Raw genomic sequence first — 136,023 nt, 5'->3', positions numbered from 1 at the left:
GCGGTGCCTTCACGCGCACCCTCCTCCGCGGCACGGGGATGCTGCCTGGCTGCATCGCGGCTTCCGTAGGTGCCCTCAGCACAGAGTTAGAGAGGTGGCTCCCATGGCTCCTTCCTCACCTTCCCCCCCGTCCCCACGCCGGGCACCAGCCCCGCTCCCCTGCCCTCACGGCCGCCCTCGGCAGCACCGAAACACCCAACAAACTCCTCTCGCAGGCTGAATTCAGAAATTCTGGTTCCAGTGAGCTTTGTCACCTGAGCTGGACTGAACACGGTCCACCCAGAAAATAATTCCCGGCGTTAAGGGACAAGAGGGCAAGAACTGAGTGGGAAGCCCTAAATCAGGGCAGAATTGTTTGAAGACTGGACAAATAATAACAAATACTGTAAAGAAAGAAGGAAGAACAATGAGACTTCTAATGATGACTCATAATAAGATTTTGTCAGAGTAAAATCTTCTATCTATTGGAAATACATTGGAAAAAAATCAAAATTAAACTGGCACACAGTATTGAACTTTGAAACTCAGCAGAAGTTTGCAGTTTCAGCCCGGGAATGTTGACACACTTTGAACAGTGATTCATTCCCTCCGGTAAAGTCACAACACTCCAACACGCGTACAGTAGTGTAAAAGATAAACGATAACACTGATGGAATGCAATGCAATGTTTTGGTAATACGGTGGTTTTGCATGAATCACTTTCAAGCTTTCCTATATAAAATGTCACATTGCTGCAAAACATTCCAGTTGCAATAAAGCTGAATTTCCCCTGGTCGGCTCACTGGCAGCTGCCTGCAGTGCTGGCGCCCAGTCCTGCACCTTCCCGGGGTGCTCAGTGGGGTTCAGCACCCACCTGCGCTCGCGAGCCGTGCGGGTACGATGGACCCACTACACTTGGTCCTGCTTTTCCAGGGTTGCTCAGGAAATTTAATTAGAATTAAGATGTGAATTTACAGTGGATTCGCTAAACCTCATTAAATGCCCTCCTGCAGTGAAAATTTTATTTACAATTAAAGTGCTCATAAGTTGAACCAAACCTAAGTAACAGGATTTCGATTCTGAATGGATGTCTGCAAATGAGTTCAAGGCAAGTTAACTAACCCGCTGCCCGTTTGCACGGTGTCCAACGTGGGTTGCTGTTCTGCGCGTCCACAGCTCGGCAGGAGCCCGGAGTAAGCTCTGCAGGCGAAGGCAGTGGTATCAAACAGGCTTGAATTTAGGCACCCGCCTCACGAAACACATCGGCCAAGGTAGGAATGATTATTCTCAGGAATGCAAATCGCTTCCAGACCCAATTTCTGCCTTTTTGGCGCCGGCCTCGATGGGAAGGGAACCTCCCGCAGCAGTCGCTGCTCAGTGAGGCTGCCGCTGCGCCGACGGCTGCAGAGCGATTTGCCGAAAACGATCTCTGAGGCTTTCGGGAGCATCCCGGGCTCATCGCGCCAGGTGTAGAACAGAGATCAGCACCGCCTGATGTCGGAGCTAAAGGATTATCTGTGGGTGACGGATGGCGAGAGACTGATAACAAACCTGCAATTCAATCAGTGCCTTCTGATGGTATCGCAGATGGAGGAGCAGAGACAGCGCAGCTTGAGAGATGGTCAGAGCAACGCACTGGGGCAGCTTTTGCAATCACTCGTCTTTGTCTTCCTATCTGATTTTATTTATTTTAGTATTTTATTTTATATTTCATTTCATTTCATTTTATTTTATTTATTTTATTTTACTTTTCTCTGTTTAGCAGACAACTAAATTGGCCACAGGTTTCGTTTCTGTTGTTACAGTTTGCTGTGCGAGATGAGGAAGGAGGTTTTTAATGAAACGAACGGGGACTCCTCGCTCTGCTCTCTCCGGTTGGCCTCTCCAGCAGCCGAGCAGTGAGCCGAGATCTCCCACCACATCTCATTTTCATCCTTACGTGCAATGGACTCATTCCCTGCTGCCTACAGGCACCAACAGTGCTCTGCGCCGCTGCCTGCGCCTGCCCGCACGCCTGCCTGTCGCCTGCCCGCCCCAGGAGAGCCGCGAGCTGCGTGCGCTGCCCCGCGCCAGGGATCGGTGCAAGAGCAGAGGGGCGAATTAAATGTTCGGTTACTCCTAGGGCAGTTCCCCAGCCCGAGATCCAGCTCCACTCCGGGGTAAATCGCCCAGCTCCGCCGCTCGCCAGGCCCTGCCGTCTCTGCCCTGACCCTTCCGTTTGTCCCGCCGCTCGCGGCACGGCTCAGGCCAGGACTGGAGCCAGCGTGAGGACGGAGAGATGTTCTGCTGCCGCTACCAAAACCAAGGCGGCCAGGGACGGGGTGGGCTCCATCACTCGCAGTCCAGCTTAGCACAGGCACACAGCGGGGCTTTTGGAAAGTGGTTTTATGGGGACAGTCACAGAATTATTGTTGCCAACGCAGAATTTCACTTGCAGTAAAATCATTCAGACGGTAGTGCTTAAAAAAAAAGAAAAAGGCTACCTGTGTGTGTCTAACCGAGAACATCGCGTGCCAGCCCAGCAGATCGAAAGATGCTCACGGACAACGCTCAGCAACCCCCTGTGCTTCAAAACAGTCTGCAGGCTCAGCAGCTTCCCGGGCTGGGCCGAGAGCAATGAAAAGGGGCAGAGACAGGAATGGGAGGGGGCAGGGACCCGGGGGGGCTCAGCAACCGCTCCGATCCCTGCTCAGGAGCGTGCCCATGGGGATGCGGGCTCTGTCCGTTTGCCGAGGGTAGAAAGGTGCCAGCGGATCCTGGGCATCGTGTAGCAAAGCCCCGCACAGCAAAGCCCTGCGCAACAAAGCCTGGCATAGCAAAGCCTGGCATAGCAAAGCCTGGCATAGTGAAGCCTGGCATAGCAAAGCCTGGCATAGCGAAGCCTGGCATAGTGAAGCCTGGCTTAGCAAAGCCTGGCATAGCACCCTCCCTGGGCGCTGCAGTCCCTGCTCCCCACCGAGGCACAGCTGAGCCCAGCGGGTTTCCCGCGGGAGAGGCGTCTGCGTGATGCCAGGAAACACAAACGGAGCCTTTCCCTCAGCTACAGGTTATATTCCTTCTGTAAACGGGATAACTTAAAAAAACATATAAATAAAGATTTAATTTTTTAAAAAAAGAAGCATTTTGGGTCTGGCACGACTGTATTATTGGTACCATTATATTTCCCTGCAAAATGATTTTGACGTTATATCAGAGTATGAATTTGTCATCCCGGGTCACTGGGGATCATTCCTGTTTTCTGTATGGTTTACAAACTCATATTTTCCATTTATGACATATAAAGCTTTGGATATCACCAGAGAAAATACTGTAGTAAAACCCTAATAAATTACTACAGGCATAAGCAAACTCCAGTAATTTATGGAGGGTTTTGACTTTAATAATGTTTTGTCTTAGATTTGGTCCTAATTATAAATCATTTGTAAAGACAGTTTAAAATATAAGCAAATCTTACATGGCATTCTTATTATCTACTTAATATCCCAGATCAAAAGATTTACTGTATTGCATTCTGGGAATTAAGCAAACTAGGAAACTAAGTAAGAAAGAAACACAGTAAAATTATAGTTTTGTCATAAAACTTTGATTGATCAATGATTATTGTAAAACTATGGTAACTATGCAGATGCCAACATAAATCTGTAACAGAACAGGATTTATTATAGAAAATACTATATTTTCCACAATTTTGACTATAGTGTTAATATGGGTCTGGCAGATTTACTGTGGTTTTAGCTTAATTAACTCTATTTGACTGTATATACCCTTATAATGCATGTATCCCAAGGTGCATCTGTTACAGATCTAGTTTTTCCCTTCAGTTGTAGTTTAAGAAATATTTAAACCTTGTCATAATTCTCCGACTCGCTTGGTCTGCAAAATCACGGGGCGCATCATTATATTTAGTCTAACCGATAAAGCCGCGACACAATTTACATCTGTTTGATATGCAGATGCGCCGCTTTCCAGGGGAACTCATTTCTCCTTGGAGTTTGCTGGAAGCGTCCCGGCTCCCGCCTGCGCCTGCAGCCGCAGCTTTCGGGGTGGCCGTTGGGGTGCTACCCGTGAGGGCTTGCTTTCCCATGGAGAGCGCTGCCCAGAGCCCTCGATAAGCGGTGGGATTCGGGCGCCGGAGAGGGTAAGGCCAGGAGCACGCGGTCTCACCCGCGGCACATGGCAGGCGTGGGCTTTCCAGTCTCTCGCGCCGGGAGCATCCTCGCCCCCGCGGGCACCCGTCTCTGCGGCTTGAGGCGCTGGCAGCGGCTCGGCCGCCTCCGAGCTCTGTGCCGGCGCAGGACCGTGCGCTTGGGCTGGAGAAGGTCGGTCTCTCTGGGGCAGAAGCAAAGCGAGGTCTGTTCGGAGAGTTTGCACGGAGCTCTGCTCCCCCGTTGCGCGATAACGGATTTGGGCATTCCCGACCCTCCCACAGCCCGTTTGTGGCAGCTCTGGCTGTGTTTATCTCACGCTGAAAACCGGCAAACGGGCACCGAGATTCGGAGGGCGCCTTTCCGAGATGAGTTACCGTGCTCTTCTCTCTCTGCGGGGGTTGCCGGTGGCCCAACCCCATCCGGTGCATCCCGCGCACCACCGGTCTCAGCACCCGTGGGCTGCCCACCCCCGTCCCCCTGCGACTGCGGCAAACTGAACCGGGCTGGGAGCTGCTCCAGGCAGCAAAGGTGCTACAGAGCGGGACAACATCCGCTTACACCCACTCGCTGCTCACGCGTGCCGGGGGGGTGCCCGTGTCCATCACGTGGCGTGAACGAGGGCCAACGGCTCTTGAACACGAACCGCTCCCGATGGTGACGGGTGTCACCAGAGACGGCACGGGACCCCAGCGAGGGTGTCGTAAAGCGTTCCCACCAGCGCTGTGGAAACCCCTCTTTTTCTTTTGTTTTCTTTTTCTGTGCAAAACCAGCAGCCCCCCCCCAGCCAGCCATGCGGCACCGGAGCTCGGTGGCGGCGGCAGCCCCGCGCCCGGCCGGCGCTGTGAATCAGGTTTTGTTCCAACCCAGACCGCCTCTCCCGGTGCCGGTGCCTATTTTGCCTAACCGTGAAATTACTCGACTGCCCTTAAATACACTCCTGCAAATGAGGACACCGGAAAAAATGCAATAATTGTGACAGTAACTCACTAGGCCAAGCCTGACATGTCTCTAATTGCCTGCTAAAATTGTCTCTGTCTCCTAAAGTGCAAATTATCACCCGAAATGACAAGAATAATGAATGAGTAACTCTGATGTAATGCAACAATTAGCCCTTAAAGACACTGTCTAATATGCTAATTCTGAACACCCACTCCTTGTTATTAAGTGGCTGATAATTATTTAATTATCTATCTGCCAGGATGATTTACTCCGTTTATTTAGCTGCAGATGCAGGGCAATAGCACTCAGGTTTGGGGTCAGGAGGAGGCATCCCAATCGCTGGCCGGAGCGCCCGCCTCCGCGCGCCGTGTCCGACTGCCTGGCTGTCTTCTCTAATCAGCAGCGTCAACGAAAGCAACAGCAAACAAACAGGCTGTACCTGTGTGCGAGAGTCCCTGCTGCTTACGGGTCAGAGAGATGTCAGGCGAGCTCTTCACTGAGAAATTGCTATTTCTGCTTTTATTCTGTGCTGTCAGAGCCGTCCTGCTGCAGCGCGGTGATGGGTGAACCTCCAGCTTCTGCTTTGGCTCCGCTCGCCCGCCGGATTGTTTTCTGGCAATTTTGCGATGATGTTTTTGAAGGTCAGAAAGCAGCTTTGCGCTGGCAGTGTCTGCCATCCCCAAATAGCCCTTGCTGCTTCATGCCGAGGCAAGGGAAGGCGATGAGACCACCGGGCACCTTCCCGCATCGTCTCCCAGAACACAATTCGTCAGGGAGAGCAGGCGAGTGCGGTAAGATGCTTCCCACGATCCCCTGGCACCGGTGCGAGGAACGTAAAATCTGCTGACCCGGTCCAAAGGGTTCGACTCGGAGTTCCAGAGCGACCGCGGTGACATTGCGGTGGCAGAGGGCCTGGGCACCCTGGAAGGACAAAGGAAAGTCAGCGTGAGCTCGTGCCGGCTGGAGGGATGCTACGGCCTTAGCTCAATGAAAGCAAGAAGAGGAAAGCCAAAGACTTTCCATCAGAGACTCAATTCCTTTTTTTATTCAACAAAGTCTTCTGAAAAATTCGGATTAAGCGCAGTCTTTGTAAAAAGAATAACTTTCTATGAAGTGTAAATCCTTTCTTGCCCTAAACACCGTCCAGGGGGACCACTCTTTCTGTGAATTAACGCTGTCTCCAGCAGTCAGAGGCTTTTTTAATTAGCGGATAGCCTGAATCCTTCCCAGATATATGTTCCGCTTCCCCGTCCGCCTATGACTAATACCAGAGACATGCCACAGCTTTGTTTATTGCAGCTATTCTGTATCTTGGCCTGTCCTTTCTTTTGTTCTGGGTAATTAAACCACAGTATTTATACCTGAGCACAGGCTCAGCCCCCGGGTACCTGTGAGCTCCCCGCCCCTGCGCCCCTGCCGCGGCTGTCCCCAGCCAGGGACGTCCCGGTGACACAAGGCAAGGGACCGCATCCCGGGTTTTGGTCCTGAGCCGCCACCTCTGAGCCTGCCTTTAACGGGACACTTGACTGAGGTCACCACATTCTTCACTCGACCTCATTAACGCACCGCCGGCGATGCCGTTCAGGCTGCTGAACTGGAGATCCCTTCGGTGCCGGCAAAGCCTGGGCGTTCCGGCGGGACCGCTTGTTTTCCTGCGTTAGGCTTCACGTCTCGGCCGCTCGCTGAAGTGCAGCCCCCGGAGAGGCTCCGCGAGGCTGGGAAACGTGAACACGCGGCTTTTCCCGGCACGATGCCCTTTCCTGCCCATCGCGGGCGTGCAGCACCGCTGGTCTCGCCAGCCGCTGGTGGGCTGGGGCTGGCCGCAACAGCCTTTGCTGCTGGAGACTGCTGCGTCTGCCCCTCACTGGCCCGATGGCTTACAGTTTTCTGGTATCTTGTTGTACGTAATATGAAAATAATTTAAAAAACAAAACTAAACAAAAAAACCCGAACAAACAAACAAAAAAAAACCCGTAAAAAACCACGTTATGGACAAGACACTTTGGAGAAAACCTGTGCCACTGCGCTGGCAGCCGGCAGCAGAGGTGGCCGGAGCATCTGCTGCTCACCAGCCCCGCGGCGGAGGGGAGCTCACCTTCCCCGTGCAGCCCTGGTGGCGTCGCCCGCTCCGGCAGGACAGGGCTGGAAAACGGCCCGACCCAGCACCGCTGCCCACCGCGTGGACCGGCGATGAGCAGGCAGCGTCAGGCCCTCTGATACTGTGAGGCGTGGATTTCTGATGCGCGCTGGGAGTATGTTTTCCTACCGAACAAATCGCTCTCCGGCTACGACAGAACAGAGTGATGGACGCAGGGGGAGGAGGGCGAGCGCGAGAGCTGGTTTCTGCTCCGGGATCAGCACACCCACCGCAAAGCCCTCAGCTCTCCACTCTGCCCATCTGGCAATTAGCATAGCATTATTTATAATGTTTAATGCGCTACCTTGCTGTAATGAAGAAGAATTCTGGTTCTCAGCTTCTGTGGTGAATTTAGTTGACTTTGGAGATTTTTTAATGCAGTAATAACTCCACACTCCCTCTTCCCCTGTGAAGCCAGGGAGCTGTTCATTATCTGGATTCTGTCTAGAAAGGACTTTTTATCATCAAATTCCCAGGACAGGAGCAGAATTTAATCTTCCGACTGCAGCTGAGCCAAAGAGCAAAGCCACCTCAAGGTCACCTGGCCTGAGGGGCGGCTGGGCGGCAGCGAGGGGACCCGGCAGACGTTACGGGGTGGTGGTGGCGGCGCCGGGAAGGTGCCAGCCCTGGCGCAGGGACAGCCCTCGCTGCCCTCCCCGCTGCCACTAACGTGACTCTCACCCAAAAATAACACTCGGGCAGGGGAACGGCAGGAGGGCTGTGCTGCGTGCCGGGCTCTAGGCAAGGCAGAGCTCAACTGCGGCTCTCTCGGGCAGGGGAAAAGGGATGTACGGCAGGGTGCGTGCAGCTCCTCCCTCCCGCGGTGCCTGCTGCGGGATGCTCACGAGGTGGGCAGGCACCGTGCAGGGGTGCCAGCCACTGTCCAGAGGTGCCAGCTGTTGTGCAGGGGTGCCAGCCGCCATCCAGGGGTGCCAGCTGTTGTGCAGGGGTGCCAGCCGCCGTGCAGAGGTGCCAGCTGCCGTGCAGGGGTGCCAGCCGCTGTGCAGAGGTGCCAGCCACCATCCAGGGGTGCCAGCTGTTGTGCAGGGGTGCCAGCCGCCGTGCAGAGGTGCCAGCTGCCGTGCAGAGGTGCCAGCCGCCGTGCAGAGGTGCCAGCTGCTGTGCAGGGGTGCCAGCTGCCGTGCAGAGGTGCCAGCCGCCGTGCAGAGGTGCCAGCTGTTGTGCAGAGGTGCCAGCTGCCGTGCAGAGGTGCCAGCTGCCGTGCAGAGGTGCCAGCCGCCATGCAGAGGTGCCAGCTGCCATGCAGAGGTGCCAGCCGCAGCAGCCCCCAGCCTTGGCTTTGGTGGGCAGTGGGGCGAGCGGCCGGCGGGGATGGAGGATGCTCCCAACAAATGCTATTTTTCCCTCTCTCTTGCAGCATGAGCACCAGGGGCCAGCGGCCGCAGGCAGCCTCCCCGGGCGATGGGCTGCCGCGTTTCTGCTGCCTGTGTGCCTGCAATCACACTTTTGCCTAAAACCCCATTGCTGAGGAGCAGAAGGGAGACTGGGCTCCTTCACTGTCTTGGCCAATTCTTGATTTTTTCCACAATAATTTTTCTTTCTTCTTTCAAGAAGATTTCCCCCCCGCCTTTTCTTGTGAACGCCCCCCCTCCCCCCCGATACGATGAGTTAAATATCAGCTACAGTGAGTAAAAAAACTCTGACAGAAGCAACAGGCCCAGCGCCCATTTCAGACTCTTCTCAAAGTGATAACAATTAAGACCTGGACAGTTTGATTTTTTTTTTTTTTTTCCTTCTAAACAAAGAATTAATGATGCATGAGAACCTGGGGGAAAATTGCTAATAATTTATGATGGCACTTTTAGGTAAGGGTAGTAAGTTTTGTAAAGTGAGGGAAAGATTTGAAAGGTAAACACTTTGAACAGCAGTCTGCGTAGCTGCTCTGTCAATTTAGAATCTACTACATACCATTAACCAACCTAAAATAACTCCTATGGTAATAACCCTTCAGATACAAATGCTTGTGCAGACAAAGGTATTATTAAGTTAAATTACCCTAAAAGTGTCGGATTGACAGAAAGGTTCAGTCAGTGGTTTGGCAACCAAGGGCCTAAGTGATGCGAGTAAACAGTTGCACAGGCTTCGTTCCAGGAACCCAGATTTCAAGGCTCAGAAATTCGATTTCAGTTTTCTTCTGCAAGTATTTTAAGCACCTTGTCTTCCAGAAGACATCTGAGCGCCTTTTGGAGAGGGCTGGTGCTCCTGGCCTGTTCTCAGGGACAGGGCTTGAAGGACTTCCTGCAGAGCTGGGTGGTAGTGGGGTAGCCAAAGGGCTCCAAGAGCCCCTGCGTGGTCCCCCCCACGTCTCTGCTCTTCCCGGCCGCGTTGCACAGCTCATTGCACCCACCTGCAGGGCAAAGCCTCGGGATCCCTGTGGAGAGGGATGCTCGGGATCACAGGCTGACCTCTGGGTGTGCTTCCTCTGAGAATTCATTCAACAAACCAGGGGCTGGGGCTCAGCAAAAGCTCTCATTCACCTGAAACGCTTGCATTTCCATGGCATTTACCTCCCCAGCAGATTTACAGAGAACACCTCTCCTCGGCCCTTGTCCTGCCGGGACCACCCCTGGCTTGCACCCTACACTGACCGTGCGTCACCACGTCGGCATCCGGCCCCCGCTCTGTCCCTGGGGGGCTCGGCTGGAAGGCAGTGTGCCGCGGAGACCAGGCGTGCTGCCCCCAGCCCCGGTGAGGCTCTTTGGGTGTCAGTTTGGGAAGTTTGCAGCATCTTTCTGGCAGCACTGGCGGGGGGGGGGGGTGTCCAGCACAGCCCGTGGGCCCCCGGGTGGGACATTGCTGCTGCGGGCCGGAGCATCCCCTTGCAGGCAGGTAGCCAGGCTGGCACCGGGGCTTTCCTAAGAGCCTGTCAGCTCCAGAACCAGCCCCGCAGCCCCTGGCAGCGCCGCCGCGGTGTTTTCCCAGCTGTAAACGCCCTCGTCCACAGCCCGTTATCCGGAGGGTCTGCCTCTACCGGGTCTGGCTCCGCGCTGAGGAGCCGGGGGGAGCCTTGGGGAGCCGGGGGGAGCCTTGGGGAACCGGGGAGAGCCGGCTCTTCCCTGCCCCGGCCGGCTGCACCTCTTCCCGCGGCCGGCGCTGCCCGAGCCCCGCGGAGGCGGCGGAGCATCGCGGGTGGAGCCGCGCCCGGGGCCGGGGCCGGGGCTGGCAGCTCCCGCAGCTCCCGCAGCTCCCGCAGCCCCCCCAGCACCCCGCAGCTCCCCCAGCCCCCTCATCTCCCCCAGCCCCCCAGGTGACCGGCACCTCGGCAGCTGCAGCCAGGGCGAGTCCGTGTGTCCCTGCGGGGGTGCGGGCCGGGCGGAGGGGCTGGAGGATGCTCGACCCCCCCCCCCCCCCCCGGCACCCCCCGAGCGGCCACAGCCCGCAGAGCCCGAGCTGCCTCCCCTCCTGCAGGGCTGCAGCAGCACGGGCTGAGGAGCCTCAATTAAAGTTACTGTACTCGCTTTCATTATAAAACATGCTCGTCTCGGCTCCACTGCTCCACTGAGAGATTTCAGCTCCGGTGTCGAGCTGAGGTGGAAAGCATATTTTAAGAGAGAAGTCTAAGAATTACTGTTCCCTGAGATGTCCTGTCCTCCCTGATGCAGATTCTGACTCCTGTTCCACACTCTGAAGCAAGATAAGCCATAATTAATAATTAATACCAAATAATCCCTTACATTCCTAGAGCTCCGCTTGTCCTGAAGGATCCCCTGGCTCGAGCTGCTCCCGGGGATGTGCGGGGAGGGCCCTGGCCGTGGCACAGAGGCTTCTGCCGCATCCTGGGCAGAGGCACCAGGAACCGGCCTCACGGTGAAGTCACTTGGATGGGAGCAAGGTAGGAAAATGTGGGGTCATGGTCATGTCCCTGGCCTGGCCACGGTGGGACAGAAAAGAAGAGATGTTCAAAGCTCCAGTCACTGCAGAAAGCTGTTGGTGTTGATCTGCAGGAGCTAAAATTCATGGCAGGGTCTGAAATGGGGAGTGGCAGGAATGGGTGGAAATCTGGGTTTTTAACTGCGTGAAGCGGGTGTTTCCATGGGCCTGTGTTGTTCGCACGGGTCTGGACGTTGGGCAATGCAAGTGGGACCCACGCTGCAAAACGTGGTGGAGACCCACCTCGTTGCTGTGCCAGTGGAATGTCAGACCACAGCGGGAAGGGTTTCCAGCCTCGCTTTTCTTCTCTACCACATTTTCCTGGAAAAAAAAAAAAAGACTGCGTCTGTGGCTACAGACCATGGGGAGTTTAGAGAATTTTAAAACATTCCTACTTCCCTCCAGTTTTTCGGTTAAGGATGAGCATTCTCAGTACGAAATCCAGTCTGGAGGTGGCCTGGCCCCGATGTGTGCAGGCGGGTCGCATCCTTCCCCGAGCCCCGGTGAGTTTTGCACCCTCTTCCCTCAGGAGGAACGCCAACAGGTGGATGCCACAAGGTTTTCTCCAGCTCTCTCTCATTTTTCTTTTTTCTTTGGCATGTTTTTCCCATCCTGGAGGTACCTTTGAAATCTCCCAACGTCAACTGGAATCAGCTCTGGCTTATGCCTTGGCTAATAAATTAAAAATGCCACATTCCCCCAAACTGCATTATTACCGTTTATAATTTTGATTGTTAATTTGCATACGAAAATTAGTCCTGTGACATGCGTGAATTTTATTTTATTCTTGAACTAATTATAAACAAGAATGCCACATTATTTACATAACTAATTATTGTTCCTTCTGTTCTCCCATTTTTAAATCACAGTCCCATTCTACATTGGTTAACGATGCAAATGAACAATCAGAGAACATTTCTAAAGTTTCTGAATTTGTTCTATTTGCATCAAATACAAATTCCTTTGAATGGGAGATAATATGCTTTTCCATTTTAATGGACGTAAATTAGGCTGATCTTAATTTATAGTTAATTTGAATGAATAATTCCTGTCTACCTGAGTATATTTTTTCAGAGGCCAATTGTAGATGTTTATTAACCCATAAATCTGCTTTCTGCTATAAACAGAGGAAAATTTTGTCCCCAAAAGTGATTTTCTGCCTTCGTTTTGAAGCGGGTCCTCTCGTTTCGCCTGCTGCCTGCCTGCCCCAGACCCGCTGCTTGCCAGGCGACCCGGCAGCACCGGCACCCTGCGTCACGCATGGAGCAGCACAGCCCTGAAACGCGGGGTTCCTTTCACCCCCAATTCCTGCAATCCATGCAGAGCAGGGCTGCCTTAAACCCCCCTAGTTCAGCAACCGCAACAGCCCCCACGTTCCGGGCCGGCGGCCCTGCCACTGCCCCCCCCGCAGCAGGGACGGGCATGCCCCTGGCCGGAGGGAGCACGCTGCCCCGCACCCCGGCGCCCAGCAAACTCCCGGCCCCTCCGAGGGCTGCGAGCCCACCCACTCTGAGCGTGCAGGGAGAGCGGGCTAATTGGCTGTAACGGGATTAGGAGCATAATATGTTCAGATTGGAATGAGAATTTAATAAACTCTAATGTGAACGTGGGAAAGAAAAAGCCAGCACAGCTTCAGATACCTCCCTGTGCCAGAAGGAAGAGATAGCCGTGATTAGACCAGCAAACCGGATCATTATTTCCAGGTACTCTGGCAAATTTAATCGCACGAGTCAGGCATAAAAGCGACAGTGTTTAAAGAGGTATTTTAGGCACAGAGAGGGGCTTACGGCAGGAGTGGAGCCCGCCGGGGCTGGCGCGGGGAAACGCTGCTCGCTCTGGTTGCCCAGCTCCAAACGGCAGCGCTTTGGGTAGAAAACAGGATAGATGAAGTGTGGGGCTGTTCCCCCCTCGCAGGACCCGGTGACTCCCACCCCGAACCGCCCTGTTTCGCAGGAGGGTGACCCCAAAGCCTGCGGCAGCCAGACCCGCTCCCGGTCGGGGCTGGAGGTTAAAGCTTGCACCGCTCTCAGCAGCAGAGGCTGACCCCAGGGCGCGTGGGACGCTTCTTTAGGCTTTAGGGAAGACTTGTTCGAAGGCATTTGACGAAGTTAAAATATCTGGGGAGGTAATTAGTCTAAATATTCAGGACTGTTGCCTAGCGAAATGTTGAGAAAGTACATAGAGACTACAGAATCCTTAAAAAATTAGCAAGGATGGCACAAAGTATGAAGTAAATGTTCGAGTCCCTTCTCCCTGGCCCAGACGGTCTCCGCTCATCCTCGTTCGCTTGGCTCCAAGCACCCCAACTCAGCGGGCACCCCTCGGTGCCGGTGCTGCAGCAGGAGCCCTGCCCTGGCAGTGCCCCCCCGGCACCTCCGCCGCGCTCCGGCGAAACCCTCCCTGCCCAGGCGTGCGACCGGCCGGCCCCAGGGGCGCGCGGTCCAGGGCAGCCGATACGCGATGCACGTTTTTAAAACAGCCTCTAAATAAATGTGTGTCTTAAAAAAAATAACTCTAAAAACATATCTATCTGATAATCATTAAATTGGCTCCCAAGGAGCCGTTATGTTCTACGTGGTAGAAAATATGAATTTTAAAATAGATCCTAAATACTGCTTTTATACGATAGAGCGTTACAGCTCACAAAGAGCCGTCACAGTCTAGCAGGCGGATAATACACATCTTAAAAAATTGTCTCAATTCTCGCACACTTACAGAAGTGATAAATCTCGAAGCTCGGGAAGCGGCAGGGAGGCAGCCCCCGTTCCCGAGCTGGCCGCAGGGCAGGAGGCCAGCCCCAGCGCCCCGAGCAGCTCAGTGACAGCTTCGCACGGGTTTGCAGGTATTCCTGCGTGTACATAGGCATATTTTTAATTTACCTGAGTATTTTCCAGATTAATTTGAATAACACTCTAACAATTCATGGGACGATACAAGTCATCCTTATCCCAGCAAGCTGCCGCTTCTGCTTGTGAGCTTTCTGCCGAGGCAAACTTGCATGAGAGACAAATGGCATTTTATTGAGCTCCACTTTTTTACTGTTTTGAGTACAATAACTGTTCAGAACAGCCCAGGGAGGAGGAGCCCATACTACTGGGGCTGCTCCGTGCCTGCGCTCCCACCCCCCCAGGCCCAGTTCAGCTCTGCTGAGCACCGTTGCCTCGTTTCCTGCATTTAGAAGAAAACAAAATGCAATGGACAAAGTTTTTATTCAGCTTTTATTCAGCTCTGATCTCTGCACGACAGGGGAATGGAGCTATTCTATCACTCCAGTTTAATATAACAGGAACCCAGAATAATTGTTCCTGGATTCTTCAGGCCGAATTCAGCTCCCATTAAAGTCAATAATTAGATTTTCATCATCGGTAATTGGAACTGCTGCCCAGCCAGCTGAGCTGCTGTCCTCCGTAAGCTGTGCACATGGCTGGGACGGTCTGGGCTAGCTCAGCTGCTGCCGAAACAACCAGCACCGGGATTTTTTTTAAACGTTCTCTGACTCTTACATGCAGAATCCAAAAATACTAGGGAGATGCTTTTCTTGCCAGTGCGGTATGAGCACACCGGAGGGCATCTCCACCGGCCCCAAAGGTGGCACCGCTCTCCCAAGCCAGCGGCAGGGCATGGGACCCCGACCAGGTGTGGTCCAAGGGGTCAGATTAAAGTGGGTGATGGTCTTGCCAGCTGCCCGCCGGCCAGCCGTGCGTGTTCCCGGAGCAGCTTCCTGTACTCCCGGCTGCAGGCAGGGCTGCCAGTACCTGCCATGGGGCCAGGGGCCCTGGCAGAACTTGGTGGGTGCCACTTTGTGCAGTGGCCGAGGTCAGGCTTGGGTGCTGCAGGTCCTTGTCCTGAAAGGCGGGAGGTGCCAGCGGGTCCTGCCTACGGCCCATCCTCACAGGGACGCGAGAAGCACCGGAGCTCATTTAGCTGGAAATTTCAATCAAATTAGTGACCTGGAGCTAGTTTTTGGTTTTACTAATGCAATTAGAGAATCTAATTGTATTAATCACAATCATATTATATTGCCAATAATTAAATTCCCTTTGACACAATTGTTTACACTTCCATTGCTTATTAATTAGTCTAACATCATTAGTCACTCACGTAATGGGGAAATGACTCCCCGATAGCCCCTTGTGTCACTGGGCGGGAGCTGCTCGGGGTGCGCAGCCCCTCCTGCAGCTGGTGCGGGTACAGGCAGGGGTACGGGCAGGGGTACGGGCAGGGGTACGGGCAGGGGCAGGATTTCCGCCCTCGGGTCCCCACTCGTGCAAATGCCCACGCGTGAGGGAGCCCGGGGGCTCTGAGGCCACCTCTGGAGATGGGGTCCGGACCCGCCCGGCCCTCCCTCTTGCCGTGATAAGGAGGTGATAACAGGCGAGGCCATTCGCGCCGTTCCTGATAGGTGTTTGTCCTCCCTGTCCTGAGGAAAGCAAATCTCCCTTTCTCTCCTGCAGGCTCCTCACCCCTTGCCTGCAGGAGCCAGAAGCGCTTGACTTTTTCTTCAGCTGCCTTCTACATCTCCAAAGCCCATCCCCTCCTCTCCCCTCAGACTTCTCTTTTCACCAAACCAACGCAGTTTCCTCCGTCTCTCCTTCCCCCCACGCCAGTTGCTCTTTGGATTATCTCACGCGGCTCTGCTGAATTCCCCCGCACCAAACAGTTTGTGAGTAAAGATGTAAATACGGATGGGGAGGAAACTCTTCAGAATCTGATGCTAATCAACAGAGGGATGGGGTGGGAATGTGAAGGCAGCGGGCTGCCTGGGAATGGCCGTGAAACAATAAAATTCGTAATTCTTTGAAAGGAAAAAAAAGGAAGAGAAGCAAAGTGAAAAGAGTGGACTTTTAAGAAAGAATAAATTCAGAGAATTAATAGGTATAGTATCCTTGGAAACAATACTGATAGAAATATGTAAAGGAAGCCAGTTTCTTAAATAAATTATTTTAATACACACGAACAAATATAAGAATCACAAGATTCTCAGAGGCCTCAAGTGCACAGAGAAACCGTGCAGAAGGCAGAGATCAGACGGAAGTGGCAGGGCAGGGGTGAAGCGCAGCCCGGGTACACACGGCCCACGGGGGGCTCTGGGGGACGACGCGGGGCTGAACCCGCAGGGGAGAAAGACCAGCAAAAAGGGTCATTCCCCACTCAACAGAGATGGGGATCTGCACCAGGTGAAACTGCTCAGCTTGGCTACAACGCCTACAAAACCACGGGGGGAAGTAGCAGGGAGATCAGAGGGAGGTGGGTGATGGTGGGGTGGGAGCCAGAGCTGCCCTTGGCTGGTGGCATCAGACTGTGGTGGCATTGCTTTGTCATCAGCCAGGCTGCTCTCTCCTTCCCAGTGCCTCCAGCTGGTGAGTTCACTGCTTGAGATGAGGGGTTTGCTGTTGCTGGTCCCTAAAGACAGGACTTTGTGCTTTCTGCTCTTTGATTTCATCCTGTTTCTGTTCCTTGGGTCAAGGAGGTCACCCAGCGCTTCCTGTGTGCTGAGCACTGCCACGAGATCTGATATTTTTCCTTAGAGCTCAAGTTTATTTTTTATCAAAGTTCACATCTCTTTCATGGTTTCTGTGCCTTGATGGGAGATATCTGTGGTGGCTTTCTGAAGAAGGTGGGACACGAGGAGCAGCTCCAGCCACCCTCTGACCCTGCACCCCCTGCCTGTGGCGAGGGTAGCAGAGGGGTTGGTACAGGCAGTGTTGGGCAGCTGCCTGCAAGGTGATAGCCATCGCAGGACAAATGCCAGTGGTCCAAGCGCCAGGGCACCATGCCGGGGTGCAGAAAGCAGGAGGGAGGCTGCACCCCCCATGCTGAGACACTCCCTGGGGGAATTTGGGAGGGGGAGAGGCTTTCCCAGCACAAGTCAGTGGCTGGGTGAGGGGTGTTTAGCACAGTGGTTGTAGCACAGTTAATTGCTAATTGGGTATAATGTTCCCTGTGATAAGCCCTGTCAGGTTGTATCACCACTGCTGAAGTGAATTCATCACTTCTGCGTTGCTCACGGAGTTGCTATTATTTTAATTATAATTATGTATCTCATATGCTCCTTCAGAATACCTTGCAGCTGCTAACTAATTAGCCCTCGTATGCCCCTGCTCGGGCCACGCTCCCCTCGGCCCCGACCAGCCCCCCACTTCCCAGTTTAGGGGTGAGAAAGCTCACTGGGACGCAGACACGATGGGAGGGGATTAATTGGATCCCCTGTTCCCGTCCCGGGACCCGGCCTTTCCACGCAGCAGCAAAACAAGGTGAGCGTTTGCCCCGCGCTAACGGTGTTGGGCAGTGAGAGGTCAGTAAACTGCAAATTTCTCAGTGGCACCCCTGCCCGCGCACCCCTGTGCACTCAGTGTTCGATGTCCCTGTGTGCAAAATGCTGCTGGCAGCTCACACCGCCACGTGGGCACGGCATGGTCTGATCCTGCCCCGTGGTCCCCAGGTCTGCCTGGCCCCAGCTCCTGCTCTGCCTGCCTTGGATCCCGCTTGTGATTAGAAATTGCAATTCCAGACTGGGAACTTTTAATAATGGTGCACAGAGGAATGCCTGCGAGGCTAAATTGCTTAATTTGCATTGTCTTGGAATATTTTTGCATATCATAAAGATCTGTATTTTTGCTTTGCCCTTTTCCCCCTACCTTCCCTCCCCGGTTTTTCCATTAGGACATGGAAGTGCAAAGCCCCACAGGTTAGATTAATTGCACATTGCACCTGAGCGGAGGAGATTTGCCTGATCCTGTGCCAGTGCTGGATCCCTGGAGATGGCAGTGGCCCCGCGAGCGGGGTCCACGAAGGATGATGACTCGATTGCTGGGTGTTTCTGCAGCAGCCCCCACCTCCTCCCACCGGACCTCTGCGTCCTGCCGGGGCAGCAGGAGCTGGGTCCTGGGTTGGGGAACTGAGTGGTTTTGGAGGATTTCCTGGCCGCTCAGCTCCGGTCGGAGAGGGGTGCCGCAGCCGGCAAGAGGGAGCAGCCCCCAGCTGCCGGCACCGCACCTGGCCCCTTCCCAGGCCGGACTGCGTGGGGCTGGCGCTGCGTGACCCACACCGCCCTTCGAGTACCTGCCAGCACCCCAGGACACGCGGGAAATGCCACCTCCCACCCGCCCGGGCAACCGAGGCGAGGGTGGGCGGCGTGGGATGCCTGCGGGACACATCATTTTTCTAAGAACAGGTTCAGCTTTTTCAGACTAAGCCCGATGTCCGACAGCCCGCCCGTGCGTGCCCGCTGCTCAGCACCCCCCGCTCCCCGCAGTACGCGCGGCCAAGCCCTGCTCACCGCGCATCGGTAACGAGAGCGCGGGCTCGATGGCTGCGTGCCGAGCCGTCCTTCCCTGAACCGCAGGCCACAGGGAAAACAGAGCGAAGGAGGAGGAAAATCTGCTGGAATCTAATTGTGGAGGCGGGGGAGATACAAAGGGAGAGGCAAGGATTGATAGCTGTCTGGTCTGCTGCACCTTTGAGGAATCATTAACATCTGATTAATTAGTTAAGGTCTGCTTCGCAAATGTAAAGCGCTGAACAAGTGCAAAGTGTAAATGGGGCGATCCGGAGTAGCTGGCGATGGTACCCCAGGGGACGGAGATGCTGCAGAGGAGAGGTGGGGCAGAGGAAGGAAGAAATGCTGCTGGAAAGGGTGGTGTAAACTCGAGAAACAGCCGGAGCTCCGGGCTGGGCAGCGCCGGGGGGGCCCGGGGGGGCCGTTACCAACCGCAGAGACTGCGAGATGCCACGGGCACGGTCCTGCGAGGGAGCCCAGCTGCGCCGTGCTGGCTTTCCCTGCTACGCCCTCTGAGTGCCGCTTTACTTAAACGGCTGCTAATTACCTCTTAGGGCAGTAATGATGGTGCCATTATTCCTGCAAAGTGAGCTGGTAAACAGCTGGTGGTTGCAGTCTGTTCGGCCTGAGGTTTGCATCCTCCACGCATCCTGCGATCTCCCTCCCGCAGAACAAACCTGCGGCAGAGACAGACCCGGTCCCCCGGGAGCTGGGCCGCCAGCCTTGCTGGGCCCGTGTGGCTGAGCCCTCGCTAGTTCTGGCTTTTAGTTTTTTATTCCTGTATTAAAACGAGCGCTCTGGAGCCTCCACGCATCCATCAGGGGTAAGCAGTGCCCACCCAGCACCGGCCATGCCACCGCAGGTGCGTGCGGGTGGTTCCAGCGCTGCGGGCTCGGGGGACACCGTGGATGCAGGGGAGCATCTTGGTATCGCCACCCCCGGTTTCGCAGGGCAAGGTCAGCCCCGGTCGGGGTCCTGGCTGCCGTGTGCCGGGTGTTTTCCAGGCAGGTGGCATTGCCACGGTGCTACCCGCATCCTGCCCCCGCGGTCCTGCCTGCCTGCATTTGGGAGAGAGGATGACTGGAAAGCCTTTTGCCAACTCTGTAACCAATATCTATCCTTTAAATAGTTAATACACTTGGATGTATTTTAATAAACTCTATTTAATGACCATACATTAATTGTCTGATTAATTCTAATAAATCCTTATTTGAGATGCTTAATTTAGAGTGTGACTGATCGTCCTGTCACGGATGGATTATATAATTGTTGTCTGGGATGAGATACTTCAGAAGATACCGGACAAAGGCAGAAATCTGGGAACTTCTCTGATAATTGAAAATCACATCAGCATGAAGAACGCTGCCTGGAGCGGGCAGGGCCGGGGTGCGAGGCAGCGGGATGCAGCTGCCCTCCCTGCTGCCGCAGGACAGGGGAGCCGGGAGGGACAAGCACGCCCCGTGGGATGCGGGAACAGGCTGGTCAGCCCCAGGTACCTCCCTTCCTCTGGGTGCTGTGTCCTTCAGCAGAGGGACCCCCGCCCCGCCTGGACCCCGGTCCCCGTTACTGTCCGGGCAGGGGCAGCAGCAGAGCCCTGCGCAGCGATGGCTGGGGGGGGACAGCTGGGACGGAGCAGGGACACTGGCACCCGGGATGCAGGGGCTGTGTGTTTGCTAATGGCCCTGGAGGACAAAGGTGCCTCCCTCTGGAGGCTGGCAAAGGCGCTGGGCCAGCTGGATTTGATACTAATTTACTTAAAACGGGAGGTGATATCATTTGGGAACCGCTGGCTGTGTTATTGAATTTGCTGCTCGCTCCCCGAGGAGTGAGGAGAGAAGCAAAGGCTACCCGGTGTTTACACTTGGTGACATTTCTATGAATAGCTGTTAAAGACCAATTTTCTCTCTTGCTAGTGGTTGCAGAAATGCCAGCTGAGCTGTGCGAGGGAGATGCACGCAGCCCCCAGCTGCCTTGGGACCGGCTGGGGTCAGGGAGGTCCTCGGGGACCACAGACCAGTGCCCGAGCAGGTCCTGGGCCACCGCCGTGGCCAGTGCCGGATGCCGCAGAGCGTCGTGGGCCCCATCGCGAATACGGCGGGTGCAGGTGCGGGCAGCGAGGCTGTTGCTGCAGGAAAATTCCTCTGGCTAAACCTGCCCCCGGCCATGCGGGGCTGGGGGGCTGCGGCAGCGCAGGGACCCCGCTCCCTCCCGGGGGCTGCAGCCGTGCCCTGCCCAGTGCCGGGGCAAGGAGGTTTGAAACTGGGGGGCTCCGACACAGGACAGAGGTCAACACCTCAGTTTTCAGTCAACATAAATCCCCAGTGTTCAGCTCGCGGAGATGTTTCACTTGAGCCATTTCAAAACATGAGGGTTCAGAGCTGACCTCTGTTTACATACTTTCACTATAAATTAAGCAAATATCAATATGGACTATTTCAAACAAAATCTGAAATGCTTTGTTAAATGTCAAAACATGAGTGCTTTGACAACGAAGTGATGATATTTCACTGCTTGCAAGGCTCTTTTTTGGGAAGAATGAAAAACTCGAAGCTAACCCCTTCCCAGGGGCGTCGGGACCAAACTCCCTCTGAAAAGCTCAGCAAGAAATTCCCGATTCTCTTTGCTTTTGCGGCTGCTGCTCCCGCATCTCAGTCCCGGGGTTTCACACCCCTTCCAGGCACCCCAAACCCAGCACCCGGGGCAGCCCCTGCCCCGTCCCGGCGGGACCCGCACCCTCCCATCCCGCCTGTCGGGTTTGCCCAAAGCTGCGCACACGCAGGCTCAGGATTAGTGAAGCCTTTTGCACGCTGGGGAGGGAGGGGGGGAACTCAATGCACACCCTCCTTTTTTTTTTTTTTCTTCCTACAAATTCTGGATTTCATTTTAGCACGCGCTCTGGCTTTTCAGTTTATCATAGCTAAAGTGAATTTGTAATCATACAATTATCCTTCTGCTAAATTAATATATTAAAATGTTCAAACAATTGTTCCAGTAATTAAACAGACAGATATTAGAGAAAATGAAGGCATTTGAGTCCTTCTCCCTGGAATATGCTGACCTTTCCCCTTTCTTAGCTGCTACTCAGACACTGTAGAAATGATTGGATAATTGGATGGTTCGTGTTCTTCTGAAATCACCGAAGCAAAAGAAAGATGGAATCACCCTAAAGTTTGTACTGCGCCATGCTGTGCGGTTTTCTTAATTAGATGGCTTTTTTTTTTTGTCTCCACCTATTGTTAAAATTTAGAAATTATTGTTTACAAAAATTGTCAAGGTCACCCCTTAACCTTGGCAGTGCTCGCGAGCGTGCGCGTCCCCTCTTAACTACGGCCCGCGCCGTGCGGGGACACTGACGTGATGGCTGCGGGGCACGACCACGTGCAGCCGGTGGCACCGTGCGCTGCCTGGCCACGAGCCCCCGGGCACCGCTGCCTGGCGGGACGTCCCTTCGCCAAACCGTCCACACGGCGTCGGCACGGGGCCTGTGAGCGTGACGGCCGCGGGAGCAGGGCGGGGAGCTTGCACCGGGGGTTCTGCGGCTGGGGCAGAGCACCACCGTTTTCTTGCAGCGTCACGCAGGCGCCTGCGGAGCTCAGGCCGAGCAACCTTGCTGTGAGCAGCGGCAGATCTCTTAGCAAGTCACCTGCTCTGCATTTGAGCACTTGGAGTGGTGGGGCACTCGGTCCAGCGCATTCCTAGCTACGATGTCTCTAGCCTAGCTCATCTTCCCACCTGAATTTCCCGGCTTCAGCTCCCGCCGGGGCACGTTGTGCCCTTCTCTGCGGGGTGAAAGAGCCGCCCACGCCTGGCAGGCTCAGCCCCACCGAGGGTCCCTGGCGAACGGAGTGTCCCCAGCCCCAGCAGCGGGGGTCTGGCGGTGCTGCTGTCCTGGCTGGCTCGTCCCCGTGTCCTGTGGCTGTGGGATTCGGTGGCGGTGCTTCCCGCGGGAACAGCTGCCGTAAATCATGGAGAGGTGCGAGAGGAGCCCTGTCGGGCCCTGGTGCCGCACAGCGATGCTCTGAGCCAGGTCAGGGAGCTGCTCTGGGGCTGGGGACGGGAGAAGGGGGAAGGTGCCGTCCCGGGGTGCAGGGCTGGAGGGAGTGTCCCGTGTCACCCCCTCCCCGGGGTGCCCACCCCAGTGACGGTGCTGGGCTGGACCTCACTCCGTATGGCATCGCTGCCCACTGTGCTCTCTGCTCCCCGTGCCGTGGGCAGGGGCTCTGCCGGCACCAAACCAGCCCTGGAGCCCACCAGGACCCTCGGCCGGAGAGAGGGAGCAGCCGTGGCAGGACAAGGGTGCTGGGGCTGTCTGGAGGACGGTGGGTGCTTCCCCGTCCCACCCTGGGCTTGCTCAGCAGGGCAGTGGGACCCCCAGGGAGGCTCCCGCACCCGCCCCAGAGCGATGGAGCCGACCCGGAGGCCGTGCCCACACCCCTGGGGTTGCAGAGCTACAAGTGCGTGTGTCAGAGCCCAGCAATCTTATCAGTATTCAGCAACAGAGCAGGTGCTGGAAATGCCAGCTCCTCTGGAGGAGCTTGCACGTCAGGAGGGTCAAGCGGCTGCTTTGGGTTCCATTTATCAGCTCTTATTTTCAGGGCCTTACAGTTTGGACAAACTAATATTAGCAGGGTTCATGGGGAGAGTATGCAACACAGCATTCAGGAAATCATTCATCTCTCTCCACTGTCAAAGACCAGCTTACAGACAGGCATAAATAAAAGTTTTATTGTCTTGCACCAGCACGACACACCAAAGCCAAGGAAAAAAAAATGCAAGAGAGAAGTTATTCAGCAAATGTTATCCTTTCATTAGCTGCTCACAAGCCAGAGCTGACACTCGCCACCGATGGCATTCCTAAATAACCCCCGATTCCTCCTGCAAACCACCTCCGAGAGAAGAGCACATTCACCGCCTGGAGCCCACACCGTGCTGGCCGCTGCACCCCGCAGAGAAATGCTGAGTACGACCGCACGCTCGGTGCCGGGCTCCTGCGGCCGTGTGAAACCGCTGCCCTGCCCCGCTGCTGCCTCCGCTAACTGCAAACTCCTGTGGGCTTATTTCCATCCTCTGAGCAGACGACGTGTATAACTCAGGAGTGCAGCAGGAACTGCGAAAAGCTGATTGCGAACGCGTGCTCCTGACTTTCCCATTGAATATTACCTCAAATGCACCTTCAGTAAATATTTGCCCTAATTTGTATTTTCCTTGTGCGTTGCATCGGAGAAGCACAAGACGCTCCGCGCTCTGCACACAGGGACGTGGCCGTCGGGTGCCCAGGGGAGCGAGGGGCTCCGGGTGACTGCGGGAGGGTGGGGAGCTCAGCCTGGAGCCCTGGAGAGTTTTGTGCAGAGATGTCCCAGCCGCATGGACAGCCACCTGTGAAGGCGAGCAGGTGGAAGAGAAAGCAGACTATGGGTGCCTTCTCACCCGCCTCTATCGTGGGCATACGCGCGCGCGCACACGCGCTCGCTATCTATCTATCTATCTATCTATCTATCTATCTATCTATCTATCCACCCATCCACCCACCCACCCACCCACCCATCCATCCATCCATCCATCCATCTAATTATCCATCTGGCTGTCTACCTATCTACCTATATATCTATTTTTTCAGAACACTTATTTTTTATCACCTTTCTATTTTCTTCTACTGTATTTTGACTGGTCCTATAAAGTTTAGAGAGGGAGTTGTGACCTTTTCCGATGTGCTACAATTAATTTTTACTTCAGACTTATAATGAACTACTATTATCCATCACATGCAGATCACTGCCTTATACTAATAAATCATGCCTCCGTGTATCACCAGCTGCACTAAAGGTTAGACAACCTGTCCCCTTCAGAGCATTCACGTATTTTTTTAAGTGCAGGCAGCTTATTAGCCCTAACAGCGTGTGGGGCTGGAGCAGAAAGGGAGCAGCTACCTGGAGCAGGTCACGCCGTAAAGCTGTGCCCAGGACTAATATACTTTTAGTGTATTTTTAATTGTGCTGCTTTTTTTTAACCCAAAAGATAACTGCTAAGCTGAGGCGAGTCGCTGTCCCGGGGAGATCATAGTGACAACAAACAGAGCTGTGACAAACTCCACGGGCAGTGCAGACCCCACTGCTGTGGGGCAGGACACCCCCTCGCAGCTGGGGGCTGGTGCCCCCCCGGGCTTCGCCTCCCCTCCCTCCCTGCGGGCAGGCATCCGCCCTTGGGTACCACCCTGCGAACCCCCCCTCCACCCCGCCACGCTCGGCTCCGGCTCCTCGTGCCCCCCACCATGTCTCCTGTCTGGGGGCCGCACCGGTTGAGATGGATGCTGCCTGCCGCAGGTGCTGCCCACCATGGATGCTGCCTGCTGCGGGTGCTGCCCGCCGCGGGTGCTGCCTGCCGCAGGTGCTGCCCACCATGGATGCTGCCTGCTGCGGGTGCTGCCCGCCATGGATGCTGCCTGCTGCGGGTGCTGCCCGCCATGGATGCTGCCTGCTGTGGGTGCTGCCCACCATGGATGCTGCCTGCTGCGGGTGCTGCCCACCGTGGTGCTGGGAGCCCAGGTTCCTTAGCAATCGCGATGGCGGGGAAGCTCCTCGGGATCCTTCCCTCACCTGGGAGGATTTCTCCTGCCTCGTGCAGCGTGGCGAACAGACTGAGACGCGAAGTCTCCGGTTCAAATGCGATGTGACACAACCTAATGGAGTAAATACAGGCACAACAGGCACTTAAGGTGCTCATAAACTATGTATTGTTTCTTTTTGGATTGCACTGATGTTATTGCAGATACTGTACGAGGTCTGAAATAGGATCGCAGCGGCTTCACTGCTCCCTTTCCCAGCTCCTTTTACTGAGGGGAAATTACGTGGCTGACACGCTACATCCCTATCTTTTAAATGTATTTATTGTTCTATAACATTTCATACACTTCGTATGCGTTCAGGAGAGCAATTCAATATACCTGCCAGAAATGAGAGACGCACCAAGCACACAGAGGCGAGGGAAGATAGTCGAAGCCCCGCGGAGCTGCAGCGCTGGGTGATACGGCGGCAGGGCTGGGCACGGACCCGAGGTTATGGCAGCACCGGGCACCCTGGCTTGGCGGGGACAAACCTTAAGCCCAGACCGGACGGCTCCGTGCCCTGCACCCCACACCCCACCGGCTGCCCTCACCCCGATGCTTCTGGCAGAGTTGAGCACAGCCTGCGTGGGGGGTCCGCAGCACCACAGCGGCTGCGGGCGCAGGGGACGTGCGGTTCCTGCACGGTGGGAGGCAGGAGAGCCGGGGTGTTACCAGTGACATTACCAGTTACCAGTCCCTTCTTGCTCCGCAACGTGCAGGACCCAGCACTAAGCCCTGGTCCGCGCCCATTAAGATTCAGTGACAAGTACAGAAACAGCTAAAAGTATTGAAATAGAAATTGCTGGTCTAACAGGAGATTTAATGTTAAAATGTTTCAATAAAATAAACCCTTAAAAGCTCCCATTACTTCACAATTGCCCTGCAGATCCTTGTTAACTTTCTATATATAACACCAAGGAGCCTCATGGCCGGCAGCCGGAGAGCCAGGGATGCTGATGAGAATATCAGGGGTAAGAGGGACCCGAGCGGCTGCACGCACCGACAGCCACTGCTGCCGGCGAAAGCTCATGGAATCCCAGCATCCCAGACTGGTTTGGGTGGGAAGGGACCTCCCAGCCCACCCAGTCCCACCCCTGCCATGGGCAGGGACACCCTCCACTAGCCCAGCTTGCCCAAAGCCCCATCCAACCTGGCCTTGAACACTGCCAGGGAGCCAGGGGCAGCCACAGCTTCTTGGGGCACCCTGTGCCAGGGCCTCAGCACCCTCACAGGGAAGGATTTCTGCCTCACATCCCATCTCCATCTCCCCTCCTGCAGCTTCAGGCCATGCCCCTTGGCCTGGCACTCCCTGCCCTTGGCACCAGCCCCTCTCCAGCTTTCCTGGAGCCCCTGCAGGGACTGGAAGGGGCTCTAAGGTCTCCCCAGAGCCTTCTCTTCTCCAGGCTGAACAAGCCCAACTCTCTCAGCCTGAGGTCTCCAGAGCAGAGGTGCTCCAGCCCTCGCCTCATCTTTGAAAAGCTAAGAGCTCCCAGGTCTTAGCAGCTCACAGGGCACGGTGGCACCATGCGGGTGGGAGCGGAGGGAACCGACGCAGCAAACCCATCTCCCCACACCCCCCCAGCTGTTTGCCAGCACCACCCTCCCGAGCGCTGCATCTCCCAGGGGTGGCACAGTGGTGATGCTTTCGGGGCAGAGCCTGGGGTGTTCTTGTGGAGAAGGATGCCCCGGCATGTCTGCAAGCCAAAGCAGCCCCTCTCCGGCACGGGCACGGCAGCCGGGACACGTGGAAGGTGTTTGGAAGGATCCCAAGGCTGCAGTCAGGCCAGGCAGAGCACGTTCAGCAAAGCCTCTTGTTCCCTCTCCGTCATTAGCATGCGAATGGGTTCGTTATGTGCTGCTCCTATTCCTGTCACCATCCTTGGCACCAGAGCGAGGAGGAGAGTTTTGATTACTCATCTGATCTGCAAAGGCAGCAGTCAACGGCACAACGTGGCGTCACCCCGCTGCTCCCATCGCCCTGCAGCTGGACGGCTCCTTGGCACGAGACCCCCGTCGGAGGGGATGCCAGCCCCTGTGCCCTGCCAGCCCCACGTCCCGGTAAGGATGTGGCCCATCCTGCCCCTCCTGTGGTCCCCATGCCCAGGGAGCCTGGGTAGCGCCTGGCAAAGGGCACGGCGCAGGGGTGCCCCGGCACGGCCCCAGCGGGAGCATCACCGGGGCAGGACGGCCGGGCTGGGCTGGGCTCTGCCACCCCACAACCCCCCCAGAGCCCGGCCAGCGCCCAGGCGGTGGTGTGTGCACGTGTGTGTGCATGTGCATGTGCGCATGTGTGCATTTTTTGGCACGAAGTACACGCTGTGCACTCCTGTGAGGCTTAAAGTAGACATCGCCTTTAACCACTCTAAAGCGCACAGTTTAATTTGAATGAAATACACTAAATAGCATGGTGTCAGGTGTAATTACATGTTACCAGCAGTGTGCCAGAAGTAAGTTGCTAACACATTGGCATGGTTACTGTACACTTGGGTGAATTTCAAATACAGTTTTGTTAGTATTGGATCTAAGGGAAAGAAGCCAAGTCTGACTATTGAGGAAAACAAGTGGATGTGCTGTAGACTCATTATTCATCTCTGCTCCTGTAGCTCTTGGATCGAATAACATGCTCCTCTTCCATTGTAACGGAGCCTGCTATCGCTCCGGCTGCCTTCCTTCTCCCGCGCCCCGGAACCTCACCGAGGGGCTGCGGGCACAGCGGGAGCAGCCGGCAGCAAAGCGACAGTGAGAGCCCACGCCGCCCCGGCTCAGCAGCGCTTTGCTCCGCAGCGGGCAGGGAGACACCATCCCCGGGCTGACCATCCCTGCCCTGACTGTCTCCTCCCTCCTGCACCGCTGCTTTGGTTCTCCTCTCACGCAGAAAGCAAGCCGCAGGTGGGTACGGGCCCGTTGTGCCGGGCACTGACGGCAACCGTCGGGAGGGACCTGAGCAAAACTCAGGGCTTGGGTGCAATCTCTTGGTGCTCAGAGCCTGGGCCTCTCGCACTTTTTGCAAGGTCAAGCTGTGATTCAGTGACTGGCAGAGATGGGAGCAGAGCCAGGAGCCCCTGCCTCGCTGTGGGCACCCTCCCATGAGCATCCCTCTGTGAGCATCCCTCCATGAGCATCCCTCTGTGAGCATCCTCCCACGAGCATCCCTCCATGAGCATCCCCCCATGAGCATCCCCCCATGAGCATCCCCCCGTGAGCATCCCTCTGTGAGCATCCCCCCGTGAGCATCCTCCAGCAAGCCCCACGCTGCTCTGGCCCCGAGGCTCCCTGTTCCCCTTCCCTGGGAAGCACGGGCGGCGACAGCCCTTTGGAGCCAGGGGCTGCTGCACCACCAGCCACGCCGGGGCTGCCGGTTCAGGGATAGCGAGGTGGAGAGCCCGGCTTTGCCCGTCTGCGGGGCTGCTCGCGGCGCGGGGCTGCGGCCGGCCCTGGCTTCAACAGGTGCCGCGGTGCTCCCGGCTCCCGGCCGCGCAGACGAAGCTGCCATCTGGCTGGGTACGGGACTCACATTAAAATGGAGCTATGGCTCCCTAAGTAAAATATTGATGAAGAAGGCCTGAAGCTAAGAATGAAGTAGCCTGACTGTATTTCCTTCCCATTTTTAATAGCTCACTGCTTCATGCCAAGAAGACTAAAGTGTGTTATTTGGCTCTGGATGAAAATGATTTCAATTGGGTAGTGAGCCTGTCATTTGCATCTTGAATAAATAGGTTCTAACAAGAAGAGATCTGTTTAATGGAGAGATTTGGGGAATTCACGCTGAATCCTGCCTGACTTAAGGTCCTGAGACAATAATTGGGATGAGCAGACTAAAGCCGAGAGCTCTTCATGGGACTAGACAGCGTATGAGGGTTTAAGTAGAAATTGAACCGTACAACTCTGTCAGTGCATCTGGAATTGGAAACGGGATGTTTATAGGCCTGGGAATTCGCGCTCCCTGCACAAATTGTATATTGTGTATAATAAGCTGGCCTGACTTGTAATGAGCGTGGCTGGAAATTAAGAGACATCATTACACTTTGAGCAGCAAATTGCGGGCTTCCCCGCTACGGCAGAGGCATCAGCTCGGCTCCTGCCGCCGGGTTAGCGGCACCCACGGCCGTCACTCGCACCACTGGCAAGAGGCAAAGCCGGGAGGGATCCCGACGGGAAGGCAGCACGCGGGGCAGCGCGGCGGGGACAAGGCGGGGGGCACTCGTGGCGCTGGCCCTGGCACCCCCCTGTGCCACCCCTGGACTTGCCGGGGTCCCCGCATGATGGGGAAGGGCTTTTCCTCCTCCTCCCTCGTGGCCGTGGCCAAGGAGCTCGAGGCAGAGCGGGAGCAAAAAGGAGAAACAGGGTAGCTGGGAATGGAGACCTTTGGCTCCCGGGTGAAACTCAGGAGCCAGGGCCGTGCACTTCAGGAGAGCGGGAGCTCCCGCGGTAGCCCCCAGGGTCAGTGACTTGGTGGGCAGCGCGTCCCGGAGCGCCGCGAGGCGATGCCACGTGGAGATGTGCCGGCAGGGAGCCGGGTCTGCCGGGAGCGGAGCTGCATTCCAGGACTACAGCTCCCACAAGGCACCGTGGCACAAAGCCCCTGCAAAATACTTCCATTTTTGGCTATAATATTTTGGCTCGGGAGAACTGTGCTTTTCAATGAAAAGTGAAGATTTTTAAGAGAAAACTGATGCCATTTGCAAATACAAGAGTAAAAAAACCTTCTCTTAGAAACCAGCAGACGTAACAATTTTCAGTGGCTTCAAACCAAATCCAATTCCTGCTCAAGTTGTCGCAGGTTGGTGAGGCAGGACGGGCACAAACAGGACAAGGAGAGTCGCCAGACTTTATTTTTTAAGGCTGTTTTAAAGCGGCGTGAGCTGACGAGGGACCAGTGGCAGGCAGAACCTCCCGGCTGAGCACCGTGGCTGCACGGGGCAGGGTGCTGCCGCGGCTCCCCGGTGCTGCCATTCTCCACAGCTGACTGCGGCGGCGCGGAGAACAGCTCCGGAGATGTTCCGCTCACCCTGTCAATGTGTACTTGGGGAGTCCTTAATCCACGGGTCGCTGACGTGATAAACAATAATGTCTCTTTCGGAGCTGTTACGACTTATCATGTTAATGGGCACTTAGGGAGTCTTTAATTGGTGATTTGTGCATGCACTGTCACAAAATTTTAAAACACATTTACCATCATTTCTGGGGTGTTTTAGAAGCACCAGTTCACTACACTGAGAGACGAACAAGCAAAGCCACCTAAAGTCACCCGCCCCGGCTGCTCGCCTGCTGCTCCAGGCTCCGTCTCACAGGGAAAGGGCTGCTGCTGCCTGTATAAAACTTGCGCGGAACGGGGCCCAGGAGGCAGCGGCACCAAGACGTTCCTCTTGGCAAGCCGCTCCGCACCCGCCGTGCCCGGCAGCGAGGCCGGCGGGTCCCTGGGGAAGGTTCACCCACCACAGTTTGCCTCTCCGGCAGCAAACCGTCCTGCCGGGGCTTCACCGCCGGGGCTGCGGCACCGCCGGGTGTCAGGAGCACAGATTAAAGAGTAATAACGCCGAGAGCTCTACAAACATCCGCCCCGAAGACCTGTCGTCCTCTGTCTAATATTTGAGCTTGAATAGCAGAATAAAGAAATCTTCCTTACTACCAGCATGAAGCTATTGCTGCTCTGCCCCACCCAGGTGCCAAACGCGCGGCTGGATTACCGAGTTACTGGTCTAGCACTGGGGTAACTGGGTGAACTGGGCAGCTTGCAACGGAGAGAATTGCGGGTTCACCTTCAAGAGCAGGTTGATCTCATGGAGACGTTCACCCTGCAGACCCCAGACCCCACTCCGGGGTCCCCCGGATGGGGTTTGTCCGCACACCCCCCACGGCTGCAGGGACACCCGCCAGCACAGTGCCCAGGGACCGCAGGGTGCTCCTGACCCCCTCGCCTGGGCGGTGAGCTCCAGCGCCGGGAGAAGCCGTAATTAATGGCACCTGCCCTTGCTGTCAAGTTCTTCTTCATTAGGAATAAAGTGTGTGTCAAGGCATAATTAAAATTCTGCATATTTTTAAAACAGTGCTTTCTAAATAGAGCTCCAGTCATCTGCGGCGATTAATCCAATCAGCCCGGTGTGCTCGCTGTCTTCAGGTGAGTTCATCTCTCGCTCTTCCCGTCTCTATTTTTTCCCTAACTCCCCTCCCAACCTTGCTGGTAACAGGAGTGGATTGAGCCAGAGGACTTTAACTGATGAAGTTACCATAGCAATGCTATTCGTCACCGCTTTGCCATTTCCAGCTCTGCCTACAGCAGATCATATTCTGCTTGCTGTTTACCCAAGGACCCGACTGCGAGCGGCCCCAGCGCCGCCCGGAGAGCCGCCGGCATCCAGCGAGCCCAGCAGAGCTGGGACGGGCGCTGCCTTGCCGGGGCACCAGTCCCCAGCCCCCCCGAGCGCGTCCCGGCACTCCCTGCTCCCCGGAGGGCTCGGGAAGGGTCGGGCACCGCGTCTCCTAAACCCTGCAAGGAGAAGCAGAATCCAGAACAAAAGAATCACGCTGGACGCTGCTCGGTACCTGCCATCGAACAGTGACAGCCCCAAGTTAATTAGATCCAGAGCGGCTCTTGCTCTCCCAACTCTTCCCCTCATCGCCCTCGGGGAGAGGTCGCGCTGGAAGACACAGAAACCCGGCTTGCGGTGGCCCGAAGGACCCCAGGAACTGGGGCGACTGGCCACCACGTGTCCTCGGTAGATTTGGGGATGGGGTGGTGCCATCCTGCTCGCCCCGGGAGGGTGCAGGGCTGTGCTCAGGGCTGGAGCACACCCCACGGGGACCGCGTCCCTGCCGTCCCCAACCGCCAGCTGCTCGGGAGCTGGCCCAGGGGACCTCCCTTCGTCTTTGTCCCCGTCCCCTGGGCAGGCTGGGGGGGGTCAGGGACGCAGGCACCGCTCTGAGGTGTCCCTCGCACATGCTGCTGCACTCGTTGCGTGGAGCAAGTGCCCAGCCGCACGAGATGAAAATGAACGCAGGGCTTCCAGGGGATGCTGAGCGTTGGTTATTGTTCTGCCAGTGTGAGCTTGTTCACACGAGCATCATCTGGCAGCTTGGGAGGGAAAGACCATGATAGAGTCTGAAAAATTCATTGAAACGTTGGGTTCCAGCCAGAAAGAAAACATCGCTGAATGGCAACATAAAAGGAAATTGTCCCATAACATTCAGAGAGCACTTCAGTATTTGTCCTCTTTATTTTAAAGCGTCGAGGATCTTTGGGAAACACTCTGGAATGGGACTTTTATAGATGGTCTAAATTAAACTTCACTTAATATTATAAGCAATAAATCCTCATTGTCAGGTTTTGTTTAGCGGGTATAAAAATGATTGGTAGGTGCTGTAGCTTTTCCCTGAGACTGGAAGATCAGTGTTTTTACTGTACAGCTTTGTCCTCGAGGAGGAGAGCCCTCCTGCCAGCCCGGCACATCCCGATGCGGCTCTGCAGGCAGCTGCCCGCCGCACAGGTCGTCTCCCACGCTCCGCTCCTGCAAGAAGACGCGCCAGGAGGCTCCCACAGTTTTGGGTTTTCACATGACTCCAGGAGCTGGAGCTTCAAGGAAACGTCAACTTGAGGAAGACCCCAGGCAACTCACGGGCTGTGGAGGCTCCGAGGGGGCACAGGGGGCTCATGGCCGGTATTTGGGGTCTTTAACACGTCACACAGCCCTGGCTGCCTCTCGGCCCAGGCGCTGCAGGCGGGCGCTGGGAAATGACCTGGGCAGCGCACACCGAGTGTACCCTGGCCGCTCTTTTTAGCTGGCGTGAGGCAACTACAACAAATGAGAGCATTGAAATATGAAATACTTCTCCTTGCTCGAGCTTTCTGCAAACTGTGGTTTTACTGGAAAATACATTAGGTCTTTTTCTAATTTTTATTTTTTTAAACTCTGACAGTATCTCTAGGTTTAGCCGCCTGTCCCTTGCGGTCACCAGTCCAGAAAACCTGAGTTTGCAGGGAGTTCGGAGCCTGAGCTGCATCGGGAGGGAGGCGGTTCCTGTGGCTGGGCCCTCGCTGGCGCGCACGGCTGGGCTCACGCACCCGGGGGTGCAGACCAAAGCCCGGGCAGGCTGTGCCGGGACGCGCTGCCGACCTGCGCCTGGCACCCGGGTGCGAGGAGGGATCCTCTGCTTTCTGGAGCCTGCACAGCAGCGTCTGCCGGCAGCCTTTAAAATGATAAAAACCAATTTAGTGCCGTTTATGATGGAGGAATAAGGGAAATCATATAACAATTACTTACAGGAGATTTACCCCGTTCTATACATTTAGGCTGAATGTGGCATTTCCAGTGACGTCCCATCTGTGCTCCCGGGCCAAGCCGCTGCACTGGGGATGCAATTTCAGAAGAGATCTTTAGGTGCAAATTGATTTTGCTATGAATATTTATGCAGCGTGCGAGGCTGCGTGTGTGCTAAAGGGGGAAATTTGGGGCTCGGCGTGGGATGCCGGAGCAGCCGCCTGCCCTCCTTTCGCCTGGAATAATAATTGGAATATTTATAATCTTCCCATGGATGAAATGCCTGCAGGGAGGGGGTGTTCCTGGTGTGGCCGGGCTGCCGGAGGCGGCCGGGGTGGGATGCCGGGCGGCGGCGGGGCTTGCCCTGCGGCTGATTTGGAATGCGCACAGCATCCCCGCGCCGTGCATTCCCCGGCAAGAAACCCAGGAAAGACAAGAAAAATGAAGGCAGGCGCAATCTCATTTTCTGAGGGCTGCAAGTCAGCCAGGAAATGGCTATTATTCCATCGACACTGTCGGTATTAAGTTATTTCCTTCACTAAATACGAGAATGTTCATGAATATCTATTGAGTTCCAGGTACTGGCGTCTCCCGGCACTGCGGCTCACTGATTGTAGCTTTATATTCCTCCGACAACACACCTCAATCTCACATTGAAGTGAAAGACAATAGTATTTTAAATTGGTTAATAAATCTCTAGATTGATGCTCCTGGAAGGCCCAGGAACTTCATCTCTATTACACGAATAAAAGTGATAACATTTTAACCACTGAAGTGCTAGGAATTTGGGAAGCTCCTTCCCGATGCCCTTCAGGGCGGCCGCGTCCCCGCGCCGGGAACGCGTGTCAGGTGCGGCCGCCAAGGGCTCTGTCTTTGGGGGAGAAAGTGTTTGTTTTTCAAGAAATTAATCCCATCCGGGCAGGACGAGGCGATTGCGCTGTCTTGGCTTCTTTTTCCTTACTCAAGCCTCCACTCGGGCCCATATAAGGAGTGGAAAATTCCCTTTTCACACGCAAAATGGAAGCGGCTCAGCTCGCCCGTGGCAGCCGTGGCCCCGCTCGGAGCCTTATTTGGCTCTGGGGATCCCTCTGCACCCCCGCCCGGCCCCAGCACCCTCCCTGCACCCTTCCCAGGCGTCGGGGGGGGGAAAAACACGTTGATACCCCCGGGCACCGTCCCCAGCCCGGAGGGGCCTGTCCCCATCCAGCGATGCCACGGGGGTCCCACGCGTGCTGCCGGCTGTGCACGGCTGCAGCACCCACACCCCCCCCCCCACATCCCCCCCCCACCCCCCCACCCCCCCCCACATCCCCCCACACCCCCCATCCGCGGGCTCCCGGCTGGGTGCACCCCTGCCCAGCCCCACTGCCCCCCCGGGGCTGGTTTGTGCATCCCCCCGCTCTGCGCCGGCCGGGGCTGAGCTGCGCCGGTGCTGCAGGTGCGATGTCAGTGGGCGATTTCGCGCTCCCCTCCTCCCTGAGATCTCCTTTTGTTTGCATGTCGGGAAGCGGAGCGTGATCCCTGCTTCCGTCGGGGCGGACGGAGCAGGATGTGGCCCCTTGCGGTGGTGCCGGTGCCAGGCAGCGCTCAGCCCCGGTGAGCACGGCGTGACCGGCGCTGCCCCGTGCTCGCGGTGGTGCCTGTGCTTGGCACCGCTGATGCCACCGCTAAATAGGATTTGGAAGAAATAGAGTCCTCTTACTTCTATGAATTCTTATAAATTATAGGGAGATGAGAATATTTTAATATAAACCAGAGTATTTCAAGTACAAAGAGCTGTTCTGAAAATGTATTGAATATTTTTCCACTGATGTTTAGTGTCTGTAAGGTTCCTCAGGGAGTTTACAACAAGTGGAATACTTAAGGATATAGTGCCATAGGTTCTTTCAGTATTTTCTTTTCAAGGAAAGTAACCTCTGAATTATCTAGGAAGTACATGAACAACATGAAAGGAAGATTATGCACAGAAAGAAAAAAATATGCAGAGAATTCAATTATGCAAAAAAAGTGATGTGCTTTGCTTAATTCCCCAAACACATCCCCGCACTGTAGTCAAGACAGCAGAACTCGATGCACGCAGACAAGGTTTCCAGGTCACCCTCCTTGGCTCTTTCTGATCATTTCTTGTTACCATTGCTGCTGTATTGCAGGGTGCTTTGCAGGGATCAGAATATCAGGGATCATTTATGTCTCTCTCCTGTGCTGTGCTGGGGCGGGGGACCCAGCGGGACCCAATTCTGGCGAGAATCGCCACGGACAATCCCACCGTTTCTGGCGGCTCGGGGCAGCTCTGGCTCCGGGGATACAGGGCAGCTTTGGGTCACGGCTCCCGGACGGGAGGGGGGATGCTGGGGGCTCCCTGTCCAACTACACCCTCCTGATTTTCTGTGCAGACACACTTTCCAGAGCCATCACGGCCAGTTTTGCTTCCTGAAGGCGTTATTTACCATACAGACGACGTAACGCTTGCCCTTCAGCTTCCAGCGCCCCGTCCCTGGCGCCTGAACGAGGGGCGATGCTGCGCGATGCTCTGGCTTTTGGGGACCTCTGTACACCCGACCGCCCTCTCTGCTCCTGGCCTTTGCACGACGCGCTGTGCATCCCTGGGGATGCTCGGACACGGTACAGATAAAGTTTAACGACCGCTGATTTGCCTTCAGTTTTTCTTAACCTGGGGGTGTCCAAGGAGGCTGTTGCAACGCTGCAGGCTGGCTGGGGTTGCACGGAGCGTCACCTCCACGGGAGCCTGGCCCCCAAAGGATGCGGGCAGCACACCGAGCATCACCGTGCCTGGCCCTGGGCATCCCCCCGCCGCGGCCGGACGCAGCCCCGTCAGCCCCCCTGGTGCAGCTGGGTCTGTTGGGAAATGACAGAAATCCCACCGAGCGGCCCGAGCGGCTCAGCGCGGCTGTGGGCACCGGGGCGCTGGCTGGGAAGAGGCTCCGCTGCAGGAGCGTGGGCAGGGTGGGGGGAAGCCCGGGGCAGGGGTGATGGGTGACGGTTCTGCTCTTTGTTTATATGTGCTTTGTCCAGGCTTGCGGTGGGGTCCGGGGCCAGAGGCCAAAGGCAGGGGAAGGCAAAGCTGGGCTTTACAAAAGCGTCTGAGCACGTTAAGAGCCCAATTCTTGCTGCTCTAAAGAAGAGAGAATGGGTCCGAATGAACGTTTCCTTTCAGATGAGAAAGAGCTTGCTCTGAGCCTTTCCTCCACCCATCCCATCACCCCAGCCTGCTCTCCCCATCCACCAGTAACCCTCCGTGCCCACCATCCACCCATCACCTGGTTCACACCTCCCTAACTCCATTCTCCGCATCTTCTGCCAACGGAGGACCCTGAGGAGCCTGCTGGGTCCCCGCCGCCCGAACTGGAGCTGGCTGAGCCCGAGGACACCTCTGCTGCCTCTCTGACATTCCCCTTTCCCAGCCAGCAGCCCTCTTCAGATATCTCCTACTTGGCAGTTGCTCGGACTGCTTTGCTCTGATTTTATTACTCTGCAGACACTGCCACTTGCAGCCCTGTTGTGGCACAGCCGCTGCTCCTCCAGCGAGGTGACCCGGTGGTGCCGCACGCTGCGGCTGGGGACGTGCCAGCTGTCCCGTGGCGGCTGCTGAGCATCGGGGCGCCGGGCAGCATCCCCCCCGTCCCCGGGCTGCGGGGAGGAGGCTGCGTTGCAGTTCTGCGCTTGTTCCAGTGCTGCCTCAAAGGGGTTTGCAACCACAACGCCTTTCCAGCCCTGCCCCAGTTTTATTCTCATCCCCTTCTTTAGCGGCAGAAATAACCCAAGGCTGGAGCATCTTTGGGTCGGGGGGGGGGGGACGGGACCCTTCCCCCGTGCCCCAGGCTCTGGGGGTCCCCTCCCCACGCCCCGGGCTCTCCTCTGGCACACGCCGTGCAGCCAAGTCAGGCTCCTTGGTCTCTTGTTGCCTGTGGCAATGTCATCAGGCAACCTGGCTGCTAACGAGCACGGAGGTGTCACCCTCCAGGGCTGCGTCCTTGCTGGCTTGGGGATTCGCAGAGCACGGGGCTGGATTCTGCCCCATCTCCCCAGTGCTCTGGTTTTGTCTTCGCAGTGCCCTACGAGTCGGCGGGGAAGCAGGAGGTGATGGAAAAGGAGGTTCCCTGTTCAGCGCGGGGCGGGGAAGAGGTGTTGGGAGCAGCACAGAACAAGAAGTTCAAAAGGGGCATTTCGGTCCACTTTTAAATAAATCTGCTCTCCTTGTGCCTGCAGCAGCAGCCTGCTGTGCCCGCGCAAGCGTAACTGCAGTGCAACTGCCCGAAGCAGGGCGGGCCCCAGAAACGTGCGATGTCTCCGGCTAGAAAATTCTTGAAAAAGGAAAAGCGAAGCAAGGAAGAAGCAATTTGCTCGTGGTGGGGAGAGCCCCTCGCTGCACCGCCGTGCTGAAGGGCCGCGCTGCGTTTCCCAGCGCAGGTGAGGGTTTGCTGTGCGCTGCCTAACCGCCTGCTGCCTGCGCGGGCAGCTGCCCTCCGTGGGTCTGTGCCGTGGGTTTTCCAGCCTTCCCGAGGCTTCTCCTCTGGATCTGCTCATTGCACAAACTGTGCCTGTTCCCTGTCTCAGCATGCCCAAGATTTTCCTATTAAAACCCCCTAAAATAGTACTTCTCTGCTCTTTCAGGGGAGCAAAGGAGAGTAATTTAACCATGTTGTGGCTTTTCAGAAATTTCTCCGGACGACTTTTCCTTCACACGTTTGGACTGGTTTCACACCATACCGCTGGCCTCTTGCAGGGTGGTTTCCAGCTCTGGGGTGCACCCCGACGCCCTGCCCCACCTCCCCCCGGGGCAGGCTGAGGGTTCTCGCTGCTGCCCAGCACGGGAAAGCAAAGTTCCGCTTCCATCCCCCAAAAACCGGGCAGAGCCGGGTCTGCAGGGCTCAGCCCCGAGGCCGCGAAGAAGGGGAGATGCCAGCTGACACGGCGCCTTGGGCACCCAGGGAACTAACGACTCTTCTGCAAATTAACATTTGCCACTCCGGTGGCAGAGTTTTGATAACGCGGGGATGCTGTTTGTTTGTTTATTTATTTATTTATGGGCCCATTAGTTGATGTATTTGCATCGAGTCTTGGAAAAAAAAGAAGTGTCTTCTCCGCATTGAATGACATGAATTATTTCGACCTAACTTACTAATTAAGACCTCATTAGCAGCCCAAATTTGTGATAGATCAGCAGTGGACTTGGCACGGTGGTTTAATTTAATGATTTCTTGCATTACTTTGTTAATCATCTTTAGTCTGATTTAATTTATGCCAATGTGACTATCCTAATTTCTAATTAAGGCATTGATGGCAGGGACACCACCACCGCATAAGAATTTCAATCAAGGATGGTACAAAAGCGGCCCCTGCTTCTTGTTTCTTGAGGGACGGGCTCCTCGCCCGCTCCCAGCCCCGCGTCCGACACCTCCGGCTCCGGCTCGGCTTTTTCCTCACTTTCCCCAAGGGATCCTGAGCTGATCCCGGAGCTCTGCAAAGCGCCGGTCCCTGCTGCAAGGTGCCCCCGGTCCGGGCTCGCGTGCTCTCGCGGGGGACGACGGGCGGGCGAGAAACGTCGGCACGGGGTTGGCCATGGAAAACGAGAGAGTTTGCAGGAAAGAACATCTGCTAATGCAAAATGTTTATGCTAGTCGATATAAATTTATTTAGTGCAATAAATGACATAATTGAATTTTTATTTCCTTAATATATTTCACTAAAATAACTAATATTTTGAGTATCCCTGGCCTACAGATGTCTTTCATAGGAACGTATTTCCTGTAATATTACTCTTGTATAAAACTGACGTTTAAACGGTTTAATAAATGAGCAGTTGTTTGACTTGTTTCAGTTTCAATACATTCTGGTATATTAATAAAATATATTTCAAAAGGAAGCTCGATAGACCATGCTATAAAAAATTGTGATTTATTAGAGATACATTTGCTATTAGTTGGGACAGATACTCAAAATGTCATTAAGGTTAAAATAATAATCAATCAAACTAATTAGACCCTATTTTTCATATGCAAATATAATTAAGCATACATTTCTCAATAACTTTAAAGAGAATTATTGAAGCCGCACAAAGTGTGCCGAGTCCTTACTTGAGCTAATGAAACGACAGCGTCTTCACTTGCATATGCAAACAAAATTGATTAGCCACTTTGCACTTCGCCTCGTAACTCGGGGAGCGGCTGGTGGGGAGCGGGGTGCAGCGGGTGAGCCCAGCCCCTTGCACCCCCCCATCTCCCCCGGGGCCGGGGCCGCTGCCCGGGCGGGGGTCGGGCCAGGGGTGGGGGATGCCTTGGCCCTGCCCCGGGGTCCTGAGCACCTTCCCGGCGCAGGTGCTGTGCGGGGCTTTGCAGATACCACCACCATCTGCAGGGACGGCTTACCATTGTTTGCTGATGTTTTCCCTGGCAAATCATTCTGACTGTTTATTTCAAGGGAAAAATACCATTTTGCTATGAGAAGGGTTAATAAGAGATGTTTATTTATGAACTCAGCATATTACTGTTGCATAATTTGAATACAGTGCCTATGAGCTTTTTTTATTGCATGCTATAATTTCATTTTTAAAGCTTTCCCTACGCCATACTTTAAAAATGATATCGCAAACAAGAAATAAATTCTGTTTTGCAGCTGTGCTAACTATATTTACCCATGGGATACACTATTTTGTCCTTGACATAAATCCCTTGGGATTTTGCTCAGAATTACTTTGGCACGCCGCATTCACTACATCAGGGTATTGTACACCGAGTCTATCACGGGGGCTCTGGCTGAGCCGCCGGATCGCTGCGACGAGAAAGAGGCACTTGTTTAGCATATTACCATGAAAATCAGTCAACTCGCACATTAACGATTGTCAAGAAACCCAGGCGAGGGAAATAAGGGAAATAACTGCGGATTAAACCAGCGAGGATCCCCCAAGCAGAGGCGGGGGGGGCTGGGGCAGCGATGCCCTCCCACCCGGCGCAGACCGAGCGTCGCCACGCCGACCTTCTCCGGCTTGTCCCACCGCGTGGCTGCTGCGCCCGTCCCCGGGCACCCCCAAATGTCCCCGTGGGTCCCCCCCGGGTCCCCTTCCCTCCGCAGGGCGGGGGGGGGGGGGCCTTGGTGCCGCTGTATGCGACGTGCATTTGTTTTGGTTCTTCTCCAGGGTTTGCAGCACCTCGAGGCTCTTGGTCATCGGCGTCTGAGGCCGTCAGCAGCTCGGGTCCCTGCCCCTGCTCCGCCACAGCCCCGAGGTGGTTAAGCCAGCTCTGGATGTGGATCTTGCCGCTAATTGGGGGCCTCATTTTCTGCAGGTGTCAGGCTCCAGGACATCAGATTTAACAAAATTCAGCTTCCCCACTCAGCTGTACAGGCAGGAGCACCGGAGCTGCCGTGAAAGGGGGTTTGCGCCTTTTGCACATGGCGGGAACCGGCAGCAGATATGACACTGTCAGCATCTCTCGGGGGACGAGCATATTTTTGTCGATCATGTAGCATCAGGTTCTCGTGTCACTGCATTACGGAGCTTGATGGCACTTAATACACCATGACAAGGTGTAACATCAGAAATGGAACACAAAATGAGATCAAACGGCATCGTGGTCCCCAGAGGGCCCGATCAAATCCAAGGTATGGAAATTTGAAGGTAAAAAAAATTGCAAACTCTCCCCCCCCAGAAACCTTTTGAATCCTATTATCCTGGGCAGCCAGGAGCCGGGCTGGGCTCCCGTGGGTAGGAGGACGTGGGGCCCATGGGGGAGCTGTCTCACCCCATTCCCACACGCCACAGGACCCGCAGCCCTCCCCGGCCACGCAGCGCAGAGCAGCCCCGGCACCTGCCTGGGGGCACCAGGTCCCCACTGGAGGGGGGGGCACCCTCAGCCCCGGCGCTTGCCCCATCCCCGCTCCCCCCGGGCTTTCGCCACCTCGGCACGCAGCGAGAGCTGCCGGCCAGCCCCTCCTCTTCAATACCCAGGTGATGAGATGCCCCCCCCATCCACGCAATAACATCACGGGGGGCAGAGCCACAGGCTGCTGGCCACGGGCACGCGCGTGGCACAGCCGGCAGCGGCACAACGCACGCGGCGAGAAGTAACGCAGCGGGGCCGGTGGGCAAGGGGCGGTGCGGGGGGGGGGACTGAAGAGGGGGCGACCAGGGGAGGACGGGGCGTTGGGAGAGCAGCCTGTGGGGTGGGGATCTTCGGGAGGAGAGCCACAAGAGACCCCCCCAAATCCATCCACAAGGAGGGGGGCAGCCCCACGTGGAGGGGGCAAGCAGAGGGTGGAGGGGACCCATCCTGGGGGTTGGGTGTCAAACCGCTGCCGTGTCCCCTCCGGGGCTGAGCAGGGTGACAAGGTCCTGCCTCGGCTTTGCTGGGTGTCTGAGGCACCCATTGACCCGAGCGGGCACTGCACGGGAAGGTGTTTCTCGGGGGGGCCCTGATGGGCACTTCTCATTGTACAAGCAGGTTCCTTCAGGAAACGGGTTGACAGCATAGTTTGGAAAAAAAAAAAAAAAAAAAAGAACAATTTTTCACATATCTCAGCAATTTTGAAAAAAGGAAAGAAGCCATTTTTCAGCAAAGAAGAACTCTTTTCATTTGGAAAATGTTAACCAGATGTTCACAAAAAGTACGTCACGGAAAGAATGAATGAGATCCCTTGGTTGGGACTAACCCCGCGTCCCCGAGGAGCTGCTGGGCTGCTCTTCGCCAAAACCAAAGGCAGACGCACTTTGGGAGCCGCCACTGGCGAAAGAGTTAACACCCAGCGCCCGATGGACGTGCTCGAAACCACGGTGGGTGAAGAGTGTAATTGCAAACACACGCTGGCCGTCCCAAAGAAAGGGCTTCCTTCATCCCGCCTGGCTCTCCGGCGCCCGAACCCGCGCTTGGTCCTCTGCCGAGACTAATTTCATCGACGGTTTGTAGCCCCAGACGCCGTCACCATCCCGGGTTAAAAGCAGCCGCTCGCTGCTCTCGGTAGCTGTATCCCTCCCGTCAAGCAGCTCCCGGCGCCCTGTGCCGGCCGAGCACGCCAGCTCACGAGCCACGCCGGTGCCCTGGGATGCTTGTGGCAATGCCGGAGCCGTTGAAAAATCAGCAGCGACTCGGGCAGAACCGCTGAAGACTGCAGAGTTTTAGGCAAACCAGCGATGCCATTTGCAGCCCGAAGCACCGCACGCCTAACGGCACTGCCACAGCCACACCGCGTCACCGCTGTCCCCGCGTGTCACCACCCCGCCGGCCCCGGTGCCCGGCCGCCATCCCCGCCCAGCAGCGCCCTGCGCCTCCACCCTCGCTGCTCCACGGCCCCCGCTCCCGGCACGGGCACCGGCACACGGCTCCCACCTCACCTGCTGCCGCGCGAGAGCCAGCCGCCCCGCGCGTGCCCGGTGCTGAGCTGTCCTGCACCCCGCCGGGGGCGAGAGGGCGGCAGCTCCCGTCCCCAAAGGCGGGGGTCCGTACCGATGGCTGACCCGGCCGCCTCCATCGGCCCCCACAGGGAGGCAAAGCTGGAGGCTGGGGAGCTCTCGCGTGACATTAAGGGCGGGCGATGACTTTTTTTTTCCCTGCACTGCGGATCCGTTTGCATTAAGAAAAACCTGCCCAGGTACGCACCCCCCCAGCGCTGCGTGCCCGGCAGAGCCAGGGGCGGTTTGGGAGCGTTGGCAGCAGCACCAGCATCGTGGCTGGGCTGGAGCCAGTTAGTGCAAATTATGCAGCAAGCCCCAGAGCATCTGTGCTTTTACACTCCTGTCTCTTGTATTTTTTTTTGGTGGCAAAAACTAAATCCAATCAGAACAAAAGGCCAAGGCAGCATCTAAACAACAGCCAGCGCTCTGCGAGGAGGGCTAATAACTGTGTGCAGGGATCCTGGCGCTGGTTAAATGAGGAGTTTTCAGCCTCTGGCTTCACCCAGGGCCATGAAGATCAGCAAATCAGTGATAGGGCTGAACCTCCGCCAGCAGCTGAAGGGACAAAACCTGCCGGAGGCTGCTCCTGCGCTGCGCCCCGGCCCCGGCAGCGTCCCGGGTGGTGGCCAGCCAGGTCCCCTAAACCCCGCCAGCCCCAAAGTGACAGCAGCACGGACCAGGCGGTGCAGCTGTGAATAAGCCGAGACGCAAACTGGGCGGAGGGACTTTGCAACGCTGCAAGGTTAATACTGCAATTAACAGACTTTGTCTATTTATTATGAATAATAATCATAGTTGGCTTTTCTTTGGATGCCTCAATCTGTCTGTCTCTCCACCCACCCACGTATGCGCTGTCTCTCTCCTCGCCTCGGACTACCCGCCTTCATCGCTCTTGTAGCAGAGCAGCGCCTTGCAGAGGGTTCGTTAGCGCAAATGGATTATGATGTTGCATCTGATGAATGGTATCTGTAGCAGCTGCCGAGGGTACAGCACAAACAGGAGCAATTAACTCCGCTTCTCAATGAAATGATAACCTGGGACTGCCGAAGCAAAGCTCTCCCCACGCCCCGCGGTGAAGGTCCCTCTGGCCGCGCAGGACGTACCCAAGCAAGAAGAGTGGCTGGCTCTTCCTCCCTCCCGGCTGCCAGCGTGGCCGTCTGACCCCCAGCGTCCCCAGCCCCTGCTCCCGGGCATCTCCCAGCTGCTTCTCCCACGCTCCCCCCTCCCCTTGTCCCCTACCCGTGCACCCGCAGAGGCTGAAGCCGGGCTCCGCAGCCGAGCAGCCCAGCTGCCACCTCGGGGACGGACCCGAGCGTGAGCGTGGGACCGGCTGGCTCCTGGGACGCACTGCCGGCCCGGTTAGGAGTTGGTGGTCTTTAGGCAGCCCAGGCTGAGGGGCACGGACACGGCCCAGACGGAGCGGGTACGGCCTCGCCGGTTCTGCTGCACCACTGCTGGGCAGGGGCTGCTCCCGGCAGCCTCCAGCCACACGACCCCAGGAACCTCCCAGGAGCATTTCTGGGGCTCGTTTGGACAAGCTTTAGTAGCAGCAAGCACGGTCCCTGCTCCCCAGGGCAGGGGAGGACAGCAGGGTGGCCCGAGGACGTGCTGGACCTCAGCAGATGGCCGCGAGAGCTGCGATTCCTCCGCACGAGGGGCCGGGAGAGATGCCTGTGAGATGAATGTCTGCTGGGGCGGGCTTCGACAGTCATGTGTCTCCATTTCATCACTAATATACACAATTAATAAACTTAATTACACGTAAAATTGCGGCAGCTGAAAAATGAGTGCAATTCTTTCTCCTCCAGCTTTGCACCAAGCCTTCGCTGAGGACACGGGGTGCAAAGGCATCACCGCAGCAGCCGGCTCCCCCCGTCCCTGCCCGGCCACGCAGGTGAAGCCCAGGTGTGTGCGGGACCTGGCACGAGCTCTGCTCCGGGAGGTGACGGGAGCCATGCGGACAGCGGCGTGGCAGAGCTTTTGCCATGCCCTGTGGGGAAACCCTCCCCGGAGCCCCCTTCCTCTTCAGCAAACCTCTCCCACAGGGCCCATTCGCTGGGTCCCCAGCGCCGGCGCGGGCGCGGAGCTGCCTCGTCGCTCTGGTTTAGACTGGGCAGGGATGTTTCTTTGTGTCCGTGATGTGCTGCTCGCTGCGCAAAGTAATCAATCCCTGTTTGCCGGAGGATTGAATGAGTCCACAGCGCAGAACATCGCCCCGTGCAGACGGCGCTGATCCCTGACACCCTGCGCTGATCCCCGGGGCCCTGGGAGAGGAGAGGGATGTCTGTCCCGGAGAGGGATGGGTGCGCACGGGGACGTTGGGGCTCACGCTCTGCAGGGCCGCAGGTGCTGCCCGCGTCCCTCTGGGCGAGAGAGACGCACGGTTGGGTCACTCACGGCTCGCACGGGCGTGAGCAGCCCACGCGGTGCAGCCGGGGCGGGACGCCGGGTCTGGAAGCCTTCATCGGCCACCATCTCCAGTCGCCTCGTCCGGAGGAGAGGGGGTTAACGGCTCCCTTCAGTGCCGAAGCACTAAAGTTCATTACTTTTGCTAATTGCTTTGAAGTCAGTGATTCAGCAGCTAATGGAAAATGTATCTCTAGGTAATAGATTAATTGGCCGCCGCTGACCAGTTTGGAACAGGGGGTCGGGGAAGGGGCTGCAGCCCCGCGCCGGGCCGCCCAGCACCACCCTCTGCGGCAAAACGTGGTTTCGCAGCGCCTGGCTGGCAACGCCGTGCCGCAGCGGGCTGGTCCCAGCCCAGGAGGCCACAGGGAGCCGGAGCGATCTGGAGGCTGCGCCCGTGCCGGGGACGCTGCTGTGCGACCACAGCCGGGGGCTGCTGCACCGGGCAGCTGGGCTTCGCCCGACAGCACCGTGGCCAGATGCTGCACCGGTGGCTTTCGCTCCTGCCTGGTAACAAATGCTTTCCTTGAGTCTTCACAAAGAATTAACGTGTTGAAATAATTTGAATGCAGCCCTATTAATGACACCACCGGTGTCGTCAGAGAAGCTTTACTTTCCCATATAATGAATGTGGCCATAAGTACTTTGCAACCATATGGTGATTAAGTTTAATAAAGGACATTTTCTGTAATTAAACAGTTTTATTAAGGCATTATTAGTCCTTTAAGTTGAAAAATAGCTGAACAGAGGTGTAATAAGGTGCTAGCATCTGTATTTGGTGAACAGATGGATGGGAAGCTCCCATCCTTGTGCCGAGCACCCGGTCGCAGGGCTGGGAGCCGCCTCCCGCGGCAGCCGGGAGCGGTGACACGACCGTCTCGTGTGCTGAGTGCCGGGCAGGTTTTGTTTGCTGCCAGCACCAGGGCTCAGGACCCTGCCATGCACCCCAGGGTCTGTGCCACGCTCCTGGGGTGCCGTTACCAACGTGCACGGGACTGCGAGCTACCACCCCGCTGGCACCTCATTTGCAGGCACAGCACCGGGGCTGTGCCGCCACGCGCACCCGGGAGTGTGGCCACGCTGCCATGCCGGCGGGGTCCCGCTGCCCTTCCCCAGCACTGATCTGAATAATTCAGTGTGGCCTCGTCTCGAGGGGCACGGTTGTCTTCAGCGAAGGCAAATCAGCAGCCTGGACAGCCTGTTAAGAGGGCTCCAGCCTGCTGCCTTCTTCTGTAAATCAGGATTAATGAGACGGTGGAGGAAACTCAAAGCCCAGCGCAGCTCTGCTGGCAGCTCACGCCGCGCCGCAGCCAGGCTCACAAGCGGCTGCTGCCTTCATGTCCTCGGGCAGTGGCGGTGCCAGCCAGCAGCGTGCGGGTAACCAGCCCTCCTCCCCACTCCCCACCGCAGCCGCAGGTTCTCTGCTGCCGTGCTGTCCCACCGAGCACGGCCTGTGCCATCGCACCCCCGGCAGTGCTGCACGGCCGGTGGTCCCCGGCACACGCCCCAGGGCTCGGCAGGGGGAACGTGCTGTTGTGGTGCTGAGCGAGTCACCGCGCCACCGGGGCTGGCCCATGGGTGGGATCCTGCATGGACCAGATGTCGGTACCCAGGGGCCAGGCTCGAGCATCCTCTTTGGAAAGTGTCTGTGCACCATCCTCGGCGCGCAGCGAGCTTCGGCCTCACCTTTGTACCGGGAGGTTGTGCCGGACAATTACCCTGCCATCGCGAATCCGTGCTCCTGCCAGACCTGGCAGCCAGGGTCTCCTTTCGGCTGCCCTTGCCCCTCTCGCTGGCACTCGTCCCCTGGGAGCAGAAGGAGATGGGAAGGGAACCCTGCGGGATTGCCGCCCTGTGCTGGCAAGCCGTGCCCTTGCACTGGAGGAGGGTTGGACGAGCGGGGCTGGGAGGGATCCTGCAATGCAGGCATCGCGTCTGGTGCAGGGTTTGTGTTAGTCCCCGCCAGCTCTGGAGAAGAGGAGCCATGGGCACAGCCAGCTGCTCACGCAGGCGCTGACCAGAGGGGAGAGAGGCGTGACATTGCTGGTAACGGGTTTTTTTCTCCATCTGAATTTGTGCGGCCTGTCCTCTAATCATTTGTACGTTATCCATCATCCTCTGCCTCCCCATCCCTGCTGTCGCACAGCTCCAGGCAATCTATCTTACAGTTAAAAAATTGTCTCTCTTACACAGGGGCTTTCAAACAAGACAAATAGAAAGAATAAGGTCTGGTATTGAGATGCTGTGTACAGGGTGTGATACATAAAGCGGCGGGTAAAAGATCCCATCTGATTGTCGGGAGCAGATCTACGGTGCTGTCAGCGTGGCGCAGTCCCTCTGGACAGGGACGAGCAGGATTTGGCCCTGGCTGAGCGGCAGCATCTCCTCTCCACTGCAGCCCCAGGGGCCTGAGCAGCCCGGCCGGCCCCAGCATGGGCACCGTGCAGCTGGACCAGCCGGACCAGCCGTCCTCGGCGGCTTTCCCAACACCTGAACACGAAGTCTGGCAGCCCGGCACAGAGCCCTCCTGCACCATCGACCTGCGGTGCCCAGGCTGCGGGGACTGACCCTATTGCTGTTGCTGCTGCTGTTATTCTGCCTGTGAAGCCACTCACATCTCGGGTGTTGTGAACTGTGTTACCAGCTGGTCCAGACCGTGTTGGGCAGGAGAGGCAGGGAGGGCAGGCGGCACCACGGGCTGAGCCCACCGCCGCTGCTCCAGGAGTCGGGTGGAAATCTGAACACAGAGAAGAGCTCAGACCGGGCAGTCAGGGTAAAACTACGTGTTTCTGGTACCAGCAGAGATGTTCCTGGGCTGTGTTAAACTCTGTTCCTGCAGCGGCTCGGGGCTGCCTTATGGGATTTCTCTTTTTTCTGTAATAAAGTCATTGTAATCCCCGGTCTCCTTCTCTTCCCTGGGCAGAGCTATCCGGGGGTGGCCGTGCCACGGGGAGCGGTGCCGTCGGTGCAGCGGCTGTGCCAGTGCTCGTGTGTGCAAAGCTGATGGCGACTTGTGCAAAGGCTGGGTGTGAGCCCAGGGAGCCGGCCTGGGGCATCGAGCTCTTTCATGGCTAACTCGATCAGTTATAGTGTTATTAAAACGCTGATGAGCCCATCGTCACGCCATGGAAGGTAAGAGGGGTGCCTGCTCAGCACCCCACCTCCCCCAGAGGCATTCTGCTGGAACTCACCTCCTTTTGAGGCGGAGCGGATAAATAAATGCTTAGAGCTGGTCTGTGCCTGCGCACGCTGCGAATAGCTGAGGAGCCGGGATGAGCCACGCCATGGCCCCCTCCCGGCCCGGCTCCTGGGGGCGCGGAGCCGTGCTGCGCGTCCTGAGTGGCGGGGAGCGGGGATGCTGCAGCTCTGTGGCGATGCAGAACCTCGCTTTTCCTTGCTCCCTAATGAGACAAAATAAATTTATGTGGTGCTGGATTCCCCCCCTTCCCTTCCCTCCTCTCGCACTAAAGCAAAGGCAGTTTTACGCCGGTTTAGACAACCTCCGCTCTCGCCTGAACCGCGAAGCTTGCAAGCTGCCTGCATTTTTATGAGCTGACTTGTTATACGTGGTGGAAGTATGCAAAATATGTCAAGCCCAAGCAGAGATTTGAATCGAAATGACTCTAATTACTTGTAATAATTTTTGCATTCCAACATAAAACAATGTTAAAAAAAAATCCATTACAATAGCTAAAAGACAAATCATTTAGCGAGTCCCTTACTTTATCGCTTTATTAGACAATTTACTTTTTGCAACATTTTGAACATGTGATTGGGTGATCGCCCAGAGCTATTCCACTCTGAGCTGCTTTACCAGAGAGTTCACCCCTTGCCATCAGTCGGAAAGTCAAACGCCATCGCTGCAGGACCAACGGCCTTGTCAAATTAGCCACCATCTCCGGTCGCTAGCACCGAACTGGAGAGAAGCTGGGTCCTCTCCCTCCTCGCCGTCCTTTCTTCACCTCTGAAATAAGCCGCGTTGATTCCTCCCTCGGCAAGAGCGGCCGAGGAGGAAGAGGAAGGTGGCTGCGGGGGAGGAAGGCTGCTGCGGGAGCTGCCTGGCTGCACAGCACCAGCGCGGAGCCCACGAGCAGGATGGACCGCTTTTGTTGTAACGGGTGCGGGTGTCCCTGGGCACCCTTCAGCGGGGAGCCCATGGCCGGAGTCCCTGCCCCAGGCTCACCCCGGCCCCGGAGTTTCCTCTTCTCTCGGTGGGAAACTTCTCCGAGCTGGTCCTGCCGGCTACGGACGGCTTTGCAAAATCTCGTAACGGTGCCGAAGCAGAACGTGCCTCATTAGCTGGAACAGAGCAGTGTTTTAGCAGCAAGAGAAACTAAATAATGTCTGGTTGCCGCAACGAAACCGTGTCCCCTCCGGTCATCAGTGTTCGGGAGCAGCCCGCTGCCGGGGATGACTAATTCGGCTGTAAGCACCCGCCGGTGGCCCACAGCTGGGGTTAGCACTTTTGGGTTAATGAGGCCATAAAAATAAAGCACTGTCTGTTTTCTTTTTCTTCCTTTTTTCCCCTTCTCTTTTTAAATTTCTATCACTGCACTGGGCAGGCCGTTAAGTCTTCCAAAGCCCAGCACTAATCCCTTTCTCTCTGACCGTGCCTGAACCGGGCAGTTTAGTGCTCAGCTTTTCCCGTTCCCGCAGGCGCCAATATTTACAAGCCCAGCACCCTCAGCAGAGTCCCGCCGCTCTTACGGTTGCATTTTTGTAAATATTTTCCATTCTGCTGCTAAGTGCAATGTGTACGGCCGGGGCAGGGGCACCTCTTCTGCACATGTGGGGTTTCATCTGCTGGGGTGGTGCAGGAGGCGTTTAGTCCGGGCACGCCTGGAAACTGGAAGCTGGAAGCCTGGAAGCTGGATGCTGGATGCTGGAAGCCTGGAAGCCTGGAAGCTGGAAACCTGGAAGCTGGATGCTGGAAGCCTGGAAGCTGGAAGCTGAATGCTGGAAGCTGGAAGCTGGAAGCCTGGAAGCCTGGAAGCTGGAAGCTGGAAGCCTGGAAGCTGGAAGCCTGGAAGCTGGATGCTGGATGCTGGAAGCCTGGAAGCCTGGAAGCTGGAAACCTGGAAGCTGGAAACCTGGAAGCCTGGAAGCTGGAAGCTGGAAGCTGGAAGCCTGGATGCTGGAAGCCTGGAAGCCTGGAAGCTGGAAACCTGGAAGCTGGAAACCTGGAAGCCTGGAAGCTGGATGCTGGAAGCCTGGAAGCTGGAAGCCTGGAAGCTGGAAGCTGAATGCTGGAAGCTGGAAGCTGGAAGCTGGAAGCTGGATGCTGGAAGCCTGGAAGCCTGGGAGCTGGATGCTGGAAGCCTGGAAGCCTGGAAGCTGGAAGCTGGAAGCCTGGAAGCTGGAAGCCTGGAAGCCTGGAAGCTGGATGCTGGAAGCTGGAAGCCTGGAAGCCTGGAGCGATGGGGGAAGCTGGAAGCCTGGAAGCCTGGATGCTGGAAGCCTGGAAGCTGGAAGCTGGAAGCCTGGAAGCTGGAAGCTGGAAGCCTGGAAGCCTGGAAGCCTGGAAGCTGGAAGCTGGAAGCCTGGAAGCCTGGAAGCTGGAAGCTGGAAGCCTGGAAGCTGGAAGCCTGGAAGCCTGGAAGCTGGAAGCTGGAAGCCTGGAAGCTGGAAGCTGGAAGCCTGGAAGCCTGGAAGCTGGAAGCTGGAAGCCTGGAAGCCTGGAAGCTGGAAGCTGGAAGCCTGGAAGCCTGGAAGCCTGGAAGCTGGAAGCTGGAAGCTGGAAGCTGGATGCTGGAAGCTGGAAGCCTGGAAGCCTGGAAGCTGGAAGCTGGAAGCTGGAAGCTGGAAGCCTGGAAGCTGGAAGCTGGAAGCTGGAAGCTGGAAGCCCTTCCCACGCGTGCTCAGGCTCGGAGCCGCTCAAGCAGGGACCGTCCCCTCAGGAGGGCAGGAGCAGGGGGCGGCGTGGCTCAGGGTAAGCAGCCGGGCTTTGGAAACCCCCTCTCCTAAGAATCTTACGAATTGTAAGCTTGCATTGTTTCTAAATATTAACACAAAAAAAGACACAGAATAAACAGAAATAAACACACATCAGGAATGCCTGTTCTCGCTCACATTTTGGAAAAATTGGCATAAACCACAAGTACAATGTGAAGAATTTACATAAATATTAATTACATCATGCATCTCTTTTCCTTATACAGTTAGTTTCCTAATTTTTTGCAACCACAACTTGGAATTTCTTACCATTCGACGCTGTTACGATGGTTTCAGTCTGGCTCATGAGCGGTTTCAATAAGCCAAAATGAAGGAATGAGGTGCCACGGTGCAGATGTGGAGGTGCGAGGGCCTGAATCTCTGCAGCGGGGCACCCATCGGTCTATTGCTTTTACAGAATCGGAGCCTGGTAGTTTGGGCTGCAAGTATACTAAAATTTTTATTGTAAAAGAATAATAAAGATAAGACATCGTGCAGACTCCATCAGCAAATTAATGGGAAATTCCACTCTGAAGATGGGATTTGGGATTCCTGTTTTTTAACAGGAGACAAGAAGTGACTCAAACCGAGCCCCGGCAGGGGAAGCAGGCTTGCTGCGGCCGTGCGGTGGTGGCCTCGGCACGGTGCTCGGACCACCGCAGCCACGGCCCAAACCTCCCGGCGCTCGAGCTGCTTCCCCCTTCCTGGGGCGGATCAACAGCGCGGTGCGGTCCCCACGCGTGTGCTTTCACCCCACGCGAACAGAGGGATCAGGCAATACGCACAGCACCCGCAGAGCCCCGGGGCAGAATTAATCTCTATCCCAGCAAATCGTGCATTTATGCCAATTTCTGTCTTACTCATGAGGCGTGCAGGATAGATGCTAGTGACCAAATGGATTATTATGAACCACTCCTTGCATTTACACCAAGCGTGCCGGCTCAGGAGACCCAAGAGTGTTTGCTGGCTTTGCTGAGGAGGTCCGGCAGCGACCAAACCTGCCTGCGCTAGCCAAAGCAGGCAAGAACTGTCAAAAGGTCTCCTGGCTTTTGAGAAAATCCTCCCCTGCAGTCACTCAGGCGTGCAGTTTCTCCAGGCAAAGCTTGCTGTGCTTTGGTGTGTCTTCGCACAGCACCAAGTGCGTGAGGGAGCTGGTCCCTGCCCAGGCCCTTGGCACTGGGATGGCAGAAACAGCCCACGGGGAACCTGCTCCCAACCCCAGCGGTGGCCGGCAGCGGCACGGTGTCACACTCGGCACAGCCAGGCAGGGATGCAGCGTCCCACGCACCCCCGGTGAACCCTGGAGTTGCAGCTCCCACGTCCATTCCTCGTCCCTCCGCAGCCTCCTGCTCTCCCCAGCCCCGGCGCTGCCGCTGGAACCTGCTGCCGGGGGATGCGCCTCGGCGGGCTGCTCTGCACGTGCTGCCAGGGACCCCAGGGATCCTCAGCCGTGAACAGGACACCCCAGCTCTGTGCCTGCTGCAGGGCTGGAGCGAGCCGTGTGCCTCGGTGCGGCCGCTCGCACCACCAAGGAGCGTTCCAGCTCACCGCCCGCGTCTCGGCTTGTGTTCGTACAGCAAGGGAGCTGACGCGCGCCAGCTGTCCCGCTACCGTTCCCACGCCGGTGACGCGCTGCGGCTCTACACACGGTGACGGAGCAGCTCGCTCCGGTGGCAAGCTCCAGCTGCTGCTCTCACCGAGCCGTGCCACGGCAAAAACCACCTTGTGCCACACCGCACATCCCACCTCGGGATTCACCCCGAGAGGACTCGTGTGCGAGGGGAACACCCGCGCTCACCACGGCACGGGGTCTGTGCCCAGAGCGGGCGCTGGGCTGGCCCGTGGAGCTCACGCACACCAGCGAGCCGAGCCCCGGCGTCCGCCCTGGCCCCGCCGGCCGGAGCGGCTGGTGTGGATGGCAGAGGGGTGCAAGGCGAGATCTGTCCCCGGACTTTGCATTCAAAGCCTCGGTGCGGGCAGCTGCCGAGATGGAGATGCGGCCTCCGGATGCAAACAAAACCGCAGGCAGCTCTCTGCGTGCCGGAGCCGGGGCAGGACCGCCGCACACCGCACGCCTGCCCGTACCCACGTCCGCATCGGCAGCACCCTCCCCGGGGGCTGGCACCCACCCTGCACCCCGGGAGCGGGTCGGGTGGATGCGACACCGGTCGCCCCGCTGCAAGGCGCTGCCGTGGGGCGGCTGGGCAGGAAGCCCTTACACCCGGGGGTATTTGGCCCCGTCACCGCGCGGCGCGGTGCAGACAGGGGCTGTCGTCGGGCCACGCTGCCAGCGATGGTGAGGAAGGGAGCGTTAAGCACGTGTCGGCGGCAGCCAACCCGGCCCTTCGTTTAGACAGATGAAGCAAGTTGCTTATTGCCTGTGACATAATTTAGATGAATGGGGTGGGCAATCCATCAGCAGACCCCTGCGCAGGCCCTGCGCAGCCGGCGGGGGATCCCATTACCTTACACGTGTTAACAGCCAAACTCCTTTGTGCAAACAACAAAGTGGCTCTCCTGAAAAGGCCGATTTTCCCTCATTGTCTGGGAGAGGACCGGGGGCTGGCGGTGATGGATGGCGGCGGCTGGCAGGGCGGGATGCGGCCGTGCCGCGGGTGAAGAGGGACATCGTGTGGGGATGCGCCGATGCACCGCGCCGCCGCACGCTGCACGGCTGCACGGCTGCAATGCTGCATGGCTGCACGGCTGCAACGCTGCCCGGCTGCACGGCTGCATCGCTGCACACCACATGCAGCACACTGCGCACAGCACCGCTGCACTGCCGGTCCTGAGCACCCTGCTTCCCCCAGTAACGCTCTGCCCAGGCCGGACCCGCAGCACCCGCACGGCTGCCAGGGTCCCTGGGGAGCACCGGCTGCACCAGCCCCCGCCGCCGGCCCTGGCCCGGGGAAGCGGCAGCGGAGGGAAGCCCGGCTGCTCGGGGTTTTCTCCCCCCCTTCACTGTTGTTGCTGGGGTACAGCTGAGTCGTTCCCCCGTTCCCTCCCACGGTCACACGTCACCGGCTGTTCAGCTGCTGAAGCAAAGTGATTTGGGGAGAGCATTTCTGGTGTGTTCTTCGTGAATCCTGAGGTGAGACCCTACCAGTGCAGCGCTGCGGATGGGAAACCAAGAGCATCCCCAGTAAAATTAGCGGGGCTGTGAGACACCCCTTGCCTGCTCTGCTCTCTGCGCATCGAGCACCGAGACCAACGCGTCAAGACAGGCAGGTGACAGGGGAAAACACGAGCCGCAGCGCTGGCGGGAGAAAACTGCAGGAGAAGCGGCAGCTTTCCCTCTCCCACCCGGTCGGGTGCTTGGCTGGGAGCCCCACTGCTGCGTGCCCCCAGGGAGGCTCGGCGGGGGGGTCCACAGCCTGGCTGCAGCAGCGGCTCCCGCTTACGGCCCAGAGAGGCCGAGGTGTCCCCGGGGCTGCAGCCACCCTCGTGTTGGTTAAACGAGGTTTGGTGAGGGGTCAAACCCCCCGACGGGCGCTGGCTCGGTCCCCTGGCAACAATCAACATGAAAAATCTCATTAGGCTTTTAGGAGAGGCACAGAAAAGAAAGCAAGTGGTTACAGCATCTTGAACATTGAGCATTAAGCAAAGCTTTCCGTTAACAAACCGTTCATTTCCCCTCCCCTTGGCAAGAACTGGGCTTTAAAAAGGGGAAACCCAAAACCTTTCAGCCGGCACTGGAGATGGTGACACCGGTCCTGGGGCACCAGCTGAGGCTGGCGCTGCTGCTGCTGCTATTGCTGCAGCTGATCTCGCTTCCTTGGAGACAAAGTACGAAAAACACGTACAAAGGGGAGAAAAAACCAGCAAAGGCAGAAACTGCTGCTTTGGTGCGTGGCACCCAGCACTCGCTGCCTCGGCGGGCGCGGAGGGAGCAGCATGGGGACCCCGGCCCAGCGCTGCCGCAGGAGGCGGCCGGGAGAGGAGCACGGGCGCTGGGTGGCAGGGGACGAGCCACGGCCAGGTTGGACTTGTGCCCCGAGAGCCAGCCGTGCCAGCGAGCCATCCCCGGGCATCCCTGCTCGCAGGCGTCCCCCTGGACAGGCATCCCAGCTCGAACCGCCCCCGCCTCCAGGCGCTGAGCTCTCTCTGGGGTCTCGGGGCGATGTGACGGCCGTGCCAGAGACCTGACAAGGAGAATTCCCCGTACGGAGCCCTCATCCCCCGGCACAGCCTGCAGAACCAGCACCCAATGCTGGCGCACACCCAGCAGCTGAGCCACCGAAGGTCGTCTCCGTCAGGAGAGTCCCTGCCTCACTCCAGCCTTAAACCAGCCACCAAAGTCGTTTCTTGCTCCTCAGCTCCCCACCAGGAACATTATCCCTTAATTGCTGCATTTATTCAGACTTATTCTGTATATCTAACAATAATGAGTATATTAGATATGTAATTATCACTGTCATAAACGTAATAGTGACAAAACAATAATTGAAATAGTGTCTATGAGGATAATTCACCATTGCAATTAATACTGCCCTGCTTAGTTAATATGTCACAGTTTAAAATAAATGCTGTCATTACTCCATTACTGATACTGTGTTATAATAATTATTACGGTAATAATTAAGTGTCTATAGTGATCATGGATTGCCATAGATCGGAATAAAAATCACCGTAAATAATGCAGGAGAAATAGCCACCGGAGGAAGAGGTGAGTTTTAGCAGAAAGCTTGACGTGGGGATGCTCTTTGTCTGCACTGGCGCGATGAAATTCATGAGCAGCAGCTCTGCTCGCTGACCCCTGCCCGCCCCAGCATGTCAACCGCCTCGCCGTGCCACTCCGGCAATCCTGGCGCAGCCCAACGCCTGCCGGCATCATCCCCCAAAGCGCTCCAGCATCCTTGGGGAACCGGGGAGAGGGGGATTTGCTGGGCAGGATGTGCATCTCCATGGGGTTGTGCTGGGTGGCCGGACGGCCCCCCCCTCCCCGTGCAACCCAGGAAAGCATATAAAGCCACGTTGCAAAAGATGGGAGGATAAAAGACCACCAGCAAGCAGCAATAAAAGGTAGATCGGCGAAACGCTAGCTAGCAGGAGCAAGGAGCAGATTCCTGCGTTCGTGCACCCGAGACGCCCGTGGGCAGCAGCAAGCCTCCGCAGGGAGAAGAACTGGGTGAGACTGGAGGAGCTGGTTGCTCCCCAGACCTTCAAGGAGGCTTTAAAAGCACCCGACGGTGCCGGCATCATCGGTTGCTGCGCTTCAACGTTTCCCTTTGGTACAGAAGCTTTCGCAGTGCAAACTCTCCTGACCCCACGGCAGGGTCCCCTTCGTGGCTTTAGCCCCCTGCCCACGCTTTCCTCCCGTGCCTTTGTCGAGTGCGTTTTCTACCCGATGCAGGTACTTCACGATAACTCAACTTCACTGGAGTTCAACTCAATTTTCTCAGATTAAATAAAATTTCAAAGTGTCACTCACTAGCAAACTATCAGTTGGAGGGTGGTTGATTTTTCTAACCCTATCTCTGGTCCAATTACAATTTTTAATCTATATGTAGATAATGGTGAACAAAACCCCTGTAGAAATGTCAAGAGTGAGGAGGTTATTAGCTTAGTTTTAATTACTGTCTATCATTCTTAGAAAACCACAGTAACCTGATAAATTAGGTGACAGCTCCCGTTGTAGGAGTTTAGGTGGGCTTTAAAGGCAGATGATTTTTTTTTAACCGGAGGTATTTGGGGGTGGGCTGTCCTTCTAGGTGGGCAGCGTTAACGTTCGCAGATTCCGCCGGGTCTCCCACCGCCTCCCCACCCCGGAGCGGGCACCCGTCCTCCTGCAGCACCCTCCCTGCACACAGCACCCAGCCCCGACAGCCGGGAAACCCCCCGTGGCTTCCGCTGGGAAGATGCTGGCGAGGCGGCTTATTTGTTCGAACCGTCGTTTGAGGTGAGTTTTGTTTCTAAACGAGCAGGGGACGGCGCCCGGCGCTCATCTCATTGACAAACGGTGTGTCCATCGCTTTTACGGAGACAAGCTGCCATTTCGCTCCCCTGAAAAGCCCATAATATGACAGGTGAAATGTCAGAAATGAGACTAAAGGCTTGGGGAAAACATTCTTCAGCTGCGAAGTATTCCCGCTAGGAATGTTAAAACGTAGATTAAACGCAAATGTCTCTAAAAGCCTGGAACGCGGCACACTTCATCAGCCACGGCCCCCGACGTGTACACGCGCACACACGCACGGCCACGCGTGTGCGCCGGGGCCGTTCGGGTTGGACTCGGCGCCTGCTCCCAACGGCTCCGGAGCTGCCGGGACGGGCCCTGGCCGAGGGCAGGGTAGGGGACGGGGACGCGGCATCAGCATCTGCCTCCGCTCGGGGCAGGGACGGGTTTCGGGCAGGACAGGGCTGATCTGCCACCCCCGTGGCCAGGACGCTGCCCCCAGGCTCTGCTCCGGAGGGGGTCCCAAACCCTCGGCTCCCAAGGGCTTGGAGAGGCACCGGGCTGCTCGCGCTGCCGCGGGAGGTCAGGGGGATGCTCCAGCCACGGCGAGGGCCCCCCACGCTCCCGTCCCCGCGCGGGGACTCTGCGGGCTCGCAGGTCTGCGGGGATCGCCCTGCCTGACAGGGCTGTATCCATCAGCCAATAAACAGTTCATTGCACTGAAAGAATTATCTTTGCTGGCATTAAGGTCGGCTGTAACACAGACATTATTACTAGCGGGAGGCATATAAGTAGAGCCTGTGGCAGATAGCAGCCTGTAACTCTTTATTATTTATACCGAAGCTCCCGGGAGGCGGAGGCGCGTGTCCCCGGCGCCCGCAGGGATGGCTGCAGCCTCCCCGCGCTTCATGGGGACGCCCGGGACGGGGCACGGGGAGAGGGGGCTCCAGGTCCAGCCCCAGCTCCTCCCGCGTGCTCCCGGCGACGGGGTCCTGCCCCGGCCGCGTCTGCGCGGCACCTGGAGCCCCGGTCAGCCCTCGACAGCGCAGGAGCGAATAAAACCTGGAAGACACTGAGGGACGCGGTGAGGTTCTGGCTGCGAGCTCGGCTGTGCCGGCTGCGTGCAGGTTCTGCTTGCTGCGGCCCGCTGCTCGCGGTGCTGCCGGCGCTGCCGCGCGGTGAGAGGCGTTCCGGTGGCAAAGCATCCCATTGGCAGCTCGGGCAGCTCGGCTCGTGCTCAGTGAGCCGGGAGCCCTTCAGGAATTCATCAGGCGCATCCTTCACGGCACTAAGCTCAATTCTTCTCCAAAGAAAACTCCAAGGAACGCGTGCGCGCTTACCTGCAGCACGAGCCCCGGGGCGACGTTGAATGCCCACGCGGGTCAGCAAACCGCTGCCGTCCCGGCTGCCTGACATTGTCATGGAAATCCGGACGCCCTTCCGTGCTTTCCGAAATTAAAATGTGCCTCCTCTATAAGTTGTTATCAAAAATAGAAGCATTTTATCTATCTTTAGTACAGAACACAGATTGCACGGAGACATTCAATTTGGAGTCAATTTAAATTTCAATTGTCTGTGAAATCTAAATCAATAGGCTATAGTTCAATGGCGCTTTAATAAAACAGGACATAACAGAGAAATCATTAGGGATTACATATGATAAGAGATTGAAAACAGTGTCTGTGTAATGGTGGAGGAGCCATTAGAGAATTACCTCAAGCATTTGCAAGTAAACCAACAACCTCCTTCTCCTCCTGAGACTAACAAGAAGACTTAATTGTGCTGCAGCGGCTAAAAATACATCTCTGTCAGCCCTTGGATTGGTACACGATTTACAGGGACATAAAACCATCAGGGTGCTCCGCAGCTCCTCGGCGCGGGTCAGACGGCCCCGCTCCCCGGCCACCCTCTCGTCCCCCGCACCGTCCCTCGTCCCCCGGCCCGGCCGTGCTCCAGGAGCAGCCGTGCTGCAGCTCCCCTTCCCGTCCCCAGCGCTGTGATCCCCGTCCCCAGTTAATGGGAAGGGAATGGAGGGTCTGGGCAGCTCTGGACGCACAGCCAGGTATCCAGAGGTGGGAACTACCTGCGGTGATACATCACCCTGGGTTAAGCATCCCCCTGATTTATGCAGATGGTGCGACATAAGCAGCTCCCAAACAGCATTATTTAACTTTTATTTGCATTTAATAATAATTCACTTTTCCTTACCTTGTTGCAAATTATCACAATCAGCCTGGAGATGAGATTGGATTTCATCAGCTTTGGTTTCCCGCTCCTCGACGAGAGAATCATCTGCATAGAAATGGTGTTCCCGGGGCGAGAGGGAAGGACAGCGATCACTCATCCGCCGTGCGAGCAGCGCTGGCCCTGGCTGTGCCCAGGTGTCCTGGCGAGGTGCGGGAGTGGGGGCAGCCATCCCGGGACCGCATGGGGGGGTGACCCTCGGGGACATCGGTGAGGGGCTAGCCGGGGAGACAGAGCTGATGCTGAGGGCAGAGCAGGGGGCACGCCACAGCTGTGCTGGTCCCAGCTGCTGAGAGAGGCAGCGGGGAGAGGAGAGGAGATTGGGTTGGATTGGATTGGGTTGGGTTGGGTTGGATTGGGTTGGGTTGGGTTGGGTTGGATTGGGTTGGGTTGGATTGGGTTGGGTTGGATTGGGTTGGGTTGGGTTGGATTGGGTTGGGTTGGATTGGGTTGGGTTGGGTTGGGTTGGACTGGGTTGGGTTGGATTGGGTTGGGTTGGGTTGGATTGGGTTGGGTTGGGTTGGGTTGGATTGGGTTGGGTTGGGTTGGGTTGGGTTGGATTGGATTGGGTTGGGTTGGATTGGGTTGGGTTGGGTTGGATTGGGTTGGATTGGGTTGGGTTGGGTTGGACTGGGTTGGGTTGGGTTGGGTTGGATTGGGTTGGATTGGGTTGGGTTGGGTTGGACTGGGTTGGATCGGATCGGATCGGATTGGATTGGATTGCACAGCATCGCATTGCACAGCATCGCATTGCACAGCATCGCGCTGCACAGCACCGCGCAGCATCAGATGAGGTTGCACGCACTGTGCAGGAGCGGGAGGTGAGATCGTCCCCCCGCCCTGCTGCTGGCAGGGGGATGCTCCAGTGCCAGTCCCTGGGGTGCTGCCCTGCCCGCTCGCTGGGGCTGGCCCTGTGTGCAGCTTTGCTGGGTGACATCCCCAACTACAAGTAGTTTTAATTGCTGCAAAACCCCCGGTCTCGGGGGGGAATTGAAGCAACAGAAGACATTTGCGTCATCACGATAGTGTTCCGAGGTTGTCAGAAAAGCCTCGGCAGCCAAACCCAAGGTGTCCTCAGCCACCGCACGCAGCCGGGGCAGAGAGGTGCGTGCGTGTGTGCGCACGTGTGGGTGCAAGGAGTTTGCTAGACAGAAATTTAACACGGAAATGCAAGGACTGACCTGACACGGAAACCTCCATCCCTCCTGGGCGGTGCGGAGCGGCTCCGTGGCCCCAGCGCTGCCCGGGGAGGCACCAAGACGATGCTCGAGCTGCTGCCGGGGGGGCAGAAGGCTCTGCAGGGCCAGAGAAGGGCTGGTTTTGCCTAGTTTATACCAGCATGCTAGGGAAAAAAATCTAAACCCAAGATTAACAATTTCAATAACAAACCAAGCAAAGTTAAGGGCATTTGAAAAATGTTTTTACAACCTTTGGTTAACCTGCAGTAACAGCTGTTTGAGTGTGTATAAATAAGACTATTCTGTAGAGGAGACAGGAAAAATTGGTTTTATTTTAAAGGACACTGTTTGGCTCCCACGGTGCAGTGGCATCTGAGGAAATATTGTTTAGCGGCGACTGCGCGTCATGTTTAATACTCAGAAATGCAGCCATGAAGAACAATACATTTGCTGGCTCCTGACAGCTGGAAAGCTGGGGTGTATTTTAAAAGCAGCTTCTCTCTCAGAAGGAAAATTTGGAGAGGGATGCAGATGAAAAAAACCCCTTCAAAATAGCCAGGATGCTTTTTGGCTGTGAGTCGCCCAGCCCCAGGAGGCGAGGGTCACGGCTTGGGGACGCTCGGGGGGTGCGGAGGGGGCTCGGCGGGGGCTGCCCGGCTCTGCCCTGCTGCAGCCGTGTCCCCAGCACCCCCCCCACACACCTCCGCCTCCGCTCAGGACCGGGGTGCCCAGCCCTGGGTGCTGCCACCCACCCTCCCAGCACTGCAGGGACGGGGGCTGCCACCCGCCACGGCCCCGGGAAATACATCCCCTGGAATAACAGCCATAAAATCCAAATAATCCCCAATGCCCCTTTTGTTAGAAAAAATCATGGCCTGGCTTGGAACCAGAGACATTCTTTTCTCCACCTGAAAATAAAAGTGTCACGCTGCTTGCCACTTCAAACCCTGCCAGAAAGGACTCGGGAGTCCACTAAAGAGTGAGACTTTAAGCCTCGCCGTTAAGAATTACAAGAGATCCGCTGGGCAGCGTGGAAATACAAGAAATACTACAATGCCAGTGCTAAAACCTAATGAGAAATGGAACAAGCTGAGACAGAAGCTTAACAAGAAATACTGGACAAGTCCCCCAAGAAAAACTACAGGCAGCAGCGGAGAGGAGCTGCCAGCCAGCTCTGCAGCCGTATTGATCAGGGCTGGAGAAATAAGAGGAGGCCTTTGGAAAGTAGATAAACAGGGAGATATACAGCGGGAGAGGTCCAGAACTGATGAAAACAGGAGAAAATGCAGCTTAAATCAAAGGGCAAATACACAGAAGGAAAAAAGGTAATAGGATTTGTGTTTATGGCTAAAGAGGAGAGTTGTGGGGAGGTGATCAGACACTGCGGTAATTGAAAAGAAATGGAAAATGGAGCTCAGTATAAATATTTTCTTGGAAGAAAGTGGGCTGAAAACTTGAAATAAGCCATTATTAATATCAGTTCTAGCCTGAATCTGGGAAGAATATGCAGGGAGGTGTGAGGGAGGGCAGGCGGGGGCAAGGGATGGGGAGCGAAAGTGGTTACGGTGCAGAACAGCTTCTGCCCGCCCGAGGTGGCCCATCTCGAAGCTGTGCCGGGGCCAGGCAAGGGAGGTCTCCTCTGGCCGGGCAGAAGGCTGAGGATCCTCCCCCGCCTGCTCAAAAGTGGGTGGCGATGCCCCCTGCCCCAGCCTGTGGGGTGCCTGGCCCCTGCCCTCCTGCCCTGCGGCACAGCGATGCTGCTGCGGCTCTGGGGGCTCCTCCGCAGGGACGGGGAGGGATGGTGTGGGGCAGGGATGGCGTGGGGCAGGACTGCTGTGGGGCAGGACTGCTGTGGGGCAGGGATGGTGTGGGGCAGGACTGCTGTGGGGCAGGACTGCTGTGGGGCAGGGATGGTGTGGGGCAGGACTGCTGTGGGGCAGGACTGCTGTGGGGCAGGGATGGTGTGGGGCAGGGATGGTGTGGGGCAGGACTGCTGTGGGGCAGGGATGGTGTGGGGCAGGACTGCTGTGGGGCAGGACTGCTGTGGGGCAGGGCTGCAGGGCTCTCTGCCCACCCTGGGGCAGGAGACGGGCATGCAGCATGGTCCACAACCCCTCTGCCTGTGCAGGGGGACGTTGCTCACTCTGGGTGCAGCACAGGGTCAGCCCCGAGGTCGTGGGGGTCCAGGGCTTGGGACCGAGTGGAGGGTCCCTGTCCCGCACAGACTCCGAGGGGGGGTCCATGGCCTTGCAGGGCTGGGGGACCGCGCTGCCGGCTGCTGCCTGCCTCCACCTCCCAGACTCCAGTGCCATAAAGCAGGGAGCCGATACACAAATTCTCCACCTCCTGCCTACTAAATCTCGCCTGTCTCCGACTCGCTGCAAGACGCACTCACCAGCATGCAGAAAATATGTGCTGGGTGCGGGAATTTGCAGCCGCCTTGCTCGCTCCGTCAGCGCCGGGCAGGGGTGGGAGGCTCCCACGCCGGGGAGCCGGGGGGCGCAGGGCAGGGGGCCGGGGGTTCAGCCTCCCGCCTGCACATCTTGCACAGCCTTCCCTGGGTGAGGGCAGGGGCAGGCAGCTCTGCCCGCTGTCCCGGGGGCTGAGCCCCACTGTGTGGGGTGGAGCTGGGGCTGGATCTCTGCGTCCCACCCTGCTGCACCGGGACTGGATGCGTGCACGGGGCTGGGGACCGGAGGGGGTCTGAGTGATGGGGGCCTATGGTATTTGCAGAGAGGGATGCAGCCCACCCCCCCCCCCGTGCCCCTCGCAGCTCTCCAGCCGCTCCGCCGCGGTTGCCATGGCAATGAGAGAGGAAGGTTCCCCTTCGCCTCCCGTGATGCTCGGCGCCAGCGTTCCTCCGCATGGCCATGGCCACGCTGCCGGGCTGCCGCTGAAATACTAATCAGAGCTAATTGCCAGGAAGCCACCCCCATCCTCCGTGCTGAGTGCGGCAGCTGCCGGCACAGCATCGTCCCCAGCCCACGGCTTGCCCTCCATGGCACCGTGCGGTCCCCAGTGGTGCAGGGAGTCCTGGTGTCCCCAAAGCTGGCCCGGACCGGGGCCAGCCATCCCTGCAGTGGCAGAGCATCACTGGGCTGGTCCCCCCCCTCCTCCGAAATCCTACCAAACCTCTTCACACTGCACTGCCAAAGCCGATATATTTCCCACGTCTAAAAAAAGTAATTAAACGGAAAGGTTGCTCTTATTTATTCTTTTGTTACGCAAGCCCGGAGCTATCAAACAGTCAAATTAAGTCTTGGAAGCATTTAATGAAGGATTGGGCTGGAGGCAGGGGCTGGGTGGGCAGCGGCACGGGGTTGCTCTGGGGCTGGGCAGACGCTGCGGAGATGCATCGCTGGGCGAGGGGAGGGTGGGAGGCTGGGAGCCAGCACCCCCACAGCTCTCCCCAGCCGGGGGTTTAGTGGCTGCTGCTGCTCGGAAGGAAACTTGTGTCTTATCAGGATTTGGGCAAAGCAAAGCGGGGGCAGTGGGCAGCGGGTGGGCTCCCAGGAAAACAGCACGGTAGTTCGAACAGCCGTTCGTGTTGCAAAGACACCACGTACAAGGATGGGGCGGCGGGGTGCACCCTTGGTGCTGGAGCCTGCAGGCACCGGCACTGCCGGGCAGGGACGGGGCAGCAGCGCCGCAGCCGCAGCCCGATGCGTTACCTGCGCAAGAGCGCAATATTCGCAGGGGAAGAATTTTTTTTAATAGGGCCCCATGGAGACATCAGAGCAATTTTCAAGGAGGTTTGAAGCCACCGGGAAGCTTATTAGATCTGTTCTGCAGAGTTAATTTGATGTTGGTAATCAGTGAGCAAGTTAAGCAGTTAAGGAGCTGGTGGCTGCTGAATGGTTTGGCTGTTTAGCCTGCTCGTAAGCAGTGGTTACTAATGAGTGGCTCATGAATATGAATGAGAGATGATTACAGTGTGGAAAGGGCAGTCAGCAAACCATAAACTTAATTTTAATCTTTTTATTATCAAAGTCACGTTATTAATAATAGTCTTTACATTAACACCAGGCTTCATCAGCCAATTAATGCGCTCCCTTGCATCCCCCAGCAGCACTCAGCACCAGCTCCCTGGGGGGCAGAGGATGGGACCCGCCGTGCTGTGACCTGTGACGTGCCCATCACCAGGGCATCTGGTCTCTTCCATCAGCACGGGCCGGACCACCAGTGACCCTCACCCACCCCCCTCCCCGGGGCTGATGCTTGGAGAGTGGCCCAAGGAGCCAGGAGCCGAGCCCACCCTGTCCCCACAGCACAGCAGCCCTGTCCCGCCAGCCACGGGCGTCCCGGTCACTGCTGCCACGGGGGTGGCACATCGCCCCCGAACACTGTCCCTCACTCCCCGTAAAAGGACGGTCCTATTGTCTCCATGTCTAATTAATGATAATTATTTTCTTATGGCACTATGGATATGGGCTGCTCGTGTAATGAGGCAGCGGTTCCTGTGTGAAATGCTGAAGCAAGGAATGTAGAACATGTTAAAAAATATTAATCTACAAATGAAAATGATTTTAATTGGATTCTGCCTTTGGGATCGGGTCACTGTTACATTTTCAATCAGAGTTGTCCAGTCAGCAAAGCAGCTGCACAGCCTTTTCAAATGGAAACGGCGAGTGGCTTGCAGAGGTTAATAGGAATGTTGGAAAATAAATAGGTTATTGATTGATAATAACAATAAGCTGACTCCAGTCCTACCTTGGTGACCTTTCCTCACCCAACTTAGAGAAAACTCAGTTAGCATCTAATTATGGATCGCCTTACAATCCCACGTATTAACGAGAGCGCGCGGCGGCACGGGCCAGGAGCCGCTCTCGGCAGAGGGGAGAGCCCGAGCGTGGCCGGCCGGAGCAGCCGCGGCCGCTCCCGAAGCACCGAGCCCCAGGGAGACGGGGCAGGGACCCCAGGGCCGGGCAGACCAAGCCTGGTCACCAGAAATCACCCTGACCCCTTCCCTCCCCAGCCCTCCCCGCTGCGCCGCAGGCACCGCTGCTGCCGGGGCCGCCCGTGTCTGCCGGGCTGGTGGGAGCCGGGCTTCGGTCTGGTGGGCTTCTCGCTCGGGACCAGCCGAACGATCCGTCACCAGCACTGACCACCCGGCTGGGCGACCGAGAGGCCTTTCCCTTCTAAAACATCCCCGCCTGCCGGGAAGGCGAGTCCCCGCGAGGCGCTGCGGGGCGATGCTCGCCCGGCCGGGGCTTAAATACGTGTCCCGGTGCCCGACCAAGTCGCAGCCGCTGCCTTGCTCTGCCAGGGTGGGAGAAGAAGGGATGGTGGCTTTGCACACGCGGAAGTTTGTAACTGATACTTTAATTGCTTCAAGATGTGCCAGGATCTCCTGTCTTAAGCTTCGGCTCTGCTCATTATTCCGCACATGGCTTTCGGCTCTGTTTGCTGCAAGATATGAAATAGTCATAACCATCTGGGAAACAAGCGGATCGCAGCCAGTCGGCACGGCTCTCCGGGAAGGAGGCTCTTCCTCGCCAGAGGCGAGCAGCCACGCCGACCGCCTGGGACAGCAAGGCGCCTGCTGAAACCTTCCCCACAGGGAGATGCCGTCGCTGCCTGCACGGTGCTGCCTGCATGGTGCTGCCTGCACGGTGCTGCCTGCGGCAGTGGGGTGCTGCCTGCGGCTGACACCACTTTTCCCATTTAAGGTGCCCTGGCCCGTCCCTGCTTGCCCCAGCTTTCCAGGGGTGTTTCAGGGCAGACCCTCCCAGGACGGCGGGCAGGGCGACCCGGCAGTCCCAGGCACAGCTCCCGGTGCCGCACGGTTCCCGGCAGTGCGTGGGTCTCCGCAGGGTCCGCTCCGAAACGGGGCTTGGCGACGCAGGAGGCAGAGCGTTAGCTGAGGCAGTTGTGTTTCCCCAGCTGGCACCACCGCAGCCCCACGTGTAAATGCCATTAAAAAGCACCCAGAAAGTTCCTGAAACACATTTCAATTTGCACTGCCCATCTTTTTATCATTTTCAGAATATTAACTCGGTGGAAGATTAGTTGTGGGAATGAGAAATGGCCAGAAATAAATTAAACCAGGAGAGAAGCGTAGTTTGGGACTTCATGATTTTAATTAGTATTACTGCCACCTTCCTAATGAGGTTAGGTCAAGAGGCCGCGTGTGCAGCCGCATTTCAATCCACCCCACGACACTCTGGCCAAACACAGTCCTCCCGCGGTGTCCCTCCGAGGTGCTGGGCACGGCAAACACACGATGCTTCCCAGGATCAAGCTCCAGGACTTGGGAAAAACCTCGCCAAGGGTCAGTGTGACGGGTGCATTGCACGGTTACAGCCCGGCATGGCCAGCTGCATCCAGCGCCCGCAGGGGGAGCACGGCTCCGTTTGCCTCCCAGAGTGAAGATCAGGAGGGAGAAAATGGAAAAAAAAAATTTTTTTTTTAATGTCATTTTGCAGCTCTGGGAACAGAGACACTAAACCTCCCCACGCAGCGCGGTGCAGCCAGGCCTTGGGCAGAGCTGCAAGCACCGGGATGTTTCCTGGCTCCTGAGCTACATCCACCCCCAGCGTGCATCCCGTGCCCCCCCGGGCTCTCTGTGCCCCCGCGCAAGAGATCAATGCCAGCATGGGCGAAGCCGGGCAGTATGAGAGCCATGGGAAGGGGGAGAGACCTGGGACAGGGGCATCTGGTGGGACCCAGCCTCCCCCCCCAGCAGCAGCCTCCCGCGCTCTCGAGGCTCCGGACGCAGCGTTCTGCTGCCCCAGGATCTGCTCGCCGGGCTGGCACCCTGCCCCGCTCCCCAGGTCCCTCGGCAGCTCCATGGCCAGCACTGGGGCGTTCGGGAAAGCCGGTGATGCTCGGGGCTTTCGCAATCCCGCTGGCAAAGCCCTTCCGCAGGGCCCTTCGGTGGCGGCCTGCCTGCGGTGGCAGAGGCACCCGCGCCGCTCGCAGCCGCTCGCAGAAATGCCACGTACCAATTTCACAGAATCGCTTCGCAATTTGATGCAAATGAACAACATTTCTCTTGCTTGTACACATTTTCTGTCAACATGTGTTTGAGAGACTTGCTGTGACATGTCAAAATGCTGCTCACCGGGGGGGAAATAAACACGGCGGTTTGGCTGCCGCCTCCCCGCGCTGCGGGGAATGGTCGGGCAGGGGCCGGGGCTGGGGGTCCCCGCTCCGCAGCAGCTGGCTGCACCCCGGGACAGGGCCAGCAAGCACCGTGTCCTCGCTCTGCGTGACCGTGGTGCCCGGGGCCGGAGCTGCCAGCCTGTCCCAAACGCCCCCCCCCAGAGCTGCCGTGTCGGGGCTCCACCGCGGGCAGGTGCCGGCAGGTCCCTCCCGTGCTGCCCTGCCCGCTCCGGGGGGGTCTGTGCTGAGACTGCTGCAGACACGGATTTGGGGTCCCGCACCCCCACCTCCCCGCGCTGGGCAGGAGCCTGAGGGGGCTGCGGGCAGGGATTGCGGGCAGGGATTGCGGGCAGGGCTCCGCCGGGCTGCGGGCAAGGATTGCGGGCAGGGCTGCAGGCAGGGCTGCAGGCAGGGCTTTCCTGGAGCACGAGCTCCACCTGCCGCCGCCCTCCCGGGCCGGGCCGGTACCGGCGGGTGCCCAGCGCCCCACGGGCCGGGCCGGCCGCGCCCCGCCCCCCCCCCCCCCCCCCCCCCGCGCCCCCCACGGCCGGGAGACCTGGCCCCGCACGGGAGAGGTGCCCCCGCAGCCCCCCGCTGCTGCCCGCCCCGGCCCCGCGCTGCCTGCGCCTTCCCTCCCCCGACCCCCGACCCCCCCCCCCGGGACCCTGGGCACGTCCCCGCCGCGGCGCGTCCCGCGTGTGAGCGCAGGTTGGGGACTGGGCGTGCTGCCTGCGCTGCCTGCGCTGCCTGCTGCCACTGCCCCGCTCCAGGGCCATCCTCCGGCAGCGCCCGGGGAGGTGACACCCCTCCTGCGCCCTCCCTGCCCCGGCTGCCGCGGGACGAAGCCCGTTTCCCCCGCCGGGCACCCCGGTTGGGTGGCATTGCTGTTCCCTCCTGCCCCAGACACCCCATCGGGTGGCCCTGGATGCTCAGCGGGGTGCTGAGGTGGCCGCGGTGAGAACCGCCCGTCCTGGTCCCCACGCTGTGCCCCAGGGCATGGTGCGCACGGGAGCTGGGGCACCCCCAGAGCATCCTCGCCCGGCTCCCCCAGCCCTCCACGCCCCACAAAGACACGAGGCTGCGGGGTGGTTGCACACTTGCCATGTTCACAGCAGACATTACAGGCAGTAGGGTCCTCCTCAGGGCTGTGGGGACCCATGGGGCGCTCGCTCGCATCGGCTGAGGCAGCCCCAGGACCCCTTTCCCAGAGCATCCTCGCCCCACGCCAGCACTCAGCCCCACTCCTGTGCCCAGCCCCACCGCGGCCCTGCCCGCTCCCACCGTGCTGGGCAAGGGGTGGCAGCGAGGTCCTGGCAGACCAGGGGCAGCCCCCCCCAGCTTGGGCCAGTATGCCCTGGGCAGGACGGTGCACCCCAGGGCTGGGTGCCATCCCCGGACCTCTGCCCACGTCGCTGCTGGGGTGACCTGGCCCCACACCCACCATAGCTGCAGCTGATAAAGGGGGATCTGCACATCACGTCCCTCTTGTGCTGCCACTTCCCCTCTTCAGGCAGCTTGGGGGGCACCAGTGAAGGGGGACGGACAGACAGACAGACAGACTGACCGACTCCTCTCCCAGCCGAGGGAAACGGGGAGGAGCAGGGAGCCCCGAGATGCTGGGGCAGAGCAAAGGAGCAACCCGGCTGTTTCGTGAAGCGTCCCTTGCCCCCCAGCCCCCCTCTCTCTGTTCAGAAGGGGGAGCCTTGCAGGGGGCAGCAGCCACCCGGCAGTGCTGGTGGCCTGTCCCCACCGTGGGCAGCACTTGCTGCCTGTGCAGGGTTGCACTTGCCCAGTGTATCCTCTGTCATCTGGGTGACACGTGGTCCCATCGCTCCCCTCGGTGACCAGCCTGGGGAGGGGACCCCTGGCCGTGGGGCTGGCTGGAAGGCTGCTCTGGGGCTGAAAGGGGGGTCCGTGGGGGTGGGGAAGGCAGTCCCTCCTGACGGGTGGGCTTCAACAACGCCAACCCAACGCTCACGGTGCTCCTGCCCTGTGCAGAAGCCCTGCACCCGCCTGCCCCGATGGGCACCCGCCTGCCCTGTGCCCAGCCCACCTTGTCCTCCCGCCCCTGGCTCCTTCCCATCCCCACGCCACTGCTGGACCCTGCCCTCAGCCCGCAGCAGGGCCCTGCCTCCCCCTTCAACCAAACACAGGAGCGTCAGCCCAAAAATCCCCGCTGGTCCCAGCTGCGCAGAGGAAAGGGGGGCGAGTGGTTAGTGGGTTAGGGTGGGGGTCGGGCAGCCACGAAGCCGGGTAGGGAGGGGAGCCCCGTCAGCGCGAGAGCCCAGCAAGACCCCCCCCCGTCCTGGCTGAAGGATCGGGCTGTGGGCGGTGCAGACCAGGGATGCCGGGGGAAGCGGGCAGTGGTTCTGCGTGACCCCAGCTGCCCAGGAGACCCTGCTCTGGGGCTGCCTTCCAACAGCAGGCAGGAGAGCTGCTGGCAGGCGAAACTGAAGCTGGGCAGCGACACTGGGTGCTCTGGGGAGGTCCTCGCCACAGGGTCAGTGAGCACAAGCCAAAGCCATCGAGGACAGAGGAAGAGAGAGCAGCTGGAGCTGGATGCTGGCCGGATCCATACACCCCCCCCCGGACGGAGCTGCCCCGACCCTTGGCTGAGGCAGGTCCCCCACCGCCCTGTCCCCCCAGCAGCCACGGTCTGGGATGTCCTCGTGAGCCAGCCCCTGTCCCAGCCAGCAGCACGGGGCTACCGTCCTCTCCTGGCACGCAGGGCTCGGTTCAGCCCCGCTGGTCATTGCAGCATGGCTGCTGGTACAGCCAGCACTTACTGCTGACGGTGTCTTACCACGGACCGCTAGCCGGCATGCCAAACACATACCGATGGGCCCGATCCTGGAGCCTTAACCCCGGCAGAATCCCTGTAGAGGCAGGGGACATTCATCTGACCGACGGACGGACAGAAAGCAAAGCCCAGGCTGTGGCCCCATCCCAGCCTTACAGCGTCCTGGCTCTGCCAGGCAGCAGAGCCACCCTCCATCGCCCGCTGCCTGCTCCTGCCCGTTTGGCTCGTGGCCGGGGGCGGGGGGACCCTGCAAGTACCAACCCAGCGTTAGAGTTAGATGCAGCCCTCGGCGCCGTGCGGTTAGTCAGGACCACGCTGCCGGCAATGGCTTCCACATGCATCAGGGTCACAAGATAAACTGTGGAGAGACAAAGGGAGTGAAGAGAGGAGCCCAGGAGTGCCCTGCAGCCGCCCCGGCACCCGCGTGCTGATGCGGGGAGCAGCATGAGACCATTCCCCATGACGGGTGAACTGGGGCCCCAGGAGAGCCCCAGGCTCGGGCTCTGGTGGGGCTCATGGCAATCGCATCACACTTTGGCTGAATCTCTCTGCAAACTGGGTTTGCTGGACCTTTACGGCCATTACCAATCGTTATCAATGGTTTCCGCATTGTCCTATTTCCGCTCAGCCTCTTTTCTTCATTGAGCCACATGAAATTTCTTGGAAAACAGAAGGCCAATAGGGAAATTTTTGAAGCCCCCCCAGCCTGAGCATCGTCCTTTCCATCGCACCGAATGGGAGACAAAGATGCTCCGCAGCACTGAAAATGGGGCTGCTGCAGGTTAACAGCCAAGAGTTCAGGAGGAGGCCACTGTTCATTTGTCATGGCGAATAGCATCTGAGAGTTACAGTGCAGAGAGTGTTTGTTAGTAGCAATAGAGAAACAAGTCAGGAACAATTAGTACAGGCGGTTAGTAACAGAAGCATGGCACAATCGGTCTGACTTAGAGGACATACACACTGGAAGAGAAATGAAGAGAAAAGCAGCAACGGTTAGTTTGTTTAATTCAGTTCAGGAATGTGTTAGTAACAGAGATCTACTGGCTTAAAAAGGAACTGAAAAGCTTCTGCTGATAAAACCATTTTAGGCTCCTAGTCAGCAACAGGCTCCACAGGCAGACCTGGGCACGGCGTGCGGGGAGAAACCCCCTCCTGGTGCCGGCAGGGGCTGCCTGCACGGGGCAGGGGCTGCCTGCACGGGGCAGGGGCTGCCTGCACGGGGCAAGGGCTGCCTGCACGGGGCAGGGGCTGCCTGCACGGGGCAAGGGCTGCCTGCACGGGGCAGGGGCTGCCTGCACGGGGCAAGGGCTGCCTGCACGGGGCAGGGGCTGCCAGCTGCCTCTCCTGCCCGCTGCAGGGGCTCCTCGGGCTGCCCAGCCCTGCCTGTGCAGCCTGTCACCGACACAGCAACACCCGGCACTTACAAACGTACTTACCCAGCTTTTCTGTTCCCCTTTAAAGACAGCGCTGGCTGCCCGCGGTTAGTGGGAGGCGAGACAAGGCTGGTTAGTAGGGCATGCGCTGGAGCCGGTTAGTGGGTTAGTCCGTTTGTCAGCGGCTTCGGCAGCCCCCGGCCCCCCCCGCAGAGGGGGCAGCAGGGGTCCCGGTGGGTTAGTAGGTTAATATTGGAGCACAGCGGCAGCATGCAGAGCTGGTCCCGGTTAGCCCCCCCGCCGGCGGAGGAGCGCTTTCCTGGGGAAGGGTCTGCTCGGCTCTTGCGGAAGCAGCGGGGCTCTGGCTCACGAGAGCAGGAGGAGTTTTTGGGCTTTGCCACTGGACTGAGATTTGGGAAGGTGTTAGTGGATGGTTTAGCCTGCGTAACGTAACCTACTTTCTGAATTAAATGCTTTGCAGCGATCTGCCCCTATCACCCATGCTGGTGAGGTACAAAACGCCCCGAGCAGCGTGTGCCCCCGTGCAACACGCGTTTCCCATCCCCGGTACCGGTGAAGATGAGACGGGCTGCAGGGAGGAGTCAATCCCCGCAGAGCTGGACTCTTGACGTGGCACGGCAAGGCTCCGGGGTAAGGGCGTAAAGGGGCTGGAACGAGCAGAGAGGGAAGGGGTGAAAGCATGGCTGGCAGCGCCTGGGGCGAGGCTCCGGGCAGCTCTGCAAGAGGAGGGCTTCTGCAGAGACAGCGACGGCTGCTCTGGGCCTCCACCGAGCTCCCGCTGCCCATGGAGGGGGGACAAGGTCCAGCAAGGAAAACCATGACACGGAGCAGAGGAAAAGTGCCCAAAAGCTTATCCCCCCCCCCCATCTGAAACTGCCTCTCCCGGGGCTGCCTGCAGGAGCGGGCGGCTGAGCAGGGCTGATTGCCGCGGGACTCTGCACCGTGCCCTGAGAAATAACGCCGGGAAGGGGTAGCCAGGCACCCCCCGCCCCGTGTTCCTCTGCGTCACCTCCTCCTGCAGCACTGGGTCCCTCTAGTCCTCACGAGAACGCTTCTCCGTTTTGGACTTCAAGGGGCTGTAACGCCTGCCACGAGCTGTGCCTGCCCTCGGCCCCCAGCCTGCTGCACACCCAGCCCTCCCACCTGCTCGGGGGACGCTTGCTGGAGCGGGCAGCGGGGCGATGGTTGCACCCGCTTTTGGGGCCACTGTCGGCCCCACGGGGACCATCCCACGGGGCCTCGAGAGGACGCTGTGCTGCCCGTGTCCCTCCCCATGCTCCAGGCTGCTCCACAAACCGGGCGTTCGCTCAAACAGAGTAGAGGCAGGGTCCCGCCGGGACACGGCACTGGCAGTGCAGGGCAGGTCCAGAGCAGAAAGCACCAGGACCAGCTGACAGACAGAGGGATGGGCAGGATCAGTGGGGACAACCAGGGTCCCTTTGGGCTCTGGCCATCATGTCTCCTTGAGGAGCTGGCCCAGCTCCCGTCCCCTTCCCCATCTGCCTCCTCCTACATTGCATTCAGCAAAGGGGACGGGTCTCATCCTGCCCATGCCCTGCCCATTGCTGGGGAGGACACATGGGGAGACCCATGCACTGGGTCTGGCTGGGATGGAGCGGCAGGACGGAAGGGGACCCCAGCACCTTGCAGGAAAAGCACGCGCACACGCAGACCCATGTCCTTAGGTGTCACCACGGCCGTCTCTTCAGCTGTGTCCCCCGTGGCAGCCGGGTTCGTGGCTCCAACCCATGGCAGCCGGCACCGGGTCGCTCTGCTGGGGCCGGCCCGGCTCTGGCATCCATGTGCGGGCGGCGATGGCGGCTCCCCGAGCCCCAGCTCCCCTCCGGGCACAGCCAGTCTGGCTGGGCAGGAGCTGGGGCTGGGCCCCTGGGGCTGGTGGCACTGGGGAGCAGAGACACTGTGAGACCCTGGGCAGAGCGGTGGCTGCTCCCTCCCCACCACTGGGCACACGTGGGGGATGCATCCCCTCGTGCAGGTGGCCCTGGGGACGGTGTGACCCCATGGACCCAGCTGGAGCCTGGGGAGAGCCCGCGAGGGGATGACCCTGGGGAGGAAGGCTGGCTCCCAGCAGCCCAGAGCCCTCCCGGGTCGCAAGGGGTGGGGAGAGCATGGGGCTGGCACCGTCCGTGCCTCCCTTCCCGGGGGTCCTACCTGTGGTCACCAGCTACGCGAGTGCCGTGCAATGTCCCCCCGTCCTGTCTGGCTGCTCCGCCGTGGAGGCCACGCAGGGGACTGTGTGTGAACAGACCTCAGGTCAGTCATTAGCAGCTGCAAAAGAAAGCAACCAACGCAGCAAGGGAGAGCAACGCGGCGCCGTCGTCCCTGGGCAGAGCCGAGCCGAGCCGGCAGGGATGCATCATGCTGCTGGGAGCCTGGCAGGAGGGCCGGGCAGGGCAGGGCAGGCAGGAACGCAGGCAGACCCTCCCTAGGCTCCCCCGCCATCCCTGCAGCTCCCCATCCCTGCAGCTCCCCATCCCTGCAGCTCCCCATCCCTGCAGGATTAAAGCCCCGGGGCAGCATCCTCTGCTCCGAACCCCACTGCTGCTGGCACCGCTCCTGCTCCCCACAGGGCGGCTGGGTGCTGCCCAAAGCTGGGGGCAAAGGAAGGGGCCAGATCCTGCGGGACGGGGATGTCAGACCTCTGCAGGGGGACATGACGTGCCAGCACCCAGCCTGCCCTGGGGAGCAGGGACCGGCCCTGGCGTCTTCCCAGCCCGGGCAAACTAACCCCCCTGTCCTGGCGCTGCCTTAGGGCAGCACGGCAATGCCCAGCTGCCTCCTGCAGCGGGTGAACCCCCTGCCCCACGGGTGTCCCCCCAAAGCTAGCGCTGCCCCTCAGCACCCGGGTGCTCACAGCAGCTTGCAGGCAGCTGGTGCTGGGCTCTGCTGCAGGCAGCAGTGGGGCAGAGGCAGGCAGGACAGAGGTGGGGAAGCTCCAGCCCATGCGCCCCATGAGGACCTGCACTCACCCCCTACGTGGGTCTGCTCGGCTGCCTGTCACTTGCTCAGGGACACCCAACGCCCAAGGAAATGCCACGTCTCCCTCCTGTGCCTGTCCCCTTGCAGGGCGGGGGGAGCCAGACCTGCCACCAGGCACGGGGGGGGCACCGGGAAGGACCGCACCAGAAATGGTGGCAATGCCCCAAACTGTCTGTCCTTGTCTGGGACTGTCTGCCGCTGCCGCTGCCCTGTGGTTAAACCGGGTCACTCACCGGCTGTAGCGGAGCGGCTGGCGGTCACAGCCGCGCTGTGGTGGGTGCCACTCCACCTCCGCAGGGATATGGGTGTACACGGCCAGCACCAGCAGCCAGCCTGTGCCCGCAGCCAGCCTGTGCTGCCTGCCCTGCCTGCCCTGCCCGCGTGGAAAAGCCACAATGGCAGCAGGTCCCGGGGGAGCTGGGTTGTGATGACTCTGCAGTTCAGCTGTGGAGCTGCTATTGCTTCCTGTGGTTCGTTGTCGCCGCATGTTGCAGGCTCTGCCTGCAGGACAGTCCCTCCCATGGGGACAGCACGTCCAGGCAGCGTTTGCAAATCAGCTGCCATGGGGCCGGGCAGCGGGAGCCAGGCTCAGGCTCGGCAGGGGGCCAGGCAGCGGAGATGCCATCGAGCATCTGGCAAATGGATTCCCTGCCTGGATGCGAGCAGGAGGTGCCTGTGGTGGGGCAGGCGGGACGTGTCTGCACAGGGTGACCGCTGCAGGATGGCCTCTCTCGGCCAGCAATGAAGCACATCCCAGGAGATGGGGGGGGGAGAAAAACAGTTTTGTGGGGGCAGCATTTAACCAAATGTTCATCTTGTGCGTGGCAAGCAGCGATTGCCAGCCATGAGCTCGAGCTTCCCCTGCCACGTGGGGCTGGTAGCATGTACAGTGCCCCCGGGGCTGAGCACCCAGGAGCACCTTAGTTAAATGGGGGCTAAAAGCCCCTCAAGTGAGGAGGATGGAGGGGAGCACAAGCTGCGCTGTAGGCAGGAGCAGGGAGGTGAGGGCAGCAGGCAAGCTGCCCACGCACAGCAGGCACGCCACTGCCGCGAGCTGCCCGTATGCTCCTGCCGCGCCGCAGGCACAGCGCTGGCTGCCCTGCTGCCCGTGCCCGGAGAGGTGATCTCCAAGATGTGGCGTCCCCCCAGCTCCTGGCAGGGGGGCCAACACGCCCCTGCCCTCGGCCCTGCCAGCACTGCCCATTCCTCACTGTCGCCCGGCAGAGCCCAGGCTCCAGCACAGCCCGGGCTCTGGTGCTGCCGCAGCGGTGCTGGACGCTGCCTCCCTTTGTCTGCAGCTCTCGGGGCTGGGCAGCCTGGGCAGCCCTGGGAGAAGCGGGGAGAAAGGCTCCCTGCAAGCGACTGAAAACCTGATTATTTCTGGGCTCCTCCTGGCTCCCCGGGGCAGGATGTATTCTCACACACAAAAGACAGTGGGACAATGAGGGAGAGAAAATGGCTCCCCAAAAGGAGCCCGGGTAGCATCTGTCAGGTTAACTCTTTGCAGGGGGAAGGGCTGTGCTGAGCGCCCTGGAGGGGTGCTAGCGCCCCAGCCTCTTCTCTAACCCCCTACCTAAGATCACCAGGTTTAGGAGGAAATGGTGGTTTCAAGACAAAGAAGTAAACCAGCATTTTGGCTACATTTCCTTCCAGGAGCATTGAAAATCAGGCAAGAATCCATTTACCTGTCTCGAGCCCTATTCTTGATGAGGTTTCTGAAAAAAAAAAAAAATACAAACAAGTGGTGCATCAGTTAATATTAATTTTGGTCCGGGGGTGCAGATGGTGCCCAGGGGGAGCCAGGAGCCGCTGGCCTGGCTGGGTCTGTGCCTGGGAACGCGCTGCAGATGCTCCTGCCCCTAACAAAGGGAGCGGGGCCCAGGCTGCCCCCAGCCCGGTACCCCTTGGGAGAAGTCGGTGGCTCTTGCCATTGTGCGTGAGTTCGCGTGGGAATTATTTATAACCAGGGAATAAGACCATATTGGGGGAAATGGGGGACATTTTCTTTGGGGACCGAGCGGACGGAGCAGCAGCGCCTGCCGGCCCCGCAGCCTCCCGGGAGCGATGCTCGCAGGACCAGCCGTGTCCTGGGGCAGCATCTCTCCCTGCTCCTGCCCCTCCATCACGCTCCAAAGTGGGGAGCAGCCCCCGGGGCTCCGCCTGACGCCCCCACGCCCCCAGACCCCACCAGCGCCTGGAGAGGAGCCACATTTCCAGACGTAAAATAGCAGAGAGAAACGTAAGCGCGGCTTTACCTGATTTCCAGGGGAGGGCTGGGCTCGGGGACCGCCGGGCTCCGCACGCTCCTGGCCGCCGTGCAGCTTCTTTGTGCTGGAGCTTTCCAGAGAGCATCCCTGAGAAAGACATTGCCATGCAAACTCCTCCTCCGCGCAGCCCCCGCCGGGCCCGCCCGGCCCTACCTACGGCGAGGAGGATGCTGCAACTCCCATTAAATTTTAATGCTGGAAATGCGGCCGAGTCACCTTCCCCCCCCCCCCCCCCCCGCCCGCGGCCCCTCACCGCTCCGCGCTGCGGCAGACCCCGGGCCGCCCACCCCTCTGCAGCCGGGCCACGGCGGCGACCGGCCACGGCCCCCGCGGGAAGGGCCACCCCCCCCACACCCACCCACCCACCCCCGCCAGGAGACCGGCCCGCCCTGGTGGCACGGGGGCCCCGCAGCCATTTGGGGTGGCGCGGGCACCCCATCCCCATCCCCACGGATCCCGGGGACACGGCGCGCAGGATCCGCGCTCGGCGGGGAGCACGGGGTGGCGGAGACCCCGGCCCAGCCTGCGGACGCGTCCGCGGTGCCGGCACACGCGGGGGGACCCCCGCAGCGCTGCAGCCCCGCCCGGCCGTGCCCACGGGGCCGGGGCCAGACCCCCATCGCGGGGCCGGGGCTGCCCCTCCGCAGCGCTTTGCAGCCGCTGGGCTCTCGCATTGTTCTCCAGGTCCCCGCCGGGTCCCCGGGGAGCCGCCGGTCCCGCCGCCAGCTGCCGGCCGTGCCTGGCTGCGTACCGGCCCCGCTCCGGCCCCCCCGCTCCCCCCGCGGTTCTGGCCCAGGGTGGGCTGGCCAGGACGGGGGTCCCCACCAGATGCGGCCGCGGAGGGGCCGGGGAGCTCCGCTCGGACTGTGGCCCCAGGCGGGTTTGTCCCGGGGCAGCAGGAGAATTTCTTTCAGCCCATCCCAAAACTTGCTGTTTCTTCCTCTATTCTGCGTTTTTATATATGATTTCCTGCGGAGAGAATCCCTTCCCGGGCAGCGTTGTCTCCGATGGTGGTCCTGCTGCTGCAAATGTCAGGAGTGGGACACTTTCACCATATCAAACCTTTTCTCCAGGGCTCTTCTGAAGAGAGAAATTTTTCCAAACCAGCTTTTCCCCATCACGTCTTCAGCTTCACTTAACTGCCGCTTTCTCATGAGCTGAAGATGGTTTATCAGGAGCCCACTTCTCGCTGCCCCAGGTTTCCTGCAGCGACAGCCCAGGGCCAGGCGGGGAGGAGCAGGTCCCGCCTGTGCCCACCGCGCTGCCGGGGCAAACACGGAGCCGCAAGCCCGCGGTGTCACCTGGCTGCTCCAGGGCCAGCACATGGCTTGGCCTGGTCCTCTGCACCGCGGCAGGCAGAGGGGCTCGCTGCCTCCGCCCTGGGCTGCCTGCTCTGCTCCGGGCATGGGAGGTGCTGCAAGCTGGTGTGGGTGCAGGGGGGGTGTGCGTGGGGGCAGGGGTGTGCACAGGTGTGGGGATGGGTGCACAGCGCGCAGCTGCACCTTGCTGGATCTTGCAGCCCCTTCCAGCTCCAGAGCAAGGCTGAGGCTCAGCAGCGGCCGCACGGTGTCCTCCTCAGCCTTGCTGGAGCTGCAGCGCGGCACGGGCAGGTACTGGCAGAGCGGATGGGGTCTGCGGGGCGACAGGGACGTGGGTCCTGCAGAGCCCCTGAGCCGGCAGCCAGGGTGGTGCAGGGACAGGACAGACACGATCCTCGCCGCCAGGACGTGCAGTGCTGTGCATGGGCTGCGCTGCTGCTCCCACTGGCTCAGTGCCTGGCTCCTCACCCCTGCACTGGGCCTGACCACCGCTCCCTGGCCCCGCAGCTCCCTGGGCTGGCAGCAGAGCCGAGGGCAGGCCATCGCACCGCATTGCAGCTCCGTGTGTGAGCCGGGCAGGGGATTGACCTGCCTGTCATGGGGACTCACCTGCCTGTCATGGGGACATGTGGAAGCCTGTGCTGGCTGCAGGGACAGAAAAGGACGGTTGATCCCCCCCGACCCTTGCCCCTGCAGAGCCCCTGCTCTGCCCTCGAGCACGGCATCACTCCCAGCCACACACCCCCATGGCACTCCCCCCCAAGTGCCAGCGCGCCGCCTTGGACAACTGAGCCTTTATTGAGCTTTGCCCCCGCCGCCCTGCGGGAGAGACGATGCCCAGGGCGCGCAGCCAGCGGCACGGCGGCTCTGGTGCCGGCGGTCACTGCTGGACCCTGCGGATGGACTGGACCTGGCCGGTCTGTGCGTGGGAGCCCCACTCCCGCACATGCTTGTACTCGCCCGCGTGGCTGTCGCTCTCCAGGAGGTACTGGAAGCCCCGGTACCCCGGGTACTGCGAGCAGACCCACCTGCGACAGAGCAGAGAGCGGCGGAGGCTCAGGGCTGGCAGCACCATGAAGCACCCCATGCTGCGGGCGCTGGGCAGCAGGCAGGGTGCCGGCAGCTGCCAGAACATCCTCAGCTCCGGTGTGTGCCATGGGTGCCAGGTCCCAGCAGGGTGCAAGCCCCCGGAGTACTCACGCGCCAGAGCGGACGAAGAAGGAGCCCACGGCGCTGCTGCCCCAGCCCAGGGCGGGCAGCGAGGGACAGTCGTCACTCAGCTCCCCCCGCTTGCCCTGGAAGTTCTCCTGCTCAAAGAGCATCAGCCTGCTGCGCCCATGGTCCTGTCGCCAAGAGGGGCACGGCATCGGCACGGCTGCCCTGCCTGGTCCCCCAGCCGGTGGCTGGCGGTGGGCTCCGGGGACCAGCCCGGCGGTGGGCTCTGGGGGCCGGCCCCGTGGTGGGGAGCCGGGGGGAGCACTCACAGCGCAGGCAATAGGGCGGAAGGAGCACATCCTCTCCACATGGTAGGCATTGCTACCGCTCCACGCCTCCCAGCACGGGTACTCGCCACGCTCCAGCACGAACTGCTGCCCCTGGAAGCCACAGTGCTCGAAGCCTGCCCACCTGCCGGGGGCGGGAGGGGGGGTGAGACCCCCGTGGCGCCCACCACCCTGCTCACACCCGGGGCTGTGCCTGCTGCACCCCATGGGGACGGGGCCATTCCCCGGAGGAGGCAGCCCTGTGGCTCAGGTGGCAAAAGGCACTGGAGACCTCCATCCTCCAACCCCCCTCCATCTGTGGGGTCCCACAGCACCGTGGGGTGGCAGCCCCCTGTGACCCCCACTCACGCCCCGCTCTCGATCTTGCAGGAGCGGACGGTGCTGAAGCCGTGCTCCGGGGTGCTGTAGCAGTCAGCGGTGAACTCATGCTTCTTGCCCTGGAAGAAAGCCTCATCCCACACCACAATCTGGGGAGGATGGAGGGAGTCAGGGGGCTCTGTGGGTTCAGAGGCCCCGAGCAGATGTCGCAGCCTCATGTCCGGGCATTCACGGGGCTCAGGCTGTGTTGCTGGTCCTCCCCAGGCTCCCGTACCTTCCAGAGACCAGAGGATCTCCTGCAGCGGTGGGTCATGGTGGCCCTGCCAGGGCACAGGGGAACGGGACCGTTAAAGCCTGGCACAGGGCTGGTGCATCGCTGGCCACTGCGAGCCTGGCCTCGCTGCTGCAGCCTGGCCCGACCCACTGGCTCTGCGCCGGGGGCTTTGCCCTTCCCTGGGACCCCCAAGTCCTGAGACCGGGCTTCAGACCATGCGTTGCATGGGCAGTGCAGGCAGATGGAGGCAGGAGTTCGCTCCAGCCTCTGCCCGGATGAAACTGCCCTCGGGAGCCTGTGCACATCCCTTCGCCAGCGGCGTGGGAGGCAGTGATGGGGTGGCTCCATGCCAGAGCAGGCTGTCCCAGCCCGCCCAGGGCTGCCATCCAGGCTGTGCGGAGCAACGGGTGTCTGGCAGGGCAGCCGCGGCCCTGGCACCCGTCCTGGCAGCATGGCACAGCACCGCAGCGGGGTGAGCACGCTGCCTGCCCGTGCATGGAGCTGCCCGTGCTCAGAGACTCCTCCTCCTGCAGGCAGATCCCTGAGCCAAAGCCCCGGTGCAGGCAGCCACGATGCAGGCAGCCATGGTGCAGGCAGCCCAGTGCAGGTCCCCAGTGCTCACCACACGCAGGCAGGGCCAGCACCCGGAGCTGCAGCCGGAGCAGCGCTGAGCCCGGAGCCACAAGCCCACGCTGAGCAGCAGCACGCTGCCGTAGCCAGTGATGCCCCCTGATCCCCCCGCATCCCCCCGGGGCCCAGCCGTGTGGGGCAAGGGCAGCTGCCACCAGGCTCCCGCGCTTACCTGGGGTGAGGTGCTGGTGCCCAGGGAGGTGACATGTCCGGCAGCCCTCCGGCTGCGTTTTTATAGCCTCCAGATAGAGACAGAGCCCAGGAGAGCATTACTGAAACCCCTAACTCAGCACATGATGGGGAGGAGGGACCGGGCAGAACAAAGGCGACGCAGCAGAGAAGCTGATGAGCCGGGACACCGCAGGCACAGGGCACGGGCTCTGACCCCCAGCCCTGCAGCTCCGGAGCCGGGGCATCTCCCCTGGGGTCTGCTGGTGCTCCTGCCACATGCTCTGCCCTGGTGCGCAGCTTGGCTGGGACCATGCCTCCAGCTCTGGCAGCGCTCCTCCTGCCCACTCCTCCTGCCCGCAGGCAGCACTGCTGGCCCCGTGCCTCGGCTGGGGGTGCGGGAAGGTTTTCTCACTCACATTTCTGGTGAGCAGGAGTAAAGACACATCTCCACTTGCAGCAGCGCTTGCTCTCCATGCTAGGGCAGAGCAGCCCTCCCCGAAAGCCAGGGCAGCTCTTTCGCAGGTTGAACACAAAGCAACCATGGAGCATCGTAACAAGCGGGGACTGGGGGTTGGGAAAGCAAGGGGCAGGTCTGCAAAGGCATTCGAGGGACCAAAGGTGTGGATCAAGGCTTAGGGAGTGCTGCAGCAGCCTCCTGCCTGCCTCTGTGCGCAGGGACCTGGAAAGAGCCCGCTGCATCCACAGTCTGTGTACCTAAATACCTCCAAGCTTTGCTCGTGGTGACTCCCCCACCAAATCATCCTGGGGTCATGCTGGGAGTGTGCGGGGGGTCCAGGGGCTGGGCACCTTGCAGAGGTACCCACGCTGTCCGAGGGGGGAGCAGTGGGGCAGCAGCAAAAGGAGGCTGTTGGGCCGGGTGGCAAAACCCATGTTCCCAGGTAGTGCAGTGTTTTGGGACAGCATTTGCCAGGAAACTGCTGGGTGCCTGCGCTGGAGCATCCTCCTTCGTGCAGCCACAGCCCTGGCAGCCCCGGGCACGGCGGGGGGGGGCAGAGCACAGCAGCCGGGGGGGCTCACATGGAAACCAGCTGCTCCTGGCCGCAGCGGGGCTGCGCTGGCTGTCCCCGACTTCTGCAGCCCCCAGCAAATGTGTGTTCGGCACAAGTTGCCCCCAGCCTCTCGCTGCCGCCTCACCTAAACTCAGCTTGCTGCCGGCCACCGGGACGTGGTCGTGTGGAGCCCGGGCAGGGTCTGGGTGCACCCGCGGTGCCGCTCGGCTGCAGGCAGGGCACACAGCAGCGTGTGGCAGGGCTCACCGGGGCAGAACAAACCCCTGGTGCTGGGCATGCCCCCGTGCCTGTGCCTGCCGGGGCCGAGCTGGGTCAGCTCCAGCCACCTGCACCGCGGGTGAGGCTCCGGCGACTCTTGGCTGTGTTGGAGCTCTGCATCCCACATGCCCCTCTGTGCTGGGGCGGGACGGTGCAGCAAGGGGCTTCCCAAAGTGCCTGCAGCCAGCAGCAGGGATGCTCAGTGGGGTGGGCAGAGATTTTGTGTCGCCGGGGCTCAGGAAGCGCCGAGGACAGATTCCTGCTGTCAGCCCTTCCACAGCACCGTCTCGGGGAAAATCCCTGGGCTGCCGATCCTCGGAGTAACAGCCAAAGCAGCGCAGAGCAGAGCTCGGTCCCTCTGAGTTTCCCAACGCCCAAGTCCAAATGTGCTGGGGGGGAAAGCGGAGGCAGGAGCAGGGCAGCCGTAGCTGCGGGGTGAGACCTGCTGAGTAACACCCAGCAGCCACGAGGCAGAGCGGTTAAAAACCCACCCTGGCTCCGAGAGGAAGAGAATGCAGCTGAAAATAGAAATCTGTCTAACAAACATGAAAATGAATGCAAATTGAAAGGCAAGAGTCGTAAAACACTGCCCGCATCAAGGTGAGAGACCTGATGTGGGGAGGGCACGGCACAGCCCACCCTAAAACACAGGAAAAGAAGAAGGGATCAATAAATGTTTATTGTTTGGGATTTTGGGCAATAGCCCAGAGGTGCAGCTGAGTCCCACAGCTGCCGGCTGACTCTTCACACTTGAGGGGAACAAACGACGACGGCAAACCTGAGGGCTCTGAGCTTTCTGAATGCGCAGCCTTGGGTGATTTACTGCTGCCAGCGGTGCAGAGCCAGCCCAGGAGTGCTGGTGCTGGGTGCTGCAGGAGGCTGGGGTATCGGAAAGGACCGGGAGGAATGAGTTGGGCAGGTATTTAAAGGATGAACAGGATCGCAACAGGCAAACGGGGAGAGCAGCTGATGGGAGGCTCGGTGGGGGCCAGGGGAAGGTCCCCCCCAAGGGACCTCCTGGTGCGGAGAGCAGCCGGGGGGTGCAGGAGACGCAGCACCGCAGGCTGAGCCGCCACAGGGACCGGTGCCCAGTGTGTCCCTGGCCAGGCACCCCCCCCATGGCCCCCTCCGCCTGCTGTCAGTCAGGGGCAGCGCTGATGCACCGAAACCCCACGGGGGAGTTGGGACCGTGCAGTGTGGTGATGGCAAAACTAAGGATGGAACAGAATGAGCACAGCACGGGTTACACGGGCTAAAAACTAGCTAACGTCCATGCCAGTGGCTGCAGCGAGCAGGGACGTCCTCAAAGGAGAACACCACTTCCAGGGACTGCGATGGTTTGGAAAGTGTCAGCTTCGATTTCACGTCATTCGGAAAAAAACCCCAACTCCTGAAGCATTTCAAAACACCTAAGTCTTGCATCCTGGCATCTTCGGGGCAGCATGCTCAGGCGTTTGCAGGTATGCAGTGATGTTTAAAGGAAGAGATTTAGTGTTTAGAGGGGAGAAGTGAGCACAGCGCGGCCGTAGGGCTGGGCACCACATGACCACGGCCACGGGGCTGGTGCACCCTCCCCAGCTGCAGCAGCACTGGAGCTGGGTGCCCGTGCGGGTCTGGTGCCAGGGGCGGTGGGCAGGGCAGGGCGGCACGCCGGCGCCGGCCGCGCCACGCAAGGGCTATATATGCCCTGTCGGGGCGGCCGCACGTGGGGCAGCGGGTGCCGCCGCGCGCTGCAAAGTGGCACGGTCAGGTCTTCTGTTGTGCCGCGGGCACAAAGGAAAGTGCTGGGTTCAGCAGCTGGGCACGGGGCCGGGGAGAGGCTTCCAGCTCGCCCAGCGCTTTGCAGGATGTGATGACTGGGCGGCCGCGCAGACACTGATGAGCTGGCAGTTCCTTTGTGCGCCCGCCCGGGGGTCTGTTCTTGCCAGGCTATAAAGTGGGGGTCTCGCTGCGCCCCGAAACACAAGCCCGCTCACTCCAACAAGAAGCAGCAGCTGCCCAGGTAAGAGGACAAAGTCTCCAGGCACCGGGCTGCGGCCGGACCTGAGGGGGGGGAGAGGGAAATGCAGGGTCTCAGCCGTGACCACGGCTGTGGCCACCACGTCTGGGAGCACCGTGGTGCTCAGTATCCCGCTGCCCCCTGCTCCCCTGGCAGCTGCTGGTGACACTCACCTGGGGGGCCACCGGCAGGGTGCCCACTGGAGGGCTTCATGCAAACTGGGTTGTCCCTTCCCACCCCCTCATGTGCTGCCCGGTGCCCAGCCGGGTCCCCAGGCACACCCCATGCGGGACGGCCCCAGCACCCGGTGCAGCATCAGGCCCCAGCCTGGCTGGGGAGAGCAGGCAGCGGCTGGGCACCAGTGTTCGGGGTTGCTCTGGGCACCCCGCGGTGGTGGGACCACGCTCAGGGCTCTCCTGACCACAGAAGGAGAGCGTGGGCACCCAGGACCTCCCGCGGTCCTGGTGAAGGCAGGACCCCGCTGCCTGTGCCTCCTCTCCCCGCCCCAGCCGCCCACCCCGTTGCCGAGCCCCCATCCCAATGCGACCTTTCCTGGGGCAGGGCGAGGGCCGGGGTGGGGGGTGGGTGCCCACGGCCATCCATCCCCTCTAACCTGCTGTTGGCATCTCTGCCTGGTGCCCTGTCCCAGACCTCAGCCCAACACCGCAATGTCTGAGACCACAAAACCCGCTGCTCCCGGCCAGGCTGCGGAGGAGAAGGAGAAGGCAGCCCCAGTGCCAACTCCATCCCTCGACCCTGCTCCCATCGCAAACAGCAAGGGCGAGGAGCCCTCCACAGAAGCCTTCAGGGTAAGCCCTGCTGCTGCCACGTGCAGGGACGTGGTCTGGGGCTGAGGGACGGTGGCAGCATCTCAGGGGCAGTCGGCAGGAGGAGAGCGCAGGCGTCCCAGGGGAAGGAGCCTCCTCCGAGAGCAGGAGGAGAGCGCAGACGATGCCATCCCTCCCCGCTGCGTCTCTCCTGGGCAGCGGCTCTCTAGGGGCAGGATTCGGGCAGCCGCTTGCAGGGCTGCTGCAGGAGGGGTGGTCTGAGTGCCTCTTGGCTGGGACAGCTCGTTGGGGACCACAGGCTTTGGGAACGCTCTCCCCCCGGGTCATGGCGTCAGGGCTGGGTGCTGCCGCCTGCTCCCTCTGGTCGCCCTCCGCGTGCGGGGGTCCTGCGGTGCTGCAGGGGGGAGGAGGAGGCGGCTGCGGGTGACAGGGCCAGCACTGAAACGCCGCGGTGATGCTGGGGCAGTGTACCACTGAGGTGCTGCAGCGGGGCTGGGGACAAGGGGTTGTGAGGGCTGCAGGACACTTCTGCACATGCCAAGCAGCGAAGGCCACGGCGCAGATGCAGCTCCTGGAAAAGCAGCTCCTTCCCAGCCCGGCTCGGGCCCCATGTGGGCACCAGTGCAGGGAGATGTGGCTTTGCAGCAGCAACGCTGGGGGCAGGACGAGCCCGTCTCGGAGCAGGGGTGGCTGTCAGGAGGGGACCTTCCCGTGCTCAGCCCGTGTTGGGATGGGGCTGCTCGTGCACAGAGCCCAGCTTGGCTTGCCCGGGCACCAGACCTGAAAAGCTGCAGAAAGCCTTGGAGAGCTGAGGGGCAGGTGTGGGGCAGCAGGCTCGTGCGTGCAGGGTCTGTGCAGGGACGCCCAGCACCACCCTGCCCTCCCCGAGCGTGCCTGTCCCCATCTGACCCCTTCCCTCTGCCCCCAGATCACAGTCTTCGAGCAGGAGAACTTCCAGGGCAGGCAGATGGAGTTCACCACCGAGTGCCTGAACCTGGGGGACCGCGGCTTCGACCGGGTGCGCAGCGTCATTGTCACCTCTGGACCGTAAGTGACCCTGGGCACGGAGAGGACTGTGTCCCTGGGGATGCCGTGGAGCTGGGGACGTGGTCCTGGGGCACAGCGTGACATGCGGGGGCATTTCCCTGCAGCCCGGGCAGAGAGCGGAGCAGGGCCAGCGCAGGAGCAGAGCTGGGCACCCCGGGTCTCCTCGGAGGAGGGCAGGACAGCCTGGGCAGGTGGGAAGGATGCCAGGGCCATTTGTAAAGCAAAGGGCTCGAGAGGCAGGGCCCATCTCCGAGGAAAGGCGTCCATCGGATCCGCTGCCTGAAGCCACCCATGAAACACAAGGGACCTGCAGATTTGAGAGAAGCCAAGGTGAAACGAGGCGGGTGTCCTGGACCGGGCTGGTGGCCAGGGCCGCCGCGGAGGCGAGGCTGGAGCCGGGGAGGGCAGGCAGGCAGCTCCGCACGCCTGCCTGCACCCAGGCAGCGATAACGGGGCTGGGAATGTCCGAAAGCCATGGGAACAGTCAACACAGGCAGGAACAAAAACGATTGCCAAACTAGATAACTGCACAGACGGATGATCTTCACGTTGAAAGAGCATCTCACCGCGGCTGTGCCCGGCTGGAAGCGCCGTGCCCGGGGAGGCAGGCTGGCGGCGGCACAGCTGGGGGGCTGGCAGTGCTGCGGGGAGGATGCACGGGGCACGGCTTGTCCCGACGGCAGCCTTGAGGACTGGGCAAGGTGACCCGTGGTCACCTTGAATGACACCGTGTAGCACCCATGACAACTTTTTTATTAGGATCCCAGAATATCCAACTCTTCTTGAAAAGGAAGGGGATGGAGCAGCACCGGAGGAGCTCGGGTGTGAAGTCTGGGAAGCTGCACTAGATCTAGAAAGGGTGAAACGTGGAGAACAGAGTACTTCAGTGCCACTGGGGTCCTCAGAGTCTTCTTGAGAGTCTCTGGTGAGACTCTGCACCCCAAAATTTCCTCAGGGCAAGACAAAAGCAAAATCAACCAAGCTCAGCCTTAGAAGTCAGCGTAAGGTCGCGCTGCCTGTGGTACTCGAACACGTCTCCTGCCGTTAGGAAAATACCCGTTGGCATGGCAGAAATAGCCCCGTTTTGCAGGGAAACGGGAAGCAGCAAATGCAGGGCTGTTGCGGTGTCGAGGGCTTCTGGAGCCCGGAGCCTGTGACATTCACAGCACAGCAGCACCTCGTGGCATTGCTAAAGAGGTGACATTGCAGCTGAACAAACCCCGAGAACCCGCACCCTGGCAACGGGACGAACGCCAGAGCTGGCTGAAGCTGGTGCAGTGAAGCATGTAGCGTGCCAGGATTAGACAGCCTGGGCAGCCCTGGCCCCGGGTCGGTGGTGCAAGAGGGAAAACAAAGTCCTGAGGTAACACGAGGACGAGTCCCCGGTGCGCAGCGTGCAGGGCTCACCAGCTGCCTCGGGGTCCTGCTGCTCCCGGGCTGAGGAAGAGGAGCACTGCGAGCACGCTGGTGTCTGCTGCTGTCTGCGTGCTCCAGCGCTCAGCCGGGAGCCTGCCGGCTCTGCACGTGCCACAGCGCCGGGCTGGGAGAGCGGCGGGAGCAGGATGGTGGGGCCGGTCCTGACACCCGCAGCCTTTTTGGGTGTGGGGAGCCCGGCTCCGCCACCGCGCAGGCTGGCAGAGCGGGAGAGGAGCGGGTGTCTGACCCGCTGTCTTGTCCTACCCCTGTCCCCAGCTGGGTGGCCTACGAGCAGGCCAACATGCGTGGGGAGATGTTCATCCTGGAGAAGGGCGAGTACCCTCGCTGGGACACCTGGTCTAGCAGCTACCGGAGCGACTGCTTCATGTCCATGCGTCCCATCAGAATGGTGAGTGCTCCAGGAGCAGAAAGCACCCAGGGGGTCTGGCCGGGGCTGGATCTGTGCTGCTCGATGCCTTGCTGCAGCAAGCTCCAGGGCTTCGGCTGCATGACCCAGCGCCTTCCCTCTTCTGTTTTCCCCAGGAGGCTGAGGACCACAAAATCTGCCTGTACGAGTCTGCTGACTTCAAGGGCAACAAGATGGAGATCCAGGAGGATGATGTGCCAAGCCTCTGGGCTTACGGCTTCTGCGACCGCGTGGGCAGCGTGCAGGTGCCCAGTGGAACGTAAGCCGGGCCGCAGCGGCAGCTGCCTCCTGCCAGGCTCCCCATCCTCCCCCGTGTCCCGGCTCGCTGCCCGCTGACCCTGAGCACCCGCACGGGGCTCTCGGGCAGCCAGGAAGCGCCACGTGGCTGTTGTCGGTGGTGTAGCCCATCACCCAGGGGGTCATGGGGGACGGGGGGGCTCTGCCGGCTTCCCAAGAGCGTGCCGGCCATGCCACTGCTGCCTGCAGCGGCCGATCCCGCTCAGGTGCCCTCTGTTTGCTTTCCCTGCAGCTGGGTCGGGTACCAGTACCCTGGCTACAGAGGCTACCAGTACCTCTTTGAGACCGGAGACTACCGACACTGGAACGAGTGGTCTGCCTTCCAGCCCCAGATCCAGTCCATCCGCCGCATCCGGGACATGCAGTGGGACCAGAAGGGCACCTTCGTCACCCCCGACGTGCCCTCCGACTGAGCGTGCCGCCCGCTAGCTACGAGTCCCGGGCCCCGTGGGGCACCCCCGCCTCCCCTCGCGCTCGCCTGCTCAGCACTTTCCTTGTACATTGCACATGCCCTGGATGTACTCTACCTTGTGAGGCAAATTAAAAAACCAGAAGACTAGAGCTGCTCGGGGGTCGGTGGTGCACGAGCGTGGGACGCGCTGTGTTGCTCTGCTTTTCTGTCCTGCTCCGGCCTCGCGCTGGAAGCCGGCTGGGACGTGGCGGAGGGTGATTTTCCCGGGGGAGCTGCTCTCAGGGGGGACAAGGGAGACCCCCGGGGAAAGCAGGAGCACGCACGGGAGAGGGGTGGCAGGAGGCTCCTCCAGCCTGGCTCAGCAGCCCCCGCGGGTGCTGGGGTGCTCAGGGCTCCCCGGGAGCGCTCAGACCGTGGGCACCCCCGCGGGGCAGGGGGCGGGGGGGGCTCCCGGCCGGTGGGTACATGCCAAGGGGCACGTCTGCGAGCGGCCGTGCAGCGGGATTCACCTGAGCCGTAAATAATTAACGGCAGCAAGTGCGGTCAATCAAAGACCAATTCACTTTCACGGAGTCTTTTTTCCCCTCAGACGCTGTGTCGTCCCCCCCCAGGCGCTTCCCCTCTTTCCTCCCCCCTCATTCCCCCTTTCCCTCCCGGCGAGGCACCTTCGGTGGCATTTTCCTGCGCTCCCACTTTGCTAATTAGCGATTGCAGTGATTGCAGTGATTGCAGTGCTACCGAGCACTCTGCAAGCAGCACCCCGGGCTTGCTGGGGCGGGGGGGGATCGCTACTGGGGCGGGGGGGATCGCTGCTAGGGCGGGGGGGGGGGGATCGCTGCTGGGGCGGGCAGCCCCCCCCGAAGCCCCCCCCAGCCCGGGGACCCCGCAGGGAGCGGGGCGGTGCGCGGCCACGGCCGTGTCCCGGCACGGGCTCCCCCCCGCTGCCTGTGGAGCGCCCGCGTGTCCCGGGCACACGCAGACACACGCACCACCACCACCCCCCCCGGTGCGGGAACACGCGTGTCGCGTGACCCCTCCCGCGCGCGCCCGGTGCCGCCTGCCCGCGGGGCGCATGCGCAGTGGGGCGGTGCGCGGCGCGGGGATCCCAGCCCTTGTGCGCGTGACGTCGCCGCGTCTCGCGCCGCTCCGGACCGGCGGCGGCCCCGGTGAGTGGGGGGGGGGATCGGTACGGCACGGCACGGCGGGGGCTGCGTGTGCTGCCAGCACCGCTCGGCACCGGCTCCGGCACGGTCAGCCCCGCCGCGGCGCCGGCCGGCAGGTGACAGCGGCGGGGCTGCGCGGCGAGCGGTGCTCGGTAGCGGCGGGCGGTGCGGGCGCAGGGAGCACCCGCGGGCAGTGCTCGGTGCAATGTGCGCGGTGAGCGGTGCCCGGTGCAGAGCGGACGGTGCGCGGAGCAGCGTGGGATGCTCGGTGCGTGGGGGATGCAGGGTGCTCGGTGCTCGGTGCACGGCGCGCAGAGCAATGCAGGCTGCATACTGTGCAGCGCACGGTGTGCGGAGGCTAGCGCTTGGTGCACGGTGCAGGGTGCTCCGTGTACCTTTTCTCCCTCCTTCCTGCCTCCCGGCACGCTCCCCTCGCCCCCGGTCTCCCTCGCACCCCTTCGGGAGCCCAGCACCGGACTGTGCCCTCCGTCGCCATACAGGACAGTCGTGCGGAGAGCAGGCTCCGGTGCACACCCGTCAGGAGGCACCCACGGAGCTGGGGCTGTCTGTCTGTCCGTCTGTCGAGGCGCCCGGGGCTGCCCTCCTCTGCCGGGGTGAGCACGGCGGCCTGGGCAAGCGAGCGCTTGGTGAGAGGCTGCGCCCACGGGTCTCGCTCGGCGTTAGCCTCCACTTTTGGGACAAAAGGTTTTTGCAGCAGCTGAGGTCTGGGCAGCTGCAGCTTCTGCCGGGTGGCCGTGGGGTGCCGGTCTCTTGGCCGCGGGGCTCACGCCATGCGCCTGCATTGGTGCCTTGCAGCCCGCCCGAAACACCAACGCTGGCCCTGCTCTGCTGGTCACCAGGCTGCTGCGTGGTAGGGATGTGAGATCCATGCTGTGGGTGAGCTCCAGTTCCTTGGTGCTCGTGGCCGGAGTCGCAGTCCCTGGCGCTGCTGGCAGCGTGTTCCGACTGCCGGCGGCGTGAGCTGGGCCGCAGTCTTCCACGGGAAGGGTATGGTTTGCATCGCGCAGGCCTTTGTTCTGTCCCTCGCTGTGTTTGTTTGCATGCTCGCTCTCTGTCCAAAAAAACATTTCACAGCTTGAAATCCCTTCACACGTCTTCCTCTGCAAGTCGGAGCCCGGCCCCACCAGCTGCTTGCGCTTAATACACGGGCGGCGAGTCTCCCCTGTGCGCAGCTGTGCTGCTCTCTCATGCTCGGGTCCTGAGCAAGGCTGAGTGGAGATTCAAGTGATTTGCGCTAACAGGTTTCCAAATTTGACGTTGTTTTTCTGGGAATACTGCAGCGTGCTTGTGGGGAGCTTGTCAAGTGCCAACGCAGGTTCAAATGTTTCCTCCAAGCGGGGTTTTGTAACAGCGTGCCTGGCTGCAGCTTGTGCTGCGCGGCTGCCTGCGTGTGGCACCCGGCAGGAGCAGCCGTGCTGCGCTGCCCACAGAGAGCGCCGAGGGTCTGCAGGGTGCTCACGCAGGGGAGGCAGCCCCTGAAATTGGGGGTGATTTCCAGCACTGACATTCGTAATGGTCCCAGTCTGTGCGTGAACCTGGGGGGGGGGCAGTTTGAGGAAGGGGCTGGTGGATCTTGCGGGTGCACCGATGGGCGCCCTCCCAGCAGCCTGGTGTTTTGGTCCAGAGCTGCGAGTTGCTTCTGTACCCGTGTGCGTGCTCAGGGGGCCGGGCAGCTCTCTGAGGGGGGCAGCGCCACGTTTCCCAGAAGACCGGAGCGTCGCTGCTAGGACCCGGCCACGAGAGCCGGTTTCCATGCCTCAGCGTTTTGACGGCACGTCAGCTGAGACGGGGCAGCCAGCACCGTGCTCCGGGCCCCCTCTGCTGAGCCGAAAGCCCCTCGCCTGGGGTGAGCAGCAGCGTGTCCTGCAGCAGCAGCGGGTCCTTCCCAGCATCGCCCAGAGCCGGTGCTGCAGTTGGCACTGGAGGGCATCGCTGGGGGGGGACACGGGTAGGGTTACGTCCTCCACGCTGGCGAGATGTCTCAGGCTGGGGACACGGAGGTGGCAGCTGCCGTGGGTCCCTCCAGGACGTGGTTCGCTGGTGGGCTCACCAGAAGGACGGGCAGGCTCGTGCCGCTGCCGCTCTCTGCCTGTAGGTTTTAAAAACTGTATTAGTAATTTCTGTCGCTATTTTAGGAAGATAGTTGCAAAGGCAGTTTGCATTACAGATACGCTGAGCCTTGAGGGGATGTGCGGGATGGCAGGAGCGCTGTGCAGTGCAGTGACTGTCAAGAACATTTTTGGAGCGAGAAAACAAACACCCAGCAGGTGGTTTTATTTGGCACCGTACAGATGCGTCTTCTGACGGATTTGTGATGCATTTAAGGAGCCTCAGCCTCGTGCCTCAGCAGAGCGTGTTTCACTTTGGATTTTGCAGCCCTCTGAGCGCAGGCAGCGAGCAGGCAGGCCGGCAGGAGAAGCTTGCTGTCTTGTCCTCTGCCTGCTTTGTTTCAGCTGGGCGATGCGGCCGGGGGCTGGCCCTGCCCGTAGGAGCCGTGCAGCGTGCGGCCGGTCCCGCCGAGGAGCTGCCCCGAGCCCCTCTCCCCCTCGCAGGGTCTGCAAACAAAAACCACTGAGAGCGGCAGAGGGTTGCTCAATCCGCAGCGCTCGGAAGTTAAGCAAGCGGCTGGTTCCCATCGCACGTTCCCAGGCGAGTGAGCCCAAACCGAGACCGGGAAATCCGCAAGCGGCCGCGGCGCCGAGGCGGTTCTCCACGGTGAAATGCCCGCCGGCCCGTCGGCTCCGGAGCCGCTGCAATCCGCAGGCTGCTCTAGCGGGGCACGGAGAAGCGGCTGGGGCTTTTCCAGTGCTCCTGTTCCTGCTCAGTGCTGGGGGTGGATCCTGCGGCGTGAGCGACCGTTTCTGGCACTGGCCGTGCCCGGACACGCTGTGAGGGGGTTGGGAGAGCACCCGGCCCCCCCCCCCCCCCCCACTTCCCCGGACAGCTGTGCTCACATCTGGCTGCAGGCCAGCGTGGCTGGGTGGCACGCAGAGGAAGAAGGACGGCACGCAGAGGCAGCCCTCGGTGGCCCAGCGCTTGCAGATGTAAATGGGAGCAGAGGACCCAGGGCTCACAGCTGGGCTCCTGAAGACAGGAACCGAGCCGTGAAGCACTCGGATGTGCTGGTCAGGGTAATTTGTCTCACGGGTCGGCCACGCCGCACACGCAGCAGCACATCTCGGAAGGACACGTTTCTTTTTCTTCCATCTGCGGTTTCACAAGAACAGCCTCTCCTGCGCCGGGGCTTGGCGGGAGGTCATTGCGCGTCCCCGCCGGGGCTGTGCAGGCACGCGGGCTTCGCGCCGTACGGAGCAGGAAGCCACGTATTCACACGTCGCTGAAGTCGGTGCTGGGCAGCGCTCTGTGCCCTTCCCGAAATTACTGGCTTTGTGAAAACGCCAAACGCTCGCCCTCGTGGCAGCGACGTGCTGAGCCTGGCTGGGTCACGGTGGAGACCCCGGGGCTGGTCTGTGCTCAGCACCGCGTACGCGCAGGGCTGCTCTGCGCCGGGAGCCGCAGGGACAAGCAGAGGGGCTGCGGGGAGATGGGGTACAGCCGCGTTCCTTCCTCGCCTCGCTGCCCAGGGGTGTGCGGCGTGCCCCTCTGTCCACGTTACCCTCTCCTCAGTCAGTGCCTTCAGCTCTGGGGATGCCTGGTTCTGCATGGGGAAATAAAATATTTTGATTTTGTTTCTTAAGCAAATTTGAGGTTTTGGGGTTTCTCTTGCAGAAACAACCTTCTGTTTGCAAATCCTGATATTTGTGCGTGCAAGAATGGAGCTCCTTGAGACTTATGGTTTGGCACGTGGATTTGGAAAACATTTAAGATACTAAGTATTTTTTCTAGCAGTCGTTCTGACTTCTTTTTCTCTCTGTTGTATGACCACGCACATTCACGTGGGGAATCCTTGTTCAGTTTTGGGGAGGAAGAGTCGTGTTTGCATTGAGCGTGCCAAGTTAACACGGAGGCTGCAGGCTCCGTCTCCCCCAGCCCCAATCCGGTGGGGTTCCCCGGGACCTCCCCTGGGCCCGGGGTGGGAGTTGGAGGGACCCCGGAGCGGGGGAACAGCTCCGTGCTTCCCGAGAGCCCCCTCCTCCGGCTCTGGGGGGAGCGGGACAGCGTGGCCCCCGGTCAGGACACGAGGGGAGCGAGCGTGGGAGTGCTTGTCCGTCTGTCGCCGTCGGTGCAGCGGCACCCGCGCTGGCTTTGCCTTTGTCCCCCTGAGGCAGCGACTGCGGAGTAATTAAGAACAGGTAAAGCTCTGTGCGTCGGAGCTGCGGGTTGATTAAAGGTCCCTCCAACGCGCAGAGCTCCTGACCCGTTTCCGCACAACCGCTTCCGAAGTGAAGTCCGAGCCGATCTGCCGGGTGGCTCCGTCCGTCGCCGGGGGCCCGCAGACACCCCTCCTGCTCCGGCGCCTGTCCCTCGCAGCCCGCGGCGGGTGGGTGGGTGTCCCTTCCCCGCCTGTCCCCCCTCACTCAGCAGCTATGCCGCCCGGCCCCGCTCCTTGAGCCAGGAGGGGCACGTGGCGAGCCCCTTCCCTCCTGGCTTTGCCGGAGCTTTGCTGGGGTGCGGTGGGCGCGGTGGCTTGTGCCAGGTCGCCGGGGTGGGTGCCTCCATCACCGCCCTCTGCCAGCAGCTTTCACTTCGGGCGTTTCATAATTAATAAACCAGTTTGAGACAAAGGCTGTTGCCGTACGGAGAGGTTGGCAGAAATGGATGCTGTGGTTTCTGTCGCCGGACGATAAAATGCCATTGCTACGCTTGGAATGAGAGGCGGGAGGCATGAAGATGCTGCAAATTGGTGGGATTTTTATTATTTTGGGAACATTGTAGCATTGAGCAGGATAATGAAATGTTTTTCTAATCATAACAGCCTCGAAGCAATAAACAAACGGTACATTTGTGCTGTGAAATGTCTGTCGATTCTTTGTTGACATGATTTAGAGGCTGTTAAAGCAGGCTGGCGCGCTGTGCCTGCATCCCTGGCCGTGCTCTCCGGGGATGGCGTGCCGAGGTGCTTGGCCGGGAACGCGCAGCGTGGCTCAGGGCTTCCACCTCGCAGGCTTTGCTGAGCGAGAAAGCCGGTATTTGAAGTTGGTGCGCGCTGCCTTAATCCTCCGGGCATCAGATTCTGCTAGTTTATGGTTTAGGTACTCAGCAGTGAGAAGAAATTCCCCTGTGTCCATCCCTGGAGGAGGACTTTGAGCTTTGGGAGAGAAACGGTCTTTTGTGAAACCCCCTTGTCCCCGCGGGGCCGAGCCAGAGACCTCCGGGCTGCAGGAACGCGGTCGTTGCGGTGGTGCCGGGGAGCGGGAGCTGCGCCGTGGTGGTGGGCTGCGCCGCCGGACCCTCGCGCCTGGCCCCTGGGGTGGCTTCAGCATCTGGGCAGAGGTGCCAGCGCCTTTTGCAGCGGGAGGGGAGAGGGGATGTTCGGTAGCCGGCGTCGGTGCAGGGACTCTGGCTGGTGCATTGCCTTGAGCGCGCTCAACTGAAAGGAAACGGGGCAGAGCTACGAGCGCGGCAGCGCCGGCGTGCCCTGCGACTGTTGTGGAGGTGAGCTGAGCCGGCTGGGTGCTCAGATGCCACTTAAACACCCTCCTTGTGGTTTGGGTGCTAAGATGTGTGCTTAAACACTCATTCTTGCAGTCTTTGCTAGTTTCTCCAATTTCATTTGGGATGGTGTCGGTGGTGCAAATGCAAACCACAGTGGTGGTGGTGGGGGTTTTCAAAGGGACACGTAACCCCCAAGTGCTCTAAAATCCACGTGTTTTCACTGGGATTGGCTTCTGATTCCTGTAGATACACCTGGGCTTGTGGCCTGCAGTGCATCGTTAGCGTTAATGAGGAAAAACTGCTCTGCCGTCCCTGTTGCTGTTCTCACCACTTGGTGGCCTGAAAGCAACTTCTTTTTTTTTTTCTTTTTTTTTTTTGAGTGCTGTAGGTGCCGTTCAACAGCTTAGTGTCGTGCACACACAAGTGGGCCCTTCTCTCACTGCTCGCAGCCTCAGGCCGTTGCTCACCTTGCAGCAGAGGTTTCCGCGAGCTCCTGTTGTGCCGCGGGCGGCTGCGGTATCGATTGGGGTGGGCAGCAAACCGCTGTGCCGGTTGGACCCCGCGGGGATCGATCCTCGCCGTGGCAGGGGCACACGAGCACGAGCTGCACGGGTTGTGCAACGGGGCTGACGCTGCGTTCGGGTGAACCTCAGCCTCTGCCGTCGCCTCGGCTGCCTCCGTGGGCGTGCAGCAGCGAGCAGAGATCGGTGCTTGCTCCGTGCTTGCCGCTTCCCAGGGCTGCTTGTCCGCCTCTTGGTGAACGTCTTCAAATTTGTTCAGCTTTCGCTCGCGCTGCTTTGAAATCGCGATGGAGAAACGCCCCGTGCATTGCGTGCCGGCAGCCCGTCCCTTTCCACTCCTCGCCCTCGGCCCCCGCCGGCTCCTCCCGGCTTTCCTCTCCTGGGGCTCCTCTGCCCCCGCTCCTGTTTGCTGGTGCCTCCTCGGGACGCGAGCACCCCTGTCCTGCCGGGGGAGATGCCTCGGAGTCATCGGGTGTTGCAAAACACACGTTACAAGTTGCCACCGGGAAAGACCCGGAGAAGCACGCCTGCCGTCGGCGGTGACGGCGTTCTGGGCGCGTTGTTTGTCGGAGCTCAGGTTGGGACGGCAGCGGTCGCCCTCAGGCACGCTGTGTTTATTTTTGTGTTGCATGCTGCGTGTGAATTAACTGGAGACTACCAATTAAATGATTAAATTTTGCTGATTTGTAAAGATGCGAGCTAGATATATTAGGATTACGGCTTCTGTTGCTGTACCGCCACAAAGACATCTGCAGTTTCTCATCCTTTTATTAAGCACCAATGATTTGAGCTAAAATTTTCCAGGCCACACCTATGTCTTTTGGGGAAGTTGCAGTTACTAGCAATCATTTCTGGGAATGGTTTAAAAAAAATGCATTTTCTTATGATATTTAGCTTTTCCTAGAAACTGGTTTTGTTGTTGGTTTGTAACACTTTGCTGCTTTAAAAAAATGGACTCGAGGCATTGCTTCATCACTACAGATGGTGCACGGCTCCCTCGCTCCGGCGGCCCCGGCTGCACTGACCCTGCGCTGTGCCGGCACGCAGGGCTGCTCTCCGGCAGCGGCGGTGGTCCGCCCGTTTCACAGCAGCAGGTGCCGGAGGACGTGGAGGTCCGTTGGTGCTCGCTGTTGGTGCTCGCTCAGCCGTGGTGTCTGCCCGGCCGGCGCAGCAGTGGCACGCTGCACAGCCCTGCGCTGCGGTGGGAGGCATCAGGAAGGAAGTCTGCAAGCGTCTGTGTGTCTCTGTGTGTGCACGGGCAAGCGCTGGAGCCGTTTCCGGAGCAGGGTGTCTCGGCTAGGCTGTTAAACCACCACCGCTTGGTGCACCAGATCGTTCGTGGCACTGCAGGAGCGCGTCTGGGGATGCAGCTGCTGCTCCACGGACCTGCAGCCTCGCCCGGACCTGAAATCCTGCGGTCGATGGAGGCCTGACCAGGATCCAGCAGAAAGCCTTGTGGGGAAGGAGGGCGATGCGCGCGCTGCGGATAAGCTCTTGCAAAGTTCATGCTGGGTGGAGTTTCCCTCTGGTTTCTAATTAGTGCAAAAGTGGAGGGGCCGTGTGACGTTCGATGGCGGCTGGGCAGGAGGGGAGGGAGACTCCTGGGTGGCTGGAATAACAATTAGTGTCCGTACTTGAAACGTTCTCAAAAACATCCTCTGAGGCCGGGACGCCATCGTGCATCGAGGAGGAGCAGACTGTGGGAAGGGCCCAGCTGCAGCAGCCCCGCGACGAGCCCGTGGTCCCACGTACGCGCTGGACACAGTGCCGTCCCGTCTGCCCGCCGGGTCCTGGCCCCTCGGGGTGCTCCGCTGCAGCACAGCCCCCCACACGCGGCTTTGCTGGGAAAGCTGCAGCTCTGCTGGGACAGGTCCCCCGTGCCGCTGCCCTCCCATGCCTGCAGGAGGGTGTCCTGGCGGGACGCAACTGCTGCACCACGGGTAGGACGCGGGCAGGACCCTGCACCGGCGCGCCGTCACCGGGAGGCTCTGCGCTTGCAGGACGGCTTCGGCCAAGGCGGGCGGGCGGCTGCTGGGCTCCCCGCGATGGGTGCAGCCCTCGTGGGTGCAGGTGTCGTGTCCGTGTGGGAAACCCGGCGTCCAGGCCAACGCGCGGGGAGGTTTGGTTCCCTTCCCTGGAGGGAGTTGCGTGCCGTGAGGGGCCGGCGCTGCTGCCTGGGTGGGTGGAGAGAGCTTTGTTCCTCGGGCTGGATCCGGGCAGCATGGGCAGCTCCTAGTGCGGAGGTCGGCATCCCCGTGACCTCACCTGGAGGCACGAGCGTGACCTGCCAGAGCTGGGGAGTCCTCTGGGCCCCGTCTGCTTTTGCTGTTACTGGGACGCTGACCGTAGCCTGACTTCAGCCTGAGTTCAGCTTTCGTACCAAAGCCTGCGGCAGGCGGGTTGGGAGCTGCTTCCTCCGGGACGGGCTGTTGCGCCAGTCGCTTGTGTGCGATGGAAGCCTGCCATGTTCGGCCTGTCGTCCCCTGGGTTTTAAACGTCCCAGCTGCTCTGGTCCCCCTGAGGCTTCTCTCTTCCAGAAGGCTTCATTTCCCTCCCGCCTGGCTCAGCCCCGCGCACGCCGCGGTGGAGCAGCGCTGGTGCCTCGGGGCAGGTGTGCCGCGTCTGCCTGCCGGTGCAGCCGGGACCTCCTTTGCCCTGGGCTGGGAGGGATGCTGCGGGCAGGGAGGGCGCAGCGAGCAGAGGACAAAAGCCTCGCTCATCGCTGCGCTCGCAGATGTGTGTGATAAATAAACAAATCAGCATTGTGGCTTTTCTTCCCCATTAGGTGTTTTCGTGGCTGCCTGTGTCTCAGCATGAAGCTCGGCTAGCAGCAAAATGAACTTGCTGGGGGAAGGTAAGTGCACGCGGGTGGCAGCGTCGGAGCAGTCGATTCCCCTGTGATGCTGGGCGCGGGCTGGTGACTGTTTCCTACATCTGTCCGTGCTGCCACTGATGCCCCGTTAATGTATCGCCCTCACGAGCTGACAGGAAACTGTTTAAGCCTTGTTTATGCTAGTGTTCCATCAGCATGCAAAATAAGGAAGACTTTCTGCCCGCAGGACCTCTTGTGTACTTGTTTGTGACTGTGCTGCTGTCACTTCCCCACCAGCTCCCATCCTCCCCACACTCCCTGCTCTCCGGACCACCCCTGCCCTGGTGGCGGTCGGGGACGGAGCCCCTGGCCGTGGGTCACTGTCCCTGTCCTGCCCTGTCCGAGCCGCAGTCGGGGGCTTCAGCCCGGGCTCGGCTGCTGGCGCTTGGATTTCTGCTCCCCGTCACCAGCTGCAGTGGTTTTCAGTCCCTGTCGTGATGTGCCAGAGAAGCTCCTGAGAGCTCCCTAATTCCTGCTGGAGTGGAAAGCTCTCAGGGCCAGCTTGGGCGTCTGAAGGACTAGAAGGTCATCTCCGATCAGACAGCCGTGCCGCCCAATTATGCCATGCTATTTTCCATCAGGTATCTGCCGTGGAGGAAGTTACCCATCTCTGTTCTCTCATAGACTAATAAGCCCCATACGTTTTGGGGAATTCTTAGTGGAGGATTGCACAAAAGAGTTGAAAGTAAGCCGGGATTGTTTGCGGTTGCTCAGCAGACCGCTGCCGAGCACGCTCATGGGTGCGTGGTCAGCCCGCCCAGGTACGTGGGTGATCCCGCCGGAGCAGCCCCCCGGTGCCTGCGGCTGCAGGAGGCCGAGCGGGACGGTTCTGCTGGCGGCGTGCTGCAGCGGCGGGGAGAGCCCAGCGCACAGCAGGAAGGGAGAAGCCGTGCTCCCACGGCAGCCGCTGGCACCCGCCGCTCCCGTTCCTGCTGCCCCGTGCCGGTGGCGTTGGATGGGCAGCGGTGGGGGCTGTGTGTCCGCCCTGGCCGGGGCGGCAGGATGATCCCCAGGACGCGGCGCTTTGTCCCGCCGGGTGCGGGGCCAGTACCACAGGCTCCCAGCCAGCCTCCCGCCCCGCACAGCAAAATGAGTGAGTCCCTTTGTTCCCCTCCCGCAGCACTCGGAGCCGAGCTGCTGGGAGCATCTCGGTGGGAAACACTTCACTGTGAGCCGTTTTTGCAAAGAACAGAGCACTTCTGTGCTCCCAGCCTCCTTTTTAAACTGCAGATCTTTCCTGCTAATTAGCCTGTCTTGGTCTGCATAGCCGTGATTATTCCAATTGGCCTTAAATCCTGGCTGCTCCAGCTAGAGCACATTGAAATGGGTCTTGTGGCATTTGCAATTATTTTTAGGGTGAACATTTGAATATATTTGCATGACTGAAACAGATCAAGATAGCAGGATGGAGCGGAGGTGCTGCAAAAATGCCAGAGCTGTTTGTTCCCACTGATTTCCATCTAAACAAATGGACGAGCATTTGACTTTTTGACTTTTATATGGTATGTGGGCGTGCATTTGAAACTGTTTAACTTTGGTATGTTAACCAAGCACTTGGCCAGGATGTTAACCATGGTGCCGAAGAGCCACAAAAATAATTTTGGCGGTGATGTTACTTTACTGCTGGGATGGGAAAACGCGTACCTGGGTGGGCAGAGAGGCGCTGCCTCGTGTCGCGGTAATGCGGTGGTTTGAGCAGAAGCGGGTAACGGCAGAGCGGGCGGACGCTGAGCTGCAGTCCGGGTAGGTGGGGCGGGATGTCGGGGGTTGGAAGGGGAATGGAGCGAGTCCTCGGTTGTGGGGCGGCTCTCCTGCCCGCTCCCTGCAAGGGGCCGCTGCGAAACGTGCTCTTTCACGGAGAGAATCGAGAGGAGAAAACGTTTTTCTGAAGCAGTTCTTTGGATTGTCAGCAAAACAAAACGCACGGACGTCCCGTTCCTTCCACTTCACTCAGCTCCCGCCCCAGCCACATAATCACAAAGAACTTGAAATCCCTGGGTGAGCCCGGGGAGCATTGCAAAACCTGCGCTCGCACACGGAGCGGAGGGGGGAGGGCGTGGGAAGCCGTGCCAGCGTGCGCAGGAGTCCCGGCACGGAGCGGGGGGCTGGCAGGACGGCAGGCTTCCTGCTGGATAGCCTGCCGAGAGGCAGAAAACCCAAAAAGCCTTAGTGCCAGATGAAGTGTTCAAGGATTTTTGTGTAAGGTCAGTCTCCGGAGGAAGGGCATTTAACGCTGATCTCTCTTGCTGTTAGCCTTCAGATGGTTTAACTTCTCCAAGAGTTTCATCCTCATAGGTAACTGCTGCTCCCGGCTCAGACCCTTAAAGTTCACGTGAGACGCTTTTGGTCTTTTTGTTTTTCTCTTACTTCAGCCTTCCCCCCTCCCCTGTGACAGCACATTGAAACTAAAGAAAATGTAGGAAGGAGGCAGGTGGCTGGGAGAAGCGAGAAGACGGCGGCGTGAGGAGCTCAGCTTTGGAGGAAAGGAGAACTGCGGGGAGGGTTTGGGCTTCATCTGGGATGGAACAGACTCTGTAAAGATTCTTTTTTTTAAGGACTGACTGGGTACGTGGGGCTCCTCCTCCGAAACGATCCTGGAGCTGTAAACCTGTGTTTCTGGGTATACAAACAGTCCAGAAATAATCTCCTTGGGTGTGCTCTGGGACAGACTTTAATTACCTCCTGGTGGAAGGCACCTAGCGTGGAAGTTGCTGATAAGTGAAAGAGATGATGAAAGCCTGGGACGGCGTCAGCGTCCCGAAGGAGCCGGGCTGGACGCTGAGGTGCCGCTGGGGCTGGGCTGGATTGCGGATCCCGCTCCTCTGACCCTGCTGTTTCTCTTGCAGGTGCCCCTTGGGTTGAACACTTGCTAGCTGAGAGCTGAAGCGTGGTGACCAGCCTGTGCGGAGGAGAACAGGATGCGGGTCACCATGAGGAGGGTGTTGCTGGTGGTGGGCTCGGTGGTCGCCCTGATGGTGACTCTGCACCTCGGCCAGCAGGTTCTGGAGTGCCAGCAGGTCCTGAGCGAGAGGAGGCACAGGCTGATGAGACCTGAGAACGAGGAGCTGGTCATGATGGACTCCAACCACGTCGAGTACCGTTACAGCAAGGAGATGCCCCTGATATTCATCGGCGGGGTCCCACGGAGCGGCACGACGCTGATGAGGGCCATGCTGGATGCCCACCCCGAGGTGCGCTGCGGAGAGGAGACCCGCATCATCCCCCGCGTGCTGGCGATGCGGCAGGCCTGGTCCAAGTCGGGGCGAGAGAAGATGCGCCTGGACGAAGCGGGGGTGACGGACCAGGTTTTGGACGCCGCTATGCAGGCCTTTATACTGGAAGTGATCGCCAAGCACGGGGAGCCAGCCAGGTATTTGTGCAACAAGGACCCCTTCACGCTGAAGTCCTCTGTCTACCTGTCCAGGCTGTTCCCCAATTCCAAATTCCTCCTGATGGTTCGAGACGGCCGGGCTTCGGTCCACTCCATGATCACGCGGAAAGTGACGATCGCGGGCTTTGACCTGAACAGCTACCGAGACTGCCTGACCAAGTGGAACAAAGCCATCGAGGTGATGTACGCCCAGTGCCTGGAGCTGGGGCGGTCCCGCTGCCTGCCCGTCTACTACGAGCAGCTGGTGCTGCACCCCGAGCAGTCCATGCACGCCATCATGAAGTTCCTGGACATCTCCTGGAGCGACACGGTGCTGCACCACGAGGAGCTGATAGGGAAGCCCGGCGGGGTGTCGCTTTCCAAGTGAGTGTCTCGGCTCCTGCCTCGGCTTTTTGAGGAGCGTTTTTATTACACAAGGCAGGTCAGAGCTAAAACCGGGGGCAAAGACGCATGGCTTGTGTTTGCGCGTGCTTTTGCGGGGGCAGAAGTGGCAGCGCGTCCATTTTAGCTGCGGTAGGTTTTGTGTTTCTGAGTAGAGGACAGCTTGAATACCAGCAGACTGTTGTACCCAACAGAGCAGCTCGTCAGGCGAGGATTGTAGGAGCAGGTGACTGCTTTATTCATCTGTCTTGACAATGCAGAAATTATTTTGGTTTCTAATTTGAAAAGAACGGCTTGCTCTGAAACGTGAGCTCTTTAATGCCTCTTTTTCTCCACCCGTCCTCAAATACCTCCTTACTGCAATTAGTTCTGCTGCTAATGAAGGGCTTTCAGCGGTGAGCAGGAATTCTTGCCAGGTTTGGTGCTGGTATTGCGGAACAAAGAAATACCTGCTCCGCGGAGGCACACCCCAGCACTCCCTCCTTGCCAGCTGTCTGCCTGCATGCCAGGGGCTGTTTGCCTTCTGCCACCTTTTTCTCCTTTAATGCTATTTATTTCCTAAATGGAGGCTTAAGTCTAACTTAGCAAAATGTAACCAGAGGTGCAAGGGAGCCGTAGAAGCACTCTTTGTACCAGTCGCCGAGCGGTGAGGGCGGCTGTGGGCACGCAGCTGCTCCGTTTCTTGGAGATGGACGTGGGTGTGCGGCCGGGCTCCGCTTCCCTCTGCCATGAGATGCTCTTGCAGAGGAGGCCAGCTGTGGTGTAGGGTAGCGAGGTGCAGGCACCATCGATGGCCAAAGCGGTGATTTCTCCGGGGCTTTCAGCGCTATGTGCTCAGAGTAAATTTTGCCGAGGTTGCCTAAACAGATAAGCTTTTGGATTTTCAGTGGGGTTGTGTGGTGTATCTGTGCTACAGACCACGTAGCTTTCATTATTTTCCTGTAATAAACAGAGGTGTCCTGGTAACACCCTGACCCCGGTGCAGGATGGATCCCCCGTACAGGGTGACCCACCCTCGGGCTGTGCAGAGCAGGGCTGTGATGGGAAGCGGCTGCCCTGGGGCTGCCCCGCTGTGCATCGCCGCAGCTCTGCCCCACGCACCCTGAGCGTGTGCGCTGCACGCTGGGCGTTGGGAGCAAACGTTGAACTGGCAGTGAACCGAGCTGGAGGCTGTCCTGTCTTGAGCCTGGTACGCGTGCGAAATCCAACTTTAGTGTCTGCTTTTGTTTTTTTTCCTTTATTATTTTTCCCCAGGATAGAAAGATCAACAGACCAAGTTATCAAGCCGGTGAACATGGAGGCGTTATCCAAGTGGATCGGGCACATCCCAGGGGATGTGCTGCAGGACATGGCCCGCATCGCACCGATGCTTGCCAGGCTCGGCTACGACCCCTACGCCAACCCACCCAACTACGGCCACCCCGACCCCTTAGTTGTCAACAACACCCACAGAGTGAGTGCCGCTGGCGTGGGGCTGCGGGTCTCTGCACCCTCGGAGCCCTCCCGAGCAGACGCGGCTGCTGAACCGAGTCAAAGAGCAGGGGAGAAACAAACGCTCTCTTCCTTTTGGGAGACTGGGAACGACAGACACGCAGTTACACAGAGATAATTTCAAAACAGATACGTGTGGTAGATTGTCTGGCGTGGCTCAAACTGATGACGTTCCCTATGATTTTGTGGTGGTGTTCGTTTCTTCTGTTGTGGCGGATACTGACCTGTCCCTCCCTGATCCAGCCCCGCGCTCGAACCCAGGCGTGGGAGTTGCTGGTGCGAGTTACGCTATCTGGGTGCACAGCTGCAGGCACTGGACACGCTGGTCTGGCCCCAGGAGGACGCGCAGACTGTGCTGTGTCCGTGTGTGGCTCACAGCCTCTCCCGCGGTCCCGCGAGGAATGCGAGTGGAGGCTCGTAATGCATTTGGCAAGACTGGAACGTTTATTTTTTTTAGAATATTGACTCATGTCCCTGGAGCAGAACTGGAAGGAAGAAACTGCAGAGCCACAGACAGCAATTACTAAACAGAGGCAGTTTCTCATGCTTTGGGTTCCTCCTCAGCCTGAGGCTGGACTCTGCAGCCCCCCCAGCTTTGCCTGTGCCCCCCACGAGGGTGCCCTTGGACAAGGTGTCCTTTGTCATGCTGGTGGGAGCAGGGGAGGGCCTGTGGGGCGGGGGGTCCCCGTGGTTCTGTGTGCAGGTTGTGGGCAGGCAGGCAAGTCAGAAGAGCTTCCCTGGAGCTGGTCTGTGCTCCAAGTGCTCTGGTCTCGTACAGCTCCTCCTTGCTCGCTCTGCTTGCTGAGAGCTGTTCTGGGACACTGGTGATTTGGGTGAACATCTGCCCTGGGCAGGGTTAGGGACCCTTGCAGCCCAGAAAGCCAACCGTGTCCTGGGCTGCATCCCCAGCAGCATGACCAGCAGGTCAAGGGAGGGGATTCTGCCCCTCTGCTCCGCCCTGGCGAGACCCCCCTGCAGTGCTGCGTCCAGCTCGGGGGTCCCCAGCACAAAAAGGACATGGAGCTGTTGGAGCCAGGCCAGAGGAGGCCACGAAGTCGATCTGAGGGCTGGAGCACCTCTGCCCTGAGGTGCTCCAGCCCTCCTTGGCCATGAGCCGAGCACCTCCTTGGCCATGAGGACAAGCTGAGAGAGTTGGGGTTGTTCAGCCTGGAGAAGAGAAGGCTCTGGGGAGACCTTAGAGCCTCTTCCAGTCCCTGCAGGGGCTCCAGGAAAGCTGGAGAGGGGCTGGTGCCAAGGGCAGGGAGTGCCAGGCCAAGGGGAATGGCCTGAAGCTGCAGGAGGGGAGATGGAGATGGGATGTGAGGCAGAAATCCTTCCCTGTGAGGGTGCTGAGGCCCTGGCACAGGGTGCCCCAAGAAGCTGTGGCTGCCCCTGGCTCCCTGGCAGTGTTCAAGGCCAGGTTGGATGGGGCTTTGGGCAAGCTGGGCTAGTGGAGGGTGTCCCTGCCCATGGCAGGGGTGGGACTGGGTGGGCTGGGAGGTCCCTTCCCACCCAAACCAGTCTGGGATTCTGGCTATGACTCTTTGGGTCTCTGACACAGACCTTTCAGTACTTTTTGGGGTGAATGTGGAGAACCGGCATGATGGTAAAGACCAAAATACTCTCCCCTCCCAGGCCCAGGGGGAACCAGAGCATTGCTTGTGTCGGTTCCCTGCCCCAGCAGGATGCTGCTCCCTGTCTTTGCTTAGTCAGGAAGGAGGAAACCTCCCGCTTTTGCCCCAATATAGCACCATGATGTAGAACAAATGCCCGTCAGGGTATTTCAGGTATACTGGGACACAGGACGCAGTTAATGAGGTGCTGATGCTCATAGAGCGACTACCCCAGAAGGGTCACTCAGATTTTCTTTTTTCCACAGGTTTTAAAGGGGGATTATAAAACGCCAGCCAATTTGAAAGGTCATCTGCAGGTAAGAGTCGGGTGTCCCTTTGAGGGCTTCGCCCTGTTTGGTTAATCTGGGTGTCTGGTCCCTTGCTCCCTCTTACGGGCGCTTGCAGGCTGGGCTGAGCTGCGGGAAGCGTCCTGGCTCTCTCGCCTCCATCCTTCCTGCTGTGCGCCGCTTCCACCTCCACGCGTTTGCTGTTGATGTCCTGCGTATTCCGTGCTCCTCAGACCCTGCTCATTCCTCCCTGCCACCCCCTTCCCTGTCTGCTTGTGTGTGTCGAGCTCTGCGTTCACTCATCAGAAACTTGTGCTCTTCATTCCCTTACTTTAAGACACTTTCCAGCTTGCTCCCTGTTCAAAAACTCTTCAGTTTTCGTTGCCGTGGGCCTTGCCCGCCTTAGGGAAGGATGGTTTGTCTGATTGACAGGTTACAGTAAGTCTTCTAGTTCTTATGCTTGGGCGATTGTGTTCAGGTGTCAAAAACACCTATGGGGCTCCCTCCCTAAAGAGCCGTGCTTGGGAAGGGTTAATAACCGTCGTGTGTGATGCAGAGCAGCACAACAGCCGTTGCACACACAGACTTAAAACAACACCAAAGACTTCCTGACCCTCCCGAAAGCGCTCCGTGCGCAGCGTGGGGAGGCAGTAGGTGGGTTTGTGCTGAGCAAACGGCAGCGAAGCGAGAGGCCGGTCTCGTGGCAGCATCTCCTGGCTGCTGTTTCTCTGCCCTTGTGCCGCTTTCTGTGTCCTAAACATTTCCTTTTCTTGCTTCTGGGGACACAGCGGGAATGTTTTGAGTTGCAGGTGGTGGCTTAAAGCTGACCCCTCTGTTTCCGGGTTATCCTAGGTGACTCAGAACACATCATCTTCTCACTAAGAAAATTAATGATTTCCAGGTAAGACCTTGTACTTCATTTTGGGACTCGGGCACGTCTGCCTGCATTGCTCCGGGGTAGCATTTTGCTTGTGTAATTTCTTGCGCCTGCAGATTAGCCGGACTGCTCCAGGCACGCTCGTTATGCAAAGGATCCCCTTCAGAGTTGCTTTAGGTTTTCAGAACAATACCCTTATGTGAGATGATTTGTCAGAAATTCTTTTTCTGAGCTCTGGAAATGGGCTGACTTCAGCAAAACTGGAGTCAGCCGCTTGGGAGAGTTATTACTGACTGTCCCTGTGGGGAACATTGAAACAGGATGTGGAAATGTGTAGATGAGCGGAACTGCTCCCCAGCTGTCTTTAGGACGTGCCGTGGACTTGCGGAAGGGAGGATAAAGCAGTCGCATCTGCTGTCAGTTTGGAAAAAAAAAAAAAAGCTGCTACGCCGGGTTTCTGTTCCAGATACAACTGTTGATATGCTGGATGTTTTTCAGCTAGCCTCTGCACTACAGTGTCACTTTTCTTACCAAAAATGGCCCTTTAAAAACTAGTTTATATATAAAAGCAGTGTGTTTTGTTAAAAAAAAAAATAATAGAGTGACTGTGCCCATATGCTGGAGCTGGGACTTGGTCTCCTGAGACGGTTTTGTGTGGCGGCTGCTTTAGACCCGCCGTCGACTGGGTGCTGTGCCGACAGCCGGCTCGGCTCCCCAGCCCTGTGTTTCTCTCTTCCAGAGCGCTGCAAATGGCCTTTTGTTGTCCAACAAAGAAGAGTTTGCAATGGCACCAGTGGAAATCGGGTTATCCAAGCATATTGCTTGCTAATTCTATTGCCAAAATGACTGCTGTACGAGGAATGTATTTGCATTTATTTGCAAAGGCCGAACACTTTACACGTCGAGACCTGCCGTCTGCCTTTTCCGAGCGCTCCGTGGTGAAAGCATCTGTGGAAACCGTCCCCGACGGGCCGTGGGCGCACGCAGGCCCTGGACGGCGTTGGCCGCGGCCCGGTCAAATCGCGGTTGGGTGGCGGTGAACCCGTGGGCCAGCAGCGGCTGCCCTCGTCCTGCCAGTGCCCCCAGCCCTTCACTGTGACGTAGAGAGGCTATTGCAGAGTTAATATATGAGCCCCCGCCTTCCCTCTGTTGGCACCATTAAAGTGATGTTTTCGTAGTCCGGCTCTGCCCTCCCTGCGCCGGGCCGCCGAACTATAGAGGAGCCGCTGCTTGAGAGGCCCCGCAGTGGCCGCTCCTTCCTGCTCTATGGTTGTGGGCGCGGTTCAAGCGGCGCGCCCAGGGTGCGTCACCGGAAGGAGACGGTTCAGTTCCGGGCGGTGGCGGCGCAGTCGGGATCGGCGGGAGGAGCGGGGCCGGGCCGGGCCGTCCGTGCGTGGGCCCGGGGTGTCCGTGCGTGGGCCCGGGGTGTCCGTGCGTGGGCCGCGGGGTCCCGCGGGCGCCATGTCAATGTCGCACCTGTACGGCACGGACGGGGAGGATGGCGTGGAGATGGAGAACTTCGAGGTGTCGGACTGGGACCTGCAGAACGAGTTCAACCCCCACCGGCAGCGCCACCGGCAGAGCAAGGAGGAGGCCACCTACGGCGTGTGGGCCGAGCGCGACTCGGACGAGGAGCGGCCCAGCTTCGGCGGCAAGCGGTACGGGCCGGGGGTGGCGGGTGGAAGGGGCCGCCGGGCCGTCCCGCCCCGTCCCGCCCGGGGCTGCGCGTCCCCCTTGGCGGGTGTGCGGAGCCGCGTGGGCACGGCCGGGGGGTGCCCCGCTTCGCGGGGGCTGCGGGTTGTAAAGGCCCTTCTGAACAGCCCGGCCTGGGCCGGGGGATGCGCTCGGAGCCCCACGGAGCTGCCGGCCGGGACTCGGCCTGTGCAAGCGTGTCCCCGCTGCCCGGGGGAGGAACGGCTGTTTCCTGGGGAACCAGCCTTAAGCTGCGCGTCAGCTGTTAAGATTTCCTTTTAGGGGGGAGCTCTAAGGCACGGTAGTCCCCAGGCCTGCGTGGGAATCTGCCTCCGCTGGCGCAGAATTCGCTGACAGCTCTCGTTTCCGTGTAGCTCCAGGGATTACTCGGCCCCCGTGAACTTCATCAGCGCCGGGCTGAAAAAGTCAGCGGCTGAGGATATGTCAGAAGAAGACTCTGATGAAGATGAAAAGCCTGTAAAGCAGGAAGAAATCCCCAAAGAATTTGTGCCGAAGAAGTTAAAAACAGTGAGTTATCCAGGAATTACGAAACCTGGGCTGTAGTCAAAGGCGTTGCAGCAATAATAGGGCACTAAGGAAAGGGAGAAACAGTTAAAAGCAGAGACCCGCGCGTGACGGCGTGCAGTTAAGGGAGGTGTTCTCTCTTGCTTTTGTAGCTATGCTGATGTATCGTGCTGCCTCCTTGGGATCATCAGTCGGTTTAGGCCCTTTTATCTTCCTTAATATTCCTTTGGTCAACTGAGGTTAAAATAAAGGAATGCCTGTGGTTTACTGCCTTTCTTTGGATAGCTACAATTCCAAAGACTTTTTTTTGTTTGTTTCACAGAACAGTACGACAAATCTAGGTATGCTGTAGATTAAAAATCAAACTCTTATTTTCAGTTACCAAACATAGAAAGGATCAGGAATCGGCTTCAGCTAAAGCCGGTGGTAGAACCTAATCACTGGCAGTATGTCGGTCTAGGCTTATCTAGACTTTCCTTTTCCATCTAAGGAATTTCAGGAAACTCCTTCGGTGTCAGGTGGCTTACATGGATGCACAAGTCATGACATAGTGAGCTGCGCAGTGTGGTGACAGCTGAATCGCTTCTGGGAAGAACCTTCTTTTAAGTGAAATTGTACAGAGATTGGTTATTACAATGCCTTAAGGTTGCATGTGGGTTTTTGTTTGTTTATTTGTTTTAACAGGGTGGTAACTTCAAGCCTAGTCAGAAAGGCTTTGTAGGGGGGACAAAATCTTTCGTGGATTTTGGCAGCTGGGAGAGACACACTAAGGGAATCGGGCAGAAGCTTCTCCAGAAGATGGGTTACGTCCCTGGAAGAGGTCTCGGGAAGAACGCTCAAGGTACTGTGATTGTGTGTCTGGTCCCTTACTGTTAACTAGTAATTTTGAGAAGAAATTGAATTCTTTAAAGAACTGCCAACTCCAGGGAGCTTACAACTTCATTCTTCTTTTCTTCCATCTCTTGCGGGTGAAATGGGTACTCGTGATAAGATTCAATTGTGTTTAAATTTTATGCTCTTGTTATTTTGCAAGAGAAAAAGAAAAAAGGTAGATAAATTCCAAAGGTAGTCAGCTCACAGAAAAGATGTTGTTTTATGTGATCGAATGAAAAAGTAATGAAATGCAGATGTGAATAATGCTCTGCTTTGGGGTTTTTTTGTGTGTGCTGGAATTAGGTGATTTTATGGCCACTGAGGAATGAGTGAAGGGGTAGAAGATACCGTGGTGGTAGAGGCAGACTACCAGGCTGGATGTTTGTGCTGATTTGATAACGTGGGGCACTGTAGGAAAAGCACTGGCTGTTCTCTCTCTTAGGTATTATCAATCCAATCGAGGCCAAACAAAGAAAAGGCAAAGGAGCTGTGGGGGCATATGGCTCTGAAAGAACCAGCCAGTCTTTGCAAGACTTCCCTGTTGTGGACTCAGAAGAAGAAGCTGAGGAGGTATTTGTATGATTCTTGGTATATCTGTTTCCTTGTTGTGTTGTACGTACAAAATTGAGTTCTAATATTACCTTCTGTGTCAGAGAAAAATTGTTTGGGCTCATTTTAGAGAAGAAGCTAAAGACGTAGCATATTAATTCCATTTCAACATATTTTTCTTGTCACTGTAATGTTCTTTTTGTTGTTTCTGGCTCAGTTTATTCCAGTAGTCTTGCTAGAACCCCACCTTCAAACAATCCCTTGGGTAAATAGTCTTGTCTTTTGTCTAAAGAAAAAAAAAAAAGACCAGAAACGTACTGCTAACATTGTGAATGGAGTGGCTGACGGGACCACAGCATCTGAGCTTTCCTGCTTTCCCAGTGATTTTGCTGTACAGCATCCTTCATTGATCTGATGGTTATTTTCCTGCAGAAAATAGAGGCAAGTTTGGGGTGTGACAAGGAGCAACCACAACTCTTCTTTGTTTTGTTTAGGAATTTCAAAAAGAGCTCAGTCAGTGGCGGAAGGATCCTAATGGAGGCAAGAAAAAGCCCAAGTACAGCTATAAGACAGTAGAAGAACTGAAAGCCAAGGGGCGGATCAGCAAGCAGCTTTCAGCCCCTCAGAAGGAGCTGTCTCAGGTCAAGGTAAGGGTGATGACCCAAGAGGTGGCTTCGGTATCGTGAGTGATTTTCAGCCATCGGTAACCTTAGTAGAAGCCAGTTCCAAGAACTCCCTGTCTGCAGCCTCATGAAAATCCAGGCCTCAGACTCATCACTCAATCATGTCATAGACCTCTGTGTCACCTAGGACATTGGATTTGTTTATAAGCAACTTCTTTGGCCTCGGGGAAATGCAAATTAGCTTAAGTGTGGGGGGTTTTAAATTGCAAGTTTAATTGTTTCAAATTTGTCATCAATGAAATGCTCATCTACTTCTGAAAGCACAGTTGTCCTTATTGAGATTGTGCAGCTAAACACATAGTTTGAACCTTCTTCTACCTAAAACTACCAAACTGAGGTCGGAAGAGGGGACTCTTCCAGCTCTGATTCCAAAGTCTTTCTTATTCGTTCTAACTCTTTGTGTCTGGAGTAGGCCTTTTTAGAGGCAATCCCCTGTGGCCTCATGCAGAATACCAGTGGGTACTAGTAGCCTCCTGGAATAATTCAGGTACTTGGAAATCTCCAGTTTTCAATCTGGAGTCAGGGATTTCCTCCTCCTTTAAACACGAGAGACAGTTTTTGAGAGACATGTTTGTTCTTGTTTGTTGGAAGGTTATAGACATGACGGGCCGGGAACAGAAGGTTTATTACAGCTACAGTCAAATCAGCCACAAGCACAACATCCCAGATGACAGCCCTCAGCAGCCGCTGGGCAAAGACTCCAAGCCGCAGGGATTTGCCTTGCCTGAGCTGGAGCACAACCTGCAACTTCTCATTGACATCACAGAGCAGGAGATCATCCAGAACGACCGGCAGCTGCAGTACGAGAGAGACATGGTTGTCAACCTGACCCACGAGATACAGAAGATGTCTGAAGTTCTCTCGCACGAGGAGACAGCAATTGGCAATCTCAGCAAGGTGCTGGAGATGGTGGAAGAGTGCGAGAGACGGATGCAGCCCAGTTGTGAAAATCCCTTAACCTTGGATGAGTGCGCGAAGATTTTTGAGACGCTTCAAGACAAGTACTATGAAGAGTACAGAATGTCTGACAGGGTAGACCTGGCAGTTGCAATAGTCTATCCTCTCATGAAGGATTACTTCAAGAACTGGGATCCCCTCAAGGTATGTATTACTTTGATTTATCTGCAGTTTTAATTTGATAGCTGGAGTTGTCATTATTATCTTGATACACACACACAGCCCCCTTGTCCCAAATTCCTGTCAGTTTGGAGAGAAAAAAGCGGGGCGGGGGGAAGCGCCTCCTCTTGCCTGGCAGGGGAGAGGAAGAGAGGAAGGGTCCAGAGAAAACTCCCGGTGTTCACGGCAGAGTGAAATAAATGTGGGCAAGAAGACGGACCCACTCTGCACCCTCCCTCGGATGTCTGCTGTGACTGTTCTGTAAAGTGGCTAACAACTTAGGAGCTTGAAGGTTAAAGTCAATCCCTTTCGTGAGTGTTGGGAAGAAAAAGTAGCTGAAAGCTAAGTCTCTAGTCCTTGTTTTGTGGCAAAAGCAGGAGAGGTCTGTCTTTCAGGTAGTCGGGTATGCACTGCCTATCCTTAATGCCATTCCGGCTGTGATGGGTAAGAGTCTGAATTCCCTCTGTACACCTGGAAAAGTTCAGACTATCCTCTTCACCCCCCTGAGGCACGTTAAATCTATGAAGTGGGATTTTCCTCTTGTGGGGCTTTACTAACCATGGCTGCAAGCTCCTAGCTTGCCTTTGGAGTGGTTGGAAAGCCGGCTGTAGCCGAGCGTACCATCAGCCTGCTCTTACCAGCTGCAATTAATGAAAAAGGATAAAGGCCGCTCTCGCCTTATCGTTTCCAGGACTGTACGTATGGCACAGAGATCATAGCCAAGTGGAAGAGCCTTTTGGAAAACGATGACCTGTTATCACACAGTGGGCAGGACCTGTCAACAGATGCTTTCCACAGGTAAAGAGCAAATGAGTTGTACTTTGTGCAGCATCTTCGGAGTGCTGCTTCCTCAGGGATGGAAAAGAACGGATACGAGCATGCTTTCCAGATGATTCTCTTGATATGTCTGTTAAAATCCAGCTGTCAGCTATATAAAAAGAAGTAGCTTTTAAATAATAGTTACCATTTGGTTTGTTTAGGCCTGGGGCTATGGCTTTAAGCTTAAACTTTGATTTATTTGTTTTGGTTTTTGTTTTTTTTTTTTTTCCCAGACTGATGTGGGAAATCTGGATGCCATATGTCAGAAACATAGTGGCGCAGTGGCAACCGCGGAACTGTGGATCAATGGTGGATTTCTTGGATAGCTGGGTAAACGTCATTCCTGTCTGGATACTGGATAACATTCTGGATCAGCTCATCTTCCCCAAGCTGCAGAAGGAGGTACGATGAGAGGGCTGCGTTAGAATGGAGCCGTTCTCTGAACCAGATTTGAATTTCGGTCAACTAGAACATCCAAAATAGCAGCTTTCTGCCCCTGCTGATGCATTTAGGAGTCGGGGGTTGCTGGTTTTGCATCTGTCAAGACTTACTGCTAACGGATAGACTTATTTTAATCTTTCCCTGTTTTACCTCAAGGTCGAAAGCTGGAATCCTTTGACAGACACAGTCCCGATCCATTCGTGGATCCACCCCTGGCTTCCCCTGATGCAGGCACGACTAGAACCGCTCTACTCTCCCATCCGAAACAAGCTGGCGAACGCGTTGCAGAAGTGGCACCCCAGTGACTCCTCCGCCAAACTTATCCTCCAGCCCTGGAAAGATGTGTTCACACCTGGGTCATGGGAGGCTTTCATGGTCAAAAACATCGTGCCTAAACTAGGTGAGACAAGGCAAGCAGTGCTGAATTTCTGGGATCTGCTGGTTGCCACCTTCCCCCTTACACCTAGAAAAGATGTGTGTTGGCATGGTTGCTGGTGTTACTTCAAAGAATATTACTAGTAAGTTCAGACCAAGCTTGCGTCTTCTTTTCTGTTAGTACTACTGTGCATTTTTTTCAGAGGCGGACATTTCAGAGAATACAGGGAAGTGCTCTGATTATTCTCAGTGTTTTCTGTCTTATTTTTATAAATCATCTGATTGCTCTGTTCTTCAGCTGACAGGGGTATCTGATAGCTGTCAGGTAGTACTGAGCTATAAAATGTCTCTCTGTTACTCCTGTATACTTTGGTCTATGCTAACGCTTTCACCATGAGATTGTGTAGTTCACCGTTCAGCCATGCAAACTGGCTCTGTAGTTTAACAAACAGTCGAACATTTTAAGTTTCTCCATTCTGGCAGCAAAGTGTCATCGCTGGAAATGGAAGTGTGCTGTTTTGGTGGCAGGGATCAGCCAAGCGGTTTACAGATCCTGAATGTCCCTTAGGGTAACATGCAATACAGGTGCTCTTCAAATCACGTGTGTCGCTAGTGAAGCAGGTCAGGGCACTAGTAAAACTGAGCTGAATTCTTTTCTAACTCTTCTCCCCCTTTTCCCAGGGATGTGTTTGAACGAACTCATCATAAACCCTCACCAGCAGCACATGGATGCCTTCTACTGGGTGATTGACTGGGAGGGGATGATTTCAGTCTCCAGTCTTGTTGGGCTGCTGGAGAAACACTTCTTCCCAAAGTGGCTGCAGGTGAGAAACTCTCAAGGCTGAGTAAACAGGGTTGACTCGCTGTGAAGCGTTGTAGTTGTAGTGACTCCTGCCTAGAAATCGCTGCCCCAGTGCTGAAACTGTTTAACCACCAGCCGGGGTGATTTCCACTCATAGCTCCATACGCATCAGAACAGACTGTTTCCTGATACCGTCACGGTCCTTTCTTTTACTGAAAGCTCGGTAATAAACAAGTCGAGTGATAGTAAGGACTGTCCTCCATAAACGTACCTGTCCTCCTGCATTTGATCTGTCACACTCTTTTGCAGGTGCTGTGCTCTTGGCTTAGTAACAGCCCCAATTACGAAGAGATTACAAAGTGGTACTTGGGTTGGAAGTCCATGTTCTCAGACCAAGTGTTAGCGCATCCATCGATCAAAGACAAATTTAATGAAGCTCTCGATATCATGAACCGGGCTGTCTCTTCCAGTGTCGGTAGGTGGCTTATGGTGATGGCTGCGCTTACTGTGATGGCAGTATAGCGATGCTTGGTTCTTCTGAGCCTGTATTTGGGCACGGCCCTGCTAATCGGCATCGTGACAGCTCCCAGGAGCAGTGAAATTCAAAGCATGTCCATAAATAACACCTGTAAGGTGCTACTTAATAATTGTCTATGCTTCACTGAAACAGAAAGGTTTTTACTGACTGGCTGCCTGTGCCATTGAGGAACTGATTCTCTTTCAGCCTTGCCTGATTACAGTGTATTTTACGTCAGTTGGTGAGACACCATCATTTAAAGATGTTGACTTCCAAAGCTATAATTTGTTGGCTTTTTTTCTTTATGGTGAGATACTGGTTCTCCTCCCTAGCTTTAGAGCAGTGCAGTTTCCTTCCACGTGACTCTCCCTCTGACCTAAAAGAGATTGTTAGGAATTCGCTGGGAATTAAACTGTATAAAAGAGAAGGCCATGCCCGAGGAAGCAGGACCTGAAATAGGCCCTGCCCTCCAAGACTGAGAACCTCTTTCCTGCATTCCTCTTGCCCGCTTGCTGTGCAGCATGACGGGGAATCTGCATCAGAAACATGGAGGACTCCGTGAGGCCCGATTTAAGTGTTACATTTATTTCTGTGGTAAAATGATACAACTACAGGCAGGCGTTGCACAAAATTCACCTATTGAGAAATTTCTGGCATGATTGTCATGCAGCCACAGAGTGAACTAGGGGCTGATAGGGAAAATGCTGCTGATGCAATGCTGCTTCCTGCAGTACAGTACTGCTCCATCCTCAGCCTGATTTTGCAATAGTCACTGTTTGTAACCCAGCAGCAGCATGTGGAGGCCACAGGCCGGGTTTTGGCTCTGAGGAGTAATTTTTGTTGCTGCTGTTCTTGCTGTTCACACTTTCCCTTTGCCAGGAGCAGCACAGCATCCTCCTCTCCTGTGCACGCTCAGGTACAATTTCAGACTGTACCAAATCCTGTTGCTGCTGCTTCACCTAGCCAGTCTATGTTGCATAAGCAGTAACAGTATAAAACTTAATGAATTAGAACATGGAAAGGAGGATTCAGGGCGTTGTTGGTTGACTTTGTGTCCTGAAGTGGAGTTTACCCATAGACCTTGCACTAGGAACAGGCTGGCACCTTGTTCTCACCGGTTTTGTCTCTCCAAACAGGTGGGTACATGCAGCCAGGCGCTCGAGAGAACATTGCCTACCTCACTCACACCGAGCGGAGGAAAGACTTTCAGTACGAAGCCATGCAGGAGCGGCGGGAGGCTGAGAACATGGCCCAGCGCGGCATCGGCATGGCCGCCAGCTCCGTGCCGATGAACTTTAAGGACCTGATTCAGACAAAAGCGGAGGAGCACAACATCGTTTTCATGCCTGTGATTGGAAAGCGGCACGAAGGGAAACAGTTGTACACGTTTGGACGGATTGTCATTTACATTGACAGAGGCGTTGTGTTTGTACAGGGGGAAAAGACTTGGGTGCCAACCTCTCTGCAGAGTCTCATCGACATGGCTAAGTGAGGCCCCCTCCTAGAACTGCGAAGAACATCTTGCTAACATTTTTAGTGTAACTGTCTTAGAATAAAGAAGTTACAGATTTGTAAATAGACTGAAACTGTAGCTGTATGCCAGGATTTTTTTCTTAGAAGAGCTGTTCAGGCAATGTCAAGAGATGAAATTATGGGTGGAAGTCTGTGCTAAGGGAGGAACAAGCAGTTCTGGTGCTTGTACAATTGCTACCTGCACCAGGGCTCTAGCAGCAGCTCAGAAGGGACCGTGGAGGTGAGTCTGCTCCACCAGCAGATAAGCGAGCGCTGGTCTAGCTGAGTCCTGAAGGTATCACAGCTCCTCCTTGCCTGCTGCACTGCTCTGGCGTGAGAGTTACTGTCCCGACAATGTTCCTCACGCAGGGGCTCCTCTCTGCCACGTGCAGCCAGGACTCATCCCACCTCTCCTTCAGCCGGGTGCCGCTCCAGGAGCCCTCTCTGCCCTGTCAGTGCTGGAAGGGGGGGGGATTTTTTCCAGCAAGTTCACGGAATGCGTGCTGTGGGACCGCAGCAGTTCTGGGCACTGAGGTGAGGGAGGGAAACCAAGGCTTTTTGCCCTAGAGGGAGATGATCCGATTCTTCACGGAGGATCGGCTAAGGAACTGATTTCAGTAGCACTGAACAGCACAGCCCCTGCCTCCGAGAAAGCTTTTGTAAGCCTGCATTTGGAACTAGATACTAATACCTTCAACTGCAACCCCCTCTCAAATAATTCTCCCTTCCTGATGCTTCAAATAGTCTGCAGTACATGTGAAGGCTTTGAATTGTTCATGAAAGGGGAGGGGATTGAAATAGCAATTGTTATGCAGTACAGATGGCTTGAAAGGCAGGTTTTAGTTAAATTTGTTCACTGCAGTTAAGTGAGTATAAGGCAACACATGGCTTTACCTTTTATTAAATAATTAAGATACAAAAACGTCCCATCAGGCTCAGCATTCGGGTGCCACCGCTTTTGGCAGAGCATGATGCCGTGGAAGAGACGCAGCCCCAAGGTTGCCCTGCTGCAGAGCAGTCAGGACTCAGTGGCAGCGGGGCTGCGCCCGTCAGCGCTGTCCTCCTTCCTGATGATCTCCAGGTCGTCACATTCTTCGTACGTCGGCTCCTCCACGAAATCCCAGACCTCGGGGGAGAGTTCCTTCAGTTTTGGCAAGGGAAACCAGTGGACGGAGGTGTCGTTAAAGGTGTCCAGGTACCGGGGGTGCGCGGGGAGTGCCACTTCCTCCGTCCCTTTCAAGACCTAAAGAGCATTTGGGGAAAAAGTTCTGTACGACTCGGAAGAACTTTTCTGCAAAGTTCAGTTAAGAGTGGGTGAAGATGAGGATGGTGTTACCTCAACCCCTGTGCGCACTGTGTTCTGCAGATAATGTAGAATGATCCTAAAGCGATTCATTTTTATATTGTAGTGGCCAGGAAAAAAGGTTTTAAAAATAACCGCCCTCTTTCCAGCTGCAATTAATATCCTTTCTCATTAAAAGGTGCTTTGTCAACACAAACCAATAATGTTAAAAAACTAGCGGCTCCTACCTTTGCTATGTAAGAATAATCTCTCTCCAATATTCTTGACAGCAATCTGGAATGACACAAGGTAAGGGCATTAGACACACCACGCCCGTGGAATTGGCACAACTTTTCTGAACGGGCGTTGGGGAGAGGAAGGGTCAGAGATGGCTGATCACTGCAACCAGGGCAGCGAGTTCAAAACGAGCAAAATCTGGAAATCGCTGTCAGAAGCAACGTTAAAAGGAGTCAAGGAAGCAAGGAGAGGAAAGCGCTGCTGGAGGCAGCGGAACCTTCCCGGGGGGGGGGGGGGTGCACGCACCTCTCCTCCATTCCTTTAAAGCTGTTCCCGATGATGACCATTTTGGACAGAGCCCCCGCGGACCAGTTCCTCCAGAGCAGGTTGTTGTACAGGGCTTTCCCGCAGTGCACCATGTAAAACAGCGTGCCCGAGCCCTCCACGCCGTGCTTCCCCTCCTGCGCGCAAACCGCCCGGTCCCGTTACGGACGGAGCCCCGGCAGCCGGGCAGGTCGCCGGGGAAGGGGGGGGGGGGGGGTGCCCCGCTCACCTCGTTGTCCGGGAGCAGCCGCAGCCCCAGCCGCGCCAGCGCCGCCAGCTCCCGGGCGGAGAAGACGGGGTCGAACAGCGAGCAGCGCCCGGGCGGCACCTGCGGGGATGGGGGCGGCCGTGGGCGGGGGGCCGCGGGGACACCCCCCCCCAACCCCCGCCGGTTCCCCGCCCCGTCCTCACCCCCAGCTCCTCCAGCAGCAGCAGCAGGAAGGCCAGCTGGAGCCGGGCGGCGGGGCAGCCGCTGAACCGCCCCAGGCCGTAGCAGACGCAGCGGAAGGGCGGCTCCGAGCTGCCGCCCAGCGGGGCCCGCACGGCTCCTGCGGGCACGGAGAGAGGCGTCAGCCCCGGGCTCGGCGGCCCCGTTTCCCCGCCCCGCTCCCCGCACGCACGCACCGGCGCTCGCCGCCCAGAAGCCGGAGCTCAGCAGATCGTCCCTACGGGGAGAGCGCGGCGTCAGCGGGGCCCGGCAGCCCGGCGCGGGGGGACACACACCGCGACCAGACGGGCCGGGGCCGGGCACTCACCGCGCCTCCCGCAGCCCCCGCAGCACCGCGCCGCCTTCCGCCTCCTCCTCCGCCTCTCCGCCCGCCCGGCCCCGCCGCCGCCTCCGCCCGCCCGCCGGGCGCCACTCGCCCGCCGCCGCCGCCATGTGCCGCCCTCCCGGCCGCCGTAGCGCCGGCGGTCACGTGCCGCTGTCATGGGACCGGCGGGCCGCTCCCCGGAAGCGGCAGCAGGAGGCCGGGCCGCTCAGCCCCGGCGGCGGCGGGTTCCCCCCTCCCCGCTCCCGGACGGACAGCCCTTCGCTAGGCCCGGCCCGGCCGCCGGGAGCCCGCCGCCGACCGATGGCCCGTCCCGCCGTGCCGGAGCCGGGCTCGGCGCCATGGTGAGCCCCTTCTCCCCGGCTTCCCGCCGCGCCCGCGGGGCTCTCCCGGTCCCTGTTCCCGCCGCCGGCTCGTCGGTACGGAGGAGACACCGGCGCTGCTTCTGCCCGGGGGGCCGCGGTGCGGGGCTGCGTGCGGTCACGCGTGGAGTGTGACCCCGTCCTGAGCGCTGTCCCGGCGGGGAAACGGCTCTGGGAAAGCCGCCGGGACCCTGGGGCCAGGCCGGGTCTCTCCCGGGAATCGCTCCGGGGGGGCGGGAGACGCCCCGAGGCCGGCTGAGCCTTGGCCAGGCAGCAGTTTGTGCTGTTCGGTGTCACCTGCCGAGCTGCCTTTTGCGGCTCTTCCAGGCTTCACCGGGGTCTGCGGGGCAGCTCCTGTGCCAGGGCCGGTCCCAGCTCCCGCCTGGAACGCGCGGGCAGGCAGGGTCACTCGCTGCGGGCCTCCTCCAAAGGATGGCCTGCGGGGCGTCGCGATGCGGCCCTCTCCTGAAGGACACCTCTGCTCCTCGGGGCCCGTCCTGGACGGTCAGCACCCGAGCCAAAAGCAGCGGGTCACGGGAGCTGTTTGGACGGTGCGTGGTTCGTGCTTAATGAGAATTATTCCACGTGCTCGGCGTAGGAGAGCGTCTCCAGTCCGCATCTCCTTCCTCGTGTGGTAGCTGCAAAGCTATCGAACCTATCTTAAACCCACAGAAATGGTCAAATTTAATAGTTTGGGACCGTTCTAGTGCTGCTGTCATGTCTAAACTCGGTGTAATTGTGTAAGAACCGTGTCTCTCGTTTGTAATAACCTTTTTAGTGCTTTACTTGAAACAATAGAAAGGAGAGGGAGAAGCATAACGGTTTTCAAACATGCCATCATTTTTGCCAACACTTTGCTTTTTTAGGTGGAATTACTTTTTCTTTTACGATGGTTCAAAGGTTAAGGAAGAAGGAGATCCTACAAGTGCCGGGATTTGCTATTTTTATCCTTCTCAGGTAATGTCTGCCTTTACTTCAGTGTCTGTAGAGGAATGCCCGTGGGGTGAGTCAGTGCTGATAATTCTGGTTTGGGAATGGTGGAGCTCTGGGTTAATTCTTGCTTAGTGTTCGCAAAAGTTTTAAGAAAACTTGTGGAACTAGAACCAGGCGGAGTGGAGCGGGGCTCAACAGGACTCGGTGCACGGAGTTCCCTGGGCTTCTGAGGTGGGCATGGTGCTGGTGTACCCTGCTCCCTCACTGCGCGTTCTGGTCAGTGGCGTTGTCCAGCAGAGTCCAGGTTTGTTCTGGTGATAAATAAATGCACACGAGGGATGAAAGGTGCTCTAAATAAGCTCTAGGCCCTCGTGCTGCCTGAAGAAAGCGATCTGATTATTTTTTCCTTAGAAATTTGCCTGTGCTACTGCATTTAATTTATAATTTAACTTATAATTAATTTTTATTTGTACATGCATACAGTAGTGATTTTTTTTGTTCCAAGTCCTTTTAAAAGGAAAAAAGAAAAGTCTATCTTCCCTGCCTTCCTCAACAGACTCTCCCTGACCAGCAGGAACTGCTGTGCGGACAGATCGCCGGAGTGGTGCGCTGCATGACAGAGATTTCTGGAGTTCCTCCAAGTCTCATTCGCCTGAGGAAGCTCAAGTTTGCAGTTGTAGTGGACGGAAACTATCTGTGGGTGAGTTCGAGACCTGGAGGCAGTCGCAGAGCACAAACAGTGGGAGAGCCTGACCTACCGTATCAAACAAAGAGGGCTTTTTTATTTTTCAGGGCATGGGCTGCACCCAGATAGGCCTGGGGAGAGCTAGGGTGGGAACTTGCAATGCACAGCTTTCCATTGCAAGGTAACTTAAATTTTGTTTACCACAGCCTACATCCGTGTGCTATGGCAGTCACTTCAGCTGTTCTGTAAAACGCTTCACGTACCTCATTCGTGTGTCCACACCCAGCGCGTTTCCTTCAGACGTGCCTGGCGGTGGCTGTAAAGTGTTGAGCTCTGCGTCGTGATGTGTATCCCTGGGATACTGGCAATGACTAGAAACAGGATTCCGTGGGCTGCAGTTTATAAGGACTCCGTCTCCCTATTTGGTAGTCTGGCCGTTCTTTCCTTCTAACCCTCAGCGTTCCCCACTGCAGAGCTCTGTCAGCGTCAGCAGGCATTTAGTGTATAAAGAGCGGTGTGCGGCTGAGTCGTGACAAAAATGCCCCAAACCATCTCCTGGAAACGGCTACGAGCGGTCAGACCTATTGAGTTGCAGTGCTCCCAGGAGCACCCTCTAAGGCAGAAGGTCTGGTGCTTCTGTTTCTCTTGGCAACTCAAAAACTAAATGAAGCATCTATATTGCTGTAAATAACAAGTTCATTTGAATATTTTTAAGTACTTAGTTTCAGGAAAATGTTCTTAGCTATTAGAGCACCGAGCTAGGTCGTCTAACATGGGAAGGGAGTGTGTCTAAAAGGCTGGATTTCTGATATCATTTATTTATCCTGTCTGTGCCAGGGCACTTCTGTGGATATTTTTGAATCTTCATCTGCCTTGTGAATCTGGGGGTTGTTTGCCTGCCACAGAACTGCCTGCACGCCCTTGATACTCATTTGAAAGCGATAAGAGTTGTTCTCACCTGCTGTGCCTGGGTTTTGGCAGTAAACATTCCTCATTCATGGCTTTCTGTGTTAAAGGTTCTGGGCTGTGCTGTTGAGCTCCCTGATGTCAGCTGTAGACGGTTTCTGGAGCAGCTGATCAGCCTCTTCACCTTCTACAATGGACCTGTGCACCGTGCGTACATGGTAATTAAAGATCAGCAGCCGTGAGGTTTCTGCCCAGGAAGAGATCTCGCGCATCTGCCATATTGGCCGAGCTGTGCCCAGGCACACGTGTGCTGGCAAGTTCCCTTACACCATCCTCCTACTTGCAAAGGTCAGAGCAAGCTCACGTACCAAGGAATCGGGACCTGGGAAAGCGTACAGGCCCACCCTCCTTATTGCACTGAGGTAGTGTGGGTGTCTACTAGAAGTTTCACAGATGTTCAGTCTAAAGCAGTTTCCTCTTGATATCATCTTCTTCCTTATCCTCACAAGCTTGGCCACTTGTAGGTACCATCCCAGACTGATTGCATCGAACCATCCGAATGCGTTAAGGCCCATGCAGCTGTGTGGGTTTTTGTGTCCGCAGGCATTTTCTCAGGAGGAACTGAGCAGGCAGTGGGACAGATATATTGAACACATCCAAAAAAACACCAGCGACCTCCACAAGATTTTCAATTCTCTCTGGAATCTGGACAAAACCAAGGTAAAAGCCTGTCCTCTGCAACGTCTGGCTCTAGAGCTGCCCTAAAGCTCATGGGTTTGTGTTTATTTGCTGCTTTGAGCATTTCCCGGGATTCTCTGGCCTCACTTCTTGTGGCTCTCCTTGTCTAGGTGGACCCCCTGCTGTTACTGAAAGCAGCTCTCATCTTGCAAACTTGCCAGCGGTCTCCCCACGTCTTGGCAGGCTGCATTCTCTACAGAGGCTTGTAAGTAAGCAGGCGTTGCGTGAAGGCTTACCCTGCACGTCGGATCTGCCCCTGCCCAGGGCCGCGGGCCCAGGGAGCAGGGCAAGGGCACTGGCTGTACACAGGACTGTTTGTCACTGGCAGGAACATCAGTGCTTCGGGCAAGGTAATCTCTGGCTGCTGGTGCGTTCCAGAGAGGATAAATGGTTACTTGTGTTTAGCAGTAGGAGAGATGGAGGCACGAAGAAACTCAAGGTTTGGGTTTTAGTAGTAATCTGTTGTCCTTGATATTCAGCAGGACGTGAAGATTGAACTTCTTTTTAGGTAGAAGTCACCAAGAAAAAGAAAGATGTGTGAATATTATTCTTTCTCGTTAGTGTTCTCCTTGCAGTCTTGCAAATACGGTGCGTGTGTCTGTGTGTATTTTTGACTGACCTGTTGGCCAGGGCCACCGTCTATACTAGTAGAAAGTGCACAGAAGAATAAGGCAGAATTTCCCATGAGAAATGTTGGCTCACGTCAACCGAAGATTAATGATAGCTGGAGATGCTGCAGATGTGGCACTGACCGACATCAAGGAAAGCCTCAAAGGTGGCCTTGAAAGATAGGAGGTGGGGGATTCCGAGAATTGCTTGGCAATGACACCCAAGCACCTTTTTGCTTTGGCATAGACTGTTTCTGTCACACTTTTACAAGTGCTGGAAATATGCCACAACGTGTGCGTCTTTCCAGGTCGGACAGAGGCCGGCCAGGCATCTTTAAGGGAATGATCTCATGCATGCAAGGACGCTGAGCAGGAGTCACTGCCACACTGTAAGCTGGCAGCGCGGTGCGGTGGCAGTGGACATCTGACTTGAGAACAGAGTCACGTCCTGCGCCTGCCCATCAGTGTGTGTGTGTGTGTGTGTCTTGTCTGCCTGGTAGAGATTTTTCTTTCACCAAATGTCATCACGGTTCTCTGAACAACACTGCAAAGGGCTTCGTACCGGAGGTAAACTTTAGAGTCTTTTGGAGAATCTCCAGAATGTGGTTCTCAACAAGATGTAAACAGAAAGATGGAGAATACCTTAGGAAGCCCTGTCCAAGGGGGCTGTGCTGCAGTACTTTGAGTGCTGCTCTTTCCCAACCTTCTCCACTGCCCACAGCTCTTCATGGGGTGGCAGGAAGCCTGTAGGGATTGGTCTCTCTTGGGTCTCAACTCAGCAAAACCTGGTCTGTTGGCCAAATACCAGCAGGCAGTTTACCTGAGTTTGGAGTGGAACTGACCCAAAGACAAGAAGAAAACGAGGGTCCTGATGGTTGTTCAGCACGTGTTCCTGTGGTGCGGGGGATGCGTTAGCTCCAGCCCGAGTCTGGGGCTGCCCCTTCAACCTTGCAGAGTGTCTGGCAGGGCCGGGAGCGGTGGGCGCGCTGGAACCCCACTGTGGCACCGCCAGTTTTGCTCAGAGTACGAGTGAAAGTCTGGTGTGCCACTGCTGCTGGCTCTGCCCGTCCTGACGCACTGGGTGATGGGAGCCCGCGCCTGAGCTTCAGGAGATGACGCTCTGCTCATGGATGGCTTTGGTTTGTCCTTTTAGGATTGTGAGCACTCAGCTGCCGCCTCCTCTCACTGCCAAAGTTCTCCTCCAAGGCGATGAGTCTCCAGGCCAGGTATGTTGTTAAACGTGTTCCCTGTGTGCAGATACCCGCTCGGGAGGATGTGGTCTGGGAGCTCGTCACGTGGATCTTAGGTGTGCTGTTACTGGGAAGGACAAATGTTGGTGCTGATGCTAAAAGTTTTTATTCGTTATGATTTAGTAAGGTTTCAAGACTTCTGCATGAGGAATTTGCTTTTTTTTTTTCAGTCTTTAAGTTACTGATTTTATGAGTTCTCATCTATGTGATGTTTTGATTTGCTTTTTACCCAAGTTTAGGTATTTAGTGCTGAACGTACAAAATAAATATCTGAAAGTGACAAATCGATCTGTTTCCGTTGATGTTAAAGCCTGTCAAAAGTAATTATTTACCTGGTTCAAGATCTACAAAAAAACCCGTCAAGATCCAGATAGGAAGGCGGCCTCTGCTCTTACTCTGGTTGAGTGAACCGAGTTTTTGTGCCTTGAGGAGGCAGTAATGACAAATTGTAGAATTTGTCCTTGCTTTCAGGTGTACTTTGGTTCTTGGGAAGTTGCCTCGACTTGGAACAAATCATTGCCCAGCGTGGTAAACCAGTCACGGCGTTTGCCGAAGGGGATGGTCTGGGCCCTGCTGCAGTCGCGGGGAGGCTGAGGGGGCTCGAAGAGATGTCCTGGTGGCATGGTGGCAAGGGTTGAGTCACGCCACAGAGCTGATTCTTGGCTTTTCTTTCAGAGCAAGCCTGGAGGTGAGGAGCAGCGGGAGCCTGGTGAGCATCCAGCTGCAGAGTCCTGGTTGCCAAGCGCACAGCAGCAGCACATGGGGAAACTGGGGGGCGGCATGCTCTGCAGTGGGGGCACAACCTGGTTCTCTGGGATCACCTCCCAGCTCTTGCTGGCTGCAGGAGTGTATCCCTGAGGGTGGTGCTGCCACTCGTCAGCACGTGCCAGTGGTGGTTGTGTAATCGGAACTAGTTCCTTCCTTTGGCTGAGCAAAGGAGTTTGCTCTTTTGGGTTTATTTGTCAGTTCTGCAGATTCCCAACATGCTGCTTTAATTCCAGTTACCCATGTGCCTACTTGGCCACTGACGGAGCCCTGAAAACAGATGGCTGATGCTTTCAGTCCAAACCTTCAGTCATCGTTTTTGAGCATCAGTTTATAGATATTCTGCCAGGATGGTTAGAAAAAAATACTAAGGGAAAATTTAACTCTGTCGGGCATTAAGTGTGTGAGGAGGGTGGGAAAACGCTGCCTAGTCAGACGTGGTCAGTTTGTGGTGACCCAGGATACAGGATGATAGCATGCCTTCTCCTGCAGAAGCCTGTGGGCTGATGGGGTCTGGCTTCTGTTCTTCATGCTGGGCCACGTTGGTTTAATCCTCAAACCTCTATTGCTCTTGCAGATTCTCCATTGCCGCAGGGTGTCCGTATCATCCCGGTGTTCCTCACAGAAGATGAAGTCTCAATGCTCCGAGACTTTCCAGTGGAGTGGATGATGAGGTAGGAAATCAATGTGATGCATAGGGAGGCTTTTGCAGCAAGGGAGCTGACACGTGGCGCTGTGTCCTTACTGTTTTCTCTGACGCTAACTCAAACTCTGTCATCTGGCTGTTAAAGCTGCCTGAGGTCTTTCAGGCTGGACAGAATTTGTGCTGTCCGTATCTCTGTGTGAAGCAGCCTAAAGCAGAACTGTCCCAAGACCGACTGCAACGTTGTGGTGTTTCTCAGCTCACAGTGCTGTCCTTGTGCTGTGTAAGTAAGGGAGTGACGTTCCCAGGAGTCTGCCATGTCAGAGGCCTGTGCTTTCCACCCGCGTTAGGCCTTACCCCATCCTTTTCTGAGGTACATGCTCTTCGTAGCGGAGAATAGACCAGCTATTGAACACTGCCAGGAGGTGACGGTGTTATCAGGTATGTAATAACTCCAAACGGATCCTACTCAGTAGTTTAATCAACTTGTCATCTCCTGCCAGGTCATCCGTGTCCCCAGCAAGCCCTAGAGGAGAGAAGAATGCTCTCTGGTCCCAGGCAGTTTCAGAATCAACAGGAGTCCATGAAAACCAAGACCTGAATAATATCTCTGTGCAGGAGTCCCCTGAGCAAGCTTCAGGCACAGCGGCACCAGAAGATGCTGTGCCGTCAGGCCCTTTGAAGGACTTCCCCAACATGGAAGCCAGTACAAAGAATTCTCCAACTGCAAAACTGAGCAGCCCGGACAGCAAAAGTTCAGAGCTCAGTAGAAAGGCATCCTTCCCGTCAGAAAGAGACACAGAGCAGCTGCCAAGCCCCTCCACAGTCCACACTGCTGAATACGGTCAACCTACAGGTCCGTACCTGGAAGGCTTTTCCTTTCCAAACCCTTATGCCCAGGAGCAGGAGAGTCAGAGCATGGGGAAATCCCTTGTGGACTCTGATGTTGAGCAACGCAGTTTCCAAAGTCCTGCAGCCACTGGCAGTCCAGCCATTCGCTCTCCTGCCCAAGAGCTGAGCAGAAGGAAATCGAGTGAACAAGACGAGCAGGGGACTGCGAGCCTAAACAGCGTCTCTGGAGAAAGCAGCGGTGCGGCTGGTGGCACTGTGTGGGGCTTGCATTGCCCAGCGGCGGCTGTACAGTCAGGGCTCCCGAGCAGGAGTCGGCTGCCGGCTGCGGGGGTTCAGGAGAGCCTGCCTGGTGACCCAGCAGAGAACACGCGCTGTCCCAGCAGCGGGGAGAGGGGACACGGTCTGGGAGCCCAGGCTGGTGCGGAGTCAGGCACGCGGTGCAAACCAGTTAAGATGAGCTTGTATGTCCACTGCATTAAGGGGCTTGTGCTCTCCCTCCTGGCTGAAGATCAGCTCCGAGAGGACCGGAGCTCCGTTGAAGATGTGGTAAGTGGGAAAGCTCTTCCACACCTGCAGGTACACTCATGCTGCTTGAGGGTGGTGGGGACAGCGCAAGCGTTGGATCACCGTTCCCATCTCTTCCCTTGCCTGCTCTGCGCTGTGTGAGGCAAAGCCATTTGGCTTAGGGTTCATCACCGCAGCTGAAGCTATGTGGGAGGTTGTTTGCGAACGTCAGGCAGCGAGCCCGAGAGGTGAGAGCGCTGTCTCACAGGCGACTCTTGTTGCCTGTTGTTGTCTGTCGGTGCCAGCGCCGGAGCAGAACGTGTAGGTGTGACCGTCAGACAGCCCCGCCGGCTGCCAAAGGCCTGTGCTGGAGTTGGGATTTGTTGGGAAACCCCGTCAGTTTTGTAGTGCTTTTTGGAAAGCAAGGTGTGTTCTCTGTTTAACCTCCACTTTGCACGTCGCAGCCTTTCGCTCTGGAAGCACCAGACGTTCCTGGCAGCAAGTCCCCGGAGCGTTTCCTTTCTGCATGAAAGCCTGGCTGCCCGCGTCCCCAGCGTGCTCCTCCCTGGCACCGCTCTCGGGGGCCGGAGGGCCGGGTGGGTGCTCCGGATAGGTGCTGTACCGGAGCCATCCTAAATGACCGGTGCAGGATTTGCTTCGGTGCGCAGGCTTCCCTGCCAAGCGGCACAGTTCAGCTTGTGGGGCTGTGGGGGAAGGACATGCCGGCCCCCGGCGTTTCCCGGTGAAGCATTAGTCTGCAGAGCTGCCGCCTGGCCTCTGCTTCCCTGCCAGGGAGCTGAGTCAAAGCTGCAGAGGCCTGTTTGATATGCCAGTTGCCATGGGAACCACCTAATTTCTTTTAACCGTCAGACTGGAAGGTGGAGGGAAGCTCAGACTAAGGCTGGCTCCGAGCACTAGCAGAGCCTCAAGGTTACTCCTCTTTCTTCCCAGCTCTGCGACTCGGAAGCTGTGGTGTGACCCCCCCGTGAGCAGGGGGTGCCACCTCCGCACAGCACGTGAAGGTTGACGTGCCCAGGAAGGGGTTGCTGCAAAATCAGCAGAGGCCAGGAGGTGCAGCCGTGGCCTTTTTGCACCGGACGTGGCACATTGTTCCGTCCACGGCTCCTGCTCTGCTGTGTCTTCTCCAGTGCAGGGAGAGAGGAGGATGCAGGCAGGAACTGATGCTCTCGAGAGCTGAAGGTCATCCTTGTTGTACAGGAACCCTCAGCTTCTCTGGGTTTCCTCCGGTTGCAGCCCTGCTGTGCTCAGAGGTGGTGTGCTTCCCGGTGGCACGTGCGGCACCCGTGGCTGGAAACCAGCCTCTGCTCTGCTTCACGTCCGACCTGCCGTGAGAAGGGGCGTCTGAAGGATGTAGCTGGCGTGTGCAATGCCTTGCTGCGGGGGTTAGCTCTGTGAGTGACACGTTGCACATCCTCCTCCCGTCAAATGCCTGGGCAAAGCCAGCGGTGGGCCCAGCCTGGCTCAATTTGTCATTCTTTAAGTCTCAAGATCAAGTGCCCGACACTGGCGTGCCGCGTATCAGTCGATTTTCCTTTACGCGTTGCCCTGGGGTTGATGAAGCCCTGTTCCGTTCGGGTTCCTCTTTTCCCAGACACGCTGCTTCCATCTCGCATACTCTTGCTTTGCATCCCACCTTAGTAAAACCGTACTTTCCCACAGCTCGGATTTGGACTGTGATTGGGTTCTTCTGACTACACCCTTCCTCTGGGTGCAGGTGTTTGCTGTCTCTTAGGAGAGATGCTCTGCACGTCCCGTCACCCCAGGAGGAAGCGTACTGTTCGAGGAGGCAGAACCGTTCTCTGCTGCTGGCATCATGGTGGATTTGAGGCGTAATCTCAGCTTGTCTGTTCCTTTGTTTATCTGTAGATTTAAAATGACCCTCAGCTCTCAGGGATGCCAAAGCTTAGTTATAATTAATGTTTGTCGAATGCTTTGAGGCCCCTGAATGACACCAAAGAAGGGTAAAATATGCTACTTGTGCAGCTGAGAACAGCAGGCAGGGCCGATCATCCCTCGGGGAGGGCGGTTTCCAATGCTTTCCCCGCAGTGCAGGAGGCTTTGGAGGCTCTCGGGCTCGCTTCCTGCCGCTCCTCAGCTCTTATCCCTTCATTGCGCTGTGCAGAAAAGAAAATCTGTTCTGGGACCAGGGGGATCAAGGGCAGGCCAGGCGCTGCCGTCCTGCTGCATGGAGGCTTGAGCCTCTGTGGTGGGGGAAAGCACGTGGGCAGGCTGGAGGATTATGCAGTTAATCTTCCCAGCCCTGCCTGCGCCTTGCCTGCACCCTGCCTACTGCCTGGGAGCCTCAGCACAGCCAGAGAAGCTGGGCTGCTGAAAGTCCAGCTTGGCTTTCATGTTAGTACGTTGCTGTGTGAATCCATTGGTCTGTGCCAGGCCTGTTGTTACCCCACGGGTGAGGCTGTTTCCTTGGCTTTTCTTTTTGGTGGTTTTTTGGTTTTTTCCCCCTCTGGTGACAGCCCAGTGCCTGCAGCCTGCGGCTGGCTGGAAACTCAGCGCAGAGGCTGGGTGCCCGTTAGAAGATTCACTCGTGTGTTGGGAAGGTGCTGTGGGAAACGCTGCAGGCAATTAAATCCAGCCCAAGCGTGTAAAGCTGCATCCTGTGTTGTACTGTCTGTCTGGTGTAATAAGGGCTGGAAGCAAAGGAATGTTCCTTGCTGCAGCTGAAAGTCACGGCCAGGATGTGAAAATGAGCCCTGGAGAGTAATGTTTGATGGTAAATTAATGGAGTCTTGCATTTTCCTGTAATGAATAGCATCAGGTCATTTAATGGCTTATTTTCAGGCTGGAGCGCCCTTTTCTGAGTCCCCGTCCTGCTCACTGTGAGCTGTGAGCCTCATCTGCTCTCCTCTGTGCTCAGGTTTCCCAGCCGTTCCTGGTGGAGCCCGGGCAGCAGCCGCGAGCATGGAAGGGTCCGGTCCCTCTGGCATCGGCATCGGTTGCCCGAGCTCCCTCCGGTACCTCCTTGGAGGTCTAGGCGAAGCAGGGCTTCCACGCTAACACTTGCCTGGTTTTGCCTGTCTGCAGTACCACAGCAGTCTGGCTTCTCTGAACGGCCTTGAGGTTCATCTGAGGGAGACGCTGCCCAAAGACTCCTCGTCCTCAGCCAAGGCAAGCTACAGCTTCACTCACTATGACTGTGTTCAGAACGTACTCACGGGTAAGCCTTCGTCTTCTGGAACAGCAGCTGCTTCAGAGGAGGGAATAGGGAGGGGAACAGGGCCTACGGTAACCTTTTCTCATGCTTCAGACAGCTCCTCAGAAACCGTGCGTGCCATAACTCGTACAAAATAGCCTGGATATAAGGCCCTATTGAGGAAGCTTTGTCTTTTGTGAGTTTATAATCTTCCGAAGGCTTGTTGATGACTTTGTTTGGATGAGAGCCCGAGGCTGCTGGGAGATGGAGCAGCTGCCACCGGCGCTTTGCTCGGAATGACGTTGCTTGGGGTTCTGCTAAGGGCTAAGGCTGAGGATGGGACTTGACATCCTCTTCAAACCCACCCTCCTTCCCCCGACTTTGTTCATCCCTGGTGTGATGCCTTTTGTCCAGCTGTACAACAGAGTGTTTGTCGTCGTTTCTGGCTACGAGAAGGAGGAGCTGGGAACAGGTAGTAGCCAGCAGTTTGGAGACTGCTGCCCTGGGTAGACCATCGACATGCATTGCTCCAGTTCGTTCGAATGTTTCCCTTTTTCTGGCAGCCTCCCAGGCAGCATCCTGGCTCTCTCCAGCTCAGAAGTGCTTTAGGAAAAGAGAGAAACCCCAGTGATTCTGGGTAACCCAGGTCTCAGGCTGCCTTGTCGCCCCGCTGACGTGTGTACCTGCAGGGAAGGGTGCACCAGGATTTCTGTTCGTGCGCGGCCAAGCACGGCGCAAGTCACGGGCTAATTTCATTGCTGGGATTTTAGTGTCACCCAGTCTCTGTTCTGCAGATACCCAGGGTCAGTGGGAGAGGTCTGCCTTTTCCTGCTCCGTAAACGGGGGCACGCTCCTGCACAGAGTGGGCTTTTAACACCCCCCTTACTCCTTTCTGCAGCCAACCTGCCGCACACACCTGGCCCTCTGGATCGGCACTTCCTGAGAGCTGCTACGCTGATCCACTCCGACTTCAACCAGCTTCCGACTGCTTCAGAAATTATAATTAGGTGAGGTGCGCTTACAGCTCCCTCCTCTTCCAGGCGCAGGAGCACCGTGTGGCACACGGAACAGGCAGAAGGGGGAAACCCCTTCGCCAAGGTGTGCTGAGGTTTGGTGTGTGCTATAATCGCGCTGGTGTCTCTTGCCGAGGGTCAGTCGCGTTGCCTCGTTCCCTGCAGTTTGCTCTTTGGATGTGGGCTACTTAATATTCTGCCGGTAGTGTGATCTGGGTGTTGAGAGGCTAGAATGGCACTGAGGTGAGTGAGCTGGAGGCACGGCTGAGTTGTGCCACGGGTTTCAATTGAGGTACAGTGCTAGAATATTGCCAGTTCCTGGCACCATAAGGTTCTAAGACGCAGTTTTAAATATAGCTGTTCCTAATAAATTTGTGTCTCGGCTGGGAGCCAAGGCACCCAGAATTGGCAACCTAGATTTTGTTTTCTTGCACGGCTTGCTGGGTTGGAAACACACTGTAATGTGCGTGGCAAACTCAATTGTGATGCGCCAGGCAAGATGGTCTTATCACAGGCAGAGCCCTCCGCACAGCCGTGGCTAAAGCTGATCTTGTGCTACGGCACTCCCCGTTTCTGTAGCTGATCTCGGGGAGGACGGGGATGTTGGGAGCACGCAGAGATACTGCCTGCCTGGCTGTGCTCATTTTCCAAAACATGATGAAATAAAGATGCTTCTGGGAATTACACTGTTTCGCTTCTCTGACACAGCTTGCCAAGGGAATGTGAATCATGCACTTCTGCTAAACAAGGAGTCCTCCAGCACTGTAGTTTGACTGGCTCCTTAAATCCCGTACCAGCTAAGCTGGTGTATTCTGCGTTGCCCCAAAAAAAGCAACTCCATGTGTGAATCAGACTGAGTAACAAGACGACTAAAACCGCTTTCTTTTGTGGAGAGTTGTCACGGAAGGGTGTCAGCAAACATACCAGTTGCTGCTTTCCTCCGTCAAGGAGGAGTACAGAGTCCTTTGCTTTTCTCCTTGCCAGCCCTCTTGCAGGTAAATACTGAGCGGTGGGTTTTTAATCAACAACTCGAGCTGTTGTGGTTACAGTGTCTGTTGTCTGAGCTTCATCACACGTGTGACTACACAACCTGAAGTCCCTCTCAGTAGCTGGGAGCCTGGTGCCACAAGTATCCCAGTGCCCAGCCCGGTGAGTTGAGGGGGATCTTGCACGAAGCTGTAAACCCTGACCGCTGCCTTCTCTCCTGCCCTGCTAGGAACGCCTCCACAGCCGTGTACGCCTGCCGGAACCCCGTCCAGGAAACCTACTTCCAGCAGCTGGGTGCTCCGTCCCGCAACTCGGGTGTTCCCAACCCTCACGACAGTGCGTTCAGCTTGCCGAGCAAGGCCAAGCAAAAGCTGCTGAAGCACGGAGTGAACCTGCTTTGAACTGATGCGCTGAGGCAACGTGTTGCAGTTCATCTCCAATAAGTAAAATCTCAAAGCCATTTTCTGCACAGGAGGCAGGAGGCTCTGTGCTACGTCTGCGGGGTCTGCAGCCTGCCTTGCCCTGAGGAAGGGGCGCGCTTGCTGCCCTGTTCCTGCAGCACCTTTTGTGCCAGTGCAGGGGATTGCTGATGTTAGCACTTGCCAAAGACTGAAGGTAGAAAATAGCGGTGTGGGGGTGCTTGGTTTACATTGACTGTAGGACTGTGTGTGGTGCTGCTGAGCAGGCAGAGACCCCTGGAGTGCCTTGACCTAAAGTAAAACCTCCTCTTGCTCTAAGCTACACAGACTCTGGGCTATGGGGCAGTACTGGCTTTCAGAGATGTCAGTCAGACACTGCATCTGCCCGGAGTTCTGTGCCTACACTCGCCCTGGTCAGACTTGGGCTTTATTTATATCTCTTAATCTATAGGAATGATCCCCTGCCACGACGTAATGCCTTACCTTGACTAACAGAGCCGGCATGTTCTCCGACTAACTGGAACAGAACAAGTGCTGCAAAACTCATAACCCTCCTACAGGCGCTGTCAGGAGGTTTTTATATGCAGCTGACTGTGGGAGCTCCTTGTCCCCGCACGTGTGCCTGATTGGGGATCGTGCAGCACAGCGTTGCTTCCCTGCTGCCCCCAACGCAGTTGTAGCTCGCCAACCTCTCACAGGGGCCGTGGTGATGATGGTGGTACCAATGCAGTACGCTTCCTGCCTGCTCCTCGGCCTTCTGCTTCCTCCCCTCCCTCCTCTGGAGGACCTTGTTTCACCTCCTTGCTCCTGCTGCTCTGTTTGTCTACGCTCTGTTGACATAAAAGGCATGTGGGAGCCCCTTGAGCTAATGGGACCAAAGAGGCTTTGCAGCTCCTCGGCAGATGTTCTCTTTCTGCTCAGACAGACGGTGTGTCCCCTCTCAGCAGCTGCTGGGGGGAGGACGGGTGGTGACGGCTGCTTGGACCCGACTGATGGATACCTGTATCTGTGCTCTGTTTCAAAACCTGCTGCTGTTACACGCACATCACTGACTGTGAAAATAAAGGAGTCTCCGAGGCTCAGCCAAGCGCTACGTGTCAGTGGCCAGAGTCCACCTTGCTGCTTGGTCGTCTTGTTTGTGATCCCCGGTGTGAGGGTTTGGGCTTGGGTGACCCGTTACCCCTCGTTAGCTCCGTGCCAAGCGCGAGTCCCTGCACTGGTGGGGTTGAACGGGCAGTGCCTGTTGCTTCCATCACTCCCGCAAAGCGGGTCATGTCAGGGCCTTAGAAGATTGCTAAGGGCAGATGTGGTACTGGCTTCTCCGTGAAATGCTGAGCAGACTCGTGTCGGCGTTAGCAGGGCCCCCCGGGAGCTGGACACGGTAAAGTCACCATCGTCACAGCTGCCTGGTAGCTGTGCCATCGCAGGGCTCCTCTGCAGACCTTGGCTGGGAAATGCAGTGCGCTCCAGAGGAAGAGCCAGCTGCGGGCTCAGGGGTGGCTGGGCACGGATTTGTCGTCTGGCAGCCGAGGAGGCGTTTCGGCAGCTGGAGAGCCGTGTGGCACTGCTCCCTGCTCCTGCTGTCCTCCTTGCGGGGACTACCGCAGTGGAACTGCTCCTCACTGAAGTACCATCAGTTCCTGTTGGCCAGCGGCAGTGTAGATGTGAAATCCCATTGGAAAGCCGGAGTACAGCCATCCCGCAGAGCTCCTGCCTCGGCGATACCCATGCGTAAGGGGGCACAGAGTAAGGCACTGCCTCCCCGAGTTATGGACAAGCTGCTTTGGTTCTGGAGCGGCACCGTGTAGGTGAGGGACGAGGAGGCAGGAGGAAAGATGGTTGTGCGATGCTCCGGGCTCCTCTGCCATGCTGAGCCAAGAGGGTCCCTCTGTCAGCTGCTGCTCTGTCCCCTCTCTGCCCCCCTGCAGCCCTGACCCAGGCTCCCTCTGCCTCGGACTGCCGGGAGGAGCGACGAGGTGGCTCCAGACTGCTCTGCTCCCCCGAGGGAGATCCTGCTGTCTCCTAGCCGGGTGTTTTGGGAAGTGGTGGTGTGCTCAGTCAGGAAACACGAAGAAGTTGAAGGGAAAGCCTGAGAGGGACAGGAGGGAGTTTTGGCACAGCGGCAAAGCACAAAATCGATGCTTTTGCCTGCTGTCGTCAGGAATCTTCCTCTACAATCTGCTGTGCCGTCTGTTGGCAGTGGAACAGCTGGGGCGGCTTCATTCCCTTTTGCTTCTTGAACTGCATCTGGCCACCAAGACCTATTTCTGTCCTTTGCATCGCTACGAGGGAAGTTGTCTGGGGGTAGTACAGTGAAGAGCTCCAGGCCCTTGACTTAATGGTTGCCTTGTACAGAGGATGTTTAAAAATTGGTCCTTTCAAGTATAACAAGATGAGGAGCAGCTGCTGCACTGGCTGTGTCCTGTCTGAGCGTGTGAGCGCTGCGAACGGGGCCAGGGGCTTGTGCTGAGCCATTTCTTGCGTTGCTGAGCTGTCCTGGGGCGATGCTGGGCACTGGCTGTCGGGCGCTCGGGCAGGAATCGAGCGGCAGCCCAGCACCCTCCACCGCAGAGCTGCTCCTGATGAAGCTGCCTTTGATGCGCCAGTGCAGGCAGCTGGAAGCATTTTCCAGAACGGTTTATCTGAAGACTCCCCGGCAGGCTGGTGGCCCTGCTGCGGAGCCTGGAGACGTGCTGAGCTGGGGGCAGGAGTGTCCCCGCCTGCTTCTGTCCGGGATGGTCTCTGCTGCCTTGGG

At 57.8% G+C, this 136,023-nt stretch overlaps 6 protein-coding genes and 1 long non-coding RNA gene across 26 annotated transcripts; 4 read left to right on the top strand and 3 right to left on the bottom strand.

The window, feature by feature from the left end:
- Positions 1-68,477: 68,477 nt before the first annotated feature.
- Positions 68,478-77,823, bottom strand: LOC129213977 (uncharacterized). Of its 4 annotated transcripts, none has more exons than XR_008579584.1 (5): positions 77,678-77,823; positions 76,841-76,939; positions 76,271-76,300; positions 73,758-73,838; positions 68,478-73,487 (listed from the first exon to the last, which is right to left on the bottom strand). It is a non-coding gene; the product is annotated as an uncharacterized LOC129213977 (long non-coding RNA). The 4 variants fall into 4 exon arrangements; XR_008579583.1 differs by lacking the exon at positions 77,678-77,823 and adding an exon at positions 77,106-77,179; XR_008579585.1 differs by lacking the exon at positions 77,678-77,823 and adding an exon at positions 77,006-77,050.
- A 1,163-nt stretch (positions 77,824-78,986) lies between these two features.
- Positions 78,987-80,472, bottom strand: CRYBA4 (crystallin beta A4). The gene is made up of 5 exons (XM_054844516.1): positions 80,266-80,472; positions 80,022-80,140; positions 79,656-79,797; positions 79,372-79,514; positions 78,987-79,199 (listed from the first exon to the last, which is right to left on the bottom strand). The coding sequence occupies exons 1-5, from the start codon at positions 80,302-80,304 to the stop codon at positions 79,052-79,054; spliced, it is 591 nt and encodes a 196-aa protein (XP_054700491.1). The 5' UTR covers positions 80,305-80,472; the 3' UTR covers positions 78,987-79,051.
- Positions 80,473-85,022: 4,550 nt separating this feature from the next.
- CRYBB1 (crystallin beta B1) lies at positions 85,023-88,914 on the top strand. The gene is made up of 5 exons (XM_054844402.1): positions 85,023-85,163; positions 86,071-86,189; positions 87,882-88,014; positions 88,149-88,291; positions 88,562-88,914. The coding sequence occupies exons 1-5, from the start codon at positions 85,023-85,025 to the stop codon at positions 88,740-88,742; spliced, it is 717 nt and encodes a 238-aa protein (XP_054700377.1). The 3' UTR covers positions 88,743-88,914.
- A 911-nt stretch (positions 88,915-89,825) lies between these two features.
- TPST2 (tyrosylprotein sulfotransferase 2) lies at positions 89,826-108,091 on the top strand. Of its 11 annotated transcripts, XM_054843736.1 has the most exons (8): positions 92,194-97,942; positions 98,788-98,856; positions 99,456-101,078; positions 101,721-102,628; positions 103,901-104,099; positions 106,017-106,067; positions 106,890-106,938; positions 107,654-108,091. In XM_054843736.1, the coding sequence occupies exons 4-7, from the start codon at positions 101,793-101,795 to the stop codon at positions 106,917-106,919; spliced, it is 1,116 nt and encodes a 371-aa protein (XP_054699711.1). In that variant the 5' UTR covers positions 92,194-97,942; positions 98,788-98,856; positions 99,456-101,078; positions 101,721-101,792; the 3' UTR covers positions 106,920-106,938; positions 107,654-108,091. The 11 variants fall into 11 exon arrangements, with proteins under 11 accessions (XP_054699709.1, XP_054699707.1, XP_054699704.1 ...); XM_054843734.1 differs by lacking the exons at positions 92,194-97,942; positions 99,456-101,078 and adding an exon at positions 89,826-89,907; XM_054843735.1 differs by lacking the exon at positions 99,456-101,078.
- An 89-nt stretch (positions 108,092-108,180) lies between these two features.
- On the top strand, positions 108,181-116,892 carry TFIP11 (tuftelin interacting protein 11). The gene is made up of 12 exons (XM_054843720.1): positions 108,181-108,572; positions 108,981-109,134; positions 109,816-109,972; positions 110,447-110,574; positions 111,048-111,200; positions 111,828-112,337; positions 113,044-113,150; positions 113,405-113,573; positions 113,769-114,012; positions 114,669-114,811; positions 115,099-115,264; positions 116,443-116,892. Exons 1-12 carry the CDS (start codon positions 108,181-108,183, stop codon positions 116,796-116,798), a joined length of 2,679 nt encoding a protein of 892 aa, XP_054699695.1. The 3' UTR covers positions 116,799-116,892.
- Positions 116,893-117,701: 809 nt separating this feature from the next.
- SRRD (SRR1 domain containing) lies at positions 117,702-119,554 on the bottom strand. Its single transcript, XM_054843738.1, has 7 exons — positions 119,417-119,554; positions 119,286-119,326; positions 119,073-119,209; positions 118,891-118,989; positions 118,644-118,798; positions 118,349-118,394; positions 117,702-118,061 (listed from the first exon to the last, which is right to left on the bottom strand). The coding sequence occupies exons 1-7, from the start codon at positions 119,539-119,541 to the stop codon at positions 117,837-117,839; spliced, it is 828 nt and encodes a 275-aa protein (XP_054699713.1). The 5' UTR covers positions 119,542-119,554; the 3' UTR covers positions 117,702-117,836.
- HPS4 (HPS4 biogenesis of lysosomal organelles complex 3 subunit 2) lies at positions 119,540-134,382 on the top strand. Of its 7 annotated transcripts, XR_008579464.1 has the most exons (14): positions 119,540-119,775; positions 120,660-120,750; positions 121,283-121,426; positions 122,428-122,535; positions 122,921-123,037; positions 123,166-123,260; positions 124,817-124,889; positions 125,589-125,622; positions 126,256-126,352; positions 126,825-127,719; positions 130,741-130,873; positions 131,413-131,652; positions 131,748-131,856; positions 133,079-133,097. XR_008579464.1 is itself a non-coding variant. In XM_054843723.1 (13 exons), the coding sequence occupies exons 1-13, from the start codon at positions 119,540-119,542 to the stop codon at positions 133,248-133,250; spliced, it is 2,286 nt and encodes a 761-aa protein (XP_054699698.1). In that variant the 3' UTR covers positions 133,251-134,382. The 7 variants fall into 7 exon arrangements, 5 of the variants coding, with proteins under 5 accessions (XP_054699698.1, XP_054699697.1, XP_054699696.1 ...); XR_008579465.1 differs by lacking the exon at positions 131,413-131,652 and having other exon boundaries at positions 130,741-130,824; positions 133,079-133,214; XM_054843723.1 differs by lacking the exon at positions 131,413-131,652 and having other exon boundaries at positions 121,301-121,426; positions 133,079-134,382.
- The last annotated feature ends 1,641 nt before the right edge of the window (positions 134,383-136,023 follow it).

This window comes from Grus americana, chromosome 16 (genome assembly GCF_028858705.1).
Source record: "Grus americana isolate bGruAme1 chromosome 16, bGruAme1.mat, whole genome shotgun sequence".
NCBI classification, from domain to species: Eukaryota; Metazoa; Chordata; class Aves; order Gruiformes; family Gruidae; genus Grus; species Grus americana.
This window is presented reverse-complemented; position numbering and strand designations above follow the sequence as displayed.

Excerpts from the sequence above, each read along its gene's own strand:
- CRYBA4 (XM_054844516.1), bottom strand. The coding sequence starts at position 80,304 with ATGACCCACCGCTGCAGGAGATCCTCTGGTCTCTGGAAG. Across the intron at positions 80,141-80,265 it reads GATCCTCTGGTCTCTGGAAG|ATTGTGGTGTGGGATGAGGC; the intron begins GTACGGGAGCCT and ends CATCCTCCCCAG. Across the intron at positions 79,200-79,371 it reads TTCTTCGTCCGCTCTGGCGC|GTGGGTCTGCTCGCAGTACC; the intron begins GTGAGTACTCCG and ends GCTCTGTCGCAG.
- CRYBB1 (XM_054844402.1), top strand. The coding sequence starts at position 85,023 with ATGTCTGAGACCACAAAACCCGCTGCTCCCGGCCAGGCTGCGGAGGAG. Across the intron at positions 85,164-86,070 it reads CCTCCACAGAAGCCTTCAGG|ATCACAGTCTTCGAGCAGGA; the intron begins GTAAGCCCTGCT and ends CTCTGCCCCCAG. Across the intron at positions 86,190-87,881 it reads GTCATTGTCACCTCTGGACC|CTGGGTGGCCTACGAGCAGG; the intron begins GTAAGTGACCCT and ends CCCTGTCCCCAG.
- TPST2 (XM_054843729.1), top strand. The coding sequence starts at position 101,793 with ATGCGGGTCACCATGAGGAGGGTGTTGCTGGTGGTGGGCTCGGTGGTC. Across the intron at positions 102,629-103,900 it reads GGCGGGGTGTCGCTTTCCAA|GATAGAAAGATCAACAGACC; the intron begins GTGAGTGTCTCG and ends ATTTTTCCCCAG.
- TFIP11 (XM_054843720.1), top strand. The coding sequence starts at position 108,181 with ATGGTTGTGGGCGCGGTTCAAGCGGCGCGCCCAGGGTGCGTCACCGGA. Across the intron at positions 111,201-111,827 it reads AGGAGCTGTCTCAGGTCAAG|GTTATAGACATGACGGGCCG; the intron begins GTAAGGGTGATG and ends GTTTGTTGGAAG. Across the intron at positions 114,013-114,668 it reads AAACATCGTGCCTAAACTAG|GGATGTGTTTGAACGAACTC; the intron begins GTGAGACAAGGC and ends CCCTTTTCCCAG.
- HPS4 (XM_054843721.1), top strand. The coding sequence starts at position 119,540 with ATGTGCCGCCCTCCCGGCCGCCGTAGCGCCGGCGGTCACGTGCCGCTG. Across the intron at positions 121,427-122,427 it reads TGGACGGAAACTATCTGTGG|GTTCTGGGCTGTGCTGTTGA; the intron begins GTGAGTTCGAGA and ends TCTGTGTTAAAG. Across the intron at positions 125,623-126,255 it reads TGAGGAGCAGCGGGAGCCTG|ATTCTCCATTGCCGCAGGGT; the intron begins GTGAGCATCCAG and ends TTGCTCTTGCAG.
- SRRD (XM_054843738.1), bottom strand. The coding sequence starts at position 119,541 with ATGGCGGCGGCGGCGGGCGAGTGGCGCCCGGCGGGCGGGCGGAGGCGG. Across the intron at positions 119,210-119,285 it reads CTTCTGGGCGGCGAGCGCCG|GAGCCGTGCGGGCCCCGCTG; the intron begins GTGCGTGCGTGC and ends CCGTGCCCGCAG. Across the intron at positions 118,395-118,643 it reads TTTAAAGGAATGGAGGAGAG|ATTGCTGTCAAGAATATTGG; the intron begins GTGCGTGCACCC and ends GTGTCATTCCAG.